The sequence below is a fragment of the Lithobates pipiens genome, unplaced genomic scaffold, assembly GCF_037356315.1.
Source record: "Lithobates pipiens isolate NorthernLeopardFrog02 unplaced genomic scaffold, aLitPip1_a1.2 Scaffold_11, whole genome shotgun sequence".
NCBI classification, from domain to species: Eukaryota; Metazoa; Chordata; class Amphibia; order Anura; family Ranidae; genus Lithobates; species Lithobates pipiens.
Genome location: NW_027507696.1, coordinates 7078991 through 7223169, shown reverse-complemented (window position 1 = coordinate 7223169; position 144179 = coordinate 7078991). Strand labels below are relative to the sequence as shown.

The window sequence follows — 144179 nt, the reverse complement described above, 5'->3', positions numbered from 1 at the left end:
CCGTTGTATCACATGATCAGCTGTCATTGGCTGACAGCTGATCACGTAGTAAGGGTTGTAAGGATTAAGGGGTGTCTAAACAAAATGGTTGACCTTATGTCTTACTAAATACTTGTATTTTTCTATCCTTCTCTGTAAAATAAGGATTCGTCATCTATTGTCACGTACTCATCAAGAAGAGGCCGCATCAGCCCTAAAAAGCAGTCTACGCCCAGAAGATTGTCTTATCAGCTGATAACACCCGGAGAATTGTCTTTACTTTGAAAATGTTGTTTTTTTTACATTTGCTGATGTTTGCCCTTTTCTGTCTATAAAAGATGTAATAAAGAAGCCTCAGAGCCACAGTCAGTCAGAGACAGTCAGAGTTAACGACGGACTTCTGAGCAGAAATACTGAATAATATCTCCGTGTCTCTTTGCTTGGATAAGAACTCTAACTAACAATTGGGAAACGGTAACATAACCTGACAAATAGGTGACTTGTTGAGGTCACACCTAACATTTCTGGCGCCGCGAATAGGGACTCGCTGAAGAAACTACAAGAGGCGAACGAACATAAGGACGGAACGAAATGGTCGGGCACATCAAGAACCACAGACAAATCCTGCGCAGGTAAGAAAAGCTTTATTTTCTTATAAACTCTGTGCTTCTTAGATTTGTGCCCACCTGATCTGTCTGAATTGTTCTTCAGGTAAACACCAACCTCTGTAGTAAGCGGGTCTTGAACTTAATATTTTGGCTTATGTTACCGTTGTTTCTTGTCTGTCTACTTGTCATCTGTCTGTTGTGAATGAGATAAGCCCTGTTTGTATGGTGTGAATTGAAACATATATCATCCCAATGGGTAACGGAATGCGCCCTTAACTCGTAAGAGTACTTTGGGGGTCCGACACTTAAGTTTGATATACGCTTTTTGATTCATGAGCCTAAAAACGGGTTGAAAGTATAAGTCCTGACTGCCTCAATAAAGCAGGAATAAGAAACGAATGCTGAGAGATTCTATGGTAATGGGACGGAAATAAGGTCTCCACAAAGCCCGGAGACCTAGTCATATGTGTTTGGCCACCAAAAGGGAATGCTTGTATATGTTGTAGCTGTCAGTCTGGTCATAATATTTGTCAGTTGGCTAGCATATAAGGTAATTCGATTTCAGAAATCTCATCCAGGAGAGGTTTTTAGTATTTTGGCACCCTAGGAGGAGAAGGCAACGAGACACTTAGTAAGTGATCCAAACGCCACCTAGGCAGGACTGTCAAAATGGGCCAGACACATGGTAAACCCCAGGAGGAATCTCAGAAATGTTATGCTGTTAAAGACATAATTACAATGTTGTATGGGAAGGATAAGGCACAGGGCACAAATAGGGTTCTCAAGAAATTGGGGATGGATGGAGAAAATGGATTAAGTGTAGAAGGTTGGGAAGAAATAAAGAAAGACAGACAGGGAGAGATATTGCAGAACAGATGGGTATCACAAATACAATGTTTAATTAAGGTTTCCAACAGGGCTGAAGAGGAGGGATGGGAGTATTGTCAGGAAAAGGGTGGATGGGATATGAAGGTCCGACACAAAAGTCTTCCTTCTGCTCCTGGCGATAGGGTAAATACGGGAGATACTCCACCTCCTTATAACACTACCACACCAGGTAATGAAAGACCAAAACTTTATCCTTCCTTAAGAGGAAGAGGATGGGTATGCCGAGTATGCGGTACCCAGAATACAGACTGGGCACAGGAATGTGTGCATTGCGGCGCTCAAAGACCAGAGCCCGTAGCTCCAGTCCATAGTCGGACTAGGGTAATACAAGTAAATAATCCAAATGCGGGTCAAGCAGGACAGCCACCTACAGTGACCCGACAAGTCGTTCTGAGGACATGGACACCTTGGTCGGCTGACACTCTTATGGCATTAATACAGAATGCTCCTGATCCCGTAGCAAAACCTGCCGCATTCTGTAGATTCGTGACACAATTACTAGACACACATGAAGCAACTTGGCAAGATGGGGAAGATTTGTGTAGACATAAAATGACACTAACGATGTTTAATCAATTTATGAATGAAATTGCTCCACATAGACCACAAGGGGATCCAGCGGCAGATCCGCCAGGAGTACACCCTCGTCATATAGACTCTAGACCCCTGTTTATTGCTCAGTTACGAGAATTTTGCCAAGGGAAACAGCAGGAAAGGGGTTCGACAGCGCCCATAAAACAGGCCCCAGGTCAGACTGTTACAGAATTTTACCTCAACATGGAAAGCATGATGGCTGACGAAGGTCTAGATTTAGCCTTACCCGTCACCATTAGGGCTTTCAATCGACAGTTTATGGAAGGACTAGTACCCCAAATAGGTGACAAACTGAAGGCATGTACTCCCGAATGGAGAGCCATACGGGACAGAGGAACATTGTTGCAGAAAGCACAAGGCAAAGAGGCTGATTTAGCAGAAACTAAACCCAGAAGGACACCGGGAGTTAACACTGTTGCCCGGGTCAATGAAGGAGGGAATTCCTCCCGTAAACCTCTTACCTGTTATTACTGCAACAAGGTGGGACATATAAAAAGAGACTGTAGGAAAAGGATAAAAGACGAACAGGAAGGAAACACGGACAGAGACACAAGGGACTACAGACAGAGGCGTACCAATGATAGGGACGATCCGACCGCATGACTTGCCCCAGTCCTAGCTGAATCAGAGAACAAAATGCTCCACATGTTGATGAAGGTGGAAGGTAAACATATTCCTTGTTTGGTTGACACAGGAGCGTCACGCAGTCTGTTGTCTGATTCAGTAGTCCCTCCACACATGACGTCCCGTGACACCATACCCATAAGTGGTTATGACGGTCTTTTGTCCGATGCCCCACTGACTGACTAAACCTTAAAAAGTAAAAATAGGGGGAATGGCTACCGCCTGACACTTGTGTATTGTTGCAATATGTAGATGACCTATTGTTATGTTGTCCGGATAACGATACTTGTTTAAAAGCCACTCTCTCATTGTTACAATTCCTGGCTGAAAAAGGGTGCAAGGTGAATAGAACTAAGTTACAGGTATGTCAGAAAAAGGTTGTCTTTTTGGGCCACTGTATATCCCAGGGTACTCGACACCTCACTGAAGACCGAGTCCAGGCCATAAGACAAATGAATATCCCACGCAACTTTAAGCAACTTCGTATGTTTCTGGGAATGGTGTCATATTGTAGACAATGGATACCACATGCCAGTTCTCTGATGCAGCCATTATATGATTGCTTGAAAATAGTACCCTATGTACTCGCAGAAGCAGGTCATGAATCTTTTAGCACCTTAAAAAGGTTACTAATTTCGGCACCTGCGATCGGGATCCCTGACTATACCAAAACATTTCATTTGTACATTGCTGAAATCACGGGACACGCAACAGGGGTGTTGACACAACAACACATCAAACAAAGGCCGGTAGCATACTTCTCGGCGGCTCTCGATCCTGTCTCTAGAGGATCACCGTCCTGTGTACGAGCAGTTGCAGCAGTGTCAATTATCATTGACAAATCCTCAGAAATTGTCTTAGACAATCCTGTAGTGGTACATACCACACATGACATACACGCCATCTTATCACAGGTCCAACCAAAACACATATCAATGGCAAGGCAGCTGCGTCTACAATGCACTTTGCTCCTACCCCCCAATGTTACCTTTCAGTGATGCACTTCTTTTAACTTAGCACAGCTTTTACCATTACAGACAGATTTGACAGGGGGGAGTAATGATGATAATGGTGTAGATACAGCACAAGATACTCAGGATTCTGACACACTTTCATTTCATGACATAACATCTGATGAACACGATTGTTTTCAACTTATGGAACAAGAAACCACGGGGGTTCCCACATGTCACAGACATACCCATTGCAAATGCAGAACACACACTGTACATAGATGGTAGTAGATTTGCCGATGACAAAGGTAAATATCACACAGGTTATGCTGTGGTAACGGACACACAGGTAATTGAGGCAAAGTCACTACCAGCACACATGTCGGCACAAGAAGCGGAACTAACCGCTCTAGAGAAAGCCCTAGAACACTTGGAGGGACAAGAAGGGAACATTTACACTGATTCCGCATACGCCTACGGTGTGGCACATGATTATGGCCACATATGGAAAGCTAGAGGTTACCTTACAGCAGCAGGCACACCTGTTAAACATGGTGAAGGAATCAAAAGAGTCCTGAACAATCTTCAAAAGGTTATAAGAGTAGCCATCATGAAGATAGCGGCACACACGAGCGCAAAAACAACTGAGGCAAAAGGAAACGCATTTGCAGATTTAACTGCAAAGAAGGCAGCTCTAGGGGAAGTAAGCCCTGAGACCTTAGCCACGGTACAGGTGAGTATGCCCGAAACCACATGGCAGCAGCTAATCGAACTACAGGAACAAGCAGGGGCTATTGAGAAGGACCGTTGGGTTAAGGAGGGAGCTGCACCAGGCCTTGACAATGTATGGAGAGAAGGAGACAAAATATGTCTACCCGCTTCTCTATACCCAGCAATGGCAGCGGCTGTTCACTTACCCACTCATGTCAGCTCCAATTCTATGTATAGGATTGTAAGCCAAGGATGGCTAGCCCCTGGATTCAGTAGTACTGCAAGGAACTACTGTGCTGCATGCCAAATCTGTCTGATTAATAACCCAGGACAGAGAGTGAAAACCCCACGTAAACATCAGGTCCGGGCCCAATATCCTTTTCAGAGACTGCAGATTGACTACATACAAATGCCTAAGAGCGGCCCCTTTGAATTTGTTCTCGTGTGCATCTGCCTATTTTTCAGGCTGGTCCGAAAGTTATCTTGTGAAATCAGCTACGGCAAAAGCCACCGCCAAGAAACTGATTACTGAGCTGATACCTAGGTTTGGTCTCCCAGAAACAATAGAATCAGATAGGGGGACACATTTCACGGGAGAAATAATGCAAAATGTGATGGCAATGTTAGGGGTTCAACAAAGTTTTCATACTCCTTACCACCCACAGAGTTCAGGATCAGTAGAAAGAGTAAATGGTACAATCAAGCTGAAAATACAAAAAGCTATGCAAGAGTTAAATAAACCATGGCCTGAGTGCCTACCCTTAGCTTTGTTCTCTATTAGGTACACCCCAACGGGAAAAACAGGGTTATCCCCATATGAAATACTGTTTGGAAGTGCACCTAGATTAGGTTTATATTTTCCTCAAAGTATGCAATTACAATGTGATAGTTTAACTACGTATGTAATACAGTTGCAACAGCGTCTGACTAAAATCCACAAGAGTGTGTATTCTTCTCTTCCAGACCCTAATTCTGTCACAGGTACTCACGATCTACAACCAGGAGACTATGTGTATGTAAAGAAACATACCAGAAAGACACTGGAACCAAGGTTTGAAGGTCCTTTCCAGGTGCTATTGATTACAGCAACCTCAGTGAAATTGGAAGGTAAACCTACCTGGATCCACGCTTCTCATTGTAAAAAGGAGCCAGTTGGCAAATGACAACATGTATCTTTTTATTGTTTCAGTAATCCTGGCTAATAGTTTGGTTACCTCACAGAATAAAATACACAAGGATGAAGGATTTTCTAAAAAAATGTTATTACTGAAGTTTAAATATGCTTATGCCCAGAAGTCAGGATATGAGAAATGTTGGATTTGTAGCAAATTACACCCCAGCACAGCAAGTATACCACTGATGGCAGTTCCTATAAACTATACTGACCTTGCTAACAGTAGCATTAACATAATTAAAACAAATACCAGCGAGACAGTAATGTTTAAGTCAAATGGTCTCGCCTTTTCCCCTGATTGGTGTTTCAGCTTAGGGAACACAACGGGAGGAAATGGAGAATGCCAAGACAGCAAGTTTAATTTGTCCATTGTCGTATTAAATGGAAGCTTCTATCCCAGTAATTCCAGCACACACCAGACATTATCTGACTTCCTCACTAACATTGTGGATAATAATGTTAGGTGGTTAGTATCCAACTTATCCCTCTATGGATACACCTCTCGTTATAGAAATGATATCAGTTCAAGATCAGTAGCTCTAGGAAATAATATATACATCTGTTGTGAGGATAAATGTTATACTTGGATACCTAGAAAAGCTCAGGGATGGTGCTACCTCGCAAGTTTAGTACCAGTAATGGGAGTAGTAGGTGATGAACGAGGTGATCACCTATTAGAAGCTAGCATGCACCCTAGATATCCCCTCAGGTATCGTAGTAAAAGAGAAATATTCCTGAAGAAGGACATGGCATGGGCTTGGTTCCCGTCCTGGACAGGATGGGGTATAGACTTAATGAAAAGACTAAATAACTATACAGGAATTATTAATGATGTTTTGGAGAAAAACTCTGATGATATTACTAAGTTAAATCTGGAGACCAGAGCCATCAGACAACAATTAGAATTACATGAATTAGCAATTGAAAGTATGAGTGCAGCACTGACAGGACTCTGTGAAACTACTGAGGACTATGAGTGCTGTACTTGGATACATAACACCAGCATTGAGGTACCTGATTATTATGACATCATTGCACAACACCGTACGGAAGTAAAGAATTTACAAGAGAAGGCCCGAAATATTGGTCGCGACTGGGATCCGTTTGGTGGAACTTTTAGTTTCTCAGGGTTATTCTCTTGGGTTAAGAAGGCAGCAATGACAATTATAGTGGTGCTCTTATTCGTATTTTTCTTTTATGCATGCTTTAAACTGCTCATGTGCTTTTGCAAGAAAGCCAAGGTAAATGATGCGGAAAAGATGGAACTTTTGTGAAGATAGGTAGATTTAGATCCTTGACATCACCCATCTGTCAGAAAAGCCACTCTTCCTGAATTTTAGATGTTGGTACTGTCCAGGGGGATGGGTGTATACCCCTCTGACAACTCGCGGTCAGGGAGAGTACTCTGGATATAGGCTGACTAGAACTTGTTCAGGTGGACCCAGGGCAAGAGGGAGGGGTGATGTCAAAGGGGGAAATGTAAGGATTAAGGGGTGTCTAAACAAAATGGTTGACCTTATGTCTTACTAAATACTTGTATTTTTCTATCCTTCTCTGTAAAATAAGGATTCGTCATCTATTGTCACGTACTCATCAAGAAGAGGCCGCATCAGCCCTAAAAAGCAGTCTACGCCCAGAAGATTGTCTTATCAGCTGATAACACCCGGAGAATTGTCTTTACTTTGAAAATGTTGTTTTTTTTACATTTGCTGATGTTTGCCCTTTTCTGTCTATAAAAGATGTAATAAAGAAGCCTCAGAGCCACAGTCAGTCAGAGACAGTCAGAGTTAACGACGGACTTCTGAGCAGAAATACTGAATAATATCTCCGTGTCTCTTTGCTTGGATAAGAACTCTAACTAACAATTGGGAAACGGTAACATAACCTGACAAATAGGTGACTTGTTGAGGTCACACCTAACAGGGTCGGGATCGACCCCTTGCTCGGATCCATGATCAGGCGAGTCTCATAGACTCGCCGATCACAGAGCGTGCCGCGCGCGCCCCTCAGGGGGCGCGCAGGCCGCTTGTGCACGGGACGACATCAATAGACGTAGTCCCGGCAAAGGAGGTCCGCGCTGTAGCCGTCATTTGGCTATAGCGCGGATCTCTAGTGGTTAAAAGTCAGCAGCTACACTTTTTGTAGCTGCTGACTTTTAATAAACTGGAAAAATGAGTGGAACTCCGCTTTAAGTAGTGGATGTGTATGGATTATTATTGGAGAATAAGGATGTTGTTTAGGCCTCGTTCACACGGGATGTACAAAAGTCTATGCCCATGGAAAGGGCGTGTTTATCCACAAAGGGATGCACAGGTGTTCTGTGCATTCCAGTGCAGGCAATCCTAATCCAATGGGACCGCAGGGGCTGCACGGACACAGACGCCAATCTGACATTGGTGAAGATGTGGGTTGTACGCCCCCAGCTCACACTGTCTTCACCTACACAGATGTGAGATTAGGAGCAGCGCCTGTGTCTGTGCAGTGACTGCATCCCAATTGACATCAATTGCTTGCACAGGGATGCATGAAGCACATGTGCATCACCGTGCGGGTAAGCTCGGCCCTCCACTGGCATATGCATTAATACTCCCAGTGTGAACGAGACCTTGGGATCAATTTAACTGAATGAGGACCAGAGAAGTGATAGCAGATTCTATTGCTTTTATTCTATAATGACTTCAGGTAGCTGAAATTGAATGGGTACATTTTATGCAATCTCTACTGGAAGGAAACCAACCATGTATAAAATGTTGGGGTCTGGTAAAAACTCTTTTTTTTTTATGTGTGTTTAGTCTGGTGTGTTTCTCCTTCACAAATGAGTGCAGGGTGCTCGGTGCTGTGTACCGGGACTTGTTCCAGCACTGGGCAAGCTCTGTTGCTTGGTAACCATCCCCGCAGACCAACTAATAAGCCCTTGTAGGGATCGCAGAAGTCATGGAAGCATCTCAGACTATACAATTACTGTTTTATCTGACGTCATTGGCCCATTGTGGTGATGAGAAGCTGTATGCTTTTATGCCTAGCAAAACCAAGGGCTGATCTATAAGAGCAAAGAATATTGGGCCTGGTGTACAGATGCTAGCTGCCATTTTGTTTTCAAACAGAAAGAAAGAAAAAAAAATAAAACACAGGACTGGATACTACGAGCCAATAGTTCACATATAGCAAGTCCAGAGCTGAAAGATAGGTGTGCTCCATAGAAAGCTTTCAGAGCCTCTCTTTTATAATAAAAACAGCAACTGCAATCTGATTGGGTGCGTCAGACAATGCAGCCATTCTACTGCTAAGATAATTCAAACACTTACTGGTAGATTTAGAAAACACCTGAGAGCTCCAAACAAACAGAACATTGTTGGGGCTTCCATTCTTTCCTCATTCATGCTCCATTCCTGGCTCATTCTTGCTCCATCCCTGGATCATCCATCCTCATTCTTGCTCCATCCCTGGCTCATCCATCCTCATTCATGCTCCATTCCTGGCTCATTCATGCTCCATCCCTGGAACATCCATCCTCATTCATGCTCCATCCCTGGCTCAACTATCCACATTCATGCTCCATCCCTGGCTCATGTATCCACATTCATGCTCCATCCCTGGCTCCTCCATCCACATTCATGCTCCATCCCTGGCTCATTAATACACATTCATGCTCCATCCCTGGCTCATCCAACCACATTCATGCTCCATCCATGGCTCATCTATCCACATTCATGCTCCATCCCTGGCTCATCTATCCACATTCATGCTCCATCCCTGGCTCCTCCATCCACATTCATGCTCCATCCCTGGCTCATTAATACACATTCATGCTCCATCCCTGGCTCATCCATCCACATTCATGCTCCATCCCTGACTCATCCAACCACATTCATGCTCCATCCCTGACTCATCCATCCACATTCATGCTCCATCCATGGCTCATCTATCCACATTCATGCTCCATCCCTGGCTCCTCCATGCACATTCATGCTCCATCCCTGACTCATCCATCCACATTCATGCTCCATCCATGGCTCATCTATCCACATTCATGCTCCATCCCTGACTCATCCATCCACATTCATGCTCCATCCCTGGCTCATTAATACACATTCATGCTCCATCCCTGGCTCATCCATCCACATTCATGCTCCATCCCTGACTCATCCAACCACATTCATGTTTCATCCCTGACTCATCCATCCACATTCATGCTCCATCCATGGCTCATCTATCCACATTCATGCTCCATCCCTGGCTCCTCCATCCACATTCATGCTCCATCCCTGGCTCATTAATACACATTCATGCTCCATCCCTGACTCATCCAACCACATTCATGCTCCATCCCTGACTCATCCAACCACATTCATGCTCCATCCCTGACTCATCCATCCACATTCATGCTCCATCCATGGCTCATCTATCCACATTCATGCTCCATCCCTGGCTCCTCCATCCACATTCATGCTCCATCCGTGGCTCATTAATACACATTCATGCTCCATCCCTGACTCATCCAACCACATTCATGCTCCATCCCTGACTCATCCAACCACATTCATGCTCCATCCCTGACTCATCCATCCACATTCATGCTCCATCTATGGCTCATTCATGCTCAACCGTGGCTCCTCCATATCAGTGATCATCCGTGCCACATCAGTGCTCATCCATACTACATCTATGCCACATCAGTGATCATCCGTGCCACATCAGTGCTCATCCATGCCACATCAGTGCTCATCTGTGCCACATCAGTGCTTATCCGTGCCACATCAGTGATCATCCATGCCACATCTATGCCACATCAGTGCTCATCTGTGCCACATCAGTGATCATCCATGCCACATCAGTACTCATCCGTACTAAATCCATGCCACATCAGTGATCAGGGGCGGACTGACCATTGGATCACTCGAGCACTGCACGAAGGCCCCATGCCACTAGGGGGCCCCATCAGGGTTGCCAGCTTCAATAAAACCAGGGACAGTATGTAAAAATCTGTGTTTTTTTAAAAATCCCAAGATTATAGCTGCCTCCCCAGTACCTTTGGATTGTGTGTATGTGTATTCTGTGTGTCTGTGTGTGTATACTCTATGTGTGTGTATACTGTGTGGCCCCATAATCTTCTATTGCCCAGGGGCCCCATGAGTTGTCAGTCCGCCCCTGTCAGTGATCATCTGTGCCATATCAGTGCTCATCCATGCTACATCAGTGCTTATCCGTGCCACATCAGTGATCATCCATGCCACATCAGTGCTTATTCGTGCCACATCAATGCCACATCAGTACTGATCCATGCTACATCAGTATTCATCCGTGCCACATCCATGGCACATCAGTGCTCAAATATGCCCTATCCATGCCACATCAGTTCTCATCAGTGCCATATCTGTGCCACATCAGAGCTCATCTATGCCACATCAGTGCTCAACCATGCCACATCAGTTCTCATCAGTGCCACATCTGTGCCACATCATTTGTCATCCGTGCCACATCCATGCCACTACAGTGACCATCAGTGCCTCACAAAAGTTTAATAGGTAGTCAAATTAGATTTGAAATGTATGTCCCTAGAACACCCAATGGTGCTTCCTGCATGTTTGGCCTCTGTATGGGGCCAGGCTGTGTAAAAGTCTCACACATGTGGCATCGCCATACTCGGGAGGAGTAGCACAATATATTTTGGGGTGTACTTTTTTGAAAAGTACATGCTGTGCGTTAGAAATATCTTATGAATGGACAACTTTGTGTAAAATAAAAATTTGTTTTAATTTTCTTTACACATGTAGCACTAACCCCCGAAGGAGCTGCTGGTTTGATTGGGCTTACCGTTACCTTCTTCACCTCGATTTGTGTCTAGGGAATCCCCCATGGTAGATGGCCCAGTAACTTTAGAGACTGACGACAGATCCACTTAAAGGGATTTTTATTTGCAAAAACCGTAGTTAACGAACAGTCTCTTAAAATAGGATCAGAGGGTTAGGAGGAAAGCTCAGGTACTCTTAGGCCGCGTACACACGCGGGGACTGTTCGCCCAACTTTGTCCGCTGAACAGTGTTTCAGCGGACAGTCCACTCGTGTGTGGGCTTTCAGCGGACAGTTTCAGCGAACAGTCTGCTGAACAAAGTTTTTCGGAAATTCCGAAAAACTGTCCGCTGAAACTTAGTTTCAGCGAACAGTCCCCTCGTGTGTAGGCTTGTTCGTCAAACTAAGTTCCGCGCATGCTCAGAAAGGATTTACACGCCGAAGTTTGCATTGCAGTGTATAGGATGTCGTTTTCTAGTCCCGTCGTACGTGCCGTTCACGTCATCGCGCACGGTTTCAGCAAACTGCTCGTTCGTCGTGTGTGGCCATGTCCGTCCATGCTAATTTTGAGCGGACTGTTTGCTGAAACTGTTTGACGGACAAAGTTGAGCGAACAGTCCCCGCGTGTGTACGCGGCCTTAGTGTCAAAGTCAATAATGAAAGACTTTTGCGACAGTGCACAGAGTCCAGTGTCTTGGTCTTCTCTTCAAGATACATTCACGGAGTCAGTGGATAGTTGAATGTTTTCACTTGTTCCTGGACTCTACTGTTCTTTAAAAGATTTGCACATCATTGATGTTTTCACGTGATGTTTGTGGACTTATATTTGTGTGGATATGCACTCATTGTATGTGTATATATAGGATTACGAAAGACCTGGGGGAACCTTGAAATGAAACAGAAAAATAATCAGTATGCATGGCCAGGTTTTGGCAGTAAGAGGGGCTTAAATGGGGATCATTAAACAGAATGTATGAATAGTCAATATTTACACTGCACACATATGATGGTCCTTGTACCCTACAAAATATTCCTAATTATTGTACCACAGCTGACAGCCTCATAAATATAAATCAACCTCAGGACAAAGAATCATTTAAAATTAAACATTTTCATTGCATATGCTTTCATGCATACAAAAAGGACTGACTGGCTGAGCCTACCTTAACCACCTCCCGCCTGACCTATACTAAAAAAACAGCCAGGTGGGAGCACTGCTATTCCAGGTGGATCTCATATAACAACTTCCGAGTTGCATGCTTTGTGTGCGTCTTACGGGGCGTTCAGCGGAGCAATCTGTAACCCGTTGTGTTCACCTAACACAGTTTAGTGTACCAGGCCATTGTGCACGGCCCTGGTACCATGTAATCGCTGTGTCTAATCACCGCAATGACATGTCAGTTGTAAACAAACAATGGCTTGTCATTAATAGCCATTGTGATCTCTGATTGGTCACAGTGATCACATAGTACAGGGCCAATCAAAGCAGACCTGTTGTACCATGTGATAGCTAGGACCAATCACAGCTATCACAATAGCACAGAATAGCACAAGAATGTATGCCATTCACAAAAACGATTGCTTATAACAATAATCAGAAAATCACTGTAATAAGCAATCATAGAGTAAAAAAATATTCTGATCACCTCCCTAGAGCAGTACAAAATTTGAGACAAAATATTACAACTTACAAAAGTTGTCTACTTTCCAAAAAAAAGTTGAGGGGTATTTGTACTGTCCTGACTCCTGGCATTTTAGGGCCTCAAGAAATGAGACAGGCCATCAGTAACATCAGGATTGACTCTATAACTTTCACATAGACAAAATAATTCTTACCAAAGAATTGTAGCAGAACACATTTTGGTCTAAATTTATGAAGAAATTTTATTTAGTTGCAAAAAAAAAAAAGTATTTTTTTTTCAAAATGTTTGGTATTTTTTTCCATTTAGTAAAAATTAAAAACCTAGTGGTGATTAAATACCACCAAAAGAAAGCTCTATCTGTATAAAAAAAATATTCTTTTAGGTCTCAAAAATAATTAATTTGGGTACAGTGTTGCATGACTGAATAATTCAATAAAGTCCAAATGCACAAAGGCTAAGTTCACATATTCCAATGTAAACAAAAATATGTGTAGCGCTAAGGCACATAATAACCGTGTGCAATATTGGATAGAAATCCAAAAAGAACAATAGTGTACAGTGTACAAAATGAAGTCCAGTGGCCAGTGTAAAACTGGTGGATGAGAATCTGACTGGAAAGCTTAAATCCAGATGAGAATCGGCAATAATATCCCAGAGATAGTGACTACAAAGGGATATGTTGCTTGTGACACGGAGAACACCGGTACTTTAAACACTCAATGAGGTACTCTTACCAACAATGGTGGATGCACATACCATATGGCAGTGAGTCAGATGCGCATGTGTTTCTCCCGTTGGATGTGACAACGAAATCCTGATCAAGGGGATACACCGTAGGACTATGGGCTCGTGGCCGTAGATGTTTTTAGGCTCGTCCGGGACCTCGAAATCCAGCTCGTCAGTAATCACCGATGATGGAATAACATAAAAATGGGAAAAAAGTGCTCCATATAGTGCAGATCAACCAATAATGCTTTATTGGGATAATTTCTCACAATAAAGGAGACATAAAAAAGGGTACAATAGTCTAATAAAATAATGGTATGAAAAATTTTAAAAAGCAGTGCAGGAATCTCGAATAACCAGGCTATAGCTGTCTCCGTTATTGCGAGAAATTATCCCAATAAAGCATTATTGGTTGATCTGCACTATATGGAGCACTTTTTTCCCATTGCCGATCACACAGGAAGAGGACGAGGAGGAGGAGGAGGATTATGTCAGTATGGAGGTGGAGCCTAGCATTCAGCATCAGCAGTCTTTAATGGATCATTTACAGTCCCATGAAACCCATGGACTTGTATGTGGCAGAGAGGAGGTGGCTGCGGATCATGTCGTCTTTAGTGACCCAGAGGACTCCGGACTGAATGCCACAGCTAACCTACGCTGCATGATCTCCCTGATAGTGCAACGCCTGCGTAAGGATCCTCGTATTCGTCGGATCGAGGAGAGGGATCATTACTGTCTGGCAACCCTCCTTGATCCACGTTACAAGGGTAAGATTAGGACCTTATCTTGCCGTCGCAGAGGGAGCAGAGCATGAAACATCTTCGGGAGGCCTTGCAAAAAGCTCTGTGCAACGCGTTCCCAGAGACTGGGAGGTTACAAATTCCTGGTCCTGGACAACGTGTTGCTGAGGCTTCGGTCAGTCACAGAAGGAGCGGTGGAGAAGGTGGCCGTCTGACCGATGCGTTCAGACAATTTTTTAGTCCGCAGCCCCAAGGTATGATCGGTTCCAGCAACCATTGCCAGCGTCTGATTTACATGGTGCAGGAATACCTAGGGGCAAGATCAGACTTGGACACCTTTCCCACCGAAAATCTTCTGGGTTACTGGGTCTTGAGGATGGATCACTGACCAGAGCTTGCACAGTATGCAGTTGAGCTACTGGACTGTCCTGCATCCACATTCAGTGCTACTGGAGGCTTTGTAACCGATCACAGGGTGTGCCTGTCCACTGACTCCGTTGATCGACTGACCTTCATAAAAATTAATCAGTCTTGGATCACCACCAGCTACCAAGCACCTGATGCTGATGTAACCGAATCATTTTTTATGAAATGTCAGATCCCTTCAAGACTGCCTATGCTGATGCTAAGTGACTATCCTGTTATGCTGAGTGACTATCCTCTTCCTCCTAAATGATCATGCTGATAGCTTGTAAGAACATTTTTGGTTCTGGGCGCCGCCACCAGTGGCTAAGGCCCAAATTTTCAGCCCATTTTTAACAGGGGCATGTAATTACAATTTTTGATGCAATACTCTGCAGCATGGCTCATTCCTGCACTCCAACTAAGGTATCTGTGAGGGGTTGCAGTGTTGTGGCACCAGCACCAGTGCCTAAGGCCCAATTTTTCAGCCCCTGTTTAACAGGGGCATGTAATTACAATTTTTGATGCAATACTTTGCAGCAGGGCTCATTCCTGCGCTCCAACTAGACTTTTTGTGAGGTGTTGCAGTGTTGTGTCACCATTGCCTAAGGCCCAATTTTTCTGCCCCTGTTCAACAGGGACGTGTAATTACAATTCTTGATCTAATATTTCACAGTAGGGCCCATTCCTGCGCCCACCAAGAGTAACTGTGAGGGCTTACAGTGTTGTGGCAACACCACCACCAAAGGCCCAATTTTTCTGCCCCTGTTCAACGGGTGCATGTAATTACAATTCTTTATATAAGATTTCATAGCAGGGCCCGTTCCAGGGCCCACCAAGAGTAACTGTGAGGACTTACAGTGTTGTGGCACCAGCAGCACCACCACCACCACCACCAAAGGCCTAATTTTTCTGCCCCTGTTCAACAGGTGCATGTAATTACAATTCTTGATATAATAGTTCACAGCAGGGGGGAGAGCACTGGGGGGAGTGGAGAGCACGGGGGGGAGAACGGGGGGGAAGAGCACTGGGGGGAGAGCACGGGGGAGTGGAGAGCACAGAGGGAATGAATGGGGGGAGCACTGGGGAGGAAGAACAGGGGGGAGCACTGGGGGGAGTGGAGAGCATGGGGGGAAAGAACAGGGCGAGCACTGGGGGGGAAAGCACGAACAGGGGGAGCACTAGGGGGAGTGGAGAGCACTGGGGGGAAAAGAACAGGGGGGGAGCACTGGGGAGAGTGGAGAGCAGGGGGGGAAAAGAATGGGGGGAGAGCTGGGGGGAGTGGAGAGCACGGGGGGGAAAGAATGGGGGGAGAGCTGGGGGGAGTGGAGAGCACGGGGGGGGGAACAGGGGTTGAGATCACTGGGGGGAAGAACAGGGGTGGAGAGCACTGGGGGGAGTGAAGAGCACAGGGGGGAGAATGGGGGGACAGCACTGGGGTGAGAGCACTGGGGTGAGTGGAGAGCACAGAAGGAATGAACGGGGGGAGCACTGGGGGGGGGGAGAACAGGGGGAAGAGTACTGGGGGGAGTGGAGAGCACGGGGGAAAGAACGGGGGGAGCACTGGGGGGAGAGCACGAACCGGGGGGAGCACTGGGGGGAGTGGAGAGCACTGGGGGGGAAAGAACAGGGGGGAGCACTGTGGGAGTGGAGAGCAGGGGGGGAAAGAATGGGGGGCGCTGGGGGGAGTGGAGAGTGCTAGGGGGGTGAAGAATGGGGGGGGGAGCACAAACAGGGGGGAGTACTGGGGGGAGTGGAGAGCACTGGGGTGGTGGCTAGTGAAGGATGGGGAGAGCTGGGGGGGGCAGAAAGAACAGGGGTGGAGAGAATTGTGGGGGGCAGGAGAGTGTGGTGGAGGGAGCACTGGGGGGGGGCAGGGAGCACAAGGTGAACTGGGGGGCAGTAAAATAGGTTGTATAGGAGAATCGGCAGGGGGCTGCATATAGAGGAAATTAACTTTCTATATTCCTCCATGCAGCCACTGAATGCTCAATTCTCTTCCTCTCACTCCTGCAGCTGCATGGAGGAATATAGAAGGCTCACTTCCTCTATATGCCGATCCTCCTATCCAGGCACTGTGGCACACAGGGTGGGCTGTACGGGCGGCATCTCATCCTATGGATCACAGCGCTGGTTGGCTCTGTATTCGGCGGCCGCGCTGTAACACATTCCCGCCCCCTCAGACCGGCTCGTGTGATAGGCGGAATTTTGATTCTATCTACTATCACACGAGCTGGTCTGAGGGGGCGGGGCTGTGTTACAGAGCGTCCACCGAAAACAGAGCCAGCCAGCGCTGTGATCCATAGGAGGAGAGAGCAGAGCAATGTAGCCGCTACTAAAAGCAGCTCCAGGGCAGGCGGCCTACTGGGAAATCTCCCAGTATCCTGGTAGGCCAGTCCGGACCTGGTGTGCGCAGGCGCATAGTCGGGAGCCATGTGACTCGGGTGGAGAGGAATACAAGAAGGAGGTTGGTTGTCCGTGTGGCCAATCCCAGGAAGAAGTCAGAGTGATGAAACATGTCGGGGGCGTGGCCACACGGACACTAACTCCATTGACAGAAAGACGCTGATGCTCGTGCTCCGTTTGGTTTCATCGGGAACAGCGGCTGGGAAGTAGTGAGAGCTTAGCGCGCACACTTTCAGTTCCGTTGTAACCACAATGCATCGCCCGTTTTTTGGGGTGAAAGTTTGCTGTGATTATTTCTATTGAGGCTGTCACTTTTTATTTAACATGTGAGTGGATATATTGAAGTGATGTGTGAGGTGTTTTGAATACATTTTAAATGGTATCATGCTATGTGGAGCATTTCATTTTACTTTTCACATATGGATAAGCCTTGCCTGGAGTGATCAAGGGATAGACCCAAATGGGGTTTATACTGCTTTTTTGCCAAACACGAAAGTGGGAGGCAACATCAGTCGGTGAGTGCGTTTCCTTTGGGCGAAGTGTCACGAGCACACTGGTGTGGTGGAAGTTTGAAGGAGTTAGTGAAGATTGATTCCTTTGTGTGATCTTCAACATTCTGTTTTATGGACTTGTAGTTCTCTATATCACTGCATCCCGGGGTGATAGATTGAGATTTTTTCACTTTGCACATTTGTTACATTGTTATGAGCGCTACTTAAATTATCCTTTAAATATTTTTGCAGTACACGTTTGGAGATATAATTTATTTGTACAAATATTAAAGCATTAGTAGGCAAAAAATCAGCACTACACTTTTTTTTGCATTGATACATGTCCCCTGGGGCAGGACCTGGGTCCCCAAACCCTTTTTAGGACAATAACTTGCATATTAGCCTTTAAAAATAGCACTTTTTTGATTTCGAACGTTCGAGTCCCATAGACTTTAACGGGGTTCTAAAGTTCGCGCAAACTTTCGGCCCGTTCGCAGGTTCTGGTGCGAACCGATCCGGGGGGTGTTCGGTTCATCCCTAGTAACTATCTAGCCTGCTTAGTGCATACACGTGAGCAGGGCTGGACTTACCATTGGGCTTGACTGGGCTCAAGCCCATGGGCCCTGCCGAGATACATAGCTGAGTGTACTAAGCTCAGCTGCGCTCACAGTCTTGCCCAGTCCCGCACTATGATGGACATAACACAGGAGCTGGGTGCGACTGTGAGCTGAGCTAAGTACACTCAGCTACTCTCGGCTCCGCTCGGCTCCGCTCGGGACTGCGAGAGGACCTGAGAGCCACCGAGAGGACCCGAGGGCCGCCAAGAGGACCCGAGGGCTGCCAAGATACACAGGACTCTGTATCTCAGTGGCACCATTTTTAAACTTCAAGACTGCAATGACAAGGGTGCAAATAACACTGGGGTAAGGCTGCAAATGACAAGGCTACACTGACAAGGCTGCAAATGACACTGGACAAGGCAACAGATGGACACTGATAAGGCTGCATTGATGGGCATTTAAATGTAAGTTTTTTCCTTTAAAATTCCCTCCTAAACTTGGGGTGCGTGTTATACTCGGGCGCGTGTGTTACGCCGATAAATACGGTAATGTATAGAAGGTGGGGCCCCAAAGTGACTCAAGCCCAGGGGCCCCCACCACCCTAAGTCCTGCTCTGCACGTGAGAGCTAACCAACTTATTGACTATTTATACACAGACACTAATTGCGATTTTAAAAGGTTAAAAATGTGAGAAATTAACCTTTAATAGCCATTTTAACCTGTGTGTGCCATCTTCTGAGTCTGTACCAAGGCCAAACATTCCAGGGTATGTAAACTTTTGATCAGGGCCATGTGGGTGATTTCTGTTATCATTATGATTTCAGAAGGAGACAAAAAAACTATGTGATAATAAATGGCTTCATGTGATCACTATCCTTGAATAAAGGAAAGTTTTTTGGCATGATTTGTCATATTTTCAATATAAATGCAAAAATTTCACAATTTCTGCCAGGGTGTGCTAACTTTTGAACACAACTATATCTCTCTCTCTCTCTCTCTCTCTATATATATATATATATATATATATATATATATATATATATATATATATATAGATAGATAGATAGATAGATAGATAGATAGATAGATATGGATATAGATATATATATATATATATAGATAGATATATATAGAAAGATAGAAAAAAAAAAGAAAGCTCTATTTGTGTGTGTGGGGGGGGGGGGGGGCATACATTTCATTTTGATACAGCATTGCATGATCGTGCAATCAGTTAAAGTAACACAGTGCCGTATCTCAAAAAATGTTCTGGTCATGAAGGGGGGTAAATATTCCGGAGGCCAAATGGTTAAGAGCCATCATTTACAAAGGTGAGATGAGCTTTGTCACTGTGTACAGTACCAAAAATACGGAGCTCCTCTGAAGAGTGCTGTCCCATGTCACCACACAATGTTGTCTAATGCAGTGTTTCTCAACCCGTGGTACCCATACCCTGGGGGTATTTGCAACAAGGGCAGGGGGTACACCCAGTGTCTCCCGAGTCCCGCCTCCCACAGCCAGCTCCCGGAAACATACAGCTTTAGCGTGGCATACCAACGAGGGTCCGCCCCATTTGTCACACATTAGGGGGGCGTCAGGACATGGGCAGCTGCCTGGGGTCCTGGCATTATAATTGAGTCCATCGCAGTGCTCACAAGATCAGGGTCTTTAGGCGGCCCCACATCCTCCCATCTCCCGGGTCCTCCCCCTCTCCAATGAACCTCGGATCTCTTGCCATGTACGAAGAACATATGTGGCTGATGCCTGCTGCGGCTCCTTGATCTCCTCTCCACTGTGCAATCCTGCACATTCAGGAAGAAAAGGTAATGTGAGTCCTGCCTGTCACTTGCCATGTGCCTGTGTCAGCTCAGGAACCTATCAGTGCCAGCCATCAGTGCCTCCTATCAGTGCCTCCTCATCAGTGCTTCCTATCAGTGCCTCCTATCAGTGCAGCCTCATCAATACCGCCTCATCAGTGCCAGCCATCAGTGCCTCCTATCAGTGTCTCCAATCACTACCACCTATCAGTGCAGCCTCATCAGTGCCACCTATCAGTGCTCATTAATGCCTGCTATCAGTGCAGCCTCATTAGTGCCGCCTATCAGTGCCCATTAATGCCTCCTATCAGTGCAGCCTCATCAGTGCCTCCTATCTGTGCCCACCAGTGCCTCCTATCAGTGCAGCCTCATCAGTTCCCCCTTATCAATGCAGCCTCATCAGTGTCCCCTATCAATGCAACCTCATCAGTGCCAATCAATGCAGCCTCATCGGTGCCTCCTATAAGTGCAGCCTCATCATTGCCCATCATTGCCGCCTATCAGTGCCTCTTATCAATGCCACCTATCAGCACAGCCTCATCAGTGCAACCTCATGAGTGCCCATCAGTGCTGCCTATCAGTGCCGCCTATCAAGCCTCATACACACGATAGGACTTTGTACAAACTTTCCCTTGGATTTTTGTACAAAGGGCGTCGGCCCTGAACTTGTGTTGCATACACACAGCAGGACTTTTTCAGCCAACTTTCACCAAATCACGTGGTTTTTCTGCTCTTTACCGCCACCTTTGGTCAACTTCTGTATTGTTGTCTGATCTTTTGCATTGGTTCTGAGCATGCCTGTTTGTACTTTGTACAAAAGTCCTATGGTTTTCTGTACACACGATCAGACTTTGCTTCATCGGACTTTTGTTGCCAGAAAGTTTGTCCGTTCGCACAGCCAACAAAAGTCCGATGAAAACCAAAAAAGTTTGTCTGATGGAGCGTACACACGGTCGGATGTTGCTCCAAAACAGCTAATTTGCATGTTTGTTGTCAAAAAGTCTGATCGTGTGTATGGGCCTTCAGTGTCCATCAGTGCAGCCTCATCAGCATATGTGTGTCTGTCGTTGCAGCATGCACACATGCAATGATATTGCACACAAACAAAAACCATCACAAACACACAGAGAAATGATCACAAACACATACTGACATTACACACACAAACCATGACACACAAACAATAGAAATTACTTTCTCGAGACAGGGGTACTTAGGATTTTTTTTTAGACCTGCAGGGGTACTTCACCATAAAAGGTTGAGAAACACTGGTCTAATGCATGTTGTAGTTGGAGGGACACTGCTGAGCTCATGCCCTCTCCACCAGGCCAGCGTACCTCCTCCACCTTACTCCTAGTAAAAGAATGGGGTCCAGCCATGCCATGGTAAAAATAAGTACAAATCTGTGTATATTAATTGGTCTTTGTGAAAGTTATAGAGTCCACGAGCTATGGTACCAATATCTGAAAATTTATCACACCTGAAGTACTGACGGTCTATTTCATTTCTTGAGACCCTAACATGCCAGAAAAGTACAAATACCCCCCAAATGACCCATTTTTGGAAAGAAGATATTCCAAGGTATTTAGTAAGAGGCATGGTGAGTTTTTTGAAGTTGTAATTTTTTCCCACAATTCATTTCAAAATCAAGATTTTTTTTTCACAAAATTGTCATATTATCAGGTTATTTCTCACACACAGCATATGCATACCACAAATTATACCCTAAAACACATTCTGCTATTACTCCCATGTATGGCGATAGCACGTGTAAAGCCCCATACACACGATCGGACTTTGTACAAACTTTCCCGTGGACTTTTGTACAAAGGGCGTGGTCCACAAGTTTGTATTGCATACACACGGTCGGACTTTTTGACAACAAACACGAACGTAATGACGTCACAACGTACTGACGCCGCTTCAAAAGAGGACGTTCAATGACTCCAGCGCCACCTTTGGTCAGCTTCTGTATTGTAGTCTGATCTTTTGCATTGGTTCTGAGCATGCGTGTTTGTACCTTGTACAAAAGTCCGATGCTTTTGCATACACACGGTCGGACTTTGCTCCATCGGACTTTTGTTGCCAGAAAGTTTGTCCGTTCACACAGCCAACAAAAGTCCGATGAAAACAGAAAAAGTTTGTCCGATGGAGCGTACACACGGTCGGATGTTGCTCCAAAACAGCTAATTTGCATGTTTCTTGTCAAAAAGTCCGACCGTGTGTACGGGCCTTAAGACTTTTAAGGCCCATACACACGATCAGACTTTTTGACAACAAACATGCAAATTAGCTGTTTTGGAGCAACATCCGACCGTGTGTACGCTCCATCGGACAAACTTTTTTGGTTTTCATCAGACTTTTGTTGGCTGTGCGAACGGACAAACTTTCTGGCAACAAAAGTCTGATGGAGCAAAGTCTGATCGTGTGTACAGAAAACCATAGGACTTTTGTACAAAGTACAAACAGGCATGCTCAGAACCAATGCAAAAGATCAGACAACAATACAGAAGTTGACCAAAGGTGGCGGTAAAGAGCAAAAAAAAACACGTGATTTGGTGAAAGTTGGCTGAAAAAGTCCTGCTGTGTGTATGCAATACAAGTTCAGGGCCGACGCCCTTTGTACAAAAATCCAAGGGAAAGTTTGTACAAAGTCCTATCATGTGTATGAGGCTTTACACAGTGTGGCCACATACAGAGGCCCAACATGCAGTGAGCACCATCAGGCGTTCTGGAGCACCCAAACCAATTCTGACATTTCTCTCCTACATGTAAAAATCATCATTTCTTTGCTAGAAAATTACATATAAACCCAAAACATTACATTTTTTTTTTTTTTTTTTAGCAAAGACCCTAGAGAATACAATGGCGGTCATTGCAACTTTTTATCTCGCACAATATTTGCGCAGCAATTTTTCGAACGCTTTTTTTTTGGAAAAAAAAAACAGTTTTGTGCTTTAAAAAAACCCCCAAAAAAACAGTAAAGTTAACCCAATGTTTTTTCATAATGTGTAAGATGAAGTTACGCCCAGTAAATAGATACCTAACATGTCTCCCTTCAAAATTGCACACGCTTGTGGAATGACGCCAAACTTTGCTACTTAAAAATCCCCATAGGCGACGCTTTAAAATTTTTTACTGGTTACATGTTTTGGGTTACAGAGGAGGTCTAGGGCCAATATTATTGCTCTCGCTCTAATGTTCGCTGCGATACCTCACATGTGTGGTTTGAACACCATTTTCATATGTGGGCGGGACTTACGTATGCATTCGCTTCTGCATGCGAGCACACGGGGATAGGGGCGCTTTAAAAAAAAAAAAATGTATTGTTCATTTTACTTTATTTATTTTAGTTTGACAATTTTTTCCCAAAAATAAAATTTTTTGATCACTTTTATTCCTATCACAAGGAATGTAAAAATCCCTTATAATATGAATATGGCATCACAGGTCCTCTTTACAGTGAGATATGGGGTTAATAAGACCCCACATTTCACCTCTAGGCTGGGAAGCCTGAAATAAAAAAATTTAAAAAACGATCCTGGCTTTGATTGTAGCGGTGAGTCGGTAGAAGTACCAGAGGGTGGCGGGAGGGGGGATGTCCCCTCTCGCCTCCCGCAGCAGAACAGCCGCTATGATCATTCTTATGGTGTAGCGAATCGCTGGCTGAAAAAGCTGATATCTGAATGATGCCTGTAGCTGCAGACATCATTCAGATATCCCTGCACAAATTGGCTTGCATTCGACTTCTTTAACAGAAGTTAATGCAAGTCTTGTTGAAATTGCACCAAAAGTAGTGCAGGAACCAGCCTGGGTCAGCCACTAACTAAACCAGCACACCCGTAAGCAACCTGCCTACATCCATACCACCCAACATTCCTGGATTGGGCGGGACTGTCCCGCATTTATACTTCTGTCCCGCTGTACATGGGTTTTGTCCCGCATCACTGCATCAGTTGATTATATTGTAACTTCCAGCGCAAGTGTTAAAATTAAGCACAGCCAGGGATTGGCCAGAAAACCCGCTGGGTGTGCACTGTGTAGCTGCAGCTGTCAGATTCAAGCCGTGATGTTGTGTATGGGCTGGACTGCTACTCATACCGGTGTCCTATCATATACGGTCCCCCATCGGATAGTGTCCGCTGTGTACTGCGCATGTGCAGTACACAGCACACACAGATTCCGAAAATACCCGAAGATGAACGGCGCCTGCGCCGTGAGTCCAGGTTCTATCCCCACCATCCAAGTGGACATAGAGTTGGAATATAAAAGAGCCGAGCGCAGCGCGCGAGGGGCCCTCTAATTTTCCCAACTCTATGTCTGCTTGGATGGTGGGGCTACCACCTCCACTCACGGCGCAGGCGCCGTTCATCTTCTGAGATTTTCCAAAGCTTCTTCTGCTCTGTACTGCGCATGCAGACACTATATGATGGCAGGACACTATCTGCCAGAACACCGGCTCCTTTGTCAAGCAGTCAGTGTATAGGGAAATAGCCCATGCATTGCTGACCTGGGTTTTTTCCATAGTTATGTGGTAGTCCTGCACTCACAGCACAGCTCCTGCAGTTAAAAAGTTAAAAGTAACATCTCTCCCCCACTATAGCAGCCTCCCTGCTCAGCATGATTGAGGGCAGGAGGGGGTTAGCTGCATCATTATTCTTATCTCCTTCCTGCTAGGTGAGGGGAGTTCGGGAGACAGTGTGCACTGACTTAAAGTGGAACTGCAGTCTGCTCACATAATTTGTAATAAAAACATCTTTGCCATTCTGAAGTTTCCCTCCAACCACTTTGCATATTATTTTACATATACTGCGATTCTGTACTTGCCAAATATGCTGCAGAAATCTCCCTCCGCTAAGTCTGGCTGCATCCATTTTAACTGTGGGCAGCTGAAGCTGCTGCCTGTTCACTTCCTGGGTTTACACAGGCACACCTCCATCTCTGCAGCCCTGCAGCTTTGATTGGCCCTCTTATGATTCCTCCTCCCTCCTTTCCTGGTTAACTGTGAGCAGAGTGAGAGATAGAGCTGTGCATGATGTCATAAGCCTAGGCTTTTTACCAGACAAGAAACAGGAAGTGGGCTGTATAAGGTATTTACTGGCAGAAAAAAAATGTTTTACTATCCAAAGTTAAAACAACAAGGGCAGAAGATTTAATAGATGGAAAACATGACTGAAGGTCCACTTTAAGCTGGATACACACTATACAATTTTCTGTAGATTTTTTAATGCATACAGCGCTCCCAAAACACCCCTGCCCATTGCAATGAATGACTGGAAGCATCGCAACTCGGGGGTTTTGAACCCCTTTTTTAGGGTTAAAAGAACCTGCTAGCAGCCGAAAAGCAGCTCAAAAGCACCGCTTAACCACTCAAGGACTGTAAAGATTTACCCCCTTAATGACCAGGCCATTGTTTTCGATACTGCACTGCGTCGCTTTAATTGACAATTTTGCAGTCGTGCGATGTTGTACCCGAACAAAATGAACTTCCTTTTTTTTCCACAAATTGAGAATTCTTTTGGTGGTTTTTGATCACCCCTGCGGTTTTTATTTTTTGCGCTATAAACAAAAAAAGAGTGCCAATTTAGAAAAAAAATTTTTTTTAACTTTTTGCTATAATAAATATCCCCAAAAGCATTTTTAAAAAACGAATTTCTTCACCAGTTTAGGCCAATATGTATTCTTCTACATATTTTTGGTAAAAAAAAATCACAATAAGCGTATGTTTTTGGGACCATTGACATTTATACAGTGATCAGTGCTATGAAAATGCACTGATTACTGTGTAATTGTCCTCCTCTCCTAATAGAATGGGGATTTGTGTGTTTACAGTGGCAATTGCGCCCCCTGGCCATGCGCATCGGGTCCCCACGCCATGCAGCGCCTGCTTTGGCTCCTAAAGAAGCCAACGTACGAGTATGGTGTTTTGCGGGAACAAACCACTTTGCTGACATAAATGTGCATGAGCCGGTTGGCAAGTGGTTGAACAGCAGTAAAGCGCCACTAAAACGAGTGGTGCTTTACCGCGAATGTACAGGTGGCCCCAGTGTGAAAGCGGTCTGACAGAGCCAGATACAGAAAGGTACTTTTACATAAGTAACCAAATGGAAGATGGTAGAACTTTGGGGAAGGAGAGGGCAGAGGAGAGGTGTTTGTATGTGTGTGGTTTGTATGTGTGTGTGGTTTGTATATGTTTATGTATGTGTAGAGGTTATGTCACGTACCTGGTAGGAGTCTGATATGACGAGGACGGCCTCCTTTGTATCTCTGACCAAAGCCCCACTGAAGGTGGAACAGATGGTGGCTAGGGATAGGAGGAACACAAGTGCCTGGAAGTGTTGCTTGCAGAACTTGCGGTTGAGGTTGTAGAGTAGATGGCTCAGGCAGGACAACAGACAGATAGCTGGGATGGGGCTCAGAAGATCAGCTGATGTTAAGGAGGCACTCCAACCAATGTGCAAGTTTATGTTTCGTGGCTTGCCAGAACTTCCTGGGGACAGGAGACTGAAGCAGAGTCGTGAGGGTAGCCGGGTTCGGTAGCAGGCGGGCAGCGAGGTACAAGGCATTAGGCAGAAGCAGAGTCGGGTGGAAGCTGGAATCAGGAACCAGTAGTCACAGAGTATCAGAGTCCAAAGGCAGAGTCAGGGAAAGCCGGGATCAGCAACGGGCATCAAGCGGATTCAGAGTACAGAGGTTCGGGACACAGCTGAAGACCAGTCAACACTATCCGTGAGTCAGAGCACCCTTTAAATAGGCCGTCAGGCACCAATTGGCGTTAGGGGCGAGCTCCTGCATGTTCACGTAGACCATTGCGCACACGCATGCGCATCAGCACCCTGGAAGTCCGCTGTTGCCCGTGAGCACATGTCTGTGCCCCAGAGCAGTTCTCCTACACTGCTGTTGCCCGTGATTGAGCGCATGCGCACGTGTGTGCGCCAGATCAGTTCTCTTACAGGTTATAGCTGAGGAGAGGTGCAATAGATGAATGAACTCTGTACCTAGCACTCTCTTGAACCCTGCAACCCTGTGCATAACTTACTCCAGAACCCACCTTTCTGTACGTAACGCACTCCAGAACCCTGCAGTCTGTACATAACGCACTCCAGAACACTGCACTCTCTACATAACGACCTCCAGAACCCTGCACTCTGTGCCTAGCACTCTCCTGTACTCTGTACATATTGCACTACAAAACCCTGCACCCTGTGCATAACATACTCCAGAGCCCTGCACTTTGTACATAACGCACTCCAGAACCCTGCACTCTGTACATAATGCACTACAAAACCCTGCACCCTGTGCATAACATACTCCAGAGCCCTGCACTTTGTACATAACGCACTCCAGAACCCCACACTCTGTATCTGGCACTCTCCTAAACTTTGTACCCATTAAGCCCCCCCCTACTGTTAAGAGTTTAGTCACACCCACTTTTGCCGCGATGAACGTAGCGTGCTGCCAGTCGCTTCCTCCCATATGTATCTCTCATTCTAAAGTTCAAAAGTTGGGAGGTATGCTACATCTGTTTGATCTGTAACTGCCATGTGATCAGTTATGGCACTTACTTCCACCCAACAGCCTTAATTGAAAAAAAAAAAGACTTATGTAGCGCTTGGTTGCTACTAGTAACTGACATCCACCATGTGACCCTGCTGCCAGACCTCCATCTATCACTTTTGAGACAACGAACAGTCATTTGCTTTGTTTTGTTTATTGGGGGATATAACTTGGTTGGGGAAAAGGAAATATGGGATGCCTATAGAACAATCGCTTTGCCATCATAGTTAAGAATTAGAACAAAAGGTTGAGCGGTGAAGTACTGATGTACAAATACTATCTACAGACACTTCTCCTGCATAACACCATGCAGATTATTGCTACTCCTCTGCGTATTTCCTGCAGACTGTTGCTCCCAGGACTTTCACCCTCCTGCACAAACTTCCACTTTTCCTGCCACATCGTCCTCTTTTGGCAAATGAGACCACTCTGAACAGTCTCAGTTGCTGGCTAAAATTGGTGGCACTGCTACTAGGCCAGAGGTCTGCAGTGCCTCTCCCCGGCGGCCTAGTCATTTTATAGCATGTGCTGGTTGGTGGACTACTGCTCACAGATAGTCCGGCCTGCAAATCCTCTGCCCTCAGTGATTTGACACTCTCCCCACAGTCTCTCCTCTGGCCTGGCACCCAGCTCCCCTGGCACGCCTAATCCAGAAATCCACTGTGACCCACTCATCGACCTCCTGCCCTGAGTTCATGTTGGAGAACTTTAACTGGACATATGTTCCGACAGCTTCTCCAGCCCTTCTATTCCAGAACATTCATCCATGACCGTGTAAAGATGAAGCTCCTTCCCAGCTCTCTCTCCACCACTAGGCCTCGCACCCAACCCCCAGATGGGGATGGGGCCCCCTGCTGCTGCCTAGTACTCCATTCTCCACGTCTCCTGGCCGTCAACTCCACCCTAGCGGGCTGTTACCTCAGCTTATACGGGAGGCCTAGCCTTCTGCCAATTCCAGCTGGGGATTGGTCAGAGCTCCTCACATGAGCTGCCTGCCACTCCGGTCCTAGGCCCTGCCCCCCTTCCAGAACATTCTTCCTGGAAGTGGGGGAGGCGCCTTAGAACTAAAGCACAGGTGGTCACACCCGCTGCTGCACTAACCACTCCCCGCCCCTCAGATCAAAACAAGCAGGCCTAGCTCGCAGCAGAGCCTGCCCAAATTTACCTGCACTGGCAGTTTCCCTTACAAAATCCTCACTCTAGTACCTACCTATGGTAGAGGGTGCTACTTTTTTTAATCTTATTTTTTTATTGCATTTAAGTAAAAATGTGAGATATGAGGTCTTTTTTGCCCCCAGATCTCAGATTAACCACTTCAGCCCCAGCCTATAGACATATGACGCCCACAGATGGGACCTCCCAACCTGGGTGGGCGTCATATGACGTCCCCTAATTCCCGGCCATCTAGGGCGTGCACGCAACTGCGGCATCGTTCGGGACCCGGTGCGTGTGCCCGCCGGGCATCCGAGATTGCCCAGGAACACAGCAGGACCGTGGATCTGTGTATGTAAACACACACATCCACGTCCTGTCAGAGGAGAGGAGACCGATGGTGTGTTCCCAGTACAGAGGAACATCTATTGGTCTCCTCATCTTGTGAGTCCCCTCCCCCCACAGTTAGAATCACTCCCATAGGGAACATATTAACCCCTGCAGCGCCCCTTGGTGTCAACCCCTTCCCTGCCAGTCACATTTACACAGTAATCAGTGCAATTTTATAGCACCGATCGCTGTGTAAATGTGAATGGTCCCAAAAATGTATCAAAAGTGTCCGACGTGTCCTCCATAATGTCGCAGTCACGAAAAAAATCGCAGATCGCCGCCATTACTAGTAAAAAAAAATTAAAAAATGCCACAAAACTATCCCCTATTTTGTAGACGCTATAACTTTTGCACAAACCAATCAATAATCGCTAATTGCAATTTTCTTTTTACCAAAAATATGTAGAAGAATACGTATCGGCCTAAACTGAGGAAAAAAAATTTTTTTTGTTTTTTTAAATGGGATATTCATTATAGCAAAAAGTAAAAAATATTGTGTTTTATTTCCAAATTGTCGCTCTTTTTTTGTTTATAGGGAAAAAAATAAAAACCGCAGAGGTGATCAAATACCACCAAAAGAAAGCTCTGACAAGCATCAAGATGAAGAGATCAAAAATAATGATACCACGTCCCAAATATTCATATTCAAAAATCCAAATGGAAAGGGGAGGAAAAAACCAAAAGGGCTGGAGGGTAACCAACCCCGGGACTTTAAACGGTATCAGATTGGATGGATCAAGACGTTATTTTATAAAAGGTTTTATTTATTTTTTTTAGCATTTTTAGCATTTAGCATTTACTGCAAGCTGCACCACCTATCTCCTGAGGAAGCTCGAATGAGCGAAACATGTTGAGAGCGGTAGCTTTTCTTTTATGTATAAGATTGGTAGCATTTCATGTATTTATATTTTGTACCAGGCTTATATCCATCGTTATGTATTGCTATTTTTAGATTGATGCTTTCTCCTATTTTTATTTTTTGTATAAATAAAAATAAAACCTTTCATAACATAACGTCTTGATCCACCCAATCTGATACCGTTTAAAGTCCCGGGGTTGGTTACCCTCCAGCCCTTTTGTTTTTTTCCTCCCCTTTCCATTTGGATTTTCAGAAGAAAGCTCTATTTGTGGGGAAAAAAAAGGACGTCAATTTTGTTTGGGTCCCATGTCGCACGGTCGCGCAATTGTCAGTTAAAGCGATGCAGTGCCAAAATCGCAAAAAGTTCTCTGGTAAGAAAGGGGGTAAAATCCTCCGGGGCTGAAGTGGTTAAAGAGGTCCTGTCATGCTTTTTTTTTCTATTACAAGGGATGTTTACATTTTTTTGTTGTGTTTTTTTTAAAGGGACAGTGTAAAAATAAAATGTAAAAAGGGACACTAGGAGGTCTAGGACACACCCCCTGCCACACCCCCTAAAAGGAGAATTGTACAAAAAAAAAAAATGATTGGTAAAACTCACAAGTGCTTTTATATCACTACTATTCCTTTATATTGGCTTTAGAAATGTACAAATGCAGCAATGAAGAAATCGGATGAAAGGTTTAGCGCAGGGAAACACTTTTTGAAAGATAAAAAGTGCATTTTATATACAACTATATAGATCAGAATGAGGGACAAATGAGGAGGAATGAGGGACAGAGGGACATTGCTCCAGATCAGGGAGAGTTGGGAAGTTGGGAGCTCTGGCTCAGCAGCTCCATAGACCCCACCTGTGATTGTGTACTTCTGTCCTCATAGATTTCTGTGTGGGTCAGGGCAAAGCAGAGATATGGAGGGGGGGCATTCTGTGTTATATTTATCCCCTTGCCGCCAAGCGTACGCAGATGTGCATACTCGGCTTCCGGGGGGTTATACTGGGATGATGCCCGCACCTGCAGGCATCATCCCGGTACTGATTTTTAGAGCGGGCGATTGGCTTCCCAGCCATAACAACCGATGCGGCTGAAAGCCGCTTGGCTGTTATGCCGGATGAGTGGGAGGGGACGTCCCTCCCTCCCGCCGCCTCCCGCCGCTCTTACCGGGGCTCCCATTCAATCGGGAGCACCGATGCACAATCCGCCGCTTCTGGCGGCTAGGGAGGGACTGGAATGAAGCTGTAAGAGCCTTCATTCCAGTCTCCTAATTGTAAACATGGAAGCGACGTCATGACATCACTTCCCGTTTACTCGGCTGCCAATGGCGCCGGATTGAAAAATATATACAGTATTCAGAATCGCAGAAAACGGCGATCTGAATGCTTTGAAGTGTAAAGGAGGGACTTGGGGTCTTTTAGACCACCGATCCCTCCATAAAGAGTACCTGTCACCACCTATTACTGTCACAAGGGATGTTTACATTCCTTGTGACAGCAATAAAAGTGATCAAAATTTTTTTTTTAATAATTTATTAATTTTAAAATAAATAAGAACATTTTTTTTAAAGCATTCCCGCGAGCTCGTGCAGCAAAGAAAACGCATACGGAAGTTGTGCTCGCATATGTAAACGGTGTTTAAATCCCACATTTGAGGTATCGCCACGATCGTCAGAGCGAGAGCAATAATTCTAGCACTAGACCTCCTCTGTAACTCTAACCTCGTAACCGAACAAAAAATTTAAAGCGTCGCCTATTGAGATTTTTAGTTACCGTAGTTTGTCGTCATTCCACGAGTGCGTGCAATTATAAAGTGTGACATGTTTGGTATCTATTTACTCGGCGTAACATCATCTTTCACATTATGCAAAAAAAAATTGGGCTAATTTTACTATTTCGTTTTTTTTAATTCATGAAAGTGTCACTTTTCCCAAAAAGTTGCGTTTAAAACACTGCTGTGCAAATACCGTGTGACATAAAATATTACAACAATCGCCGTTTTATTCTCTAGGGTCTCTGCTAAAATATATATATAATGTTTGGGGGTTCCAAGTAATTTTCTAACAAAAAAATATGGATTTTAACTTGTAAACACCAAATGTCAAAAATAGGCTCAGTCATGTGATTGTGTACTTCTGTCCTCATAGATTTCTGTGTGGGTCAGGGCAAAGCAGAGATATGGGTGGGGGGGGACATTCTGTGTTATATTTATTTATCAACGATAGGCTGGTGACAGGCCGGGACTCGTCTCCATGGTAACCGGCAGTAGGTAAAGTGGGCGGGGATAAATTTACGTAAAAACGGATTGGGGGGTGTGACACATACGGTAGGGGGAGGCGGGCTTTGGGAGGGGGCGACCAGTAGTAAAGGTTTAGGGGAGGGGCTGGGGTGACGCGTTGTGTACTGGGGGGCGGGGTTGAAACGGCGCGCAATTGGTTGGTGTGTAGTGGTTACGCGCAGTACGCACACGGCTGGACGTGCTCGCGCCCGTGCAGCGTGTTAGTGAGGGTGACGGAGAGCTGCCGGGTTGTTCGTTGTATCAGGCCGTGGAAGGGACGAGGATGGCAACCGGTTGGGCGGTGAGTCAGGTGAGTGAACGGAGAAGGCTTTATGTAGAAGGCCGGAGTGAAGAGGGCTGAGGAGGCGGGAGATGGGAGGGTGAGCGGCCTCTACGGCCTGTGTGCGTGAGACGGAGCCGTGCGGCGGCCCTGAGCCTCCTGTGTGAGACCAGCTCCACCTCCACACTGCGCGGCCAGAGCTGGCCTGGTCTACACCCCGCTCCACCGCCTCCTCCAGCCTGCAGGGGGATCTGCTGTGCACACTCCGTCCTCTCCGCTCTCCACACCCGACACTCCCCCTGCTCTCTGCTCCCGACACTCTGTCTACACTCCTCGTACTCTCCGCACCCAACTCTTCTCATTGCTCTCTACTAATTCGTACACTCCGTACTCTGCTCTCCCTGCTAACACTAACCTACACTTCATATTCTACACACTGCACTGCTTCCTACTACTCTGTACACCCCATACTACTTTATACACTGCATACTGACTCTCTACTCCTTCCTGCAGCTCTATACGCCATAAACCCCCATACTGTGCCTACTGATCACTGCATACACTGACGCTACTACACGGATCACTGTATACTGTACACACTGACCGCTACTACACGGATCACTGTATACTGTACACACTGACCGCTACTACACGGATCACTGTATACTGTACACACTGACCGCTACTACACGGATCACTGTATACCGTCCACACTGACCGCTACTACACGGATCACTGTATACCGTCCACACTGACCGCTACTACACGGATCACTGTATACCGTCCACACTGACCGCTACTACACGGATCACTGTATACCGTACACACTGACCGCTACTACACGGATCACTGTATACCGTACACACTGACCGCTACTACACGGATCACTGTATACCGTACACACTGACCGCTACTACACGGATCACTGTATACCGTACACACTGACCGCTACTACTACACGGATCACTGTATACCGTACACACTGACCGCTACTACTACACGGATCACTGTATACCGTACACACTGACCGCTACTACTACTACACGGATCACTGTATACTGTACACACTGACCGCTACTACTACACGGATCACTGTATACTGTACACACTGACCGCTACTACTACACGGATCACTGTATACTGTACACACTGACCGCTACTACTACACGGATCACTGTATACTGTACACACTGACCGCTACTACTACACGGATCACTGTATACTGTACACACTGACCGCTACTACTACACGGATCACTGTATACTGTACACACTGACCGCTACTACTACACGGATCACTGTATACTGTACACACTGCCACTTACTGCACACTAACACTAAGCTGTTTATTATAATGTACACTTCCCACTGCTCTGTACGATGCATATTGCTGCTTACTGTGCACTCCATCCTGTACGCGTTGCCTGTGGCTGCTCTGTACGCTCCATCCTGTACGCGTTGCCTGTGGCTGCTCTGTACGCTCCATCCTGTACGCGTTGCCTGTGGCTGCTCTGTACGCCCCATCCTGTACGCGTTGCCTGTGGCTGCTCTGTACGCCCCATCCTGTACGCGTTGCCTGTGGCTGCTCTGTACGCCCCATCCTGTACGCGTTGCCTGTGGCTGCTCTGTACGCCCCATCCTGTACGCGTTGCCTGTGGCTGCTCTGTACGCTCCATCCTGTACGCGTTGCCTGTGGCTGCTCTGTACGCCCCATCCTGTACGCGTTGCCTGTCGCTGCTCTGTACGCTCCATCCTGTACGCGTTGCCTGTCGCTGCTCTGTGCGCGTTGCCTGTCGCTGCTCTGTACGCTCCATCCTGTGCGCGTTGCCTGTCGCTGCTCTGTACGCTCCATCCTGTGCGCGTTGCCTGTTGCTGCACACTGTCGCTCGGTGCCCCACATACTGCATACTATCCACACTGCTTCTCCCTGTACGCGTTGCCTGTCGCTGCTCTGTACGCTCCATCCTGTACGCGTTGCCTGTCGCTGCTCTGTACGCTCCATCCTGTACGCGTTGCCTGTCGCTGCTCTGTACGCTCCATCCTGTACGCGTTGCCTGTCGCTGCTCTGTACGCTCCATCCTGTACGCGTTGCCTGTCGCTGCTCTGTACGCTCCATCCTGTACGCGTTGCCTGTCGCTGCTCTGTACGCTCCATCCTGTACGCGTTGCCTGTCGCTGCTCTGTACGCTCCATCCTGTACGCGTTGCCTGTCGCTGCTCTGTACGCTCCATCCTGTACGCGTTGCCTGTCGCTGCTCTGTACGCTCCATCCTGTACGCGTTGCCTGTCGCTGCTCTGTACGCTCCATCCTGTGCGCGTTGCCTGTTGCTGCACACTGTCGCTCGGTGCCCCACATACTGCATACTATCCACACTGCTTCTCCCTGTACGCGTTGCCTGTCGCTGCTCTGTACGCTCCATCCTGTACGCGTTGCCTGTCGCTGCTCTGTACGCTCCATCCTGTACGCGTTGCCTGTCGCTGCTCTGTACGCTCCATCCTGTACGCGTTGCCTGTCGCTGCTCTGTACGCTCCATCCTGTACGCGTTGCCTGTCGCTGCTCTGTACGCTCCATCCTGTACGCGTTGCCTGTCGCTGCTCTGTACGCTCCACCCTGTACGCGTTGCCTGTCGCTGCTCTGTACGCTCCACCCTGTACGCGTTGCCTGTCGCTGCTCTGTACGCTCCACCCTGTACGCGTTGCCTGTCGCTGCTCTGTACGCTCCACCCTGTACGCTTTGCCTGTCGCTGCTCTGTACGCTCCACCCTGTACGCTTTGCCTGTCGCTGCTCTGTACGCTCCATCCTGTACGCTCCACCCTGTCCGCGTTGCCTGTCGAGGCTCTGTACGCTCCACCCTGTATGTGTTGTCTGTCGCTGCACACACTGTCGCTCGTTGCCCCACATACTGCATACTATCCACACTGCTTCTCCCTGTTCTGTACACTATCTATACACACTGCTGCTTTGTACACTCCATACGACACACAATGCCACTCAGTGCCCTGCACACTAATTTCTTTGTGCACTTCATACCATATCGTACACACTACCACTCGTTGCTCTGTACACCTTACACACTGTATACTGTGCACACTGCTACTTGCAGCTTTTTACAGCCCATACTGGACTTAGTCACGCAGTGCTGCATACTGCCCTGCTCAGTGGATGCACTGCTCTGTACAATCTATACTAGATGTACTGCCACTAAATGCTCTGTACACAGTGCACACTGTACTGAATGCACTGCCACTCGCTGCTCTGTATACACACACTACCACTGTACCCACTACAGTCAACATCAGAGACAAGTATACAACAGGCTGCTGATCACCTGTGTCAGGTATCCATGTCTGCAAGTGTGGTGCAACAGAAAGCTGCTGTCAACTCCAACACATGTAAATAAAATGAATATAGCCGTCACCCGCTGTGGCTCTTGTCATATTTTAATTACTTGAAAGAATACGGCATGCAATCCTGCAGGCTCACACATGTCAACCCTCAGTAGGTCTTAATCGTCAACACCAGAGACATGCTATTACTGTACACAGGATACCCACTGCCACTGTACACGCTGTGCTGTACACAGGATACCCACTGCCACTGTACTGCTGTATGTTGCGGTCAATACGGTGTGCTCCCAGTACTACTGACACTTACCAAGCAGTACTTACCGCCTCCTATACTGTACTACGCACTTCCTGGCATGCTGAACTTGGCCTTCTCCATCTTTTGTTGCAAAATTTTGAAATACGGGTCTGAGGTTCTCAGCGTTTCTTCCTCTTTGCAATGTGAGACCATTTCAGCAACCTCCTATTGGTAGCCACAGGCTATTGTACTAATACTTCACTCTTTAAAGTGGTTGTAAACCCTTACAACACACTTTGACCTACAGGTAAGCCTAGATCAGTGATGGCAAACCTTGGCACTCCAGATGTTTTGGAACTACATTTCCCATGATGCTCAGGCACTCTACAGTGTAGTGGAGCATCATAGGAAATGTAGTTCCAAAAATCTGGGGTGCCAAGGTTCGCCATCACTGGCCTAGATTAAGGCTTACCTGTAGGTCCAAGAAATATGTCCTAAACCTACACGGTTTAGGAGATATTTGCCGAAAGACAGGCACCGCTGTCTATGGCGCATGCACAGACGCACTGAGCACGGCATTGTCAACAGCGAATATGCCGTTCGTGGCGGCTCCCGTGACGGCATCGCGGCTTTGCCGAATGACATCGGCGGAGCAGCGAGACCCACCGAGAAGATGGATGCGCTGGACTACAGGGGACAGCGGTGACTACGCTGGCTCCTGTGTCAGGTAAGTGACACATAATGGACTACTATGCGATGCGATGTGATGCGATGCATAGTAGTCCATTATGCTTTACCTTTGCAGGGAATGAAAGAGGAAGTAACACCCATCAGGGTTTACTTCCTCTTTATGTACTCTGCTTGCAGCACTACCATTATACAGAAAGTTATCAGCTATGCTATACAATTGACATGGGGGAGGGTGCTGGTTTCTGAGGGCACAGGTTTGAAAAGAAAGTAATTGTAAAGAAGACCTGACATGAGGGTTTACCCACCCTGTACATAGCACTTGCCCTTATGCAAGAAAATTGAATGTATTTCAGTATGCCTTGTGGCACTTTCATGTGCATTAAAAAAAAAAAAAAAATCCAGCCTGCTTTATTTTTTTATTTTTTTGCATGTAACTGTACTGGAATGTGCTGTAAATGCAATTCTGTGTAAAAAAAACACATTGAAAATGCTTTAAAAGCGCATGTAAATGCACATGCGGGGATTGGGGCATCTATGAGCCCTTAGTGGGTGGCCCCAGTAGTCATTTTGCTGCAGAGGTGGACAAAAACAGCCTAGTAAAAATTGTAAATGAAGAATTTTGCAACAATATATAGTGTCTTGTTCTGGTTACCTAATTAATTATTATTATTTTTATTTGTTTTTGATTGTAGGATGTGAAAGCTTCCTGAGCTGCTGCTGTTTACGGACTTCTTCCCCTTCTGCTAGAATGTTCTTGGTGAATTCCCCTCCAGTGGTAGCTTTTCCGACACAATGGATGCCATTTGGACCCAAAGCTACCCATAAAGTGCCCCTGTCTGTAGTTCACTCTGAGCAGATCCACAAAGCACCAAATCTTCTGGGCATTCTAGACAATCAGCAGAGTAATGAATCTTCTTGTGCAGTGAAAGTTGAATATGAGTGTATTATGCAGAAGAACAGAAAGGGGGAATTAAGTAATGACCGGGGACTAAAAGCTAGTGCCACACCGTTTAAGGGGCACACAAGGGAACAGGCTTCTTCCACACTTCCCACACAGTTCAAAGTCACAAAAGAGGAAAGTTCCCCAGCACTGGATTCAGACAGTGATGATTCTGTTGACAGAGACATTGAAGAAGCTATTCAGGAATATCTAAAAAATAGAAGCACTGCCGATGCCTCATCTACCACTGCTGCCACAAAGAACCCAAGCCCCAGTGATAATCATTCTGACCAGCTAAAAACCGCTTCTAGTAATGCACCTGCACGCAAATCTCCTATTAAAATGGTCACTTCAACTACGACATGCAATGCTTTCTCCACTCTAGACTGTTCCCGTTGCTCATCTCCAGAAAGTGTGGGCAGTGATGATTCCTTTGAGCAAAGTATTAAGGATGAAATTGAGCAGTTTCTGCATCAGAAGAAGCTGCAAAATACTGTGAGTGACACTAGCGCTGCCAAGAAGGCTGTCCAAAGCAACATAACTGCTAAACCAAAGCAAAAGCCATTTAAGGCTGCTGAGAAGCAAGGCCCCAAACAAGGGATCAAGGGGCTTCCTGACAAGCTGTCTTCTGAAAGTTTGCAGCCTAAAAGTCCCAAGCAGAAGGGTGAGCATTTTAAAACCAGTATCTATCCTAAAGCCTTGTCTAGCTCGGTTAAGCCAAGGGAACAGAGGAATGAAGCTGCCTCACGGCAATGTGAAGCGTTATCGGACTCCAGTAGTGATGACGGTATAGAGGAAGCAATTCAACTCTACCAGTTAGAAAAGAGCAGGCTAGAAGGAAATCCTGTTGTGGCTCATAAGTGCACTTTAGAGAAGGAGGCAAATAGCACTACTACATCTTCTGGAACTTTCTCACACTGCCAAGAAAAAAAATCCTCTCCAGAATGGCATGCAAACGCAGACTACAAAAAAAGGAAACTTCCTTCCAGCAGTCTTGCGGCATCTCAAGATGCTGCAATCGATCATCCCCCCACTACTAAAAGGACATTTTATTTTGGAGATGATACTAATGCAAAATGTGAGGTTGCGACATGCAGAGCTGAGACAGCAGCCGAACTAATGTGTGCTGAAGCAATACTTGACATTTCTAAAGCAATTTTGCCTTCTCAGCCAGAAACTGCTTGTGTCATTTTGCAAGAAAGACCACCGACCCAACCAAAATCCCCTTGTGTTAGCGACAGCTCAGTTGACAGTGATGACAGCATTGAGCAGGAGATACGAACGTTTCTTGCCCGTAAGGCGCAAGAAGAAAGCCTTGCCATGTCTCCTGTCAAACAGCCCTCTCCAAATCCACAACGACTTGATCAACGTAAGCAACACTCCCTGTCCAACAATAAAACCTTGTCGCAGAAGGGAAAAGTAATGGAGAGCAAAGCTGTACAGAAGGACATGGTTGGGAAGGGTGAAAAGAAGAATGCAGATATTATCAATATAGCAAGTACAGTGTCTCTTTCTCCAGAAATCTCGCAGACCAGAAACACAGATGTTGGCATGAAGGAGCACTCCAAGTCATCTTACAAATCAGAAGAAGTAAAACAGATTGTGCAGGAGGCAGCTGAAAGTCTTGCGTCACCCCCTCGAATAACTGGAGTAAAAAGGAAGATATACACCAAAATGAGGAGTAACTGTAGCGCTGATACAAGCAGTTCTTTGGACAGTGATGAGGATTTGGATTCTGCTATAAAGGATCTCCTCAGATCCAAGAGAAAATGCAAAAAAAGACCAAAGGATGGAAGACCACAGTATAAGAAAAGGGTCCGGTTTGGGGAAACCACTACCAGGGCCCTAGAATCGCTTGGTGGTGGAGTTGATTTAAAGGATTGCTTGCTGAAACCTGCTGTTAAAAGCTGCCTTGTAAATTCCAGCAACTCTCAAGAAAATACTTTAAAGCCTAATTTCAACATGAACGAGGAAAAGAGGAGCACTGCAAACAATTCAGACGTATCGCCAAATAAACCTGAGTGCAAACCAGCCAGTGCCCCAGACAAGCCTTTGGGCTTGAGTAGTGCCTTGCCTGAAGCACAAGACAGTAGTTCTGTGGACAGTGATGATAGCATTGAGCAAGAGATCAGGAAATTTTTGGCGGAGCGTGCACGGGAGTCTGCAGAACTTTGTGCAGTGCAAAAGGCACCTCAATCTGTCACCAGCTTAAGTGTTTTCACACAGACTCCAGCCAGTCTAAGCAATCCTCCTCCAATAAAACAAGAACCCAGGGTTTTGTCCATTTCGGAGACTGAGACCATCCTTCAAAAAGTCATGGAAAAGGACCGCTCAACTGCACCTGTTCCCCAGCCAACCTTAATACAGCGCGTGCAGGACTATAAAGATGTTGCACCACAGGTCAGACTGATTCAGCGACCGCCTGCAGAAGTGCCCAAGATATCTGCTCCTGTACATAGTGTCATTGTAAAGAGAGAATGTTTTCTAGGCAAAAACCGAGTGGTAAGACCAGCTGAGAAGGTCCTCCAATCCACTCCTGAAAGAGTTATTGTAAAAACTGGAATCAATGGATCACAAGGCAGTTCTCCTGTTTCCGGAAACTTTGTTGCCGGTCTTAAGTACATTTCAGGGACAGACCAGCAGCTCCTCCTAAACATGGGAAAGGCCAGCTCTACACGAATGGCAACAGAACTCTACAGTCCTGGGGGAAATATCACTAGATTGGGAACTTGTCAGCCAGTCCAGAAAAAGACACTGATTTTGGAACAGCCTAAAATTGTCCAAGCTCCTACTTTCTCTCTCAATACCCCTGTGGTTCGTCCTGCATTGTATGTCGTGACTACGAAGGTGGTCAAGGATGCATCTACCGCACTATGTCTGCCGATAAATACAGCTGCCTATGATGCTGGACTTAATTTAATGAGCATACAGTACTGTCAAGGTCAGGTAGCTGCTCATACCCCTGTGTGTACCGCACCTTTCCCTTTTCAGCAAAATAGAGGCAGTGAGATTGTGGTGAATATTCCAGGCACACCAGGAGAGGCATTGCCTCTCGGTACCAAAGTGAAAGCGAGTCAGTCAGTGACAGAAATAGCCAGCAGATCTTATCTTAAAGAAAAATTGGCAGAGGATGCAGGGGCAGACTCTGATGTCAGTTTGAACAGCAGTGGAAGCTCAGCTAAGAAAGAGAACATGTAAGTACTTTAGTCAATTAGAGCTGTATAGGACCACTGTAAATAGTTTGAGCATTGAAGCAAGTCCTGCCACTGCATTCGTGGTAGAAAGTAGGGTACAGGATTGACCAAACTGTTGCCCTCTTGTGGGGGAATTTCACGACTTGGTATGCCCAGCAAGCTAGCCTTGTCATTCCTCCAACATTTAAAAGGTCACAGCTTGTCATCCTCTGGCATAGAAAAATAACAGCCCCCCCCCCTTTTTTTTTTTTTTTAATAGGGCTTGTCTAACCTAGTCCCTAAGTCAATCGCATAAATTGCACCATTACGCAATGCTCATTTTTAAAGCAATATGTGATATTCATTTTTTGTTTCATTTTAGTTATGTGTTCCGCTGTTCAGCGCACATTAACGTCACATGCATCATGTAATACCTGTGCTCTGTTTTTTAACTTGCATGTTAATGAAGGAACATTTTTTACATATTTTTTTTTTTTTTTTTATTTCATGAAATGGTAGAATAATTAAACATTTCACAGGAGGGAAATTGTGCCGCTTAAAGTGGACTTGTTTAAACCACTGACGTTGAGCAATGGTTCCAATTCGTCTGCAGGCCAATGTCCAAAGCGAATCTGGGGCGGGTCGGTTAGTTATAGGCTTAAAGATGGCCGCCTTTCTGGTGTGTCAGCAGCACATTGCAGATTGATTTTTAAAAGCTTTATTGGCCTCTTTTGCTTTTCCTCTGATACTTCCTGTACCTGCATGTATCTTCCCGATTATTGCAAGACTTTGTAGTTTCTGGTCTGCTGACTCCACTCTGCCATGGCGGGGCTCAAGTGTGGGTAGTGGAGAATTTTTTTGCAAGCTTGACATTTTTTATTTTTTCCAATACCCATTCATACTATTGCTGGGCAGCATGGATTCAGCAGCTTTGCTACTACGAGAGATAAGGTAGTTCTCATATTGCCAGGTAAGCTGTTAACATCAGAAAGGGGGCCATTTTTAATTATTTAAAAAAAAATTAATAAACTAGCACTGTAAAATTTAATTGTGTAATATTTTTTAAAATTGTACTTGGCATACTTTTTATCATATAAGTTCAGCTTTGTTATAGGGTATGAAAATTCCTTTTTATATTCAGTTGCCCAGCCTGACCTGCCCCCCTAATTGGCTACAATCCTCAAACTAGTAAAATATTTTCCATTTTTTTTTTTTAAATTGTTTTCTGTAAGTGAATCTTTTCATACAGCAGAAGCAAATATAATGCTTGGGCTTTCACGGTCTTTCCTGAGAACATGTCTGGAGCTCTGGCAAACGGTAAGCCCCGGCCATTGGGATTATCACTTTTATCCTGCAGCATGTTTGCCTTTGCTGCTTGTATGTGAAGTAAATAATTTCGGGTTGCTCAGTTTCACGGTGAGTTGTTCCATGGCATTTTCTTGAAAGCTTCTGACAGTGAACATTCCATAATTAAAAAAATGTTTGTACATTTTAAGTAACGTGTAAATAGAGCAGTTTGGTATTTTTTAATTCTGTGCATTTTTTTTTATTTTTTTTTTTGCCTCTTTGCAACTTGAAGGTTTTATTTTGCACTCATTTTAATCCTTTTTGATTTTAGAGGGTTACATTAAGAAAGGTTCCCAATTCCGTCAACTTTTTGTTTTATTTTTTGTTTTTATTTGCAGCACTTCTGAAGCCCAAAGTACAAATATGAACTGGGAAAAGTGGCTGTTGCTGCTGGCCATTAGATAACTTTTAAAGGCTGGTTCACATTGTAGTGCACATTGAGGCAGCATATCCAGTTTTTCATTGGCTCTCGGGGCAAGGAAATTCCCACCTGCCCCGTTTACGACAGCACAGCGCACTGCAACACAATGGGGCATTCACATATGAGCTCTGGTAAGCAGCTGGGTTGCAGTTGTGCATAAACGGCACATATACAGCGCATTTCCATGAGTTTTGTGAATGTGCATTAAGTTGTAACACGTTATCACATGCACTATAATGTGAATGAGCCCTTCACTTTTCTGACTTTCAGAAAAGTCTGAAATCTAATTGATGTGAGCTACACGGCCACTTTTCATCCCAAAAAGTGTGTGGCAAAATCTATTGAGGTTTTTAAAACCGCATCTTGCGAGCAAAGAAAATGGATTAATTTTAAAGGGGTTGTAAACCTTTGTGGTTTTTCACCTCAATGCATTCTATGCATTGAGTTGAAAAACCTCTTGAAGTGCAGAAGCCCCCCAGTGCCCCCCCTTTTTTTTTTTTTTTCCTCGTGCCGGGGATGAGTACACCAGCTCTAGTCCTGATTGGCTAGATCGCAACCATTGGCTCCAGTTGCTGTCGATCAAATCCAATGACCCAGGGGGGCGGGGCCGAGTCATACATTCGGCGGAATGCGGGAGAGTGCCCGCATGGTAACCCCCTCGGGGAAGCGCTCTGATAGGGGGGGAGCCACCGGGGGACTCCAGAAGAGCGGGTGGAGGGTGCCACTCTGTGCAAAACAAGCTGCGCAGTGGAGGTAAGGTGTGATCTGTTGTTAAAAAAAAAAAAAAAAAAAAAAAAAAACTTACAATCACTTTAAGGCTGAGAAGGGGCTGATGACATCATAATTCATGTGGTTATTAACAGGTTCTCTGCTGAGTGTGAGAATCTTTCTCTTACAGTAAAATTTTAACAAGTGTTTACCTAATATCTTTGTTTAAAAGCCCTTTTATATCACCTTACATTTTAAGGTTCGCTGCTCCTTTAGATTGATTTATAAGTTAAACCCAAAATCAGATATTGAAGTAGTAATAGACTGGACTGTCTCAATGGATTCTAGAACTTTTAATGTTAAGTTACCTTCAGCGGGCAATGCTGTTTTTCCAGAAATATATTTTTCGAATATTCTTTTGTTGCTGACTCGAGTCATTATATTACACATATAATTTCTTTTAGCTAAATGTCATATAATTGTCTACAGTTCATTCTATATAATAGACAATCTGAGTAAATGGGCTAAACGTCTTTTTTATAATCTGATTTTCCTCTAGATTTATCAGGAACGGTGTAGTTGAAGGCCTTTGAATTACTTAAAGTGGAACTTTACCCACAATTTTATGAAAATAATGCTTTTTAGCAAAGAACATACATTCCACAGTGATTATGCTACCAAAATTGGTTTGTGTTGTAAATTGCCTCCAGTGTTGTTCCTGTTTCTTCTTGCTGCAGGCTACCATTTTGCTGAAGCCCAGAGCACCCAATTCGGCACAGTACCTTTTTTTTTAAAATAGAGAGCAACTGAGCATGTGCAAAGCAGGGCGAGATGGTGTATTACTGGATTTTAAACAGTATAGACCAGTGATGGCGAACCTTGGCACCCCAGATGTTTTGGAACTACATTTCCAATGATGCTCCACTACACTGCAGAGTGCATGAGCACCATGGGAAATGTAGTTCCAAAACATCTGGGGTGCCAAGGTTCGCCATCACTGGTATAGACACTTGCCTGTGATAGGGGACAGCCTGAAAAGATCTAGCAGGACTTCATTTTTTGAGTTCCACTTTAAGTAGGCAGTCACACCACATTGCCATGTGTAAATCTAAATGAGAATATACAGACACTGCAAAATCTGATTTTAATTGGTGTGGTTGGCGAAGTGCATGGTTCCTTGATATTGTTACTAGCTAGTTGTAACCCATGCCTTGTTTGTCATCTTGGTTGCCACCACTTGGGAAAGGGTCCAGTCTATGCAATATAGCAGTAAGGTATCTGTGCTGCATTGGACCGCTATAGAATGAATAAATGTAAAATATTACACTACAGGATAAGCTTTTTTCAAATCTCTTGCTTTTACTTGAGGGAGTTTCATTGCCCACTATAGACCACATGAATCCTTTCTATTTCAATGGCTGATATGACAATCGGGCCACACGGGGCTTCTCTGTGGTTAAGTAAAGCATGCTTTAATCATTGAAGGTGCTTGTTATCGTCCTCCAGGAGAGCTGTTTACATTATGGTACACAGGAATTCTCCAACCGTGTGGGACACACTCAATGCAATGTTTTTGTTTTTTTTACATCATGTCCTGCCACCACTGCTCCACTAAGTCAAGAGTGTCAGTTAAGCAATCTTCAGCAAGTTGAGAGTAGATGTCACCTTCCCGTAGTGTCAGGGAGATCTCTACCTGTAAGGCCCCTTTCACACGGGACGGATCAGTAATGATCCGCCCCGTGATGATCCGCTCGCTCAGTGGGGATCGCTCCGTTGTCCCCGCTGAGCCGACGGCGGATAACAGGGCGGTCTCCGCACACTCTCCGCTCTCCTCTATAGGGGATCGGATGAACACGGACCGTCTGTCCGTGTTCATCCGATCCGCTCTGCAGAATCGGACAATAGCGGAGGCAGGCGATAGCGGGTGTCTGCGGATGTTCATCTGCAGACACCCGCTATCCCATAGGAATGCATGTATGTCCGTATTTCATCCACAAACGGATGGATGAAATACGGACATAATGTCTGCATGTGTGAAAGGGGCCTTAATAGTTGAGAGCTAAGATTCACCTCTACCAGCATATTTCTTGCATAGCCTTTGTGTGTACAAATATATATTGGTTTTCTCCCTTTATTTGTTATGTTTATGTATTTTTTTTTTTTTTTTTTTTTTTTGGCTCAGACTGTCCAGCAATATTTCAATTTATATATTCAGTCTAATGGACTGAAAAACGTGCTCTCTGCACCAGACTTTCCATCTCATGCTGTGTATTTTCTGTAATGTAAAACCAATAGAAATTTCTACCTTTTGTAGCCTACCTGGGATAACACCTACTTTAATATCTGTGTTCCTATTCACGTAGCATAACTTAAAAAAAAAAAATAATTAAAAATTGTTGCTTACCCCCCCCCCCCCTTTTTTTTTTTTGATAATTTCTGAGAACTCCCAAATGGGAAAAAAAAATCCCACTTCGTTCCCACCTTCCATGCAATGTTAAGGTAACTTTGGGGAGGTGTGTTAAAGCGGAGGTCCACCCTAAAATGGACCTCCGCTCATCGGAATCCCCCCCCCCCCCCCCCTCCGGCGCCACAATCGGCACCTTTCAGGGGGGAGGGGGGTGCAGTTACCTGGATAATCCAGGTAACTGCACCCACTTCCGGGCTAGCTCTCTGCGGAACGGGGCGTACGTTCCGCAGCGCCCGCCCCCTTCAGCAAGTGCCCCGCTGCCTGCTGGGAAACACACAGCTCCCAGAGGCAGCGGGGACCGTCCGGATTGCGCCGCGTGGCTCGCGCATGCGCAGTAGGGAACCGGGAAATGAAGCCGAAAGGCTCCATTTCCTGATTCCCATACCCAAGATGGCGGCGGGACCCGGCAGCCGAGCGAGCGATCGGCTTCGGGTGCCGACATCGCGGGCGCGCTGGACAGGTAAGTGTCACTATTTAAAAGTCAGCAGCTGCAGTATTTGTAGCTGCTGGCTTTTAAAAAAAAAAAAAAAAAAACGCGGAGTCCCGGTGGACTCCCGCTTTAAGCATAATAAAGCTTGTCTGTTCTGTGCTGACAAATCTTCATGATCAGTTATAAACTAGCTATGTGCACTATCTGTCCTAAAGGGTAAAATTATTATATCGGGGTTTGGTTTGTGCATTGCAATGTTTAAAGTGGTTTGAAAAAAAAAATCCACTTCTGTGCAGAAGCCCCCCTAATACTTACCTGAGCCACATCTCAATCTGTCACTGTGCACGAGAGCCTTGGCTCTCCGAGGAACTCTGCCAAGCCAATATTGCCTGCTGCTGTCAACAGCCAATGAGGAAAGAGGGGTGGGGCTGAACTGTGGCTCTGTGTGTGAATGGACACACAGAGCCACAGTTTGAATGAGCCTGCTTGGGTGCCCCCATTGCAAGCTGCTTGCCTGTGGGGGGGCAGGAGCATGCCGCCAGGGGACTGGCAAAGTAGAGGATGGGGGCTGCTCTGTGCAAAACTGCTGCACAGAGCAGGTACATGAAATATCACCTGCTGTGGGTGTGTTTTTTTTTTTTGTTAGCCTTTAAAGTGGTTGTAAACCCTTACAAACCACTTTGACCTACAGGTAAGCCTAGATTAAGTCTTACCTGTAGGTCCAAGAAATATCTCCTAAACCTACACGGTTTAGGAGATATTTACAAGAAGACAGGCACCACTGTCTATGGTGCATGCGCCGTAGACAGAGGTGCCTGTATTTTGACAAATATCTCCTAAACCGTGTAGGTTTAGGAGATATTTCTTGGACCTACAGGTAAGACTTAATCTAGGCTTACCTGTAGGTCAAAGTGGTTTGTAAGGGTTTACAACCACTTTAAAGGCTATCAAAAAAAAAAACACACCCACAGCAGGTGATATTACATGTACCTGCTCTGTGCAGCAGTTTTGCACAGAGCAGACCCCATCCTCTACTTTGCCAGTCCCCTGGCGGCATGCTTGGGCCCTCCCTCCTGCCCCCCACGGGCAAGCATCTTGCAATGGGGGCACATAAACGTAACAAAAGGGAGAAAAACAATGTATTTGTACACACAACGGTGATATGCCGCGAGTGGTGGCTCCCGTGCGCATGCGTGGGAGTGACATCATCGTGGCTTCGTCGAATGATAGCGGCGGAGCGGTGAGACCCACCGAGAAGATGGATGTTCCGGACTACAGGGGACAGTGGTGACTTCGCTGGCTCCTGTGTCAGGTAAGTGACACATAATGGACTACTATGCGATGCGATGCATAGTAGTCCACTATGCTTTACCTTTGCAGGGAATGAAAGAGGAAGTAACACCCATCAGGGTTTACTTCCTCTTTAATATAATTTTAGTGTACATTCATTCCAGTTTTTCTCCCTGAAGTGTCCCCTAACTGGCACATTACAAATTATTCTGAACAATATAAGCTGCCTGTATTTATGATCCGAAGAAAAGATTAGACAATAAATATTTGTTTTGTATTAATCTTGAGTATGCTGTGAATGAGAACACATGAATATGTAGTGGGTTTCTATTTCAGGTTGGGCTGCAAATGTGGAGGTGCTTTTAAGAGACCCCCTTGATTACAAATTAGTATGTCTGGTATGCAGAGCTGGGAACCTAAAGTGGTTGTAAACCTCTGCCATGAAAAAAAAAAAACATACCCCCCATGTAATGTGTACTTGTTTCAGCTCAGAGCAATACGTGTCATTTCTGTCTGCTACTTCATTCCTCTTCTATCTGCTGAGTCGCATCTGATTAGTTTCCCTGATCCCAAAAAGGAAAAAAAAGTGACGGGAGGGATATCTAGCAGATTGACAGCTCTGTTCGTGTGTCTGTCTGTCTGTCTGTCTGTCTATGCCCCTTTTCTCCAATCAACTCTCAGAGCGTTTATAAATTCTGGACTTTGAACAACAGATGAAGAGAAGACTGCAGATAATCGGAAGGATTTGTTTCATCTATGTATCACCTGAGGCCAGTCACGTCACTGCGTTTATGGAAGGGTTTACAACCAATTTTAAACAGCTTGCAACCCCATGCAATTTTTTTTTTTTTTTTTTTTTTTTGTGTGAACTTATTCTTAAAGCCCAACTCCAGGAAACTTGCCCGTACTGCAAAGATTAACTGCTCGTTTTAGGTCTAGGGGGCATGGCAAAGTAGATGTACTTACTCGAATGTCTGAGCTACTAGCCCAGCCCTCTGCGTCTTCTTCCTCATTCTCCAGCGGTATAGGATCCTGATGACATCAAGCCCAATGCAAAGGTATTTGGTATCATTGTATGCAATAACAACGGGCACTCCACCACCAGAGCATGATTCAGTGCCATCTGCTGGAGAGTGTGGAGGTATTGGGTAAGTGTACTCTCCCCTAGTCATAAATTGTTAAACCTTGCAGTGCAGGTCCACTGTAAAGTGTTTTTTTTTTTTTTTTTATTTGCTGGAGTTGGGATTTAAATAAACATTGCAGTTTGTACATGATGGTACCTCCTAGACATGACATTGACCCCAATTTTTCTAAGTTTAAGATTAGTACTATGACTTGGTCCTAAAACCGACTAGTGTGTTCTAAACCGTGTAAGCAGTTTGCTGAATGTATTTTCTGCTTCAATGTCATACTTCAGTAATGATTTTATATTGGTGCAATGATATCTGTGTTAGTTGACTTGCTGTAGCCAAAGTGCAGGCAGGTAGTGGGGCTTCTGTAGAGAGCAGCCAGTATCTACTGCGTAAAGAGGGGGGGAAAAAAAAAACTTTCAGCAATCATGCTGTCCCTTTACTGACTTCCTGATGTCATGAGGGATCACATGTGGCTGAAAATCTGCCAGTTGACCAACTTTTGTGTTTAATCCTGAGTTCCTTCAGCATTTGAGGAACTGGAAGCCCCAGCACACTTTAGGGTTGACCAGTAAGGACTTTTATCTTGAAGGCTAGTGACTTCAAGTCTGCCATCTTTCGTGTCCCGTAAAATTTGCCCTCCAAACGCAGGGCATCCGAGAAGTCAAATGCCTTGCCTGTTCCAGTTCTCCGTAAACCTTTTCTTGTTTTGCAATGGAAATTGGAAAATGAAGCCCTTTCATCAGAAGGATTGTAACTTATTGTGTACATATGTACTGACTATGCTGTGCATCGCCAGTTCCCAGAACTTTTTTTTTTTTTTTTCTTCAGATGTTTGTTAACGAACAGCTAAAATTACAATTGTGTGCAGCCTGTACACCTAATAAACCTTTCAGATTTGTGTCTGTCTGTTAAATTTTCTTCCTAAAGTGTGTCTAAAACCAAGAACAAAAATGTAATATGTTGCGGCTTACCTGTGTTTAGGTGTTGTGACTGCATTAACTTTCTTCTCTAGCCCTATCTTTGATTTTTTCTGCCAGTAACACACTTTCGTTTAGGGTGACAACACTCATAATGCTGCATCTAGGGATGAACAATGTTGTCACCCTAGGATAGGAAGTGTTCAGATTACATAAGGGCTAATTCACACCACATGCAGTCTAGTGCGGTTTTTTTTTTGCATCAAAAACGAATATTATTATTATTCAGGATTTATATAGCGCCAACAGTTTGCGCAGCGCTTTACAATATGAGGGCAGACAGTACACTTACATTACAATACAAATCAATACAGGAGGGATCAGAGGGCCCTGCTCGTTAGAGCTTACATGAATAGAAAGGTTATATTGTTTTTAATGGCATAGTTCACACCAGTGCGTTCCAGAAAAAAAAAAAAAGATAGAGCATGCTTCATTTTTCCTGCACTGGACTGTACTGGAACGCTGTAAAAAGCATCAAAAACTCAAGGGCACGCACTGGAACACCCATGTTTCTATTTAAGGTGAAGGGGAAAAAAGGGGGGAATGCACTGGACTGCACCAGAAACACATCAAAAACGCACGTGCAAAAAAAGCATTGGGGGTGCATCCAGACTGTGTTTCTATGGTGTGAACTGGCCCTAAGACCGTCCCCTTCTCTCCTTGGCCACAATTTAGGACAGAGGTATTTATCGTTCGCAGAAAATATAGCATTCTGCTTTCAATGGCTTTTTTACAGGACCAAAAGGGAGCAAATAATAGGGAAAGTTTTAAAAGCCTTTACAGGTTACCAGTTTAGAGTTACAAAAAACATGGAAAGACTCCCCACGGGGCTTTTTTAGCTGCAAGAATAGACAAATCTTTTGTAAAAAAAATTTATTTTATTTAGTAGAAAAAAATTCAATTTTACAAAGAGTTTAAAATATGAGCTCTGGTCAATATGTGTAAGGCGGGGTAGCCGAAATTGGTGACATTATACTTCATAGGGACAATGTTACAAGTTACGCTATACCATAGGATGCATGAGATTACACTGATCCATTTCGACCCCTACATTCATGGTCTTCTTTTCTGGGGGGGGGGGGGGGGGGGGGTTAGCATTCTAGAAGATGCATCAAAGAAAGGTTTTTGCCATTTTGCCATTTACAGCAAGAGTAGACTACTTAATCTATATTATTATGTAAAAAACATACGTTGCTTTATATCTATGATGGTATATGTACACCTCAAGCAGTGGACCTCACACAACCAGAGACTTTTAAAAACGGTTGTATTCAAGTGATCCAGAACCTCCGCATTCCTCCTAAGTGTCCCCCAAGGTGAGACTCCAAGACACAGGGCTTGCACGGAGTCACGTGTTATGACCCGGGGGTGGGGGGAGTAACAGTGGGGGCACCTGCAATTCATAATTTAGGGGGTCAGAGTAGGATAAGCGGAGATCATTTTCATAGAGGTGCTAATAGTGGCTCATGGCTATAAGTCCCACTAAGTGTAATGAATCAACCGATTAGAGTGACTAATGAGCAAACAAAACTGCAAGTATAATAAATATAATTTTACCTTTTAGTCTTAAGGGTGTAGTGTAAGATGCCAAACCTGGCACAGTCAATGAATCTGTCTCAATTCATGGGTATTAGTCAATCTAAAGGCTCATACAAATGATACGGAAATTGGATGGAAAAATTCTTACAACCAGCCGTCAGCTAATTTTTCCGAGCACTAGTACGGTGCTTTTGACAGCCGATTTTGCTTTTTCGTCAGACAAAAGTTGGATGTGCAGACTATAACATTTTTGTCGGATGTGAACTCAACGTCCGATTTTTCATTTCATTAGTACAGTTTTCATACAAAAAAAAGTCGTAAGAGCAAGACTATGCATGCTCAGAAATGGAAGACTACATACAAAACTATTCAACACATTACGTATATTCTGAGGTTGTATTCTGTCGTATGAAAATTTTCATAGTGTGAGTAACCTCTTCACGTTCAACGTGAGACTAGCATGCCACAAAAAATGGACGTTTGGTCGGCTGAAAATCTAAGTATGTGTATGAGGCTTTAGAAATGTATTAAACTTGAAATACATGCCCAGAAAAACAGAATCCTTATTCCCAATTTTTTTTTACTACAGCCGTCTACATATGTAATCATACTGTGAGGGCTTACCTAGGTTGGAGTCCATGATGCAGAGATGTACGCTCACCCTTGCAAATACACACAGCCCACGGTAACAAGCAGACAAGCTACCTGGGCTGTGACTCTGTGCACGGGAGCTTGACAGGAATTTGCCAAAGGATTGTCCAGGTAAAGCCGTAGTCAGTGATTCCAGAAGACAGAATAAACGATATACAAGCCAGGGTCGGTAGCCGAGGTCAGTCTTGGAACACTGTAACTTTGAACACAGGATCCTTTGGCAACAAGAGACATGCAAAAGGTCAAGGTCACAAGCAGACAAGAATCGTTGAGAACACGCCAAGGTCGGTAACAGAGTCAAACATAGAGCACACGGCAAGCAGGAACCAGGAAGCCAAACACACAATGAATACACAATGAGGGCCAGACCGTCAACCTAGGTAAGCCCTCAAATAATGAACTGACCACCATGGAGTCCACAGAGATGTACAGGATTCTCACCTCCCTTGCTCTGCAAGTCTCCAGCCTGGGCCAGACCGTTGCTGAGCTGCAGCAAGAAGTCCGCTTGTTTAGAGGCGCAGTACACCCAACCCTGGAACCTGCATGTCTGGAACTGTTTGTTTTGATGCCTGAAAGGTTTGATGGTAATCGTGCATCCTTCTTTTGTTTTAAGATGGATTGTGAGCTGTGAGACCCTAGGGGCCGCGACCTGGAGCCAGACTGCAGTGAAGTCCATCCTCACCACTGGAGGCTCTGGCAAACACCCGCTGGCTCTTAGACTCCGCGCCCTGGGGAATCTATGCTCCAGCTTCCATTGGGATCTGTGTTAGTGATCCTGTAGACCTGTGTCCTGAATCTCCCTGGGTACAATCCGCAGCAGTCAGTCCTAAGGTCCACTACCTAGCGGTGCACTTCCGACTCCTACGGAGTGCATCTGTCACCTGGTCTCAGGTGACCTGACACATACAATATGGCTGCCCCATCAACACATTTACTGTATTTACAAACTTCACAGAAACCACATAGCTTTTAAGCATTTGTAAAGGTTTAGATTTTTGGGGGCACTTGTGCATGTTCACTTCTGAGCTGCCTTGTCCATGATCCATGTACTACTATGACACCGCTCCCTTATCTGACTCTAGCGCCCTCTCAGGCATGCATTGTGTGGACCTGTCTGACAAAAGCAGATTTCTCTGCTATTTCTGAATTTTTTTGGGAAAATACTCTGTACTTTTAGAAACTTTAGACCCTGTTCAATATTTAGAAGTGTTCCTTGAGGATAATATTGGGGAAAGTATTTCGGACCCAGTTTCACTGGAGACCTCTTTAATCCAACACACAATGTGGAACAAGCAAATCACCCAATGCATCTGTCCAGCATGACAGACCTCTCCTTTACATGGTGGATATCCATCCCTGCCCTGGAATTGGGAAAGTCTTTCCTTCACATGCCCTGGAAGCTGTTGACAACGAATGCTGACCTTTACAGGCTGGGGTGTATTTTTTCAATACACTGACTGCCCAGGGAACCTGGCCCCCACAGGAGTTGAAACTTCAACATTTTGGAACTGAGAGCCATAAGAATATCTCTCTACAATACTGGAACTATCTTCTGCAAGGTCACTCAGTTGGGGTACATCTGGGCAGTGGCCTACATAAACCATCAAGGGGGCATCAGAAGTTAAGCTGCCCTAAAAGAAACAAATTTAAACTGGGCTGAATCGTGCATTAAGTTCTGCTGTCCACATACCTGAAGTGGACTGTTGGCACTTTTTTTTTTTTATTATTTTTCAACAAATCCATAAAAAAGTGAAATGCAATATAAAACGGGTCAAATCTTCCAACTTTTAACATTGTTATTATTTACACCCCCCCAACCTACTCATTCCCTCCTACCTCCTCAACTCGCCTTCTTGACCCTATGTTTCTTACTTATTCATTTGGGCCCCAATCCCCCCCAAAATCAACATATCTGCGTAATTCCTCTTCTTTTTAAATGCTATCAAACTTTCCCATAGTTCCCCACTTATCCCACTCTCATCCCAGTCACTGTTTCTACTTCAGCCATTCTCCTATTGTGGGACTTTATACTTCTTGCCAATGTAGTGGTACTAAACTTTTAGCCGCATTTATTAAGTGTGGTATTATGTTATTTTTATAAAGTTTTATTGGCAAATCCATAGCGTGAAACAAACATACCCATGGGTCTTCCGTGAATTCTATCTTTGTGATCTCCTTGATCAGGGCTAACACTTCCTTACAGAATTTTTTTATTAGAGGACAATCCCACCATATATGTGCCATATTCCCAGTGGAGTCACATCCCCGCCAGCAATTAGGAGATTTTCCTATTTGAAATTTATGAGCTATATCTGGGGTTATATACCATCTAGATAAACATTTAAAGTTAATTTATTTTGTATTTGTATCAACGGCCAAAAAAAAAACACACTTTACAATTCTTTTCAGTTGCATATCACTCACCCATGTTCCTGATTCCTTTTGGTGGTCTCTCCTCTCCGGCCATCTCCAATGGTATTTTATATATTCCGGATATTCCACTTTTACCCTTTCCATCTACACACAACTGTTCTAACGGTAGTAGATTATCTCCTGCTCTTATTGGTTGCGGTAGTGATGCTACGGAATGCCGCAACTGAAAGGACTGCCATTCATCGATCTCAAACCATTTTTTATTTATGTTTATTTATTTTTTATTCCCTGTAGTGTAAGTGGCAGAGAGACTTCTAAACTCTCATTGCCTAGGCCCAGGGGAGTGGTCTCTGCTAAAGGTGGGAAAAACAAGGTGTGTTGACATCCTAGCCTCCAGGTTCAACAACAAGCCGAACCAATTCATAGACAAGACCAGAGATTCTCTAGCATTCACAGTAGATGCTCTGGTGATTCCTTGGACTCAGTTCAAGCTGGTTTATGACTTTTTTTCAGATGAGGATTCCCCCTCACCTTCTGTGCAAAATAGTGGAAAGGGTTCTGGTTATTCTCTTTGTACCAAATTGGCTAGGAAGATGTGCTACACAGATATACTCAGGCATGTGATGGACAAGCTTTGGCCTTTTCCACACAGACCAGACTTACTGGCTAAGGCTTCTTATTCCACCCTGCTTCTCGGTGGCTGGATTAAACAGCATGGGTGTTGAAACCTAAAGGCTAAATTTAGTAATATGTAACATGTTACTATACAGCATGTCTGCATCCCTTGATTCCCTTTTTTTAAGGTGCACTTAGCCATTAAGTCCTAAAACATAATGCGTACACGCGACCAGACTTTTTGACAGCAAAAGTCCGACGGAACGAGTCCGTCTGACAATTCGATCTTGTGTGGGCTCCATCGGACCTTTGCTTGCCAAAAATCCGGCAGACTTTAGAAATAGAACATGTTTTAAATTTTTCCACCGGAAATCCGTTCGTATGTATGCTAGTCCGACGGACAAAAAACGACGCTAGGGCAGCTATTGGCTACTGACTATGAACTTCCTTATTCTAGTCCAGTCGTACGTCATCACGTTCAAATCCGTTGGACTTTGGTGCGATTGTGTGTGGCCAAATCCGTTCATTTGGAAAGTCCGTCGTAACTCCGCCGAATGTCCGTCGGAAAGACCGCCGGACCTAGTCCCTTGAAAAGTCCGGTCGTGTGTATGCGGCATAAGGGTATTTCTGACTGTTCTTCCCATCTTACACAGAGCAAGAAAATCTAACTCCCAAGATTTACCATCACACATGGGAGGCTTACTTTGTCTGATGTGAGGCAAGGAAGTGGAGACCCAATGACTACTCTACTCTACCAATATTTAGGCCTTTCTTCGGTTTGGCCCTAAATACCCCTAAGAAACAGGTTTCTACCATATCCATTTTATTTCTGAAATCTCTTGCCTTGCAATCCCTTATCAAGAGATTTTTTTAAGGGAATTGTTGCTATAAATTAACAAATTTGACCTCCTGCATCACCGTGGGATCTCAACCTGGTGCTGTCTGTACTTAATGACCTCCCTTTGAACCAATTGGAGATAGTTTCATGGAAGTTGCTTTGCTCATAGCCATTACGTCTTTTCTGACTTCACAGTTTTTTCCTGTAAAGAACACTTTCTTGTTTTGCACAAGGACAAAGTGGTTACAACTTTTTTTCCTACCCAAGGTGGTATCTTCTTTAGGCTGGGTTCACACTAGCTGTGGCCGCGGCTTACAGCAGGGGGTTTCAGGTGCGACTCAGGACTGAGTTTTTGGCTGAATTTGCACCTAAAACGGACCAGAAGACCATACAGGACCCTTCTCCAATTCGGACTGCGGCACCCTGGAGGTGTCACCTGGGCTTTTCAGCATTAAGCAGCTGCTTACCATATTTGTAAGACCACCACCTGGCTCTCTGTTCACACATTCTCCAAGTTCTACCAAGTGGATGTTCAGGCCTTGGCTAATGCGAGCTTCGGCTGCATTCATCTGAACTTAAAAAAGGGGGGAAAAGGGCAAAGACTGCCCCAAGGTTAGACTTTATAGGCACTTTGGACAACAGATGGAATATAAAAATATATTTTAATGATAACAATTCAACAATTAACAAGGCAAAAATAAAGCAAAAAAGATAGAGTTTAATATACCTATTACATAATGGACGAAAGTACATGGCACATGGGTCATATTCAGTTCAACTCTCTCCTCTCCTCGCACGATCGATGCAGCGTTTGAGGAGAGGAGGAAGAGAGTGCAGCAGTGAGTGGGCTGGATATGGAGTGCTCACTGGTGCCACAGCAGTGCCTTCACAGTGCTTATCTATGCTACATCAGTGCCATCACAGTCCACATCTATGTCATCACAGGGCTCAACAGTGCCATTATAGTGCTCATCCATGACACATCAGTGCTCATCTGTACCACATCAGTGCCATCACAGTGCTCATCAGTGCCACATAAGTACTCATCCGTTCCACATCAGTGCCATCACAATGCTCATCAGTGCCACCACAGTTCTCATCCCTGCCACATCAGTGCCATGCCAGTACTCATCAGTGCCATCACAGTACTCAACTGTGCCACATTGGTGCTATCACAGTGCTCATCCATGCCACATTAGTGCCATCACAGTGCTCATCAGTGCCACCACAATGCTCATGAGTGCCATCACAGTGCTCATCCATGCCACATCAGTGCCATCATAGTACTCATCAGTGCCATTACAGTGCTAATCCATGCCACATCAGTGCTATCACAGTGCTCATCAGTGCCATCAAGGTGCTCATCAGTGCCGTCACTAGGCTCATCCATGCCACATCGGTGCCTTTAGTGCCTCACAAAAGTGTAATAGGTAGTCAGGAAATTACTGTAAATGTGTAATTTATGTCCCAAGAACACCTGACGGTTCTCCCTGCATGTTGGGCCTCTGTATGTGGCCAGGCTATGTAAAAGTCTCACACATGTGGTATCGCCATACTAAGGAGTAGCAGAATGTATTTTGGGGTGTCATTTTTGCTATACGCATGCTATGTGTTAGAAGTATCCTCTAAATTGACAATGTTGTGTAACAAAATGCATTTTCATTTTCATTCCACATTTTCCAAAAACTTGTGGAAAAAAAATGACATGTTTAAAAGACACATTATGCCTCCTAGATTATGTGTTGGTGTGTTTGCTTTACAAAATGGGGTCATTTTGTGAGTGTTGCTATTGTCCTGGTGCTCCAGGGCCTTCAAAAGTGTTAGTCAAGAAATTAGATGTATCATTTATGTCCCTAGAACACCTGATGGTGCTCCCTAAATGTTGGGCCTCTGTATGTGGCTAGGCTGTGAAAAAGTCTCACACGTGGTTTCGTCATACTCAGGAGGAGTAGCATAATGTGTTTTGGGGTGTAGTTGCAAGTATGCATATGCCATGTGAGAGAAATAACCTGTTAATATGACATTTTTGTGAAAAAAATCTTAATTTGCAAAGTACTGTGGGAAAAAATTACTAATTCAAAAAACTCTCTATGCCTCTTACTAAATACCATGGAATGTCTACTTTCCAAAAAGGGGTCATTTGGGGGGTATTTGTTCGTACTGTCCTGGCTTGTCAGTGTCTCAAGAAATTAGACACTTTTGTCAGTACATCAGGTGTGATAAATTTTTATTGATTGGCACTATAGCTTGTAGACTCTATAACCTTCACAAAGAGCAAATAATATACACTTATTTGGGTATTTTTTACCAAAGATATGTAGCAGTATAACTTTTGGCCAAAATGTGTGAATACAAATGACAAATTTGCAAAATTTATAACAGACACAAAGAAAATGTTCTCTCTTTTTTTATTTATAGCGCAAAAATGAAAATACCCAGTGATGAGTAAATACCACCAAAAGAAAGCTCTATTTGTGTAGAAAAAAGGACACTAATTTTATATGGGTACACTGTTGCATGACTAAGTAATTGTCATTCAAAATGTAAGAGCACTGAAAGCTGAAAACTGGCCTGGTTAGGAAGGAGGTATAAGTGCCTAGTGGGCAAGTGGTAAAATATGAGCTCTGGCACTAGAATTATTGCTCTCACTTTTGCGTTTGCAGCAATATCCCACATGTATGGTGCAATAACCGTATACATATGCATGCGGGACCTACTGTAAACAAGCCCCTTGTAATAGCTTTGGGCAAGTGACAGGTATTCTTTATTGAGACATCAGGGGTCTCCAACACCTCGACATTTACCGGTCTGTGGCTTGTTAATGGTCAACAAGACTATCATAGACCGCAGCTGCCGCTCACCTCCTCCTGTGCGGCTGTGTCACTGAGCCTGTGTGTTGTCTCCGCCACCAATGTCTTCCTATCAGCAGGGGAGGAGCTGGAAATCTGCTCTGGAGAGCAGGAGCCTTTCATATTAACAAGTGGTTACCATGATAAGTTCTGGCAGCTCCCACCCTCCGTCCAGATCTGCAACTCCCGCTGCTTGCCCTGCTGACAAGTTGACATCGGCGGTGGGGGGAGACCCAGGAGAAGACACATGGTTGAAAACTGCTTCTACCCTTCCACAGGCAGGACTGTGCAGGGGAGGCAGAGACTGACATGGAGCACTGTAATGGGGCAGTGAGAGAGGAAAGGGGGAGGGAGACATGACTGCAATGGGCACTGTGATATAAAGGGGACTGCACTGTAAAGGGACCCTGCAATCATTACAGTACAGTCCCCTTTATATCACAGAACTCCCTTTACGGTGCAGCCCTCCTTTACATCACAGTGTAGCCCCCGTTACATCACCATGCCTCTTTACAGTGCAGCACTGTTACATCACCATGCCCTTTTATACTGCAACGCCAGTAACATTAATGTAAAGGGGCACTCCAATGTAAACGGGGGCTGTGATGTGAAAGGACACTGAGACTGCTTTAAAGGGAGATCTGTGATGTAAAGAGGGACTGTGGACACTGTAAAGGGGCGGTTGTGGTGTGAAGGGGGCTAAGGACAGACTGTGAATATCCAATCCACCTCCCCAGTCCCTGGAAAAATTGTTTGCTACGAAACTGGTCCCTGGTACCAAAAAGGTTGGGGACTGCTGTATTAGAACCTTGATGTCTCCCCTGCCTTTCAAAGCATCTGCTCAAACACAGATTGGTTTGACCAGATGCTTCCCTGGTTCTACCAGCCAGGGAAATAGCACTAAAATGGTAAGTGACAAAATACTTGTTGCTTCTGGTTCATTAGTCACAGAGGAGGTCAGGGAGTGGATGATCCTCTTTCTCCTCTGTGCACAGCTCACTCAACTGTTTACATATGTTCTGTCTCTCCTGAACATTGTAAAAGTGATTGGGTGGCTGTAAAGCCGCTTGATCACTTTTACTAGAAAGCCAATTGCTGGTATAACCACTTGCAGCTGAGACCGTATATATACAGCCTCTGTGAAGAAAGCAGTTAATGTTTGTCACTGGACTGAAAATGACCCTCCAATCAATATGGTTGCATGTTGGGGAAATTGTGGCCCTGGAACATTATTGTATGGCCTTTACTAAGGAAAATGTGTTTGATCACTTGATTGTTTTTATAGCAGGATACTGACTCTCTTATTTGGACACTGCTTTATTTGCAAGATTTTGAAATCAATGTTTTGTAAAAATGTGTATCTTCCATTGCTTTCTATTTAGTCTCTCTGGGTCTGAAGGCCCTGATGTACTTTTCAGCTCACTTATGACCTGCCGCTTTGTTCTTTGCAGTTACAGGTCACCCATTGATCCAGGTTGGAAACTGGAACCTTATATTATGCTATCCCCTGAGGAAATTTGTAGAAATGCCGGCAGAACATTTTGTAAGAGGATGTCTCAGGTACTTCCCAGTTTGTGATAGTCATGTGTCTTTGACTCCTTATGGGCTTGGGGTAGGAAATATACTAACAAGTACTTTTTTTGTTGCTCATAGCAAGCAGCTTCCAGATATTTTTATTTACAATCCAGGTTTAAAAATAAAATAAATTATATAATTAGGTGGGTATCATTATAAATTATGCTTTTTGCAGATGATATTTTTCTATTCTTATCCTCCCCACAAATCTCTATCCCCAATCTTATGAACATCCTAAACAGGTTTTCAGCTATTTCAGGTCTTAAATTTAATATGCAGAAATCAAAAGCATTGAACATTTCATTATCTGACAAGGAAATTTGTACTGTTAAAGCGGGGTTCCACCCTAAAGTGGAACTTACGCTGATCGGAACCCCCCCCCCCCCCTCCGGTGTCACAATTGGCACCTTTCAGGGGGGAGGGGGGTGGAGATACCTGCGAAGACAGGTATTTACACCCACTTCCGGGCATAGACTCCCGTGGGAGTCTATGCCTCTTCCTGTCCTGCCGCGCTGTCTGCTGGGACACACACGGGTCTCAGAGACAGCGCGGACAATTCCTATTGCGCTGCGCGACTCGCGCATGCGCAGTAGGGAACCGGGAAGTGAAGCCGATTCGCTTCACTTCCTGATTCCCTCACCTAGAATGGTGGCGGCAGCGCTGGACCTCAGGACAGGTGAGTGTCCATTTATTAAAAGTCAGCAGCTGTAGTATTTATAACTGCTGGCTTTTAATATTTTTTTCCCAAGTACAGTCCCGCTTTAAGGAGGCATTTCCTTTAAAATGGGCTACACACAGTCTGCCTTACTTAAGTATCCAGCTCACTGCAGATCACAAAGATCTATTTCTGTTATATTCACTGACCGACACAGCTCCTCTCTTAGCCATTGGGTTGTTATGCCCACCACTAGGAGAATACTAGGCATTACTTGTTCTCAGAACATATGACCGGGCTACTGATGCCTGCGTCACAGTATGCTGGGCCAGCAGCCACCCTATACTGATTAGTGAGTGGGTCTGTGATGGAATGTCTCCCAGCTCTTCAGGATGGGTAAGTACAGCTCCCCCTGCCTCGGCGGGGCTAAGCAGCTAGGCATTCCCCCGGGAGGTCGATTCGGGGGTCCCTCACCTCCCTCTCTTCTCTCCCTGTCCCCCTCTCCCTCCCCCTTCCATATGGGGGATGCTGCTGAGTGGTGTGTGTGTGTGTGTGTCTATGCAGGGGCTCTCAGGGGGGGCTCTCACCTGGGGGGTTGCGCTGGCTAGCTGTGTCCTGAGTCCTGTTCTTCATGCCCCTGGAAGGTGTTTGTGAGGCCATGCTGGTGTCCTGCGCAGCGCTGTGCTCACCACCATTGTGTTCTCCCTGTACCTCATGGATCTGCATTCGGCAGCCATTTTAGGTGTGGGCAAGGGCAAGCATGCTCTCCTGGGCTTCAGCGGCCATTTTCCTTGTGATTGTCCTCATACAGGACGCCGGTGGCCATTTTCTTGAAGCCTGAACACGTTTTTTAGTGTTCTCTAGCTGCAGCATGTGCTCCTGTGCTCTAACGCCCATTTTCCCTGTGTTTTATGTCCTTGTGCTGGACACTGGGCGCCCATTTTCTTGAAGCCTGAGCACACTTCAGAGCGGTTTTAGTGCCATTTGCAGCTGCTTCCACCAACACAGCTCCTGGGAGCCAACAGGGACTACAGGCACTACCTGCTGGATAGCACAGAACCCCTCAGGGTGGTGAGTCCTGCGGGAAAGAGCCCCTCAGCCAGCAGCAGTAAGGAGGGTGGGACTGTCACTGTCCTAAGTCCCCTTCGGGTGGCAGACAGGGTAGGGTCAGCATGGCTTCAGAAACTGGTGTTTCTTCCCCCGAAATCCAGGCAATTGCAACCGGGCCGCCTGTCGACTGCACAGTGCTCCTGGACAGGCGGTCCTCAATTTGTTTATTGCCAAGATGGAGGTGGCACGTGGGCAAAAGGGTGCAAAAAAGCGGCCCCTCCCAGCCACCCCCCCACCCTTCTTTGGGGAGAGCTCTGAAGCAAACTCTGGTCCTGCTGAGGCTGGTGACCCCTGCTCTGTCTTGTCAGATGACGCTGACTAGGACCGTTCGGACAGTGAATGAATGAATGAAATACTTGTATAGCGTCCAGGCATCTATGAAAGCCCTGACGGATCTTCCCTTCCTTGGTGACCGGCTTTTCGGAGCCTCATTGTATTACATTAATAAAAATGCCACCGGTGGTAAGAGTTCCCTACTCCCACAGGCCAGGAAGGCTAAGGAGCCACACCGCAAAGCAAGGGTCCTCTTTTTCTGCTCACAAACGGCTTTTTCGTCCGCCTGGAGCTTCAGCTAAACGTCCCCAGCCCGACAGGACGACCGCGGAAGGACAGAAACGTCCCTGGAACCTCAAGCCTAACAAGCCTGCGAATAACAGTGCTACCGCATGAAGGTTTGCCCCCACCCTTGTCTCGGGTGGTGGGTGGCCTTCGGGAGTTTGCGGCCTGGTGGTCCTCTCGACTATCCGACCAATGGGTCTGTGATCTGATTTCCTCAGGCTACAAGATAGTGTTTCTCTGTTGGCCGACAGATTCTTCCCCTCCAGCATACCCATATCCCCAGCTCGCCGGGAGGCCCTCTTGGGGGCAGTAAGGGACCTGCTGAGTGGCAGGGTGGTTGTACCGGTTCTGGAATCGGAAGGTTCCCAGGGTTCTACTCAAATCTGTTTGTAGTTCCCTAGAAGGAAGGGGTACGTCCAATCTTGGACCTAAAAGTGCAGAGGTTCAGAATCAGTTCGCTCAGTAGTCACTGCACTCCATCAAGGGGACTCCCTGGCATCCTTAGATATCCAGGATGCGTACCTGCACATACCCATATGCCTTTGGCATCAAAAGTTTCTGCGATTTGCAGTCGGGGAAGCCCACTACCAGTTTGTGGCTCTTCCGTTTGGTCTGGCATCGGCCCCCGAGTCTTTACCAAGGTATTGGCTCCTGTTTTGGTGTTGCTGTGGCAACGTGGGATCGCGATCGGGGGATACTTAGATGATCTCCTCCTGAGAGCATCTTCCACCTCAGAATTAGAGGAGGATGTGGCGATCACCATGCAGACCCTGCAAGAATTTGGGTGGCTGTTGAACCTAAAGAAGTGAGTGATTGTACCGACCCAGCGTCTGGAGTACCTGGGCTTGCTGCTGGACTCCAGGGAAGCAAGAGTTTTTCTCCCTTTAGACAAACTGCAAACTCTCAGATCAGTGGTAAAACTGCTGATGAACCGCAAGTGGTCGTCGCTCCGCTTCTGCATGCGAGTCCTGGGTAGCCTCCTTCGAGGTAGTACCTTATGCCCAGTTCCACACCAGAGTCCTGGAGGAGATTTTGACAAAGTGGGACAAATCTCAGTTGTCCCTGGATCGACAGATCCAGGTCAGCCAGTCAGTCAGAGATTCCCTGAACTGGTGGCTGAGGTCCCCGGTGATTCAGTCCGGGAAGTCATTCCTACCTCTGAAGTGGACAGTGATCACAATGGACACCAGCCTATCCGGCTAGGGTGGAGTGATGGGGGTTCAGTCGGCTCAGGGCCTCTGGTCGGCGGAAGAATCCAAGTTGCCAATCAATCTGCTTGAGTTAAGAGCGATCAGGCTGTTCCTCTCCACATGGTCGATGAGACTACAGGGGCGTCTGATCCGGATCCAGTCAGACAATGCCATGGCTGTGGCATACGTCAATCACCAAGGAGGAACAAGAAGCTCAGCCGCCGCACGGGAGGTCGCTCACATACTTCGTGGGCAGAACGACATGTACCGGCCCTGTCGGCCATTTACATCCTGGGAGTGGAGAACTGGCAGGCGGACTATCTGAGTCACCAGATACTGGACCCAGGAGAATGGGCATTGCATCCGGAGGTATTCAGGCTACTGTGCCTTAGGTGGGGCACACCAGACGTTGATCTTCTGGCCTCCTGTCTCAATCAGAAGGTGTCGAGATTTGTGTCTAGGACTAGAGATCCCTGGGCAGACGAGTCAGATGCGCTGGTGGCTCTGTGGGATCAGTACTAGCTGATCTACGCCCTTCCTCCACTGAAACTATTACCACGTGTGCTCCGCAGAGTGGAAGTCGAGGGGATCCCAGTGATTCTGGTCGCCCCAGATTGGCCTCAGCGACCTTGGTACGCAGACCTAGTACGCCTGGTGTCAGACGCCCCATGGCGATTGCCGTTACGAGAGGACCTTCTGTCTCAAGGTCTGATTCTTCACCCTGTTTACCATCGCTGGCTTTAACGGCATGGCTATTGAGAGCCAGGTGTTGAGGAACCGGGGTCTGTCGGATTCGGTGATCCCAACTATGCTGAGGGCACGGAAATCTTCTTATAGGAAGATATATCATCGTACCTGGAAGGCTTACATCTCCATTTGTGAGGAGAAAGGTTGGCATCCACGCTCCTTTTCTATATCCAGGATCCTGCTGTTTCTTCAGCAAGGAGTAGACCAGAAATTGACATTAAGCACCATTAAGGGGCAAATATCAGTCTTCGTTGTCTTTTTTCAGCAACCCCTGGCGTCTCACTCATTAGTGAGTACCTTTGTTCAGGGGCTGCGACATGTATTCCCCCTGGTGCGTCCACCGTTACCCCCATGGGATTTGAAACTGGTGTTATAGGCTCTTCAAAAACCGCTGTTTGAAAATATCAGGGAGATTTACCTGTTGACTCTTTCCCAGAAAGTGGTCTTTCTAGTGGCCATCACATCGGCCAGGAGGGTCTCGGAACTGGCGGCCTTGTCCTGCAAGTCGCCTTATCTGGTTATCCACAATGATAAGGTGGTGTTGTGTCCGCAACCATCTTTTCTGCCAAAAGTGGTCTCGGCTTTTCATATCAATGAGGACATTGTATTACCATCTCTGTGTCCTAAGCCGAAATACCCTAAGGAAATGGCCCTTCACGCTCTGGACGTGGTTCAGGATCTAAAGGTGTATTTGTCTTCCACTGCTCCCTTTCGGAAGTCAGGCTCACTGTTTGTTTCAGTGGCTGGTCCAAAGAAAGGCATGGCGGTCTCAACGGCCACCATTTCCAGGTGGATCAGACAGATTATAGTGCAAGCCTACGCCTTGAAGGGACAGGTGCCCCCCTTTCCAGTCACAGCCCACTCCACAAGGGCAATCGGAACGGCTTGGGCTTTCCGACGCCAGGCGTCTGTCGCTCAGGTGCGCAAAGCGGCGACCTGGTCGTCTGTCCACACATTTACCAAGTTCTACAAGGTAAACGTCAGTGCATCGGCTGATGCCTATTTTGGCCGCAAATTTTTGCAGGCGGCCGTATAGTTGCAATTGAATATGCAATATATTTTCTTTTCTCCTGGTTTTTCATAAAAATGCAGTACCGTTAAGTTAATGCGCTGTTGCATTACATTCCGCAGTTTTGGTGCGGTTGTGGATAGTCACTCCTGCTGAGGGTACCCTGTTTTTGTGGTGGTTTTCTCCATGCACTTTTTTTTTGTGGGTAAAGTTTCACTAGTTTCCACATGCCATGGTGGATGAAGTTTTCTATGCTGTTTTTCCCACCCCTCGTTTGACACTGCTTGGGGACGTCACAATGGCTAAGAGAGGAGCTGTGTCGGTCGGTGAATATAAGAGAAAATAGGATTTTTTGTACTCACTGTAAAATCCTTTTCTCTGTAATTCACCGACCGACACAGTACCTGTCCCTCCTTTTTTCTCTTTACGTTATACTGCTTGTTGACGTACTGATGACTGCATGGCAGGCTGGAGGGTTGTTGCTCAAGGTACCGCCCCCTGGGCGGAACTGAAAATTTCTGAGTGTTACAGAACCAAGTAATGCCTAGTATTCTCCTAGTGGTGGGCATAACAACCCAATGACTAAGAGAGGAGCTGTGTCGGTCGGTGAATTACAGAGAAAAGGATTTTACGGTGAGTTCAAAAAATCCTATTTTTCCACCAATTATCCAGCCTTATTGAAACAAACCACGTGTTTATTGTTAAAATGGTCATCTATTCCACTTTTCTGGTTCAGGAAAATCAATCTAATCAAAATGACCATCCTTCCGAAATTTTTATATTTATTTAAAGTTCTCCCAAAACACATCTTGGCTTATTTTTTAAGAATTATACAGCAGAGAGCGGTATTATTCACTTGGGGCCAGATTAAACCAAGTTTGCCTAAAGAAACTCTTTATCACCCAATACTACGGGCTGGCTTGGGTTTTCCTAATTTTATGACATATCATAAGGCTGCTCAAGTGGCACAACTGTCAAAATATAAAGCCACTACTGAAATCCCCCTCTGGGTTGCTATATAATCAATGGACTGTGACCCTTTCCCGATATTGAATATATTATGGTTGCATCCAAGGGACCGTAAGAACCTTCTGAACCCGATCACTAAACATTCTTTATCATTATGGGATAGACACAGAACTATGCACCGTTTACAATCTTTACATAACCCACTCCTTTCATTTCACAAAAATCTGGCCTTCTATCCAGCATGAACTTCCCCCATGACCTTCCGAGCCTGGTCAAAGGCTGGTATTTCATGCTTACACAATTTGGTTTCAGGTTCATCAATTTTTTACCATTTCCAGATTTATGTGAATCCTATGATCGAAGACCAAGTACTTTTTTCAATGGTAGTTGAGGATTTAATGTGTATTTTATGGTCGTGGCCCTAAGAACGAATGGTGTGTGTGTGGCAAGAAGTGATATGAACCAGTGAGTGAACCAACAAATCTTTAATAGTGTATGGAGGTGAGCGGTAAGAATTGGTCAGAAAAATGATATAATTAACGAATCGTAGGGTATGGTAAGAACTGCTGCGAATTGGTGTGTGATGTGTGGCTGATGCGAAGCGTTGTGCCGCCAAGGTGACTAGGCTGGAATCGGAGTGATTGTGTATGGCATGAAAGTTATATGAATCGGTGAGTAAGATGACATAACAGCAAAACTTTTGTAGGGTATGAGGATGAGCAGTATGAATCAGTGCAGGACATGTCTGATGTGAACCGTTGTGCCACTGATGCAACTGGGTTTGAATCGGACTGTGGTAGGTATGCAACGTGTCTGATATGAAATGGTAGTAGGGTAAATGAAATTGGTTGAAAAGTATGAAGTGAAAGCGATAAGAATTGATTGCAGAGTGTATGCCACCCCTTACTCTAAACCGAACCCATACCAACCACCCAACCCCTCGGGCTAATTGAGTGCAGACAAGGCACCAGGTGGGTCTAATTACCACCTCAATCAGCCACAGAACCCATGCAAACAATGCATGCTCATCTCCAAATGGATGAGACGGCAACCCCATAGACTGTAAATCCTATGAGCAGCAAAGCCGGTATCGAGTGAAATCGGACAACGGCCGATGGTGGCTCGGAGGCTTGGATCTACAAATGAAACGTATGTTTTTGGCATGGGACGACAAGCTAGGCCGAAGAGACATACAAATCTACTACACCTGTGCCGCATGATGTCAGGACATGACCGACAACAACTCGGAGGCAGCTAAGAGCGAAAGGGATGCAGGATAGGAAACGTAACGAATCGTAACCTTGCATATGAACGAAAAGGTACGAACCCAAAAATCAACACCGAGCAAGAATCGCTGATGAAGAGCGCATACGAGGAAGCTGCAAGTCGTGTAATATAACGAACAGACTCATGAACGCGAGGTGAGCTGGGAAGAGCCGACCCAGCAACATATAGTATCGTGCACTGAAACCGACAGAGAGCAAGAGCGAGATACCAGCTTAAATTTCCCACCAGGCTCCTCCCATAAATTCAGGCACCATACTGGCCTTGTAATATAGATCATTTCCCTCTGGGAGTAATCTACCTTCGGGGACCTCCTATCCCTCCCTTTTCCTATTTGCTTTCTTTCCTTTGCTTGCTGTGAACCCCTTCCGCTCCTCATTTTTCATATTACCTTTTTAATTCAGGTAATCTCCACTATAGTTGATTGACATACCATATTAATATGCTGATATTAGACCCGATATCAGCAGTAAATGAACCATAATGTCCAACTTTTGAAAAGAGCACTAAATATACTAGTGGCTTTACATTAAATACACACACACACACACACACACACACACACAGTATTTCACAAAAGTGAGTAGGCCCCTCACATTTTTAATATTTTATTCTATCTTTTCATGTGACAACACTGAATAAATGACACTTTGCTACAATGTAAAGTAGTGAGTGTACAACTTGTATATCACTGTAAATTTGCCGTCCTCTCAAAATAACTCAATGCACAGCTATTAATGCCTAAATGGCTGGCAACAAAAGTGAGTACACCCCTAAGTGATCTGCTTGCTGTTTCTGTGTATGTGTAAAAGAAAAAATTCTATATAATCAAAATATAGCTGCAGCTCAACTTGTAAGATACATACAAACACCGTGGACATAAAAAATGGGAAAAAAACGGCGCAATAAAATTACACATAATAAAAATATATTGCATCAAATAATCACTATAATGATAAATAATAAATGAATATTATAATCATGTATATTCCGTGATAAATAACCAGTCCTGTGCCCCCCCCACCCCAAAGCACCTTGTCCCCATGTTGAGGAGGACGAGGGCCTCTTCCCGACAACCCTGGCCATTGGTTGTCGGGGTCTATGGGCTGGGGGCTTATCAGAATCCGGGGGCCCCCAGTTCCTGGCCCTACACCGTATGTGAATGAGTATGGGGTACATCGTACCCCTACCCATTCACCTGGGGGGGAAAAGTGGTAATAAACACACAACACAGGTTTTTAAAGTAGTCTATTAGACAGCCCTGGGGGTCTTCTTCCGACTTCGGGGGTCTTCTCCGCTATCTTCTGCTCTTTTACTAGCGGAGGAGCCCGGCTTTCTCCTTCATCGCCGCCATTCCAACTTCGTGGGTCTTTGTGAAAATGTCCAGATTGGGCCCAATTAACCATTTTCCCTCCCCGATGTCATGTGACTCGCTAGTGTTACAAGGTCTCATGTGTAAATGGGGAGCAGGTGTGTTAAATTTGGTGTTCTCACTCTCTCATACTGGTCACTTGAAGTTCAGGAGTGATTGGAAGCAGTGATCTCTGTCAGGTTCTAGTGAGCCCATCCCCCCTAAGGTTAGAACATGCTGAGGGAATGCAGTTAACCCCTTGATCGTGATCGCTCCCTAGTGTTTGACCCCTGACATTTACATAGTAATCAATGCATTTTTATAGCACTGATCGCTGTATAAATGCCAATGGTCCCAAAATAGTGTCAAAAGTGTCCGATCTGTCTGTCGCAATGTCGCAGTCACAATAAAAATGGCAGATCGCCACCATTACTAATAAAAAAATTAATTTATAATAAAAATGACATAAATCTATCCCCTACTTTGTAAACGCAATAACTTTTGGCCAACCAAATCAATATACGCTTATTGCGATTTTTTTTTTAGCAAAAATATGTAGAAGAATACATATTGGCCTAAACTGTGTAAGAAATTCGTTTTATTTTATATTTTGTGGGGGTAATTATTATAGCAAAAAGTTTAAAAAAATAGCTTTTTTGTTTTCAAAATTGATGCACTTTTTGTTTATAGTGCAAAAATTAAAAACCGCAGAGGTGATCAAATACCACCAAAAGAAAGCTCTATTTGTCAGTTAAAGGGACTCAGTGCCATATTGCAAAAAAGGGCTTGGTCAGGAAGGGGTTAAATCCTTCCAGGGCTGACGTGGTTAATGGCTGTGTGTTGAGTTATTTTGAGGAGACAGCATATTTACACTGTTATACAAGCTGTACACTCACTACTTTACATTGTAGAAAAGTGTCATTTCTTCAGTGTTGTCACATGAAAAGATAGAATAAAATATTAACAAAAATGTGAGGGGCCTACTCACTTTTGTGAAATACTGTGTGTGTGTGTGTGTGTGTGTGTGTGTGTGTATATACAGTGCCTTGCGAAAGTATTCGGCCCCCTTGAACTTTTCAACCTTTTGCCACATTTCAGGCTTCAAACATAAAGATATAAAATTTTTATTTTTTGTGAAGAATCACCAACAAGTGGGACACTCGTTTAATACCAGAACAGGCCACCTCGTAATACCTTTTGGCCTTTGTAACGCCCCAGCAATTTTCCAGGAATTTATTAATAATGTCCTCCGAGATTTGTTGCAGTTATGTGTGGTGGTTTATCTCGATGATATCCTCATATTTTCCAAGTCCCTGGAGAGCCACCACACAGAAGTCTGTCGTGTGCTTCAGAAACGAAGAGAAAACAGTCTCTATTGTAAACTGGAGAAGTGCGAGTTCCATCGTGAACAGGTTAAATTCCTGGGCTATGTCATTTCGGTTTTTCGATGGACCCAGAGAAACTTTCAGCAGTCCTGCAGTGTTTCCTGGGCTTTGCCAACTATTATCGGAAGTTTATTCGTAACTTCTTGTCTCTGGTCAAGCCCCTGACTGATATGACCAGAAAGGACCGTAACTCACAGAGTTGGTCTCCGCAGTCCATTAAGGCCTTTGAGAGTCTCAAGGCTGCCTTTGTTTCTGCTCCTGTGTTGGCACATCCTGATCCTACGTTGCCTTTTATCCTAGAAGTTGATACTTCTGAGACTGGAGTTGGCGCCCTTCTGTCTCAATGTCTCAATAACTTTGAGAGCGCTATGCATCTGTGTGGCTACTTTTCCAAGAAATTGTCACCTGCAGAGTGAAATTATGAGATTGGTGACAGAGAGCTGTTGGCAATCATTTTAGCCCTGAAAGATTGGAGACATCTCCTTGAAGGTACCACTGTGCCGGTTCTCATTCTTACTGACCATAAGAATCTCACATTCTTGTCTGAGGCTAAGCGCCTCTCTCCCGGAAGGGCGTGATGGGCTCTTTTCTTGTCGGGTTTTGATTACATTGTCTCATTCTTACCCGGTACTAAGAATGTAAGGCCTGACGCCTTGTCACGACAATTTTTCTTCACTTCCAGGTCGGAGTCGGTTCCGGTTCCTGTGATTCCTCCTGATCGTATTCTGGCTACAGTTTGCACCAGTCTTACTTCTCCCTTGGTTGACAAAATTCTTGCTGCTCAGGTCCATGCTCCTCCCGAGAAAACTTGTGACCGCTGCTTTGTCCCGGAGTGTTTCTGTACTGCAGTGCTCCAGACTTACCATTCTCCCAAGGCAGCTGTCCACCCTGGAAAGAATCAACTTGTTTGGGCCATTTCCTAACAAATCTGGTGGCCTAGTCTAGGGGCTGATATAACTGCCTTCGTAGCTGCCTGTTCCATGTCTGCTCAGAGTAGGACTCCACGACACCTTCCAGTGGGCCTCCTACAACCCATACCCAATGGAGAGAGGCCATGGACCCACCTGTCAATGGATTTCATTGTGGAGTTACCAAACTCCCAAGGAACACTGTTATCCTTATGGTGGTTGACCGGTTCTCAAAGATGTGTCATTGTATTCCACTTAAGAAGCTGCCCATTTCTAAGGAACTGGCTTCCATTTTTGGTCAGGAGATCTTTCACTTACATGGGCTACCAAAGGTGATTGTCTCGGACAGGGTAGCCAGTTTGTTTCCCGGTTCTGGCGAGCCTTTTGTGCACAGTTGGGAATTCAGCTTGCTTTCTCCTATGCGTATCACCAGCAGTCTAATGGGGCCACAGAATGAGCCAATCAGTCCTTGGAGCAATTCCTATGTTGCTATATTTTTGACCATCAGAACAACTGGTCAGACCTGTTACCATGGGCTGAGTTTGCTCACAACAGTGCCTTGAATTCTGCTTCCCGATTGTCTCTGTTTATGGCGAATCATGGTTTCCCACCTTCCATGTTGCCTCACTTGTTTGTTCCGCAGAGTATTCCTGCTCTAGAGGAGCATCTCCGTGGCCTTCGTTCCACTTGGGCACAAGTCCAGGAGGCTTTACGTCATGCTAATAATAGGTACAGACTCTGTGCTGACCGCAGACGCCTGCCTGCGCTTTCCTACCAGGTTGGGGACAGGGTCTGGCTGCCTTCTCACAACCTTGGCCTTCATGTTCCCTCACTGAAGTTCACACATTGGTTTATTGGGCCTTTCCGTATCCTTCGCAGGATTAACCCAGTGGCTTACGAGTTGGACCTTCCTCCTAGTATGCGCATCTCAAATGTGTTTCATGTCACCTTATTGAAACTGTTGGTCTACAACCGCTTTACCACCTTGGTGCCATGTCCTCACCCTATACAGGTTGAGAACCATGAGGAGTATGAGGTACAATCCGTTGTTGACTCCCATAGGTTCTGTGGGCGCATACAGTACCTGGTGCATTGGAAGGGGTACAGTCCTGAGGAATGCTCCTGGGTCTCATCCTCGGACGTACATGCACCTGCCCTCCTCTGTGATTTCCATAGACATTTTCCCCTCAAGCTCGGTGGTCCTCCGAGGGGGAGTGGTCGTTGAGGAGGGGGGTACTGTCAGGTCTGGCTCAGCCCTTCCTTCTCTGAGCTGGCCCCTTAGCTGTCAGCTAATTGCCAGCTCTCATCTCTCTCCACAGTTAACCAGCTGTTGTGGATCTGCTGCGGGTCAGTCCTCCCTACTTAAAGATCTCCAGCTCACTTCATTCCAGCCTTCGCCTTGGTCACATCACAAGAAACCATCTCCTGTGTTCCTGTTTAAAGACTGGCTTTGCTGACATCCCTTCTGGCTCCTTATCCTGCTTGCTGTTCCTCTACTTGGATCCCTGACTTCTGGCCTAGCTTATTACCTGATCTGGTTACTGAACTCTGGCTTGGCTGACTACCCGATCCGGTTACTGGACTCTGGCTATGCGTTAACTACACATACTCTATTTACCTTTTTATTTTTATTAATAAACAAGTGTGATTTTACTGTACTTCTGTCTCGATCTGGTTCATGGTTTCTGACACGGGCCCAATGATTTTCAGAAGTTCCCAGATATGACGGGTGTATATCTGTTGACTTGTTTTATGACACAGTCAGCATGGTACAGGTTGTATATGGACATGTTTCTACAGCGTGAGCACAGTACTGATTTTGGAGGGAGTACAATATATGGATTCGGGCTTTCAAGGGGTGAAAAAAGTTTTGGGGATCACTGACGTAAAGAGAGGAAGAGAGTGTGCTGTCTTTTTAGGTCAACTCTGCAGCATTACAGGTGTCAGTCTCTTGTTCTGTGGTGTACAGTAAAACCAGGCCAAAAAAAAAAAAAAAAACAACTGTTATTAAAGAGGAGCTCCCCCAAAAAAGAAAATTAAATGTCAGCAGCTACAAATACAAGTAACTGTTGACTTTTAATATAAGGACCTTACCTGTCCAGGGATCTAGTGCTGTCCTCACCCGAGCCAATTCTTCATTTGGCTTTGAGTCCAGGCATCGGCATCTTAACTAAGGGAAACCGTCAGTGAAGCTTCACAGTCAGCTTCCCACGCTACACTTTGGAAATGGTCCCTCAGTCTTCTGGGACCTGAGATGTATCCCAGAAGGCTGCAGGTGGAAGGGGGAGGTCAAACTTCTACTTGGATCATTGAAAGTGGGAGCAGGTATCTGTAAAAACTATGTATCCCCCCCACCTCAAAGCGCCAATTGGTAAAGAGGAGGGGGACGAATTTGGGTCAAGTAATAGATTGAAATTAAGTAATTAATAAAACTAATCCGATTTACTGTTTTTTGTTTTGTTTTTATTGTTTCTTTAAATGTCTTGTTGTTCTCTGCCCAGTTTAGAAGTTGGTATACAGTAATAAATGCTGCAGCTGGAACACCCTTTTGACTCTTTAGCCAGACATGTACAGGAAAGAATTACACCTGTGACAGTTGTGTGCACGGTCCACTAGGCGTGTGATTATAGATTTGAATATTTTCTATTGTTAGGGTAAGAAAGCAGATTACATACACAAGAAGACCGCAGAGCTGCTGGTGAAGAAACTGCGATTCTAAATTATGCTGTAGGGGCAGAAGCTTCCTTCTGGCAGGTGAGACTATAAGCAATCTTTGCAACACTAAGGAGTGCCAGTATAGACCGCTTATTTTTCAGAACTACAGAAATGTCTAAATGCACCATGGTACGCCCCAAGTGAACAAGGCCTTCCCCTAATTATTATTTACATTTATACATTTACTGCCTGCATCATGTGATAAATAACTACTGGGTTAATTTTAATGATTTATCTCAGTGTTTTAGCAGTATTTACCTTACATATTTACAGTATTTATCTCAAATTTAATATCCTACTTTGATGAATTGACTTTTTTATTGCATGAAATCTGTCTAAAAATACCCAAATATTGCATTTGATAATTGTTATTGAGGATCTCTGAAACAACTAGGTTATATTGCTGCTGGAGATATGGTAAACAAAAAGGCTGTTAAAGAGGAAGTAAACCCTGATGAGTTTACTTCCTCTTTCATTCCTTGCAAAGGTAAAGCATAATGGTCCATTATGTGTCACTTACCTGACACAGGAGCCAGCGATGTCACCGCTGTCCCCTGTAGTCCGGTGCATCCATCTTCTCGGTGGGTCTCGCTGCTCTGCCGCTGTCATTCGGCGAAGCCGTGATGACGTCACTCCCGCGCATATATCTCCTAAACCATGTAGGTTTAGGAGATATTTCTTGGACCTACAGGTAAGCCTTAATCTAGGCTTACCTGTAGGTCAAAGTGTGTTGTAAGGGTTTACAACCACTTTAACAATCCCATAATGCTTCAGTTTCTTGCTAGTGTTGTGTTAGAATGGACATCTTTTCTCCTCAGAAAAAAGCAAACCAAATTTACTTGACATTGTTTTGTATTTTTTTAAGATTTTTTCATTCAATCAAGATTCTTTGTTAACTGCAGAGCCACCAGAGATCCTTTTGCAGTTTTCTGGTCAGCTGGTCCGGGCATTGCCTAGGAAGCTGTACCTTAACCCTCTTATAATGAAGATGCAGGGCCTGCTTTTAATGTGACCTTCAGGTATTTGGGATCTGCTTGTGCCAACTCTTTACACATGGGGGGGGGGGGGTTTACTAAAGGCAAATAGACTGCACTTTGCAGGTTTAGTTGCTCCAGGATGATGGATCCAGCCCTGAGTATAGTTATGCGTCCTGAAGAGGCAAGGGTTTAAATGCACCAACCAGTTCGGAGATAGGATTTCCAACATTGGCACGTAATTCTGATTGCAACAAGTCCAGTCAGCAGATGGCTGCCATGATCAAGCTCCATACAACCATTTTATATATAACAACTCTTTACACATAGGGGTGTATTTACGAAAGGCAAATAGAATGCACTTTGCAGGTGTAGTTGCTCCAGGATTATGTATCCATCCCCGAGGATAGTTCTGTGTCCTGAAGTGGCGAGGGTTTAAATGGACCAACCAGTTCGGAGATAGGATTTCCAACAACGGCACGTTATTCTGATTGCAATAAGTCTAGTGAGCACATGGCTGCCATAATCAAGCTCCATACGACCATTTTGTGGATAACTGAGCAATTCTGTACAACCGACATATTCCATTTTATCTGTGCACCTAACCCAATCTTTGTATTATCAAAGGGAAGTATTTCATCCCTCTGTAACTAATATATTATTTTATGAGAGAAAAAATATATTCCTCTGATCTCTGACATAAGGTCAATTGTTGGTAGATGGTTCTGAATCTTTTATGTGTATAGGCCTTTTCCCCTGCTGGGCTTGTAGACAAAACAGTTAGAGCTATCAACTAAAACTCAGTGAGGTGACAGTAAATTTATGTATAGCTACAATGATATCAGAATATCATTGGCATCTAGGTGTCATTTTTGGCCTACAGGCCTGGTCTTCCCCTTCAAATACTAATTTGGGAACATCTGTCTTCTATTGATTACTGGAATTAAAAATAGTGGAGCTCACTCCTTTAAAATATAGAAGTGAACTGATACCACAGCTATTTGTAATATCACCCCATTTCTATATTCTTAATGTAATCTTCCTTCTTGGTATTATCCCCTACTATAACGTTTAGGACACAGCAGCTCTCTCTTATAAGGTGCCCTTGCTCATTCTTCACAATGACTAGTTAGTCTTACAAGACCAGGTTGGTGGGTGCTTCCTGGGCATTCTGGCACCAGCTGAGTCCTCTGTTCATACCTATTCATAGTCCTACCAGGTGTACGTCCAGTTTTATGCAGATTCATCTTTTGGTCGCAAGTTTCTTGCAGCGGCACTCTGACTTTGGGTCTGTTGATCTTTGTTGTTGCCTATTTTTTTGCCCACCCTTCTCATTTATTGCTTGGGAATGTTCCAGGGTCTATGCAGCATGTCCTCCAAAAGTTTGCCAGTGTCCATTCACCCAAAGGTACGAGCCTAAAACCCAGGGTCTATAAATAATCAGCATGTGTCCTGTACTGTACTCCAAGATATGAAATTTAGAGGTAGGTCAAAATCTGGCTTTTTACAAAGGCGTGATGTAGTATGCAGGCTTTGTTTTATCAGGTTTGTACTGTGTTAACAGGGTCACTTTCATCCAAAGCCCTGTAGTCTTCCTTCCCAAGGGTTCTGGTTGCATCGACTGATCCTCTAAAGCTGCTGTTGTCACCTCCCCTCTTGCCAACTTTCTTTGTGTACATGAACAGCAGCCACTGTTTGATCGGCATTGTATGTGATGATGTAGAAGTGTCCGCTTACATTCTGGCGCTGGAGAGTGGATTAACGGACTGGGGCTGGACTGTAGATTACGGTATGTAATCATTGTATTACATTATCGCCTAGTTAAACGAACATTCTCTGCTTCAGCTGGGGGTCTTTTTGTATGTTTTAATCTCTTATGCCGCGTACACACGACCGGACTTTTCGACATCAAAGGTCCGACGGAACGATTCCGGCAGACCATTCGATCGTGTGTGGGCTGCAGCGGACTTTTGATTTGCAAAAATCCATCAGACTTTAGAAATGGAACATGTTTCAAATTTTTCCGCCGGACCCAGTTCCTACCGAGAAATCCGTTCGTGTGTATGCTAGTCCGACGGACAAAAACTGACGGGAGGGCAGCTATTGGCTACTGGCTATGAACTTCCTTATTCTAGTCCGGTCGTACGTCATCACGTTCGAATCCGTTGGACTTTGGTGTGATTGTGTGTGGCCAAGTCCGTTTATTCGGAAAGTCCGTCAGAACTCTGTCAGAACTCCGTCAGAACTCCGCCGAAAGTCCGTCTGACCTAGTCCCTCGAAAAGTCCGGTCGTGTGTACGCGGCATAAGAGGCCATGAATCCTTTAATATTTCAGTGTTGTTGATGGTGCTTAACCTGTATTCCTCTGAATCTAGCAGTCATGTTAAGAATATATTGGGAAATACCTCTGGAAACAGCAGATGAAAGTGCATTATATTATATTTCTTATTATATTTAAGGCTAAACAATTCTTTTTTTGCCTCAGATTATCTTTCCTAACTCATCTACCACATGGTGATCTGAGAGCTTTGTGTAGCTATTATTACTTTAGCATCCGTCTACTAGATTACTCAAAGCTGTTTATTTTTATTTAATTTTTTGGTGCGGTTCCCAGCTGGCGCCAGCAGACGCCAGTGGACCACGTGAAAATACCAAGATTTGCCATCTGAGGACAGCTATGAACTGTGGCTTATGGGAAGGCAGTGCAGCTAGGGTCTGGAAAACATTATGGATACAACTCTCCCAAGGGTTTTACAAATTTCCTGCTCCGTCAAAAAAAAAAAAGGTTTGGTAGAAGTTGACTTTTCCTGGCTTCCTCTGTGTGTGGGTTTGGAGCATAAATATAATATTCGCTAGCATTATTTGCCCTGTCCATCATTCTTTGGGCAAATTTTGACATCCTCACCGGAATGCCCCTTTTGTTTGTAATAAGGTCATCTCTGTTCATGACCTTCTTATCTCCAACTCCTTTAATCCACTTGCTGTTACTGAAATCTGGTTTCAGGGCTCTGACTTATTCTCCAGCTGTTCTTTCCTCCGCTGGACTTGCTTACTCAGATTCAAGTGTTGACAGGGAGCTGCGGTGCGATTCCCAGCTGACGCCAAAAGACGCCAGTGGACCACATGAAAATACCAAGATTTGCCATCTGAGGACATCTATGAACTGCGGCTTATGGGAAGACAGCTCAGCTAGGGTCTGAAAAACATTATGGATACAACTCTCCCAAGTGTTTTACAAATTTCCTGCTCTGTCAAAAAAAAAAAAAAAAGGTTTGGTAGAAGTTGACTTTTCCTGGCTTCCTCTGTGTGTGGGTTTGGAGCATAAATATAATATTAGCTAGCATTATTTGCCCTGTCCATCATTCTTTGGGCAGGCAAATTTGACATTCTCACTGGAATGCCCCTTTTGCCTGTAATAAGCTCATCTCTGTTCATGACCTTCTTATCTCCAACTCCTTTAATCCACTTGCTGTTACTGAAATCTGGTTTCAGGGCTCTGACTTATTCTCCAGCTGTTCTTTCCTCCGCTGGACTTGCTTACTCAGATTCAATGGTTGACAGGGAGCTGCGGTGCGATTCCCAGCAGACACCAGTTTTTGTTTTGTTTTTTGCTTTAAAAGCCCATGGCGTGCAAAACACACCCAAAAAACTTCCACCCGGTGCATAAAAAAAATGCACACACATAAAGAGTGACACACTAAAAAGTGCAGACGGGTGTCTGACGTCCTCCACAAGGAAGGACCATACCCTGATCCCCCGGGGTGTTAGGCTCCAGACAGGGACTGAGGTACCAGATTCATCAGTGGTCGTCTAGCCGAAGCCAGACAACCTCCTTTCCCCAGGAGGACTGCCGAAACAGAACCTCCTAGATACTTGGTACTATGGGGCTTCCCCGAAGGTAGGCCCCCCCAATAGAGGTTGGACCAAGCCAAAAGGCCTATGTCCGCCCTCCCACAAGACGTTCAGGATTGGTCCGAGGACCGACACCCTACTAATCAAAACGTGAAGTGACAAACGTGACTCACACAACACAAATAAAATAAATAAAAAGTGAGGAAAGGGATAGCCAGCAGACACCAGTGGACCACATGAAAATACCAAGATTTGCCATCTCAGGACAGCTATGAACTGTGGCTTATGGGAAGACAGCTCAGCTAGGGTCTGAAAAACATTATGGATACAACTCTCCCAAGGGTTTTACAAATTTCCTGCTCTGTCAAAAAAAAAAAAAGGTTTGGTTGAAGTTGACTTTTCCTGGCTTCCTCTGTGTGTGGGTTTGGAGCATAAATATAATATTCGCTAGCATTATTTGCCCTGTCCATCATTCTTTGGGCAGGCAAATTTGACATCCTCACTGGAATGCCCCTTTTGTCTGTAATAAGCTCATCTCTGTTCATGACCTTCTTTTCTCCAACTCCTTTAATCCACTTGCTGTTACTGAAATCTGGTTTCAGGGCTCTGACTTATTCTCCAGCTGTTCTTTCCTCCGCTGGACTTGCTTACTCAGATTCAATGGTTGACAGGGAGCTGGAGCTGAAATCCTTCTGTTCCCACAAAGGACTTCTCAGGTTCTTCCTGCATTTCCCTCTATATCTCTGCTCTTTTGAAGCATAATGTATTTATTTTTTTCTCCAGTTCTGAGGATTACTGTAATTTATCAGTTTCCTGGACTCCCTTGATGACTTCTCTGTCTGGCTGCCCTATTTTTTTCCCCTCTGAAATACCCAATATTATTCTTGGTGACTTTAATATCCCTGTTAATGTTAACACATCCCAGCCACCTCTCAATTTCTCATCCTAACCTTTTAACCAAATACAATGCATACACACTCCTAACCCTGATGGCAACACCATTGACCTTATATTCTTCAATCTCTGCACTCCTTGCAACCTCTCCCCTTTTCTTTCTGTGTTCACAACTCTATGCCCTTGTACACACGGTCGGAGATTCCGACAACCAAATCCGTCGGATTTTGTCCGACGGATATTGTCCGAAACTGTTGCATACACACGGTCGGACGAAGTTGTCGGAAAATCAGATCGTTCAGAACGTGATGACGTTATTTCGTTATGATGGGACTACATTCAGGCTAGTAGCCAATAGCTTTGATGTAGGAATTTGATCTGAGCATGCGTGGCACTTTGTCCGATCGGAATTCTCTACACATGATCGGAGTATGTCCGATCGGAGCATTTTGTTGGAAAATATTTCAAGTTGGAAAGTTTGGTCCAACGGATATTCCGACGGAAACAGTCCAATGCAGACCACACGCAGTTGGAATATCCGACAAAATGCTCCGATCGGACACATTCCGTCGGAATCTCCGATCGTGTGTACAAGGGCTATCAGCTTTTGCACTCACCCTTTCTTCAACTCTCCTATCCCTCCAGCCAGAAAACATTTACATGTAGAAAACTTTACCACTTTAGGCTACATGTACACTAGCCTACCATGACCGCTGCTGCAGGAAGTTTAGGAGATGACAGTGTACATGAAGCCTTAAAACTGTCTGTTCCCTTTTCTGCTACTGACTACCTTACCCATGTCCCGCCCTAACCTGACCACTTCTGTCGAGAACAGCTTGCTGCCATTCTCCATGGAAACACTTGCTCACGCCACTACATGCAAAATTAGGCCCCAACTGCTACAAACAGAAGTCTCGAAAGACAAAGCTGCTCTCTTATGCGAGTGTGACGTAAAACAAAATCACTACAGGGGGTGTGGTCATGATGCGAGACAAGACGGGCGTGCATCAGCTAAGTTCCGCTCCGATTCTACCTTTATTTCATCCTATACAGCGCTGTTTCTCCAGATTTACCCTGACCCTCATATTTCATATCACGGGCACTGTCCAGTTGCATTCTACAGAGCTACATGCACTATAACTGCAGTTTCAGGCCTTAGAAATCTATTAACACAGAAAGTCAGCTGTGCCACAACAATCTGCAGGTGTTGGGCATTCCGGAGAGAGTAGAGGGATCTGAATTTGCTAAATCTTTTCTGATTAAGATTTTGGGCCTATGTGATCTTCCACCTACATTTGTGGTGGAGCGAGTGCATTAGTACCTCCTACACCCACTTATCCCAGATGCCCCACTGCTGCCTTTTCTCATTAAACATCTCAACTATAGAGACTGTGACATGCTTCTATTGGCTGCTAGGAATTCACAGGAGCTTGTCTTTCAAAATACTGAAAACTCCCTATGTCCAGATTATTCTACAGAAATTGAACGATGCAGATGCTATGTCACTGAAATTAGCAAATGTTTCTGTGACAAAGGACTTAAATATAGATGTAGTACCCTAGTCGGCAGTGAGTCCAGGATGGAGGCTCTGTTCGTATTTTTGACACTCTGGCTCCCGCCGTGAGCTGGCAGGACACCCATTGACCTTTCTTCCCTCACCTTTAGGCAATGTCTCAAGCTGGTCACGACCTGATCTTCTCCACAGCAAGTTCTTCAACTTCCTTATATCTTTACAGTCTCAGGGGAGTCAGGTCTGTCTCTACTGACTGCAATCTGTCTTGTAACATCACTTACTGGACCCCCATTAGTATATCTCTATGGTTATCCTGCCTTACTCCTTATAAGTGGTGCCTTCCTGTCTGGAATATGGATTTATCTAGGCTGTTGCACTCAATATTTATTTTTCTGTTTGGGGGAGTTTTTCGCCTTTTTTGTTTTACCCCCCACCCTTTTTTTCTGCCCTCTCTACAGTGACTGTTTTTGGCCATGTGTGCCTGTGACAGAGTAGCACGCTACTCTCAGGAGTTTCCCTGCAGAAGACTGATCTTATAGTTCTAATGTTTTGGTGCTGTGCTCCATAGTTTTCATTCTGAGACTAGGCCCCTCAACAGTCCAGTGGTTCCTTACAGTGCATGGGCAGAGTGTTCTTGGTTTTTTCAGGCGTGCTTATGTTTATTTTTTAGGTAAATTGGTGTGTTGGCTCTCCCTTACCCTGAATCGCTTTATTGCATCTTTTCAGCCCCGTCTTACCACTTCTAATGGCTAGTAAATGATTTGAGTGCCTTAAAGCGGGGTTCCACCCTAAAGTGGAACTTCTGCTCATCGGAACCTTCCCCCCCTCCGGTGTCACATTTGGCACCTTTCAGGGGGGAGGGGAGTGCAGATACCTGTCTAAGACAGGTATTTGCACCCACTTCCGGGCATAGACTCCCACTTCCAGGCATAGACTCCCACGGGAGGCGCTCTGTCTGCTGGGACACACACGGGTCACGAGACCATTCCTAGTGCGCTGCGTGACTTGCGCATGTGCAGTAGGGAACCGGGAAGTGAAGCGGAAACGCTTCACTTCCTGATTCCCTCACCTAGAATGGCGGCGGCAGCAGTCGAGACCCGAGCGATCGATCGGTCTCGGCTGCCGACATCGCTGGAACCCGGGACAGGTGAGTGTCTATTTATTAAAAGTCAGCAGCTGTAGTATTTATAGCTGCTGGCTTTTAATAATTTTTTTGTAAGTGGAATCCCTCTTTAACCGCTTGCTGACCAGCCTCCGCCATTATACTGCGGTAGGTCGGCACGTTCCCCCCAAGCCATCGTAGTTGAACATCAGCCCTTTAAGCGGGGATAGCAGGGGCATGCGCTGCCACGCCCGCTGCACTAAGGGGGTGCCGATGTGCGTGGCCGGCGGTTTTCAGGATTTCAAGATTTCAGAAAAACAAGTCATGGTGAGAGATATTGAGGGGAAATCAGGGCATATGAATATAGATGAGAAAATTACGCATTCCAACCTATTGGATGTAGTTATTAATGTAAAAATACATCATCATATATAAAATTCATTCCTGTCAGCATTCTTGTTTCTAAGTTAAAAATTCACCAAACTTCTCTCACTCTAATAGCTTGCAGTGGGTCTAGTTAGATTTTTTACTCTCTCTGGGCCTTAAAGGAGGACATATTACTATGATGCACACATTTAAAATGAGATACATTCGATAAACCCTTATCATTCTGATATGAAGCTCCATGAAAGTGTTCGCTCACCCGTGTCCTGAGAGATCTAATTGTGCAGCCCACATACAGCAGAGTACACAAAGTACACTCTATTGCAGGGATATGCAATTGGCGGGCCTCCAGCTGTTGGAGAACTACAAGTCCCATGAGGCATAGCAAGACTCTGACAGCCACAAGTATGACACCCAGAGGCAGAGGCATGATGGGACTTGTAGTTTTGCAACAGCTGGAGGTCCGCTAATTGCATATCCCGGCTCTATTGCATAAACTATGTTGAAGGAACCGCAGTTTATGTAGTCCCGCAGAAAAAAACTCCTTCCCTGTAGCACAAGATTGTACTGTCTCCGATTTTTAAGTATGTTTGTGGCAGAAACAACATGTTGGTGCCACAGGAACATGATCCGTTGGCACTTAACCATGTCCTCTCCACACCTTTGGACAAAAACAAACCACGTGATTACATTCCTCCCAAAGTTTTAGCCCGACGGCTGGAAAATCTACACTCTCTCTTTAGGAATGGAGAAAGATCACAATCCGTGGACAAGATAGGTAGATATTTTTTAATGGTATCCTTAATTTGCTTAAATTCTCCTAAATAAGTGGTTGCAAATATAAGAATATCTTGGCCGTCAGATTTGCCTTTTTTATGGAATTTATGTTTTAGGCTAGGTTCACACCATAGCGATGCGGGAACGCCGCAAATCCGCGGCGTTTTCCCGCATCGCATGCCTCCCGCCGGCAGTTCACACTGCCCTATGCGGACTGCTGGGAGTGTCAATGAAATGTTAATGACACCCCCAGATCCGTCCGCATATCGCAGTGCGATCTGCACACTCGCACAGGAATCGGATCGCATGGTGTGAACACCCATGCGATCCGATTCTGCTGCGGACCAAAAAAAGGGTCCCGTGCGAGTTTGCTGCGGGAGCGATGCGAATTCAGCCATACTATCTGTATGGCTGAACTCGCATCGCTACGGAGATCGGATGTGATTTGCACTGCAGTGCGGTGCGAATCACATCCGGATCTCCCACCCGCAGCAGTGTGAACCGGACCTTAATAACGTGGATCTATCCCTGCCTGCAGTTGTGGCTATCGCTCTATTAACATTCCTGAAGTTATATTTGTGTGCTACCAATCTAGAGGCTATTGTGTCACACTCCTGGACAAAGCTTCTTTCAGTGGAACAATTTCTCTAAGCTCTTATGCATTTAACAAGTGGAACTGATCTAGTCGTGTGTGTAGGATGATAGGATGTAGGTGCTTTAACAGGAAATCCACTGTCATTATGATAAACTCTCTGAGTTCTATACTATAGGACAGTGATGGCGAACCTTGACACCCCAGATGTTTTGGAAATGCATCTCCCATGATGCTCATGCACTCTGCAGTGTAATGAGCATTGTGGGAAATGTAGTTCAAAATCATCTGGGGTGCCAAGGTTTGCCATCACTTCTATAGGAACTATAGCATATGAGATGAAATCTGAGGGCATCAAGAGCTAATTCATGGGGAATACGGGAATATAATGCTTTCACATCCATTGTGATCCAAATGGAAGTGTCATTCCATGACATACTTTCAGTGCTAGCTAAAATAGCTGTAGTGTCTTTAACCGGTTCCCGATCAGCGCACGCAGATGTACGTCGGCAGAATGGCACGGGCAGGCATATTGGCGTACAGGTACGTCCAACCTCTAATGCCACCCTGCCTTGGCGGCGTGCTGGTCGGGACCCCCGTGAGTCCGATCGTGGGTCCCGCGGACTCGATCGCCGCGGGCATACCCGCGATCGTCTCACGGGGCGGCTGAACCGAGAGATGCCGTTGTAAACAGCATCTTCCCGTTCTGCCTAGCAACTAAGTGACGCTGATCTCTGCTGCATGTGATTGGAGCAGAAATCAGTGTTTACTAAATGAAAGCCCAGCCCCCAACAGTTAGTAACACACCCCTAGGAACACTTAACCCCTACACTGCCACCCCCTGGTTAACCCCTTCACTGCCAGTGTCATTTACACAGGAATCACTGCATTTGTATAGCATTGATTGCTGTATAAATGACAGTGGTCCCAAAAATGTGTCAAAAATGTCCGATGTGTCTGCCATAATATCGCAGTCACAATAAAAATCGCTGATCGCCGCCATTACTAGTAAAAAAAAAAATTATTAATAAAAATGCCATAAAACTATCCCCTATTTTGTAAACGTTATAACTTTTGCGCAAACCAATCAATAATCGCTTATTGCAATTTTTTTTTTACCAAAAATATGTAGAAAAATACGTATCGGCCTAAACTGAGGGAAAAAAATTTTTTTAGATATATTTTTGGGGGATATTTATTATAACAAAAAGTAAAAAAAGTGTGTTTTTTTTTTAAAAAAATGATCGCTTTATTTTTGTTTAGAGCGCAAAAAATAAAAACCGCAGAGGTGATCAAATACCACCAAAAGAAAGCTCTATTTGTGGGAAAAAAAGGACGCCAATTTTGTTTGGGAGCCACGTCGCACGACCGCGCAATTGTCAGTTAAAGCTACGCAGTGCCGAATCGCAAAAAGCGGTCTGGTCTTTGACCAGCAAAATGGTCCGGGGCTGAAAGTGGTTAATGTACTACGGTAATGAGCAGTTGTAAATATAGTTCGATCCAGTGGCCTAGCTTTTCAAAAAGTGAACTAATCCCAGCAACAATGGGACGTCCTTGCATGGTAGGGGTATTTTTATGCAATTTAGGTAGGTGATGAAAAACTAGGAGCACTGGATCATGAACCAACAAATTCCCCGCTGTCTTGGGGACATGTTTCCCATTTCTACACCTGTATCTAGCAGGTGAGATAAATGCTGTTTGAAAAGGGGGGTTGCGATTTGGGTGCCATTGAAAGTAACGGGGATAGCAAAGGCATCCCGCAATTTGCAGCAATTCGGAATCACGGGCAGAATCACTGGGATTCTGCCCCCAAAACAGAACGCCATGGTGTGAATGGAACTGGTATGCCTGGTATACACTACAAGTTTTTTTCTGGGTTGAATGAAAAGAAACTGACAGCTCCGGTCGGAGCCGCTGTACGAACCATCCAAAGGTAGTACAACTTTTTTTCTTATCTTTCTCTCTCATTTCCATCTCTTCTTTTCAATTAAAACACAAAAAGTGATGGGCACAGAAGCTTCTATTTACCCTGTATTAGACTTCAACTAGTGGTATGGGCCAGACTGAGTGGCTCCATTCACTCACGTGCATTTATTTTGTATAGTTGATTTGCTGGATACGCTTACCATAGTCTATACCAGGGATATGCAATTAGCGGACCTCCAGCTGTTGCAAAACTACAAGTCCCATCATGCCTCTGCCTCTGGGTGTCATGCTTGTGGCTGTCAGTCTTGCTATGCCTCATGGGACTTGTAGTTCTACAACAGCTGGAGGTCCGCTAATTGCATATCCCTGATCTATATGCATTGTCTATATGCAATGTGAAGTTGTCTTATTGTTTCTATCTGTGTCACATCTTTAAATAAAGAATAAAAACAAAACAAAAACAAAGGTAGTACAACAATCTCCCCTGCTGGATTCCCAGTAAACTCTGACAGAACGACATAGACACGGGCCGAATGTTGGATGTTTTTATTGACATTCGACTGGTTTTTATTGACATTCCCAACATTTGTGTATGGGGCTTTACTCTGCTTTTAGGCGATCCCCGGAAACGTAACTGTTCAGTAAAGAGTTATCCCGCCTCCAACCTTACAACTGAACTTTTACTTTATCCTCCTTTTATGATTGCAAGCTGTCACAAGCAGGGCCCTCCTAATCCCTTTGTTTTGAATTAAATTGTAACTTTACTGATTCCCTTTATTTTGTAAAGCGCTGCACAAACTGTTGGTGCTATATAATTCATGAATAATAATGGGCACTTTTTTTGAGTTTCTGAAAACATTTGGCGTTTTGAAGTACTTTACAAACATTGTAAAGCTTTAGGCTCAGTTCACACAGGGGGCGACACGACTTGCCGCGCCGCGACCTCAGCGGCGACTTGCAAACGACTTCTGTATAGAAGTCAATGCAAGTCGCCCGAGGTCGCCCAAAAGTAGTACAGGAACCTTTTTTCTAAGTCGGAGCGACTCGAGTCGCTCCTCTTAGAACGGTTCCGTAGTACAGAACGGGGGCGACTTGTCAGGTCGCGGCGCGGCAAGTCGTGTCGCCTCCTGTGTGAACCGAGCCTTATTGTCAGCACCCCTTGTAAGTTCTAAGCCAGGGGTCTCCAAACTTTCTAAACAAGGGGCCACTTTACTGTCAGTTAGACATTAGGGGGGCTGGACTGTGGCCAGTGGGACTAGAAAATGCCCCAGCATCAGTGGAAGTAATAGTGCCCCATGTCACCCCAATCAAATCATTCTCTGCAGCTATTACCTTTTGTACCACCATCCCCTCCCTTTAGAATGTAAGCTCTACGAGCCGGGCCCTCCTGTACCTTTTGTATTGTACTGTAATTGTGTTGTCCCCCCTATACATTGTAAAGCGCTGCGTAAACTGTTGGCGCTATATAAATCATGAATAATAATAATAATGTTTAGTATTAGGGGAGGAGTAGTGTCCCATCATTGGGATCAGTGGGAGGAATAGTGCCCCATCATTAGTATTAATGGGGGGAATAGTGTCCCATCATTGATGTCAATGGGAGAAATAATGCCCCGTCATTGGAGTCAGTGGGAAAATAGTGCCCCATCATTGGTGTCAGTGGGTGGAATAGTACTTCATCATTGATGTCAATGGGAGAAATAATGCCCCATCATTGGAGTCAGTGGGAAAATAGTGCCCCATCATTGGTGTCAGTGGGTGGAATAGTACTTCATCATTGATGTCAATGGGAGAAATAATGCCCCATCATTGGAGTCAGTGGGAAAATAGTACCCCATCATTGGAGTCAGTGGGAAAATAGTACCCCATCATTGGTGTCAGTGGGAGGAATAGTGCCCTGTTGTTGGTGTCATTGGAAAGAATATTGCCATAATAGCCAGCAGTTTGGAGACCACTGTTCTAAACTATAGAATATATAATAGGTGTAATTTCATGTTCTTTTTGTTTGTAGGGTATCTAAAAATGTATTACTGACCCGTGTTGGTGCTTAGAGAAGGAACTCCCCAGCACAAAGCTCCACAACATCAGCAGGCTGTAGAACACTGGACTGGATCCTGTAGATGTCATACTGAGCTCTGTGTCATTTATTTCTTTATTACAGGAGAATCCGTTTACATCGCAGCTGCATCCAAGTGACTTTCTTCCCGCTCATTCCTTAAAGGCACGACTATGAACATTCGCTGCAAGTTTTCTGTTTTGCAATTTTCTATATCATATAATTATCAGTAATGGTAATAATTAAGAATGTGGTTCCTCTGTTTTGTATGGGGACCTCAGTGCTGAGAAGATCAGTGGATACAAATTGAAATAATTGTTTATTTTGTGTTGCAAAGTGTTGATGACAGAATTGCATATTATGTCCATGTAGGTTTATACATTGCATAATAGGATCATCATTAAAGCCGTTAAACCCGAAAGCAAAAATGTATTATAGTGCAGCTTACTGATTTATTTTTAGATGTGGTGACTGCATTCGTTTTGAGGCTTTTTTTTTTCTTCTTTATTCTCATCTGGTCTTTCGACCAGTGAGTCTTTTATTCTTCAACATTCTTTAATAGACCAGAAGCGGTCAGAGGATTGAGACAAACTATTTAATACTGACAGGGGAACTTACAATGGCCAGCTTTTCATGTAAAACATTTATCCAAATAGGAAAAAGAAAACTGTTGCTGTTGCTGCTTACAAATGTTAGCTGGAGTTTAGCATTAATTTGATAGTCAAGTTCATCTAAACCTCTTGGTGCATCTAACACTACCCTCTCCTCAGATTCACAATGCTGCTGTTCAAAGGTGTCTCCATTGCTCCTCTATTCAGAGAGGAAACAATCTAAGCCCTTGTACACACGGGTCGGACATTCCGACAACAAAATCTGTTGGATTTTGTCCGACGGATTTGGTCCGAAATTTGTGTTGCATACACACGGTCAGACAAAGTTGTCGGAAAATCCGATCGTACGTAACGCGATGACGTTATTTCGTTACGACGGGACTACGTTCAGGCTAGTAGCCAATAGCTTTGGTCTAGGAATTTGATCTGAGCATGCGTGGCACTTTGTCCGATCGGAATTCTCTACACACAATCGGAAAAAGTCCGACCGGATCACGTTGTCGGAAAGTTTTACAGCCCAGCTCTAAAACTTTGTCGGTCGGATATTCCGACGGAAACAGTCCAATGGAGCCCACACACGGTCGGATTATCCGACAACACGGTCCGATCGAACATTTTCCGTCGGAATGTCCGACCGTGTGTACAAGGGCTTACACTACCCTCTCCTCAGATTCACAATGCTGCTGTCCATTGCTCCTCTATTCAGAGAGGAGACAATCTAAGCCCTTGTACACACGGTCGGAGATTCCGGCGGAAAATGTCCGATTGGACCATTTTGTCGGATAATCCGACTGTGTGTGGTCTGCATCGGACTGTTTCCGTCGGAATATCCGACGGAACAAGTTTTCCAACTTGCCGGTAAAATTTTCGAACAAAATGCTCCGATCGGACATACTCCGATCATGTGTAGCCTACTCCGACGGACAAAGTGCCACGCATGCTCAGATCAAATTCCTAGACCAAAGCTATTGGCTACTAGCCTGAACGTAGTCCTGTCGTAACAAAATAATGTCATAATGTTACGTACAATCGGATTTTCCAACAACTTAGTCCAACCGTGTGTATGCAACATCACTTCCGGCCCTCTTCCGGAATAAATCCGTCGGAATTACTCAGACGGATTTGGTTGTTGGAATCTCCGACCGTGTGTACAAGGGCTAAGACAGTCAGTGTATTACTGGGTGGATCACCAGGTGAAATTAAAAGGAGAAAAAAGGCCTAAAAGGGAAAACGAATACAGTCTTCATATTTAAGGATTGGTAAGGTGCTCTATATTACATTTGTCTTTTGGGATTGACACTGCTTTAAGTGAAATGTTGTTTTTTTTCCAACACTTTTCTCTGTATTCCTATGTTCTCAGAGTATCTAAAGTGAAAACATTTTTATTTTAGTTTTGGATGGAATGAGTAAAATCCCTCATTTTTTTTTCTTCTTTTGCTTGTGTTCTGTTGGGTAGATTTCCCTTCTCTTCCTGTCCTTGTGACAAAAGTTAAATGTTGATTTTTTTCCAATGACTGCAGGAAATATTTTCAAGTCAAGAGGAAATTCCTCTTAGTTGACACTGGAATCGGTTCCTTCCTGGTAGATTTTCCCTAACTGCTTAATCCATTAAATTCAATTTTAGACTTCTTATCAATTTTTAGCACTGTGATCAATTTTAGAGAAAAAAAGAGGACCAAAGATGGCCCTAAATCGGACTTTAGAGGCAAAATGGACGAGAGTATAAAAAAAAAATATATATTTTATTGATAACAATTAATCATACATAGAACAAGTATTGAAAGAATTAAAAAATAACAACAATTAACACACAATTAACATGAATGATCCCCCTAGGACGCATAGGGGCTCACTGTTGTCTATATGGTGTTAACATTTTTGTTACGCCATACATTCATGTTAATTGTGTGTTAATTGTTGGTGTTTTTTTAATTCTTTCGATACTTGCACTATGTATGATTAATTATTATCAATAATATATATTTTTTTTATATACTCTCATCCATTTTGCCTCTAAAGTCCGATCTAGGGGCATGTTTGGTCCTTTTTTTCTGCAAATTTACCCCTAAATATGGATGTGGCTTTAGGAGTGGTTTTCTGATTCTTAGCACTGTGACAGTTAAAGCAGAAGTAAACCACAGGTTTAAAAAATAAAAAATAAAAATAACTCTCCTGCAAGGCAATGTCATAATGTGGTAGTATGCACCGCATACAAGCAAATTATGAGAAACTTACTTTATAACGAAGCACTCCAGCAGTGCGCTGACAAGGCTTCCATCTTCCTCCGATCCTTCTTCTGGTTCAAGGCCTCCGGCTACAGGAGTGGCCAGGACCGAGGATGATGTCACTTCCATGGACCTTCAGAGCGCGTGCAACGTCACCGGCTGCATGCAGTGTGATATTCTCCGTACCTACAGTTAAACCTTATTACAGACTTACCTGTAGGTACAAGATAAAAAAGTTGGGTTTACCACCACACAGACAGGGGTTTTTATTTGCAGAGATCTCTACTAATGATTTATGACAGGGATATGCAATTAGCGGACCTCCAGCTGTTGCAAAACTACAAGTCCCATCATGCCTCTGCCTCTGGGTGTCATGCTTGTGGCTCTCAGAATCTTGCTATGCCTCATGGGAATTGTAGTTCTGCAACAGCTGGAGGTCCGCTAATTGCATATCCCTGCTTTATGAGCTGCAGTTTATAATGCCAGTGTTGGAGAAGCTATTACTGTTTATCTATTTGTATAGGAGTTTGTCAGTGTTGTGTTCATATATTACACTGTAAAGAAATGTGTGTCCTGGGTTACTAGTAATTGTTAACATAGATTTACGGGAACTTTTATGCAATTTCCCTTGCTGTGCAAATCACATCCGATCTCTGTGCGATGCGAGTTCAGCCATACAGATAGTATGGCTGAATTTGCATCGCACCCGCCACAAACTCGCACAGGACCCTTTTTTTGGTCCGCAGCAGAATCGGATCGCATGGGTGTTCACACCATGCGATCCGATTCCTGTCCGAGTTTGCAGATCACACTGCAATATGCGAACTGATCTGGGGGTGTCATTAAGGTTTCACTGACACTCCCAGCAGTCCGCATAGGGCAGTGTGAACTGCCGGCGGGAGGCATGCGGTGTGGGAACCCGCCGCGGATTTGCGGCGTTCCCGCATCGCTTCAGTGTGAACCCAGCCTTATAAGTGGTGAAAGATTTCAGTCCCCCCCCCCCCCATATAGAGCTGCTTCCATTTAGAACTGAAAGGACCTCACGCTCCTGTCATACAAATGTGAGAGGTGGAAAATCTGTATGTGCATGCTCTTCACTAAGGATGAGCTCGGGCGTGTTTGCACACTCCACGTGCAGAGCCCGCCAGGAAGTCGGCACGGTGCTGCGCTAATTACAAGCAGTGTGACATTGTCCCGATGTGCAGCTGCAGAGATCGTGAAATGTCTCACTGCCTGTGATTAGCGCAGCACCGTGCCGACTTCCTGGCGGGCTCTGCATGTGGGCTGTGCGAACACGCCTGTGCTCATCTCTACTCTTCACTAGTATCATGTGAAAGGAAAGGTGTGATCTCAATCAGAGCATTCATTGAAGATTATCTCCTAACAAGATACTCTGAATATGAGAGCTGTCTTTCAAGTGGAAATATACTGATCCCCACTCCCTAGCTGGCTACAAACATCTGTGGCCGGTCTTTCGCATTTCAATCTTTGGTCATTTCCATTGGCTGGGCCAAGGTGACGTCACTCCAAAACATAAGCGGGAGTTCATTCATTTTGCAGATACTGAAATTGTACACTAAGCCGCATTTGTGTACACTGCAAACAGGCAGGTAAGAATACTTCAATAGACATGAGATACTTCAATAGACATGAGGGAGATTTACTAGAACTGATGTACACAGAATGTAATGCAGCTGTGCATAGTAACCATTCAGCTACCAGGTTCACACTGGTGCGGGTTTGAAATCGCACTGCTTCAGCGCGATTTCAAGGCTGCAGATCAGTGAGATTTGCACAGCCAAATGTCATTGCTACTTGCGACCTTATTTAACAGAAGTCTATGCAAATCGCAATGAAATCCGGTAAAAAAAGTAGTGTAGGAACCTTGTACATAAACACCGAGACATGAGCCGCAGCGAAATTGAATGGTTTTATTGCCAGCAATGTGGTGCAACTTGTCATGCGATTTGGAACTGTTCAATTCCATGAAAAATTGCACTGCTGTGAACGAGGGATCATAGTCAAAGCTTAATAGAACAAGCTGACGTTGGAAGTGGATTGGTTACTGTGCAGAGCTGCACCAGCTTGTGTGTGCACCCATTTTAGTAAATCTCCCCCATAGTCTGTCTCTTAGGTATTCAAAGCCTACGGGTCCTTTCACACGGGGCGGATCAGTGCTGATCCGCCCCATGGATATCCGTTTGCTCAGCGGGGATCGCTCCGTCGATCCCCGCTGAGCAGGGAGATGACAGGTCCGTGTCTGCACACTGCGCAGGGACAGACCTGTCACAGCGCCGCTCTCCCCTATGGGAGATCGGATGACGACGGGCGGCAGTGTCCGTCGTCACCCGATCCGCAGACGGATGGAAAAATAGCTTTTTCCTCCGTCACACATTTTCGGATCGGAGCGGGTCGGATGTCAGCGGACATGTCACCGCTGACATCCGACGCTCCATAGAGCTCTATGGAGCACCCGTTCAGGTCCGCCTGAAAAACTGACAGGCGGGCCTGAACGGATCATCGGTGTAAAAGGGGCCTACCTGTTTGAAATATTTTATAGTACATTTCCACTTTAACTGTGCCCCAAAAACAGTTACATTCAAGGCAAGCCATGAATGAAAACTGTCACAGTTGCTAGTGCTGTCAACTGAACTTCAAAACCATCAATTGGCTGGTGTCATAACTGATCATTTGTAGCACCATGGCAACTGTCGGTCAATGAGAGGCTGACATGCTGCTTCCTAGGCTGTAAAGGAGTTCAGGGTTTATTTCTGCTTTAATATTGGAATTCATTGATCGGATCAGTACTGTTGCCTCTGTAGCAAGCTGTAAGTTTCTATCTGTTAGCTGTAACTGGTTTGAAAATGGTTGCTGTGAGGCTGTCTGTGTGAGAAGTACTTATCCCAGACATGTTAAAGAGAACCTATCAGGACAGCTATTACATGGTGCAGGTGAAGCTCCTATCAAGCACTGTAGCTGCCATTGCCCAACTACTACTGCATCCAGTGATCATATCAAGCATAGAGCACTCCCATAGCATCATGCACAATGACACATCCTGCCTGAAACTAGCACCACTTCTGGGAATCAGCCAGTGGGTGCAGCTTCTTCTTTAACATGAAGGAGAAGGGATCTCACCGCTCCAGGAGCACACATGCAGGCTGTGAACTGTCTCTTCGCATTGGGAAGCCACAGGTGCTGGCTATTACCACTAGCAACAGACGAAAAACAAGTTCTGGACTGCCGTACTCTTCAGAAGGCCACTTTCTTTTATTGGAAAATCACATCACAGCTCTGGACTGCCGCACTCTTCAGAAGGCCACTTTCTTTTATTGGAAAATCACATCACAGCTCTGGACTGCCGCACTCTTCAGCAGGCCACTTTCTTTTATTAGAAAATCACATCACAGCTCAGCTGTGATGTGATTTTCCAATAAAAGAAAGTGGCCTTCTGAAGAGTGCGGCAGTCCAGAGCTGTGATGTGATTTTCCAATAAAAGAAAGTGGCCTTCTGAAGAGTGCGGCAGTCCAGAGCTGTGATGTGATTTTCCAATAAAAGAAAGTGGTCTTCTGAAGAGTGCGGCAGTCCAGAGCTGTGATGTGATTTTCCAATAAAAGAAAGTGGCCTTCTGAAGAGTGCGGCAGTCCAGAGCTTGTTTTTCATCTGTTTCTTCTTTAACATCCCAGTCAGTGATAAATCATGGTTCTGTGATGCCGGTCAAAAGAGCTAGAAAGCTTTAGGCTGACATTAAACACCACACTTCTTATATTGGACACTTTAATAGTTGAACCTGATTATGGATCGTTGGCATCTCTGTAGTTTGGAGTTAAGTTTGTTAGCTTTTACACATAGTAAGTGATTGCCGTAATTTACGGCACAATAAATGCAACCAAGAATCACTTGAGTAGCTTATGTTCATTTGTTAAGGTAATGTCAGTTCCATTCAGATCTCTTGCAAATGATGTAGAAGACAAGTGGAGATGTTTCCCATGTTAAATGTATGTAGCTGACACTCAGGGTGATATCACAATTCATCTGGCCCTTCATTTCTAGTCTGCTAGTTGGATGTGTTGTAAACATGAGAACCTTATATAGACCAAGAAAGCCACGTCTGAGCATTCACATTGTAGTGTGTGTACACTGTGTCCTCTTCTCTGTATTTTCATCTTTTGCATAATAAAGTTTCAGTTTATTCAGAATTTAGTAATTGCCTCGTTGTGCCATTCACTTTTCACTAATGTGACAGCATCTGGGTAACAGGGTGTGTTATATGACCAGATTATACAGTAAATAAATGTATGATGTGTTGGTGTAGTAGGGACATTAGATTGTAACCCCTTTGGCGCAGAGAAAGGCAATGTTGGTAGTGCCCCCCCCCCCCCTTCTCTTCACAGCTGTGACAGCAAATGGTGCTGGGGACTTTCTGAAGAAAAAAAAAAAAAAAACAGCTGCTGCAAGTAAGTAGAATTTCTTGATCATTTAAAGCTGAATTAATACTGGTGGGATATATTACCACACACGTTAAGCCCTTGTACACACGGTTGGAGATTCCGACGGAATGTGTCCTATCGGACCGTTTTGTCGGATAATCCGACTGTGTGGTCTCCATCGGACTGTTTCCGTCGGAATATCCGTCGGACCCAATTTTCCAACTTGTTGGAAATATTTTCCGACAAACTGGTCCGATCGGACATACTCTGATCATGTGTAGAGAATTCCGATCGGACAAAGTTCCACGCATGCTCAGATCAAATTCCTACACCAAAGCTATTGGCTACTAGCCTTGAACGTAGTCCAGTCGTAACGAAATAACGTCATCACGTTCTGAACGATCGGATTTTCCGACAACTTGGTCCGACCGTGTGTATGCAACAGTTTCGGACACAATCCGTCGGACAAAATCCAACGGATTTGGTTGGCAGAATGTCCGACCGTGTGTACAAGGGCTAACACGTCTTGCAGAAAAGCAGCCCATTTGTTTTGAATGGACTAAGAGAAGGGCACAGGAGCGATTCACATTAATAAGACAATTGTCCAGTGAAAAACAAAAATGTCAGCTGGGAAAGCCTGAGAAACTCTCTGCTCCACCTGTCAGTTCCTTAGCGCAGTGTTTCTCAACTTCAGTCCTCAAGGCGCCCCAACAGGTCATGTTTTCAGGCTTCCCATTATCTTGCACAGGTGATTTGATCAGTTTCACTGCCTTGGTAATTACCACAGCCATTTCATCCGAAGGAAATCCTGAAAACGTGACCTGTTGGGGCACCTTGAAGACTGACAGAGTTGAGAAACACTGCCTTAGCGCACCAGGATCAGCTCATACATAGACAACTGCAGTGCTGATAAGTAAGGATGAGCTCACCCGTGTTTGCAAACGGCACGTGCAGAGCCCGCCAGGAAGTCGGCACTGCGGAGCGCTAATCACAAGCAGTGAGACGTTTGCCCGATGCGCGGCTGCAGAGATTGGAAATGTCTCACTGTCCGTGATTAGCGCTGTGCAGTGCCGACATCCCTGTGGGCTCTGCACGTGCCGTTTGCAAACACGCCTGAGCTCATCCTTACTTATAAGGAAGCTTCTCAGACCTTCCCAGCACCTATTTAATTGAATACATTTGTACTAATATTATTTGCTCCTCTGTCCTCCTTCTCTTCCTTGTTTTCTGAGTGTTCAAGCTGGATCTCAAGGAGCAGCTGGAGGATTACATCATGATTTTCATAGACCCATTTTCTAGAGACTGTGAGCCAATATCTTGGTTCATCACATTAAAGTGATTGTAAAGACAATTTTTTTTTTCAATTAAATTAAAAAAGATGCTAAACATACCTGCTCTGTGCAATGGTATTGCACAGAGAGGTCCATTACTTCTACTTCTGGAGTTACCCTGCAGCGCTGTCTGCTCTCTCTCTCCTGAGTTCCCCCTCAGCAAGCCATGTGCTGAGGGGGCACCGGTGTGGGCGCGCACTCAAGCCAGGCTCTGTGCATCCATAGACACACACACACAGCACAGCTCAGCCATGACCCCGCTCTCTTCTCACAGGATTTGGCTGACTCAGAGTCCCCTGTGAGATCAGGAAGAGAGAGCAGCAATGCTGCAGATGGGACCATGTTGGAATGGTGGAGTCAGGTAAGTGTTTAGGGATGGGGGACAGTTAGTGGGATGTTTTTTTACCCTAATGAAGGGAATGCATTAAGGTAATGTAAAATAAAATAAAAACAATTAGGCTTTAGAACCACTTTAAGGACATTCCTTTTTGTGAACTCATGGGGTTTGATTTACTAAAGGTAAATAGACTGCACACTTTGCAAGTGCATTTGCACTCATTTTCCCCATTTGCTTTAGTGAGCTGATGAAGCTTCACTTTATAAACAATATTCAATCAGGTGCAAAAACAAAAAACAGCATTTTTGCTTAAACGTGATCTGATGATGGAAATCAGTAGAGCTTCGCCACATTCACTATGTTCTGGGTAAAATTAGTGCAACTACATTTGCAAAGTGCACAGTCTATTTACTTTTAGTACCGTAATCAACCCCATGAATTATTAATATTAAAGAGGAAGTAAACTCTCCCACTCTGATGCTTCTTTTCATTTAGTCCATTATAATAAGTAATTATCAGACTATAGCCACTGTAATCCAGCCCAAATCGCATATTACTTACTGTTTAAAGAAACTTTAAAAAACTTGTTTCCAGGGGTTAGGCAGCGCCATCTTAAGTATTGTTTTCTGAGTCCACAGTGGAGTGTATTTCCGCCCTTACATTGAGCACTTCCTGTACTGTTAACCAAGCCTCCTTCTCAATCCAACGTTTCTATGGCAACCCTGCTTCCCTGTTCATAGTTGACTTGTTTATTTCATAGTATTTACTTCTGATGTCTAATGTTTCCCTTTGTCAGTCTTATCAGCTTCAGCTGATAAGACTGCAGTAATGGCCAAGATTAGACTGTATGTGAGGTCACATGGTGTGTAGGAGGAAGCTCTGAGTGATTAGCAGAGTTCAGTGTTGTGCCGTAGGAAGTCCTGATAACAGATAAGACATAGAGAGTGTGCCTTAAATCAGGGGTGATCTGGGCATGGTCAGTGACTTCATTCTACAGAACAACAAGGATTACAACAATACTAAGCAAGTAAGGAGATATCTACAAGCAGTGTTCATTAGGGTTTTTTATGCTAATTTACATGGGACAAAGTTGTGGGGGAGGGTTTACAACCACTTTAAAGTGGTTGTAAACCCTTACAAACCACTTTGACCTACAGGTAAGCCTAGATTAAGGCTTACCTGTAGGTCCAAGAAATATCTCCTAAACCTATACGGTTTAGGAGATATTTACCTGAAGACAGCGGCGAGCAGGTGCACTGGGCAAGCCGCAGATTGCGGCGATATGCCGCGAGTGTCGGCTCCCGTGCGCATGCGCGGGAGTGACGTCATCACTGCTCCGGCGAATCACAGCGCCGGAGCAGCGAGACCCACCAAGAAGATGGACGCTCAGAACTACAGGGGACAGCGGTGACTTCGCTGGCTCCTGTGTCAGGTAAGAGACACATAATGGATGCGATGCGATGCATAGTAGTCCATTATGCTTTACCTTTGCAGGGAATCAAAGAGGAAGTAAACCCATCAGAATTTACTTCCTCTTTAAGGTAGTAATTTTGTGTGCTTCCTTTCTTTTGTTTTTTAAAGGGTCAATATTTATGCAACCAGATCTGATATTTCTGGAAGGTAAACCCTGTGACTATTTCTTTCATCTTTTGGGGGCCCCATTGATGAGCTCTCCACATTTTGGGACCCTTTATTTGTATTTTTATTTATTTTATATTATAAAGAATTGGCAACATCACAAGGTGGACAAGAATGCTCTTGAATTTCTCAAAAGAAATAAACCAAAGACAAACTAAGACTCCACATATAACTGAAATATCACTAGATAGACTGACCCTTTATGAATCACCACCTAATACACAGGAAATGGTCCTTAAGAAAAGCAGGAATCTGTATATTAAGTTATTCAGTTTCACAGCTCAGGTAGTAAAGTTATGTCAAATAAATGGTAATCAAGCTGACTGTGATGGCCCACTGATGTTGTAGCTCCGGTGAAAATTCAGTCTGTCATGGAAGGTGATTAGATTGTCTGGTCCCGTCACAAAACTTTTCTCTGTGTGTGTGTTGAGTCCATTGTTTCTATAATTTCCGCATTTTGTAGCAGCTTCTGAAAACTTGTCGGAAACTCCTTTAAACTTTGTCTGTAAGTAGAGAGAGGAAAATATCCAATAAACAACATTTTAATTTGCAGCTTCATCATAGCAAACATAGAAAAAAATTAGGTGACCAAATACTGAAAAAGAATGTAAATTTCAGTAAGGGTAGCAGTAATGGGTTCACAACTTTGAGCTTTTTTGTCAGCAATGGAAGCAATATAGACCTTGACTGTTTATACAAATAATTCCTACAGGTTCCACAATGTTCAATGAGTTGCAAATCCCCTGTATAAGGCAATGTGTGAACAACAAACTGTTTCCTACACCCACAACTTTGGTTACTATTGCACTTCAGAAAGTAGTAGCTCTCATAATACAGAGAAACAGGGCAATTAAAAATGAAGTATGGCCAAAGCTTTTTTTTTGGTCTTGTCTTCTGGGTCACAGGAGTACAAGGAAAAAAAGAAGGGGGCGCCTCTGGGTGTAGATTTTTTTTAAAAGGCAGTTTATTCACAATGCATTCTAAAAGCAGAGAGATTTTGCACTCACATTTTCCATAATAAAAGTAAGCATGTAGAATAAGAGGGGTCATCTGATTCAGTCCGTCAATCTTATTCCGGTCCGCAAGTGTCCTGTTAACCAGTGGTAACACCCAGGAGAGGATAACAGGACACTTGCGGACCGGAATAAGATTGACGGACTGAATCAGATGACCCCTCTTAAGCCGCGTACACACGGGCGGACTGTCTGGCCAACTAAGTCCGTCAGACAATCCGACAGACAGTCCGTCCTACTTTTGAATGAATGGACTTGACCACACACGATGAACAGACAGTCCGTTGAAAGCGTGCGTGATGACGTGTACAGCGCGTACGACGGGACTAGAAATAGGACGTCCAATACACTGCAATGCAACCTTCGGCCGTGTAAGGCCGCGTACACACGGGCGGACTGTCTGACGGACTTGGTCCGCTGAAACGTGTTTCAGCGGACAGTCCGCTCGTGTGTGGGCTTCAGCGGACTTTTTCAGCGGACAGTCTGGCGGACTAAGTCTTTCGGAATTTCCGTAATACAGTCCGTCCAACTTTGGTTTCAGCGGACAGTCCGCTTGTGAGTAGGCAAGTTGGACGGACTAAGTATGGCGCATGCTCAGAAAGGATTTACACGGCCGAAGGTTGCATTGCAGTGTATAGGACGTCGTATTTCTAGTCCCGTCGTACGTGCTGTACACGTCATCGCACAAGCTTTCAACGGACTGTCTGTTCATCGTGTGTGGTCAAGTCCGTTCATTCAAAAGTAGGACGGACTGTCTGTCGGATTGTCTGACGGACTTAGTTGGCCAGACAGTCCGCCCATGTGTACGCGGCTTTAATCCTTTCTGAGCATGCGCCATACTTAGTCCGTCCAACTAGCCTACTCACGAGCGGACTGTCCGCTGAAACCAAAGTTGGACGGACAATATTACGGAAATTCCGAAATACTTAGTCCATCAGACTGCACGCTGAAAAAGTCCGCTGAAGCCCACACACGAGCGGACTGTCCGCTGAAATGTGTTTCGGCGGACTAAGTTGGACAGACAGTCCGCCCATGTGTACGCGGCTTTATTCTACATGCTTACTTTTATTATGGAAAATGTGAGTGCAAAATCTCTCTGCTTTTAGAATGAATTGTGAATAAACTGCCTTTTAAAAAAAATCTACACCCAGAGGCGCCCCCTTCTTTATTTCCTTGTATCTCTGTAATAATCTAGGAGCCTGGTTTCAGCTCCCTGCGGTGGCAGCCCTGCTTGTTGAATTTCCACTCCTAAGGAACGAAAGACATTTTCCTGGAACTTGATAATTGAAATATCTCATATGTACCATCGTTTTATATTATTTTATACAGACAGCCTCTTCTTTGAGCATACTATTATGTGATGTTTGCGTCTTAACTTGTTGTGTGGGTCACAGGAGTACACTTACTTTTGCTTTCCTGAGAGCCAGAATCAGCTGACATCACAGGGCCACTCCAGAATTTGGAAGGATTCTCAAACACAATGTGGGGATTCAACCCTGCTGGCTCAACATCTCAGTGCACTGCCGAGAGCTTAAGCCAGCTGCTCCCATCCCCTCTCCAGACGGGAGCTCCAGTGAACACTGGAGGGGCAGAGCAGAGAGTGGTCACTGACAGTCTCCGCTCTGCTCCAGGAAGACCAAGAACTGAGTGATCAGTGGTCTTTCATAGTTACATAGTTAGTAAGGTTGAATAAAGACACCAGTCCATCCACTTCAACCTGAGTGAATGTCTACAATTGTCCCTTATCCCTGTACATTGCAAACTCACATTGGTCCCTACCCTCAAGGAGCCACAATCCAAGGTCCCCATTCATATACTAGGGGCCAATTTTGGACAGAAGCCAACTAACCTACCTGCATGTCTTTGGATTGTGGGAGGAAACCGGAGTACCCGGAGGAAACCCACACAGGTACAGGGAGAACATGCAAACTCCAGGTAGGTAGTGTCCTGGTTGGGATTGACCCTTCTTACTGCTAGGTGAGAGTGCTAACCACTACACCACTGTGCCGCCGTCTTGTGAGCACTTAATTCTCGATACCTTAAGGCCCATACACACAATCTGACTTTTTGACAACAAACATGCAAATTAGCTGTTTTGGAGCAACATCCGACCGTGTGTATGCTCCATCGGACAAACTTTTTTGGTTTTCATCGGACTTTTGTTGGCTGTGCGAACGGACAAACTTTCTGGCAACAAAAGTCCGATGGAGCAAAGTCTGATCGTGTGTACAGAAAACCATAGGACTTTTGTAGAAAGTACAAACACACATGCTCAGAACCAATGCAAAAGATCAGACAACAATACAGAAGTTGACCAAAGGTGGCGGTAAAGAGCAGAAAAAAACACATGATTTGGTGAAAGTTGGCTGAAAAAGTCCTGCTGTGTGTATGCAATACAAGTTCACGGCCGACACCCTTTGTACAAAAATCCAAGGGAAAGTTTGTACAAAGTCCTATCGTGTGTATGAGGCTTTAGGCGTATAGCTGGCAGGGAACAGCTGCAGCATCACATCGATGTTGCAGCATGGAGAAGAATATACTGTATAGGTTTGTGTTTTTTTTAAATCCCAAACTTCAATCCCAACCACTTCAATATTGGACACTTTCACCCCCTTCCTGCCCAAGCCAATTTTCAGATTTCAACATTGTCACACTTTGAACAACAATTACTCCACCAGGGAATAGCATTTTCAGGAGGTCAGCGATTCAGATTTCTCTCTGGAGAGGATTTCTTGGGAACCATACCAGACTCTTAGTAGAGTCCCTTCTGTGGTATGCAACTTCTATTAATTAAAGGTGGCCCAACACGGTTACTGTCCCCCAGACACATACAAGCAAAATAATCTGCATCATACCGGCATCTCATGCACGGTGGGCGGCCTACTCCCATATGTTTGATTTGTGGTCCTGTACAGAGGGTTGCCAGGCTTGGTTCTGAAAAACATAAACAACCATTAGATCAGGTCTGTTTTAATGACAAGTTAGTTGTACATGGAGATCTTTATGAAACAGTGCTGGGTTAGGTGTAGCAAGCTAAGCTAAAATAGCAGCCTAATGCCGCGTACACACGATCGGAATTCTCGTCGGAAAAAGCTCTGATGGTTTTCCCGACGGAATTCGGCTCAAGCTGTCTTGCCTACACACGGTCACATCAAATTCCGATCGTTTATAACGCGGTGACGTACAACACGTATGACGGGACTAGAAATAAGGAAGTTCAATAGCCAGTAGCCAATAGCTTCCGTCTCGTAGTTGAATCTGAGAATGCGTGATTTTTTGCGTGTCGGAATTGCATACACACGATCGGAATTAAGTTTTTCCATCAGGAAAATTAAGAACATGCTATACATTTTTGTCTGGCGGAAATTCTGACAGCTAAATTCCGATGGAGCGTACACACGGTCGCATTTTCAGATGAAAAGCTCTCATCGGTCTTTTTCTGGCCGGAATTCCGATCGTGTGTACGCGGGATAAATCTTACCATGTCATATATTATAAACCAAATAATTACATATTTTACTTGCTTGTAAACAGATCACACACACACAAATATATATATATATATGCACACATACAGTATAGTGACCTATTTTACAGGCAATAGAAATAAGATGCACCTGTGCTTAAATCACAATAGCTTATGTAATCACTTCCGGCAGAAACCGGAAGTGATTACAATTATTATTGCACCATCAATAGGAGTAGTGGGTGTTATTGGGTGTAGTAGGCGGGACTTAATGTATAAAAGACAGCCAGTCACGGGCTCCAGTAGCTTCTGATGACGCCTAGTGGCAGGGACGAAACATGTCAAGCTGAGGAGACCTAGTGACGATTGTTTGCATGCCAAGGCGGCGTTTCTCTGCACGTTTTAAAGTTTTTGGATGTAAGTGTAATATTTTTAGATTTTAAGAATAAACCTTGCAGTATTACACTATATATACTCTTTTTCCCTTCATTGCGATTTGAGCACATTCATTTCAAATAGGCTTGAATCGCACCAAAGAAGTGCATTCACCTTTTTTGGAGCCGCCCCGCAAATGGATTGCAAGGTCATTTTGTACCATACAATCCAGTGCAGGCAAACCGCACTGCATTTGCGATGCATTTGGGGTGTTAACCTTGTATTGACACGTACATCGGATTGCAAACACAGCGGAGAGATGTTGCATGCAGGGATCGATCGCTGCATTTCCTCTACCACATGTGTGAACCTAGGCTTACCTGAGCCTGATTTTGATCATCCAACGCTGTGCTCATCTGCAGCAGCTCTTCTAACCTCTGTCCTTTCTCAGAGAAGACTCGGCGGCAGCATTGACTACCGCTGATGTCCATCAGATCCTGTGAGCAGAGAGTGGATGGCAGGAACAAGTCGCGCTGCCTGTGTCTATGGACGTACACGGCCCGTATTGAACATGAGCCTACACAGGTGCCCCCATAGCAAGCGGCTTGCTATGTCTTATAGGGATGAGCTCAGGCGTGTTCGCATGGAACACATGCATAGGGTTGCCACCTTTTCTTCAAGTCAAACCCGAACACTTTAGCTGCACACATACATTTTTTTTTATAGTATAAACTGTACATATATTTTGCTATTAAATAACATTTCTAATAATATGAAGTTAATTAAAAGAGTTCCCCCTTACATCAGAGTCCACAGAGTTCCCCCTTTTACATCTGAACCTGCAGAGTTCCTTTCACTGTAAGGGGGGACTCTGCAGACTCTGATGTAAGGGGGAACTCTGATGCACGGAGAGGACTCTGATGTAAGGCGAATACTGTGGCCTCTGGTGTAAAGGGGAACTCTGATAACCCTGAATTACCTTAGTGTACTCACTCAGTGGCAGGAGAGAGAAGGAGGGAGACTTCAGTCACAGACAGGAATGGATGGTGAGCTCCCTCACCCCTTGGCAGTCAGCATCTCTCATCCAGATGCATCTGGAAGCCATAGTCTGGTCTGAATAATGTGTCCGGGTATCAGGCACTCTGAAACCTGGACGCATGATTCCAAACCCGAACTGTCCGGGTGAATCCTGGACAGGTGGCAACCCTACATTTGCAGAGCCCGCCAGGAAGTGAGCGCAGCGCTGCGCTAATCACAGGTAGTGAGACATTGCCTGATCTCTACAGCCACACATCGGGGCAATGTCTCACTGCCTGTGATTAGCGCAGCGCTGCGCTCACTTCCTGGCGGGCTCTGCACGTGTTCCACGCGAACATGCTTGAGCTCATCCCTAGTGGGATAACTCAGAGAAGAGCAGGAGCCAAGATCACCAGTGGGGGACCCCGGAATAGGAGGTCTGGGGCCATTCTGTGCAAAACCCTTGCACAGTGCAGGTAAGTAAAACATGTTTATTATTTCCAGAAAAAAAAAAGTATTAAAACGAGAAACTTGGAGTGCCGGTGTCCTATCACATTGTGTCCCCCATCGGATAGTGTCCGCTGTGTACTGCGCATTGCGCAGTACACAGGACACACAGATTCCGAAAATAGCCGAAGATGAAAGGCGCCTGCACCGTGAGTCCAGGTTCTACCCCCACCATCCAAGTGGACATGGAGTTGGAATAAAAAGAGCCGAGCGCAGTGAGGCCGAGCCCCGAAGCGTGGTGAGCGAAGTGAGCCCACGAGGGGCCCTCTGATATTTGCAGCCCTATGTCCGCTTGGATGGTTGGGCTACCACCTCCACTCATGGCGCAGGCGCCGTTCATCTTCGGAGATTTTCTGAATCTCCTTCTGCTCCGTACTGCGCAAGCGCCGCGCCTGCGCAGTACGGGGCCGACACTATCCGATGGACGGACGCTATATGCCAGGACACCGGTTCACACTGGGGTGGGTTCAAAGTCGTACAACTCTGAAGCCGTCCCATAAAGTGCGACTTGCAAGCAACTTCTGTAATAGAAGTCCAAACAAGCTTCTCCGAAGTCGCCCCCAAGTAGGCTTAGTACTAGGCATCCGCCAGAAACTAAAACATCATTTCTAGGTGACCTGAAATGATCAGTAACAAAACAAATCATTACTGTCTATGACAGATTAGTCACTTTAAATTACTCACATATTTAGGAACAGTATTCATTTTGAAAATGGCAGTATTAGATATACTCATAATAAAAAAATGAGGCCTTCAGTATGGATATGCTCTGCATACCTATATCCTGGTCTCCACGTCTCCGGGTGATTAAACTTGGCAGGTAAGTCGGGCTCCACTCGATAAAAGTCTCTGGTTTGGGGGTAGGTTGTCTCCTGACCTTCTTCTGATGAGATGTGTGGAAGAGGATTGTCAGCCATCTTTCTCTATGGACGGAGCAGTGAGAAGAAGACTGAGGCCCGGCACACACACAACACCTAAAGCCTCTTGTTGCCAAACAGGAATCCCTGGAAACCGTTACCAGGAAACCACTAGAGGGCAACAAAGTGTCAGCTTTCATTGCAATGCTTCCTACAGGAAATGCACTGACACTAATACTGATCAGAACTCTATTACAACCCCATCATCTGATTTCTGATTATTTATACTTAAAGTGGAGGGCCACCCTGAAAAAAAAAAAATATAAAAAATTACAAAAAAATCGAAAAAAAAAAATGAAAATTTTTTTTTTTTTTTACTTACCAGAAATGCCTGTTGCTAGGCACATAATCAAAATCTTCCTCTTCCTCCTCCACGGAGATCTTCTGGTCTTCTCTCCTCGTCGCGTTGTCTTCTGGGTAATGGGTCGCGCTGTGTTCTGGGAACTGTGTGTTCCAGAACACAGCGCGTCCCATTCACAAAGCGCTGCGCGACTCGCGCATGCGCAGTAGGAAACGGGCAGTGAAGCCGTAAGGCTCCACTGCCTGTTTCCCTTACAAGGAATGGCGGCGCCGGGACCGAGAGCCGAGGGACGGGTCGGCCTCGGGCGGCCGACATCGCGGGCGCCCTGGACAGGTAAGTGTCAGTAGCTGCAGTGTTTGCAGCTGCTGACTTTTATTTTATTTAATTTTTTTAAACGGCCCTCCTCTTTAAAGTGGTGTTGCCACCCAAAAATAAAAAAATGTTTAAAATTCTTAAAAAAAAATAATTGGAAAAAATATTTTTTTTTACTCACCTCTAAATACCTGTTGCTAGGGGGTCCCTTGTAGTCTGCCTTCTTCCTTGCCCGGCCTGGTGACATCACTTCCCCTCGCACCGCACAGTCACCTGGGACCTGTCACGTGTCCCAGGAGACTGTGCGGCGTATCACGGCACCCTGCGCCGCTCGTGCATGCGCAGTGGGTGCCCGGCTGTGAAGCCACAGCCAGGTGCCCACAGTACGAATTGGCGGGGAGCGAGGGGGGGGCTTTGTTCCCCCGCATCGCTGGACCTCGGGACAGGTAAGTGTCCGATTATTAAAAGTCAGCAGCTGCAGTATTTGTAGCTGCTGACTTTAAATTTTTTTTTTTTAGGGGGTACCCCACTTTAATGAATCCAACAATCTGATGATGGCCGTGTGAGTGGAGGACTTTTTGAACAGATTCTTTATAGAATCCAATCAGATAAACATAAAGCAGTCGATGGAAAATATCATCTGTGTGAACATGAATAATTCCTGACAATGTTTTCGTTGTAGGTTCAGTTATTGTAATATAATAGTTGAGGTTTATGCCCTGTACACACGGTTGGACTTTCCGAGGGAAAATGTGCGAGCGGATCTTGCTGTCGGAAAATCCGATCGTGTGTGGGCTCCATCTGACTTTTTCCGTCGGGGAATTTCCAACACACAAAGTTTGAGAGCAGGATGTAAAATTTTCCCACATCAAAATCTGATCATTTAAATTCCGATCGTGTGTAGACAATTCCGACAAACAAACTGCCACGCATGCTCAGAATAAAGTACGAGACGAAAGCTATTGGCTACTGCCCTCTTTATAGTCCCTTCGTACACGTTCTACGTCACCGCGTTCTGAACGATCCAACGATCCAACGTTATGCGACCGTGTGTCTGCAAGACAAGTTTGGGCCAAAATCCGTCGGAAAAAACCCGAAGGATTTTGTAGTCAGAATGTCCGACCGTGTGTACAGGGCATTAAAGAGGAAGTAAACCCTGATTCCCTGCAAAGTAAAGCATAATGGACTACTGTGCATCACATAGAGCCCATTATGTGTCACTTACCTGACACAGGAGCCAGCGAAGTCACCGCTGTCCCCTGTAGTCTGGAGCCTCCATCTTCTTGGTGGGTCTCGCTGCTCCGGCGTTGTCATTTGTCGGAGCCGCGATGACGTCACTCCCGCGCATGCGCACGGGAGCCGCCACTCGCGGCATATCACCGTTAACTGCGGCTCGCTCAGAAGCGGTCCTCCTCCTTTATCTTCACCGTTGCCATGTATCCCGGAGTGACTTCTGTGATTGTGATTCGCCGGAGCCGCGATTACGTCACTCCCGCGCATGCGCAGGGAGCCGACACAAGCGGCATATCGCTGTGATCTGCGGCATGCTCAGTGTGCGCCGTAAATGGGGTGCCTGTCTTTCGGCAAATATCTCCTAAACCGTGTCGGTTTAGGAGATATTTCTTGGACCTACAGGTAAGCCTTAATCCAGGCTTACCTGTAGGTCAAAGTGGTTTGTAAGGGTTTACAACCACTTTAAAGTCAAACCACTTTGACCTACAGGTAAGCCTGGATTAAGGCTTACCTGTAGGTCCAAGAAATATCTCCTAAACCTACACGGTTTAGGGGATATTTACAAAAAGACAGGCACCGCTGTCTACGGCGCACACTGAGCACGCCGCAGATCACGGCGATATGCCGCTGGTGTCTGCTCCCTGCGCATGCGTGGGAGTGACGTTATCGTGGCTCCGGCAAATCACAATCACAAAAGTCACTCCGGGATACATGGCAACGGTGAAGATAAAGGAGGAGGACCGCTTCGGGGGCTTCGTTCTCAGATAAGTTATTCATAATCAGCTAGTATGCGATACATACTAGCTCATTATGCCTTTGCCTTGCAGGTTGCATAAAAAAAAAAAAAGTGCCTTTACTTCCTCTTTAATGATAAAATCATTATTTCGAATGGAATAACAGTTAAATGTGTCAGCTAGCAATATGCAGATTGTCCAGCAGGTGGCGCCGAAGCTCTCTGCGGCTGGGACAGGAAACAGTATAGAGAGGAAGCTGCAGAGTGACCTTCCAGGAGACAGCATGGCTTCCTGTGCAGTGTCTGGGCTGCTGAAGACTGGTGAGTGTTGGCGGCTAATGGTGACCCACAAGCTGCTCCTGTACCTGGCAGTGCCACCCCCCAGTGCTGCACACAGATCTCCTATCAGGGGGTGTAATGTCTCTAGCAATGATCCTCTTTGTCAGCTTCCCTGATGATCTGCAGACAGCAATCAGTGTCTGGCTGCAGCTTGTAAAGCCAGCACAGTCTTCTGTTTCTGTATTCATATTGGCTTCACCTTCACTGCACGATTCAGTTGACAGACCCTGACAGGGTGCAGAGAAGGCAGAGGAGATTACTTCCAAGGAAAAAAGGACTAACAAGAGATTACCATAGGACAAAGGCTGCTTAACCACTTGCCTACCGGGCACTAACACCCCCCTTCCTGCCCAGGCCATTTTTCAGCTTTCAGCGATTTGAATGAGAATTGCGCGGTCATGCCACACTGTACCCAAACACATTTTTATCATTTCATTTTATTTACAAATCGAGATTTCTTTTTTTTTTTTTTTTTTGGTATTTAATCACTATAGAAAATAGGGGTTCGGTATGCGCAAAATCAGTATATGAAACCCAACTATAAAATACAAGCAGCTGAACGCTAAAGGGAAAAATATATAAAACCCTTTGAAAAGTACTGGATAAATAGCAATGCGGTGCTGATGATACAAAAAAAAAAAAAACAGACTGATAAGTTGCTCATAGCATGAGATTAAAACAGTCCCCCTTTGATGTGGAAAATGAAAAAGAAGAGTTGACAGAAACGATCTCCTGCGCGGTGGTAACGGTGATCACAAGCGTTCGTAAAGTGCAACTTAAAGTGGTGTTGCCACCAAAAAAAAAAAATAGTTTAAAATTCTTAAAAAAATAAATAAAAATAATTGGAATTTTTTTTTTTTTTTTTTTTTTTTACTCACCTCTAAATACCTGTTGCTAGGGGGTCCCTCGTAGTCTGCCTTCTTCCTTTCCCGGGCTGGTGACATCACTTCCCCTCGCACCGCGCAGTCACCTGGGACCTGTCACGTGTCCGAGGTGACTGTGCGACGTATCACGGTGCCTCTCGCGCACACGCACAGTGGGTGCCCAGCTGTGAAGCCCCAGCCGGGTGCCCACAATACGAATGACGGCGCCGCGAGCGGAGCGGGGAACGAGGGGGGGGGGCTTCGTTCCCCCGCATCGCTGAACCCTGGGGGACAGGTAAGTCGATTATTAAAAGTCAGCAGCTGCAGTGTTTGTAGCTGTTGACTTTTTTTTTTTTTTTTTTTTAGGGGGTACCCCACTTTAATCCGTCATTCCATCACCAACCAGTTTTAATCTTATGCTATGTGCAATATGTCCGTCTGTTTTTTTCTATCATTAGCGCTGCACTGCTTTTTATCCGGTATTTAATCACTGCTGGGTTTTTTATTTTTTACAAAAACAAAAATGTTTTTTACTTTTTTTTTTTTCTATCAGTTAATGTTGTAACTAAGTAATTTTTCGCCTTCACTGATGTACGCAGATGAGGTGGCACTGATGGGCACTGATGGGCACTGATAGGCTGAACTAGTGGGCATTGATGAGGTGGCACTGGTGGGCACTAATAGGCGGCACGGATAGGCTGTATTAATGGGAGCGACACTGATGGTGATTGACAGCAGTGATGGGCAGCACTGATTGCCAGCACTGACTGGCATCGCTAATGGGCACTGGTGACATTTGTGGGCAGTGGTGGGCACTGATTGCTGCCACTGATTGCCCACTAATGCCAGCTATGGTGGGCACTGATTGGTGACACTGTGTTGCACTATTGTAATCAGGGCACTGATGATCAGTGCGCTGATTACATTCCTACATGTCCCCCTGTGAGGAGATGCCGCTGATCAGCTCTCCTCTCACTCTGTCAGTGTGAGGCGAGGAGAGCCGATTACCGGCACTTCCTTGTTTACATGTGACTGGCTGTGATTGGACATTTTTGCCTAGATTTTATAGAAATTAAAATTGCAGATGCGACCCCCCAGCCCCCCCCCCCCCCCCCCTCACAAACTTGGAATAAATACGCGTGGAAATTGCGCATGCTAAGCAGAATTCGCATTGCGATGTAAAAAAAAAATAATCACAATGGGAAGTCCCAGTGTGTGCCGCTTTAAATTTGCACCCAATTCGCAGTGTGAGCTGGGGCTGAACCCTGGGTGAAACCCCAAAGTGTATGTTGGGGCAACATTAAAAAAATGCAGTACAGCTGAGCTATCCCTTTACAGATCCTGCAACTACAGAAGAATACCCGCCGATCTGTCAGCTCCTAAGGCTCCATTCACACCTCAGTGTACCGGAATCGCAGGCAGAATCGTAGTAAGATACAGGACGCATTTGTGATGCCATTTTTTCTTAAGCGACAAAATGTGCTAAAATCACATCGCCAAATGCTCCTAGCTCTGTGCTGAGATTTGCTACTTGAGCTTCTTTGGAGCATTTTTTTTTTTTTGGGAGCGGAGGAAAGCCTTTTCAGATGAATGGTGCCACTGCAAAAACACTACACGAAAAAAAAAAAAGCTGAAAAACTACGCTCGGGTGTGAATGGAGCCTTAGTCTTGTTGTGGGGTGAAAACACAGCATTTTGATGGACTAAATGGTGTCAGCCCTGCCTAGTTGTCCTTTGCTAAACTACTAAAACATTTCCACTCTCCTCATCTCTACAACATAGACACTAATTATTTTCTTGTCCAATATTAGAACTAGGAGGGCAACTTTAGACCCCTTGACATAGCACAACAGGCTTGGAGAGAACACGAAAAGCTCAGAGTTTCTGAACTAATTAACAGGTATTTTTATTTATTGAACAGATATAATAAAACACTTCCAATTGTATATTCGCAGGCCAAAAACAGGAGAAGTCCCTTGTTAGGGTTTACATTAGGGTTGCACCGATACTAGTATCGGTTTCTGTGCCGATACCGAGTATTTTCCCGAGTACTTGTACTCGGGCAAATGTTCCCGATGCTTCACCCGATACCGGAAGTCAGTGGACGGGCAGAGTGGGTGGGAGAAGGCGGCGCAGAGTGCGGCACAGTCAGAGTCCTTGCCGTGCAGCGGAGCTTTGAAGGTAAGCCTGTGGGCAGGGGTGTGGGTCACTTGCAGCCATGTATATCGGTGGCCGGGCCATCAGAATCGTTAACGGAAGTGACAGCCCGAGTCTTCGTCAGAGGCTGTACACGGCACACCCATCTTAGTACACCCTGAACTCGGCCTCAGTAGCCTGCAGTCACAAGGCGGCAGCAGGCATCTTGTTACACCCAGCCCATATAGTTCACTAATTATATGGGCTGGGTGTAACAAGATGGCCACTGCTGCATTCTGACTAGGCTTACTGAGGCTGAGTGCAGAGTGTATACAAGATGGGCTCTTGTATAGTTACTGCCACTGCCTACCTATCATTGGCCATAATTGCCACCTATCAGTGCCAGCCATCAGTGCCACCTATAAGTGCCAGCCATCGGTCAGTGCACCTATCAGTACTGCAAATCAGTAGCCATCAGTAAGTGCCACCTATCAGTGCCAGCCATCACTGCCTGTATTGTATTGTGCTTTGAAAACTGTAACTTGACATAAAAGTATCGGTATCGGCAAGTACTTGAAAAAAGTATCGGTCCTTGTACTCGGTCTTAAAAAAGTGGCATCGGTGCAACCCTGGTTTACATACATTTTAATTAGACTGAACCAGAGAAAAGCATTTTCCAATGCTGTATAGTAAATGATCCATGATTGCGGTCAGGGCTGCTGTTAGAAATCATGGGGCCCCGCACAACCTACCGAACAGGGCCCCACCCCCACCCAGTAATATATCGCTTAAATGCAATGGTGAGCTTTGCAGCCATGCCAGAAATGATAGCCTTGCTACTGCCGCCTCCTGACACCTGGTATTCTGCCAGATAGTGTCCTGCCATCATATAGTGTCCGCCCGGTACTGTGAATGCGCAGTACGGAGCAGAAGAAGCTTTGGAAAATCTCAGAAGATGAACAGCGCCTGCGCCGTGAGTGGAGGTGGTAGCCCCACCATCCAAGCGGACATAGGGTTGGGAAAATTAGAGGGCCCCTCGCGGGCTTACTTCGCTCGCCACGCTTCGGGCTCGGCCTCTCTGCGATTGGCTCTTTTATATTCCAACTCTATGTCCCCTTGGATGGTGGGGATAGAACCTGGACTCACGGCGCAAGGGCCGTTCATCTTCGGGTATTTTCGGAATCTGTGTGTGCTGTGTACTGCGCATGCGCAGTACACAGCGGACACTATCTGATATGGGACAGTATAGGATAGGAAACCGGCAGCGCTGCAGATCCAAAGGTGTCCTGTCACAAGGCAGTACAGCTGTCTCTCCTGGCTTGGCAGGTGCCCGGGCACCTCTTCTTGAGTGATAGGCCTTGGGCCCCCTACAGGAGGGCTGGCTGTACTGCCCTAGTATCGGCCCTGATTGTGGCGCCCTTATCAGTACAGAATGTTCAGTAACCATCTGAGAGGGGAGGAGCTGTGGAATTTTGTTAATGTGTTTTTATATATTTTTAAAGCTTGCTGAAATCTCACCCCTCTGTCCCTGGAGCAGTATACTTGTTATCCTTCCTTCTGCATTTCAGTATATAACTGTTTGTTTGTTTTTTTGACAGGATTGCCAAGACTATGTTGGCAGGCGACGTATTTTCCAGCCCGGAGTTCTCTACTGCCATGCAGCAGGTTGTTTGCAACGGCCCAGTCCACTGCAGCGGAACAGACACCGGAGACGAGCATCAAAGGTGAGCGCAGATCCCTCCACCCAAAGCAGACACTTGACTGTCAGTTCTTTCTACTCCTCAAGGAACTCCGGGGGTCTGCACACCTGCCATGGACATTATGAGGGGCTCCCACCAACCCTGCTGCTTTTTATTTATTTATTTATTTTTCCCATTTTAAGAATGCAGCAGAAAGGTGAGGAGAGAGAGGAATTAAAGCAATGTGATTTCCTCACTTTTCATTCAGACATATAAAAAAACTAGCAGGTGGCTCATTCCACTTGCTGTGATCGGCATAAATTGTCATCACTATATAAGTGCCTCAAATGTATAAAATATATTTCACCTAAAATTGCAATAACACTGACCTGTAAAGGGAACATATAAAATTCAAATATTTTATTGTATGTTGTGTTTCAAATTAGAGCTGCGCCGTGTCTCCCGCTCTCCGTGCTGCCGTCCCCCTCTCTTCTCCCCCTCTCTCTTCTCTGTGTCCCCCTCCGTGCATCTGTCCCCCTCTCTTCTCCCCCTCCGTGCATCTGTCCCCCTCTCTTCTCTTCCCCCCCCCCCCCTCTCTCTCTTCTCTTCCCCCCCCCCCTCTCTCTCTTCTCTTCCCCCCCCCCCCCTCTCTCTCTTCTCTTCCCCCCCCCCCTCTCTCTCTTCTCTTCCCCCCCCCCTCTCTCTCTTCTCTTCCCCCCCCCCCTCTCTCTCTTCTCTTCCCCCCCCCCTCTCTCTCTTCTCTTCCCCCCCCCTCTCTCTCTTCTCTTCCCCCCCCCCCTCTCTCTCTTCTCTTCCCCCCCCCCCTCTCTCTCTCTTCTCTTCCCCCCCCCCCCCCTCTCTCTCTCTTCTCTTCCCCCCCCCCCTCTCTCTCTCTTCTCTTCCCCCCCCCCCCTCTCTCTCTCTTCTCTTCCCCCCCCCCCCCCCTCTCTCTTCTCTTCCCCCCCCCTCTCTCTTTTCTCTTCCCCCCCCCCCCTCTCTTCTCTTCCCCCCCCCCCCTCTCTCTCTCTTCTCTTCCCCCCCCCCTCTCTCTCTTCTCTTCCCCCCCCCCCCCCCCTCTCTCTCTTCTCTTCCCCCCCCCCCCCCTCTCTCTCTTCTCTTCCCCCCCCCCCCTCTCTCTCTTCTCTTCCCCCCCCCCCTCTCTCTCTTCTCTTCCCCCCCCCCCTCTCTCTCTTCTCTTCCCCCCCCCCCTCTCTCTCTTCTCTTCCCCCCCCCCCTCTCTCTTCTCTGTGTCCCCCTCTCTTCTCCCCCTCTCTCTTCTCTGTGTCCCCCCTCTCTCTTTTCCCCCTCTAGACCCCCCCCCCAACAGGGCTGATAAAAAAAAAATTGCTATAACATTTTGCAGCACGTGCACATAGCATGGAATCATTCAAATGGTTTGCAAATTAGCTTACACTCTAATGCCACGTACACACGATCGAATTGTCCAGCGGACTTGATCTGCCGGACCATAGTACGCCGGACAATTCGATCGTGTGTGGGCCCCGGCGGACTTAGAAAGTAGTTTTGACTCCAAATATGTCTGCCGGACTTGGCTTTCAGCGGACAATCCGTTTGTCAGTGTGCTAGTCCGGCGAACTAAGAATGACGCATGCTCTGAAGCAAGTACAAGACGGAGGCTATTGGCTACTGGCTATTGAATTTCCTTTTTCTAGTCCCGTCGTACGTGCTGTACGTCACCGCGTTAGAAATCGCCAGACTTTCAGAGTGTCCGTGTGTGGCCAAGTCCGTTCGTTGTAAATTCGATCGTGTGTACGCGCCATAATATGTTGTCCGAGTTGTAGTTCCAGCCAGTAAGTTCAGTTTGGGGGGGTAGCTAATTACCCCCAATTAAATTTTTTAGGTTGGTATAGGAAACCGAGGCACCCAGAAGAAGTACACACAAATTCCAATGAGGAACTGAACCCCAAACTCCAGTTCTTCGGTACAAACCCCCATGTGACCTGCAATATATTTCTTAATGTATTTATTTTCCTGTCTGTTTCCTGGATTCTAGATTTTGACAAGTGGCTTATCTCTGAGCCCCTAAAGCACCCCGACTTCTTTAATGTGAAGGAGCTCCTCTCGGTGAAGGCACTGTTTGATTCCCGTGTCCATCTCGGTCACAAGAAAGGATGCCGTCACAGGTGCGCTATGAAACTTATTGACCTCGATCTTTTCAGTAAAAGGTGGAGAAGCTGAATTTGGGGCAGAACTAAAAGCGTTCGAGGATGTAGATTTTAAGTGGGTCTTAACACTGGGAGACTGGCACAGTGGTTACATGATTGGGATCCTGTCCTGACGGTTCCCAATCTTAACCCCCATCCCACCGAAAGGTAAAACACATTTTAATGCCTAAGCACAGTTTTGCAACTATGATGTGTCAGTAAGGCTGGATTCACACTATCTTCACATGCGGCTCAGAGCGGGGGTCCAGTGTGTCCCCGGTCACCATTTCAGGTCCGATTTCAGCCTGAATTTGGACCTGAAATGGACCAAAAGACGCACAGGGCTTCTGTGCAAATTTGTACTGGAGCTGCAGCGGAGATATATGAACCTGTTGTGGTATTTGGGAACCCGCATCCAATTCGCAATAATGTGAACCCAGCCTAAAACTGTACATTATCACCACAACTACTTTGTGCATCCAGGTGGATTATACCTTGTGGGGTTTTTTTTAGGACAAATTGGGCTTTCGTTTTCTGGTAAATTGCAATGAAATTCTCCTGCCCCAGACAATCGCAGCGATACAACATATGTGTATGTTAGTTGTTTTTTTACCCGTAGTACAGCCCAGTAACAATAGTGTGTATTTTGCTTCTTCTTTTTATGCTACCTGAAACACACTGACTAATTAAAAAATTGTTTTTTAAATCCTGCCCAAAATATACTGACCTTAAAGAGGAAGTAAACCCTGATGGGTTTACTTCCTCTTTTTTTCCCTGCAAAGGTAAAGCATAATGGACTACTATGCATCGCATAGTAGCTCATTATGTGTCACTTACCTGACACAGGAGCCAGCGAAGTCGCCGCTGTCCCCTGTAGTCCGCCGCATCCATGTTGCTGGTGGCGTCTCGCAGCTCCGACGAATCACAGCGGCGAAGCCGTGATGACGTCACTCCTGCGCATGCGCACGGGAGTCGCGTCTCGCAGCTCTGCCGCTGCCACTCGGCGAAGCCGCGATGACGTCACTCCCGCGCATGCGCACGGGAGTCGACAAATTAGGCAAATCCATTCTTGGACTTGCCGCATTTAGTGCGCCTGCGCGCCGCTGTCTACGGCGCATGCACCATAGACAGCGGTGCCCATTTTCGGGCAAATATCTCCTAAACCATATAGGTTTAGGAGATATTGCTTGGACCTACAGGTAAGCCTTAATCTAGGCTTACCTGTAGGTCCAAGTGGTTTGGAAGGGTTTGCTTCCTCTTTAAATTTTGACCTACTTGAACCAAACACTAACCCTGGCACTGACCTAAATCAAACCTTGCTCTAGCTATTTATTTTATTTTTTATATACATTTTTGTTTATTTCTCTCCACATGGAGATCTTCAGAGAGAAAGAAAAGACAGGGGCAGGCTTCGCAGGGACTGGTCACTGTGATAGCCAATCAGAGGATATCACAATGATCAGGACACTCAGAACCAGGAGTCCCATGCCCCGATTGTTAGTACAAGACCCGGGGCTCCTGGTGAGAGCCCCACAAAGGCAGTTAATCATATATGCGACCCTATGGAAAAAAGCTCAGTCCAGTGAGGTCACATACTGTTTATGCGTACTGTTGGCTGGAAGGGGTTAAATAGAGATTTGTAGCTGTCTGTAAAGGCTTGGTTACTGTGCTGGGAGCTCATGCTTAGCACGCTCCTAACACAGAAACCTCGGTCTCAGAAAATCTTCCAATATGCCCTTTTGACAGAGGTATATAATCAACTGTAAAGTGGAGGAGGCCACACACACATACTGATCAAAGTTCGGCTTGTCCCTGCTGGACCAACTGAGTTTCAATCGGTGTATGGTTGGCTTGAGTCGGATTTCTGGTGTGCCGGTGTAGTGTCATATTTTGCTCCCCATCGTAGAATGCTCCAGAAGTGACGTTACGGCCAGAAATTCCGCACTGCGCAATGCGTTACAAACACTTGCGCCATGCGTTCCAGAGGATTTGCGACAATGCCGTTCAGTGAAATCTTCAGATAATGTCACGGAAGTGAGGCGAGGTAATCGTGATGTTAACTTTAGACAGAGCGGAGAACGGCGGAGAGAGAGCAGGTAACCGTGGCTCGGGGAGGGCATTACCTCCCCTCACTTCCGTGACATTGTCTGACGGTTTCACTGGTCTGCACTGTCGCAAATCCTTTGGAACGCATGGCGCAAGTGTTTGGAACGCATCGCGCATGCACAGTGCGAAATTTCTGGCTGCAACGTCACTTCCGGAGCATTCTACGATGGGGAGCAAAATATGACACTACACCGGGCATTGTAGAAAGAGAATGTAAGCACGATTTAAAAATCGAGTCGATGACTAAAATAAGAATGAATTCATTAAACAGGACCATTTTTCTTTATTTGCCTAGAATTCTTTTCAATTTCAGCACATGGTCTTGCAGTCAGAGGACACCATAGATTGTACATGCTTTTCACAGAAAGAATTTTGTATTTTGTGAAATGGTAATAGCCATATAATCTGCACTGACCTCTCTCTGGTTGATTCAGGCTGATGGAGCCATACATCTTTGGATGCCGTCTGGACCAGGATATCATCGATCTGGACCAGACGCTGGAGCATCTCTGGCTGATGCTGAATTTTACTGCTCATGTCGCTTACCGCAAGGGGATCATTCTGTTTGTGAGCCGCCGCCGTCAGTTCACCCACATGGTGGAGAGCTTGGCCAACGAGTGTGGGGAGTATGCCCACACACGCTTCTGGCAGGGCGGCCTGCTGACCAATGCCAACATCCAGTATGGGAGCGGTGTGCGGCTGCCGGACCTCATCATCTTTCTTAACACCCTGAACAGCGTGTTCGAGCAGCATGTGGCCATCCGGGATTCTGCCAAGATGAACATCCCAACGGCTGGTATAGTGGACACCAACTGCAACCCCAGTCTGATCACCTACCCGGTGCCTGGAAATGACGACAGCCCGGCCTCCTTGGACCTGTACTGCCACCTGCTCAAAACTGTCATCAACCGTGCCAAGGACAAACGGAAACAGATGGAAATTCTCTATGGACTAAGAGAGAAGATTGCCTCTTCCTAGCTTACTTCCTGTGCAGCAGAGAAAATATATAAGTTACCACTGCTGACTTCATTCTGAAAATGCCTAGTTGTCATATTGATCCATTTGCATCAGTACTGCTAAGTCATTGATGTGTAACACGTGTACAAATCATCAGTAACTGAGTAATACTCAAGCCAGGCATTTTTAGAAGATCTGTAATGGCAACTTTTATATTTTTCTTAGTATAGTTTTTTTTTTTTTTTTTTTCTAAAAGGGGTCTCCATTTAAAGTGGTTGTAAACCCTTACAAACCACTTTGACCTGCAGGTAAGCCTAGATTAAGGCTTACCTGTAGGTCCAAGAAATATCTCCTAAACCTACACGGTTTAGGAGATATTTGCCAAAATACAGGCACCGCTGTCTACGGTGCATGCGCCTTAGACAGCGGCGCGCAGGTGCACTGGGCGCGCCGCTGTCAACAGCGATATGCCGCGAGTGGCGGCTCCCGTGCGCATGCGCGGGAGTGACGTCATCGCAGCTTCATCGAATGACAGTGGCGGAGCGGCAAGACCCACCGAGAAGATGGATGCTCCGGACTACAGGGGACAGCGGTGACTTCGCTGGCTCCTGTGTCAGGAAAGTGACACATAATGGACTACTATGCGATGCGATGCGATGCATAGTAGTCCATTATGCTTTACCTTTGCAGGGAATCAAAGAGAAAGTAAACTCATCAGGGTTTACTTCCTCTTTAAGATAAAAACATTTAGTACAATGTTTCAGCCCTCCTGTAGTTCTGGAGTCTCAGCCAGACCAGGACCTGCGGATGCAAATTTCAGTTGCAGTGCTCCGTGGTCGGGAAATATCACAAAGCATTCACACAGGGGGGAAGCTTATTGAAAACCAAGCCAGCTGAAATTTTGACAGTTCTATGCTTTAAGACCCCTTTCACATTGGGGCGTTTTTCAGGCGTTTTTCATGCGCTTTAGCGTTAAAAAAAGCGCCTGAAAGAAGCCGCAACTGCAATTCCAATGTAAAAGCCTGAGTGCTTTCACACCGAGATTCTTTTCACACTGGGGCGTTTTTCAGGTGCTTTAGCGTTAAAAAAAACGCCTGAAAGAAGCTGCAACTGCAATCCCAATGTAAAAGCCCGAGTGCTTTCACACTAAAGGACTGCACTGGCAGGGCGTCAGAAAAACATCCTGCAAGCAGCTTCTTTGCAGCGCTTTTGGGAGCGGTGAATACAACGCTCCTAAAGCGCCCCTTCCCATTGAAAAAATTGGGAAGCGCCTGAAAAACGCTATTGGCAGCAGCGTTTTGTGGGCGCTTTTAACCCTTTATTTGGCCACTAGCAGGGCTTAAAAGTGCCCCAATAATGCTCTAAAAACGCTGGTAAAGTGCTGCTAGTTTAAGCGGCGCTTTACGAGTGTTTTTCGGGCGCTGACATTGTGAAAGGGCTCTTAAAGCACTTGGGCTTTCACATTGGGACTGCAGATTTGGCTTCTTTCAAGCGCTTTACAGGCGCTTTTTTTTTTTTTTTTTAACGCTAAAGCGCCTGAAAAACGCCCCAGTGTGAAAGGGGTCTAAAGGGAACCTGTCGAGATAGATTTATAGGATCTGTCAAATATATATAAACAAAGTAGCACTATATTTAACAAATACAAAAAAAAGTCCTAATAATAAAATGTTCATATATCTAATGAAATTTTACAAAAAATTCTTGACAATATGTTCCCATAGCAAATAAAACTTTTACCCATAAATGTCCACTAAAGTAGTGCCAATCCCAAAGGTTTGGTTTACCATTCACTGGAAAACATCTTTATGTGACATCCACCATTGGCAAGTGAGGGCAATAATCAACCTCTTATTTTTAAGAAGATCCTAAAGCACTTTGTGGCCTCCCAGTTTAAAAAAGAAAAAAAAAAGGGCTATTCTTCCAATATAGTAAATACCTTGGGTTCCTCCTTGGAAGGGGTTCCTCCTTAAACATTCATAGACTTTATGGGCTACTATATCAAAAAACATCAATCTGCCAGTAGCAGACACAATTATAATGAGAGAAGGGAAGTTCCAGTACTTAAAATATTACTAAGGGCAAAACATTTATTTTTAGTTTTGGATAGAGTGGAGATAGCAGCAATAAATGGCATATTCTAATATATCTGTGCTCCCATTAGGGAGACTATTTGTCCTATTTACCATTGTCATTAAAAGTAAAACGGCAAATTTTGGGTTGTCCCCCAAAAAAGTAATAGAGGGGAAATCTTCCAATGGGGGACATTCGTTCTGGTGACTTTGGGATCCCCAAGAGGTTCTCTTACTTAGTAGGAATTTTCTCTCACTTCCTGTTTGGTTATGGGACAGGAAGTGAAGGAAAATTTCCCCTATGGAATAAAAATAAACCTTACAGGGGTGATAACCCTCCCTTACGCTATCCAAAATGCCTATATTTCTACTTTTAAGTACTGTTAAAGTGCATTTAAAAGGCAAAACTTTTTTGTTTTAGGTTTGGATAGAGTAGGGCTGGCTTAGACCTTATATTTGTCCTGTCACCAGACAGAAAGTAAGTAAAAAAAAAAATAAACATTTTCAAGGTGTCGTCAGAGCAAGAGTCCTATGATTTATACAATGGGCACAAATGTTCCAGAAACAACTGTCAATGGCGGTAATTTCCTGACACAGGAAGTAAGGGTAAATCTCTCCTGTAGGATGCAGCAAAAAAATAAAATAAAAACCTGATTAAAATTTTAACCCTTCCTTACTCTATCCAAAACTAAAAAAAAAAAAAAAAAAAAAAGTTTTGGCTATACATACATTTAAATACAGACGAAAACTCCCAGTCATTTGTATCTAGAGCACATTGACAGTGCAAAGATCAGAAATCCTCTGTATCTTGTCTCCCCCAGAAGCTGGGAACACCCTATGTGTATGTGTGTATTTGACACAGAATGGTTTTGAGTGAGCAGTTTAAAATCTAGTAATTCTTGTAATTGTATAAAAGTAGCATTGAGTATATAGGCGTTCATTTCTCCCCTTGGTCTGCCATCCTCATTCTTTATCACACAGCGAGTCCCTGGCATGGAACAAGCTTGTAGTTGATGAAATCGGCACTCCCTAATTTCTTTGTCCTAGGTCAGGGATTTTGAAATGATGAAACCCAGAGGATCATCTGGACAGCCAGGCAACTAGCAGTTTCGGGAGGCAATCGGAGGTCGCAATGGCAGCCATTATTTTTTTCTTGTGACAGGTTTCCTTATAAGACAACTCACTCCCTATATTTCCTTCTTTACAAGTTGTACTTAAAAGATAAACTAAAAATGTATTTTCATTGAATGGACATTATGAGTTTCTTTTGTAACTTTTAATTGAAAACAATATTTGATATTTTGTATTTTTACGGTCTTGCTTTCTTCGTTATTATTTTTTCAATCAATTGAGTTCTCTTTGTCAGTAAAGTTCCCCTCGAGAGGCAACCTGAATGTGCAGCCAGCACCCTTGTTAAGCAAATGTTGAGATAAAGTACATCTAATGCCGCGTACACGCGATCGAATTGTCCGGCGTACTTAGTCCGATGAAACGCATTTCACCGGACAATCCGATCGTGTGTGGGCTTCAGCGGACTTTTCCAGCGTGAAGTCCGGCGGACTAAGAAAGTCGTTTTGCAGTCCAATCTTTCCGCCGGACTTGGGTTTCAGCGGACAATCCGTTCGTCAGTGTGCTAGTCCAGCGGACTAAGAATGACGCATGCTCAGAAGCAAGTCCGAAAAAGGAAGCTATTGGCTACTGGCTATTGAACTTCCTTTTTCTAGTCCCGTCGTACGTGCTGTACGTCATCGCGCTAGCAAACGCCGGACTTTCTGTGTCTCCGTGTGTGGCCAAGTCCGTTCGGTAGAAAGTCCGCCGGACTATCCGCCGGATTGTTTGCCCGACTAAGTACGCCGGACAATTCGCTCGTAAGTACGCCGGACAATTCGCTCGTGTGTACGCGGCATTAAGGCTCCTGTATGACAGTCTAAACAGGTCCCCATTCCCATTACTATGTGATGCGCAATCCTCCTAATGTAAAAAAAAAATAATAATAATCCTTTACCGTCCCTGATTGGAGCTGGCCATAGACGGTTGCACTCGGCCGGTTCCACTGGAAATGGCAGAGATTGAAACCATGTGTGGGCAAGCTGAATGTACCAAGTTGATCAATCGACTATGATACAACCAGCCTGCAGGATTCACTTGCGATCATCACTGGTGGCTGTTATAGCCGCTAGCAATAATCAGAGTCTTCTCCCAGCAGGGATGGTTACCTCCGCCGGGTGCCAATAGTGTCTCAGCAGGAGGGATTCCCCTGTCAGCACTGTCTGTGTTGATGGGGGGGGGGAATCGTGCAATTTTCTTAAAAGAAATTTGCACTGTCTATGGCCTGCCTAAGCCAATCCTCCTTTTGTGTCTCACATGTAGAGATGAGGTTGTGCATCCTCTGAACTGAATTTCACTTTTCTGTAATCCAATGATTTTTTTTGTGCCAGGTCATTCCCCGTCTCGTGGCACACATTGTCTATGGGACGGGGAATGACCTAGTCTGCAGTTGACTTGGGTAGAGAAATTGAGGGTCTCTATTTGAGAGTTTGAAGGATGCCCAAGTTCATCTCATTGCAGTGTCCAGTGGAAGGGATTTAGTGACACAGGCAATGGGTCAGAATAGGTGTGGTAAACTGCTGATTGCATCGCAAAATAGTAAAAAAGTGCTGAGTTTCCCTTTGTGAATAGATTGGGACAAAACACTCTTGGATAGAACTTCTATCTAGAACAATTGTTAGAAATGCTCCACTGGATTCTAGAGGCTGGAGACCTGGAACAACCGTGCAGCTGGTTGGAACGTCTAAGGACCAGTTAAGCCTCGTACACACGATTAGATTGTTGGCCAACAAAGCGTCAGACTTTTGTGTGAAGGACGTGTTCCAGGAACTTGTCTTGCATACAAACGGTACACAGTTGACGGCCAACAAACACAAACATAGTGACGCACTACGTGGAATTTCAGCTCTTGAGTGCCACCCTTTGGGTACATTCTGCTAATGTCTTGTTTGGTGAGCATGCGTTTGTACTTTCAACTTTTGTGTGACAGATTTGTGTACAGACGATAGGAAAATCTGACAACAGACCTTTTTTCCGCCGAAAATGTACTAGCCTGCCATCCAACATTTGTTGGCGGAATGTTGGACAACATTTGTCTGATGGAACATACTAGCGGTCGGATTTTAGGCAAACAGTCTGTCATCACACAATCCCCTGCTGAAAATGCAATCGTGCGTACGAGGCTTAATTCAGACAAGCAAGCAACCAACCCTTGTATATCATTCATGCCACTATAACAATTTAGATGTCAGTGCACACCCCTAGGGAGCACTACAATCGCTGCACCGCTCTCAATGCTTTACTCGCACATACACAGAAACATTTTAGTTTTAGCAATCGCCCCTTCTATGCTTCACACAGCACTGTTTAATCAGATTCTTCTGCTCACAAAGTAACCACCATCTTTTGCAATAAGTCTCTGGTTCAGCAACACCTTGTTCCTGGAAATCTATGTGCCCCTCATATGGTTTTAGCAGTGCACCATCCCTGGTAATTCCTGTGCCCCACCCATCTCAGGTTTAGGACTCTATCCTTTCGGAATCCCTATACCCTCCATCCCTAGTTCAGCAGTGCCCTGGCCCTAGAAATCCCTTCTCGCTCCTGCCATCCCTGGTTGAACAACACTCAGTCTGTGAAAATCTATGTGACACCTAACCCTGGTTCCTTTAAAATCCCTGAACCTCCATCCATAGTTCAACAGCATTCTGCTCCTAGAAATCCCTGTGCCCCCCATACTTGGTTTACACAGCATCCTGTCCTCAGAAGTCTCTGTGCCCCCCATACTTGGTTTACACAGCATCCTGTCCTCGGAAGTCTCTATGCCCCCTATCCATGGTTCAATAGCATCCTGTCCTCGGAAGTCTCTGTGCCCCCTATCCGTGGTTCAATAGCATCCTGTCCTCGGAAGTCTCTATGCCCCCTATCCGTGGTTCAATAGCATCCTGTCCTCGGAAGTCTCTGTGCCCCCTATCCATGGTTCAATAGCATCCTGTCCTCGGAAGTCTCTGTGCCCCCTATCCATGGTTCAATAGCATCCTGTCCTCGGAAGTCTCTGTGCCCCCTATCCGTGGTTCAATAGCATCCTGTCTTCGGAAATCTCTGTGCCCCCTATCCATGGTTCAATAGCATCCTGTCCTCTGAAGTCTCTGTGCCCCCTATCCATGGTTCAATAGCGTCCTGTCCTCGGAAGTCTCTGTGCCCCCTATCCGTGGTTCAATAGCATTCTGTCCTCGGAAGTCTCTGTGCCCCCTATCCGTGGTTCAATAGCATCCTGTCCTCGGAAATCTCTGTGCCCCCTATCCATGGTTCAATAGCATCCTGTCCTCTGAAGTCTCTGTGCCCCCTATCCATGGTTCAATAGCGTCCTGTCCTCAGAAGTCTCTGTGCCCCCTATCCGTGGTTCAATAGCATCCTGTCCTCGGAAGTCTCTGTGCCCCCGATCAATGGTTCAATAGCGTCCTGTCCTCGGAAGTCTCTGTGCCCCCTATCCATGGTTCAATAGCATCCTGTCCTCTGAAGTCTCTGTGCCCCCTATCAATGGTTCAATAGCGTTCTGTCCTCGGAAGTCTCTGTGCCCCCTATCAATGGTTCAATAGCGTTCTGTCCTCGGAAGTCTCTGTGCCCCCTATCAATGGTTCAATAGCGTTCTGTCCTCGGAAGTCTCTGTGCCCCCTATCCGTGGTTCAATAGCGTCCTGTCCTCGGAAGTCTCTGTGCCCCCTATCCGTGGTTCAATAGCATTCTGTCCTCGGAAGTCTCTGTGCCCCCTATCCGTGGTTCAATAGCATCCTGTCCTCGGAAGTCTCTGTGCCCCCTATCCGTGGTTCAATAGCATGCTGTCCTCGGAAGTCTCTGTGCCCCCTATCCGTGGTTCAATAGCATCCTGTCCTCGGAAGTCTCTGTGCCCCCTATGCGTGGTTCAATAGCATCCTGTCCTCTGAAGTCTCTGTGCCCCCTATCCATGGTTCAATAGCGTCCTGTCCTCAGAAGTCTCTGTGCCCCCTATCAATGGTTCAATAGCGTCCTGTCCTCGGAAGTCTCTATGCCCCCTATCCGTGGTTCAATAGCGTCCTGTCCTCGGAAGCCTCTGTGCCCCCTATCCATGGTTCAATAGCATCCTGTCCTCGGAAGTCTCTGTGCCCCCTATCCATGGTTCAATAGCATCCTGTCCTCCGAAGTCTCTGTGCCCCCTATCCATGGTTCAATAGCATCCTGTCCTCGGAAGTCTCTGTGCCCCCTATCCGTGGTTCAATAGCAACCTGTCCTCGGAAGTCTCTGTGCCCCCTATCCATGGTTCAATAGCAACCTGTCCTCGGAAGTCTCTGTGCCCCCTATCAATGGTTCAATAGCGTCCTGTCCTCGGAAGTCTCTATGCCCCCTATCCGTGGTTCAATAGCATCCTGTCCTCGGAAGTCTCTGTGCCCCCTATCCATGGTTCAATAGCATCCTGTCCTCGGAAGTCTCTGTGCCCCCTATCCATGGTTCAATAGCATCCTGTCCTCGGAAGTCTCTGTGCCCCCTATCCATGGTTCAATAGCATCCTGTCCTTGGAAGTCTCTATGCCCCCTATCCGTGGTTCAATAGCATCCTGTCCTTGGAAGTCTCTGTGCCCCCTGAAAATATCTGTACTTCCAGTTTCCTGGTTGAACACCACGCATTCCCAGGAAATCCCTCATCCATGCATTAACAGCATCCTGACCCTGGAAATCCCTGCACCCTCCTTCTTGGTCCAGCTGCATCCTGTCCCTGGAAATGCCTGTGTCCCCCATCCATGGTACAGTAGCACTGCCTGCATTTTTTTTCCTCTTCTGCATACATTTATCTGGGAGTGAAGAGCAAACCCCGCACTTTATTGTATGGGGGGGGGGGGAGCAAGTGACTTACTCATCCTATAGTATAAAGAAGGCTTGGGTGCTGTCACCTGGGGAGGGTCTCCAGCACTGTGAAAACTCTGACCAGAGTGATTTGCCATCTATGGAGGGTCCTTTCTCCTCTCTCCAGCAAGTGAAGGGAAGGCGAGTACATGCAACATGTGGGGTTTCAGGGTGAACCTATTAATTTGCCACATTCTTGAGGAATCCACTGTGTTAATTAAAGCTCACAATCCAACATACATTAATAAAAGTTTATTAAATTTGCATTACATCAAAATGTAAGAGCGACAACGCCAAGTTTGAGTTATGTGGTTTGCGAGATAACGGTGTAACGGCCTCCAGGGTAAAGATTTAAGGCTTTGAATATTTGTATCAGCTAATGTACAGTATGTAACACCAATCACTCATATATGAATACATTACTAGTGCAGTGGTCTGTTTGTCACATGGGGGGTGTCGGTTGGACTAGGAAGTTGGGAATTACACTGTTTATTTCGGCACCCATCCACAGGCCCCATATAGTACGCTTCCATAAAGGAGCAGCACTGCAGGAATTTTCGGTCACACCACAGCCCCACTGCCTCGTTCTCTTTCTGTGGCCTGTTGGCGCAATTCCCATTCGTGTAAAAGTGCTGGCGGCCATCTTCGCAACACTTCTTCCTTTTTGCTGTAGGTGAAAAATTATCATTATTATTTGGCATTGATTGGCAACACTGAGATATTTTTGTTCATGAATGTTTCAATCGATCGGATTATCAGATTGCAGGAAACGGGTGCGATTTAGTTTATGAATGTAATAAGCAATCTTACCTTAACTCCTTCCCTCCTTCCCCAACAATCCCTTAAAGTGGTTGTAAAGGCCGAAGGTATTTTACCTTCGTGCATTCTATACATGAAGGTAAAAAAAACATCAGTGCCCAGCTGCCCCCTCAGCCCTCCTAATACTTACCTAAACCCAATCCCGATCCAGCGATGTACACAAGAACCGAGGCTCTCCCATGTTGCTCCCTCCTGATTGGCTAAAATGCAGCAGCAGGAGCCATTGACTCTCACTGCTGTCAATCACAGCCAGTGAGGCGGGAGTGGGGGGCGGGACTGAGCTGTCCTTTCTTATGGACACAGACAGCTGGCCCTTGAGTGAGCTATGGGGGCATTAGCCGGGGGGGGGGGGGGGGGCAAGGAGAGCATCAGGGCTGCCCTGTGCAAAACCGCTGCACAGAGCAGATAACTATATGTTTGTTTTCTTTTACCCTTGCAATCACTTTAAACATTTCTGTGTGCTGGGGGGCAGGAAGGATTGCCAATCATCTAAGGCAGGGATATGCAATTAGCGGACCTCCAGCTGTTGCAAAACTACAAGTCCCATCATGCCTCTGCCTCTGGGTGTCACGCTTGTGGCTGTCAGAGTCTTGCTATGCCTCATGGGACTTGTAGTTCTGCAACAGCTGGAGGTCCGCTAATTGCATATCCCTGATCTAAGTGATCACATGACCAGGAGCCAGTACTGCCAGATTCTGACCTTTAGTCTGGACAGAGAGTCTTTGTGCTGAGACATGCAGGGAGGGGGCGCTCTCAGCATGTAAACATCGGCCGCCCAGTGATGCGTGAGTGGGCCACATGTTCACGTTGTTTTGCTCTTGCACATACTGTATGTGTTGGGCGGTTGTAAAGGGGTTAACTGTCAATTAAAATCCAATATCCTGTGTGTCATATCGATTGAATGATTTGTCAACTATAGAATGATTATTCCAGTAAAGATTGATTGCAAAATAAATGAATCCTTTATTGAAGCTTGTACAGTCACCATAAAGGAGATTCTACAGAGATTGTACAATCATATTATAACATGTATGACCCTCCCCAATACCCCCACTTAGCTCGTACAATATGAGGGGGCACACTATGATGATAATAAACTGATTTGGTGTCAGACCTTCAGGTAAATCGCCACACCGGAGGAACATTGAGAAGAATTTACTAAGACTGGAGTAGACAGAATCTGGAGCAATTGTACATGGCAACCAACCAGCTTCTAGCTTTCATTTTCAAAGCCTAATTGAACAAAGTGAGGCTAGAAGCTGATTGGCTACTTTGTACAGCTGCCCCAGATTGTGCCTGCTCTAGTTTGACTAATGCCGCGTACACACGACCGGACTTTTTGACAGCAAAGGTCTGACGGAACGAGTCCGTCTGACAATTCGATGGTGTGTGGGCTCCATCGGACCTTTGCTTGCCAAAAATCCGGCGGACTTTAGAAATAGAACATGTTTTACATTTTTCCACCGGACCGAGAAATCCGCTTGTGTATATGCTAGTCCGACGGACAAAAACCGACGCTAGGGCAGCTATTGGCTACTGGCTATGAACTTCCTTATTCTAGTCCGGTCGTACGTCATCACGTTCAAATCCGTCTGACTTTGGTGTGATTGTGTGTGTGGCCAAGTCCGTTCATTCGGAAAGTCCGTCGGAAAGACCGTCGGAACTAGTCCCTCGAAAAGTCCGGTCGTGTGTACGCGGCATAACTGTCCCGATTCAGTTATATCATGAAGGGAACACATCAATGTGTTTGGAATATTACCTGGGGTATCATCAGGTGTAGTTTGGGATTCGCTGTTCTCCGCTGTCACATTCAACTTGTCTGCTTCATTCTCTTTGGGTAATTCTTCTGCTGCATTCTGTAATAAACATTATAGCTGAACTCCAGGAAAATATATATATATATAAAAAAAAACAATTTAATCACCAATGTAGTGGAATTCCTCTTTACCAACTTTGTTCAGCAGTGGGTGCAACAATCCTCTGTGCCCCCACAACCCCCAGGACTCCTGCACACACCCAAGGGATATAAATACCCCCGTTGGGTGCTCAGAGAGGTTGTGCCAGGTGGGAGAGCAGTGACTGAGGATGTTACCTGCCACCAGGTGAGGTCCTCCTTCATTGTTCTCGGCTAACGGGCCCCAGATTAGGGCACAAGCTTCATGCAGCTTCATCTTAAAGTGTTTGTTAACCCATACATAACAACCACTGCCAGCCCCTCTATTGTAGGCAGGCATAGCACACTGCATTAGTCTTTTATAAAAATGAGGCTTGTAATTACCGATTTAAAACGATCTTCAGGCCGGTGTCCTATCATATAATGTCCCCCATCGGATAGTGTCCGCTGTGTACTGCGCTTGCGCAGTACACAGGACACACAGATTCCGAAAATAGCCGAAGATGAACGGCGCCTGCGCCGTGGGTCCAGGTTCTAGCCCCACCACCCAAGTGGACATAGAGTTGGAATAAAAAGAGCCGAGCGCAGCGAGGCTGAGCCCGAAGCGTAGCGAGCGGCCCTCTAATTTTGCCAGCCCTATGTCCGCTTGGATGGTGGGGCTACCACCTCCACACACGGCGCAGGCGCCGTTCATCTTCGGAGATTTTCCAAAGCTTCTTCTGCTCTGTACTGCGCAAGCGCTGCGCATGCGCAGTAGGGGGCGGACAGTATCCGATGGCAGGACACTATATGCCAGAACACCGGTCAAGTGACTCGCGGCCGCTGTACACCTCCAGTACATGGCTTCTGCAGGAGGGGCCGAGATCTCCCTCTGACGTCAGCTGGGGAGGTCACATGGCCACTCAGCCTCTCCTGCAGTAGCCCTGGAAACCGGCCAAGAGTCACGTGACCGACCTGCAGATCACGCTAAATCTGTAATTACAAGCCTCGTTTTTAGACTAATACAGTGTGCTATATCAATCTATAATAGAGGGGCTGGCAAGGACAATTTAGAATTTTTTATTTTTACTTATAGCGGCTGGGGGGAGACAGGGACACAGACACAGAGCTGATAGGTGGGGTGAGTGGGAGAGAGGAGGGCTGGGAGCAGTGCTGGTTTTAGTGGTCAGTGTAGAGAGGGGGATACAGGAAGTGGCAGGTTCAGACAGGTATTTTTTACAGTTTAGAGTGGGGCAGATTACATGGCACAAACATTGTGCTGTTTAATCTGCTTTAAAGGACCAGGATCTCTACTTTTTGGGGGGTTAACAAAAAACTTTAAGCCCCAGTCACTGTGGTGGGCTCTATGCTAGCTGACCCTGGAATACTGTCTTTCCAGTGGAGTGGCCCTGTATCTTCAGCCACCTACTTGTTCACCTTTTTCTGGGACTTCTGCTGCTACCTGGACATCCAGAGCAGAAACTCCTCCTGCCGCCCTTCTGTGGAGCCTGTAGGAAGATCCCTGCGGTTGTCCTCCTGGGCTACCAGCTCTCTTTATTTTCACCAGACTGAATGTAGTTTTACTAGCGACCTCTTCTTATATGCTATTCCTTTAACTACTGTAATGCCCTGTACACACAATAAAATTTTCTGACAAGAAATGTTGGATGTGAGCTTGTTGTCGGTAAGTCCAACCGTGTGTATGCTCCATAGAACATTTGTTGCCGGAATTTCCACCAACAAATGTTTTTAGAGCAAGTTCTCAAATTTTCTGACAACAACACTTGTCAGAAATTCCGATCGTGTGTATACAATTCTGATGCGCGAAATTCCACGCACGCTCAGAATCAAGCAGAAGAGCCGCACTGGCTATGGAACTTCATTTTTCTTGGCTTGTCGTGCGTGTTGTACATCACCGCGTTCTTGACATTCGGAATTTCCGACAACATTTGTATGACTGTGTGTATGCAAGACAAGTTTGAGCCAACATCCTTTTCGGAAAAAAATCCACGGTTTTGTTGTCGGAGAATCCTATTGCGCGTACGAGGCGTTATTCTGTATTGTGAAGCCACCTAGTGGCCGTTGTGTGAGCTCCCCCAAGCAGCTCTGTACTATGATACTTGGACCGCCTGTCAGGCTCGGTTCACATAGGTGCGATGCAGGAACGCTGCAAATCCACTGCAGGTTCCTTGCCTTATGCAAACCGCTGGGAGGGTCAATACAAAGTTAATGACACCCCCAGATCGGTTCACATATCGCAGTGCGAACTGTCAATTCAGACATGAATCGGTTTGCATGGGTGTGAACACCCATGCGATCCAATTCTGGTGTGGACCAAAAAAAGGGTCCTGAACAACTTTGGTCTGAATGTGATGCCAATTCAGCTACTATCTGTATAGCTGAAATCATATCGCATGTGATTTGCATGGCAGTGCGGTACGAATCACATGCGAGGTCGCACGGCGCACCAATGTGAACAAAGCTTTATACTTTGTTTTATGCTTGTTACATACCTCTGTACTGGGAAGTCGGCAACTAGGCTGTTTATTTCGGCACCCATCCACAGGCCCCATATAGTACGCTTCCATAAAAGAGCAGCACTCCAGAAATTTTCGGTCACACCACAGCCCCACTGCCTCGTTCTCTTTCTGCAGCCTGTTGGCACAATTCCCATTTGTGTAAAAGTGCTGGCGGCCATCTTCACAACACTTTCTCCTTCTTGCTATAAACTGCAGGATATGCGTGGGAGTCGTAGCGTTAACGGTCACGGTGTCTCCTCCCGTAGCTTGTAAGAAGTAAAACCAGAATAATTAATTGTTTTGTCACTTACATGGAATAATTACTGGTTTATGGCACACACATTACAACGTGACTGTATAACCTTCTTCAGATTTACCCGTGACAATTGCCTGCCAGTAGGTCCTCAATCACATCATTGTTGGTAAATCTAAGCCCTTGTACACACGGTCGGAAAGTCAGATGGAAAATGTCCGATCGGACCGTGTTGTCAAATAATCCCACAGTGTGTGGGCTCCATCGTACTGTTTCCGTCAGAACATCCGACGGACAAAGTTGGAGAGCTGGGCTATAAAATTTTCCCACAACATGATCCGATCGGACTTTGTCTGATTGTGTGTAGAGAATTCCGATCGGACAAAATGCCACGCATGCTCAGATCAAATTACAAGACCAAAGCTATTGGCTACTAGCCTGAACGTAGTCCCATCGTAACGAATGAACATCATCAAGTTCCGATCGATCGGATTTTCCGACAACTGTGTCCTACCGTGTGTACGCAACACCAGTTTCGGACAAAATCCGTCGGAAAAAATCAGACGGATTTTGTTGTCGGAATGTCCAACCGTGTGTACAAGGGCTAACGCTCACCATACTTCGTTATACAATCTGACCACACAATCTTTCTACAATCAACCTTTAGATTTATCAAAACTATGTAATATGAGGACCTATCTGAACTATCCAATCATTTCTTATCCAGTCATGCGGGCCCATGCACTACACACTCGTTGGTATTCCTACAGACTATAACATGTATGGTGAGCCTAATGGTGGGCACACCGTCTGATTTTATTAACTGATTGATGTGTGATTCCATCAAAATGATCAAATCTGCAAAAAAAATTTGATTAGCCATAGTTTCCCTTCCGATCGATGTAGACTGGATTCGATCAGGATCAGAGTAGATTGCACATAGTGGAAAATTCTTGACCATTTGGCATTGATTGGCAGCACTGAGATACTTTGTTCGTGAATATGATTGTAATTCAATTGATCAGATTATGAGATTACATGGTGGAAACAGAGGTGTGATTGATAGATTATGATCCTAAGTAGCAATCTTATCCTAACACCTTCCCACCTGCCCCCGGTGTCCCTTTATAGTTCTGAATGCCCTTGGGGGGGTGGGAAGGATTGGTGATTAAGTGACCCCTGTCACAGGGGTCACATGGTTGGAAGATGGTTGGCTACTGATCTTTAGTCCGCACCTTATGGGAAATTTCATATTTCCTTATTAACCGCTTGCTTACTGGGCACTTAAACCCCCCTCCTGCCCAGACCAATTTTCAGCTTTCAGCGCTGATGCACTTTGAATGACAATTGCGCGGTCATACGACACTGTACCCAAATGACATTTTTATCATTTTTTTCCCACAAATAGAGCTTTCTTTTGGTGGTATTTAATTACAGCTGGGAGTTTTATTTTTTGCTAAATAAACAAAAAAAGATGCTAAATAAAAAATAAAATAAAATTATGTTTCATAGTTTGTTATAAAATTTTGCAAATAGGTCATTTTTCTCCTTCATTGAAATGCACTGATAGGCTGCACTGGTGGGCACTGATAGGCTGCACTGATAGGCACAGTTAAGGCGGCACTAATAGGCACAGATAAGGTGGCACCGATAGGCACAGATAAGGCAGTACTGATGGGCACAGATAAGGCGGCACTGATGGGCAAAGATGGGCACAGATAAGATGGCACTGATGGGTGGCACGGATGGGTGGCACTAAGGGGCACTGATAGGTACCACTGATAGATGGGACTGATGGGCACTGATAGGTGGCTCTGATAGGTGGCACTGATGGGCGGCACTGATGGGCACTGGTAGATGACACTGATGGGCACGGATATGTGGCACTGGGGTGCAGCACTGTTGAGGCAGATTGTGGGCACTGATGGGTGGCACTATGGGTACTGATGGGGGGCATTTTTTTATTATGTAGGTGGCACTGGCAGGGGGCAGGTGGGCACTGATAAGCTGGCCGTAATCGGGACGCCGGTGTTCGCCCTTTTTTTTTCTCCTCACGCTGTCAGCGTGAGGAGGAAAAATAGCAGATTACCGGCTCTGTTGTGTCACATGATCAGCTGTCATTGGCTGACAGCTGATCATGTGGAAAGGGGTTTGGGATCGATCCCTTGCTCCGATCCGTGATCAGGCGAGTCTCATAGACTCGCTGATCAGGGGGCGCGCAGGCCGCTCGTGCACGGGACGACGTCAATAGACGTAGTCCCGGCAAAGCAGGTCCGCGCTGTAGCCGTCATTCGGCTATAGCGCGGATCTCTAGTGGTTAAAGTTGTCTCACAATATCTAAAGCCTCCAATATTCTGGTTACCTTCTTTTTTTTTTTCAAGAATAATATCCTGGTTACCTTAGCTGACTTCATACTAAAGGAAAGTATTGCAAACTGACCAAGTCCTTAAAAGGTCATATTGCTTGCAAGGGGAGTTGGCCATTTCCTTACACACAAGTCATATATACTACAGCTATAACTTGGGATATTCAGTCTCTACCAGGGTGAGCGGTGAGCATGCCCCTGGGTCCAATCATCTGTGTCACGCCGCATGAAAGCAAGAGAGACTCTGTGGTGAAACAGCATCTTCAGTTAAGTATTCTTGTTATATTCTCTAATATTATTACATTTTGTTATCTGTATCTATCATCACTTGATTAAATGTTATACCTACAAGTGCTTGTGTTATCCATTTTTGTTAATCTCAAATACAACCCCAAAAACGTCAACGTATCAATGTAACTGTGATAAAACAGCACCGAGAGCTGTCATCGACAGCTCAGACTTGTGTCCGAGCTAGGACTTTGTACAGCTGTCCCAGATTGTGCCTGCTCTAGTTTGACTAACTGTCCCGATTCAGTTATATCATGAAGGGAACACATCAATGTGTTTGGAATATTACCTGGGGTATCATCAGGTGTAGTTTGGGATTCGCTGTTCTCCGCTGTCACATTCAACTTGTCTGCTTCATTCTCTTTGGGTAATTCTTCTGCTACATTCTGTAATAAACATTATAGCTGAACTCCAGGAAAATATATATATATAAAAAAAACAATTTAATCACCAATGTAGTGGAATTCCTCTTTACCAACTTTGTTCAGCAGTGGGTGCAACAATCCTCTGTGCCCACAGGACTCCTGCACACACCCAAGGGATATAAATACCCCCGTTGGGTGCTCAGAGAGGTTGTGCCTTGTGGGAGAGCAGTGACTGAGGATGTTAGCTGCCACCAGGTGAGGTCCTCCTTCATTGTTCTCGGCTAACGGGCCCCAGATTAGGGCACAAGCTTCGTGCAGCTTCATCGGAATTTCCGTCAACAAATGTTTGAGAGCAAGTTCTCAAATTTTTCGACAACAACGCTTCTTATCGAAAATTCCGATCGTGTGTATACAATTCTGATGCACAAAACTCCACGCATGCTCAGAATCAAGCAGAAGAGCCGCACTGGCTATGGAACTTAATTTTTCTTGGCTCGTCATGCGTGTTGTACGCCACCGCGTTCTTGACGTTCGGAATTTCCGACAACATTTGTATGACCGTGTGTATGCAAGACAAGTTTGAGCCAACATCCCTCGGATAAAAAATCCACGGTTTTGTTGTCGGAAAATCCTATTGCGCGTACGAGGCATTATTCTGTATTGTGAAGCCACCTAGTGGCCGTTGTGTGAGCTCCCCCAAGCAGCTCTGTACTATGATACTTGCACCGCCTGTCAGGCTCGGTTCACATAGGTGTGATGCAGGAACGCTGCAAATCCACTGCGGGTTCCTTGCCTTATGCAAACCGCTGGGAGGGTCAATACAAAGTTAATGAATAAAATAGGCCTTCGCGCTACTATTTGCAGGTGAAAAATATGAATAAAAAACAGGGTAATAATATACCTCATATATGAAATCAATATGCGAATAAAGTACGTTAAACAAAAAATAATAAAATGAATAAGTGCACATGCAAATATCGCAATAAAGTGCTAAAAACTATTCGATATAATCTGAATCAATTGCGGTCCATATATATATATATATATATATATATATATATATATATATATATATATATATATATATCTGTGGACATCGAAAATCACGCTATATCAAAATCACGCTATTCGATATACTTTGAACTAACTGTAGTCTATATAGCGATATAGTGTTTTTTCGTTATCGAATACAGTTGTTAATATCGAAAATTATTGATTCGATAAGCTCTGAATCAACTGTCGCTTATCATTATAATGTTTTTTTCGCCGAGATTACTAAGATGGCGGAACCTATACTTCCGGTTCGTATTCGTTTTCCTGAATAACCATGACTAAGATGGCCGAGATGGCACTTCCTGTTATGATGTATTTAAGGAATTAGATAGCGGCCAATCACAATCCCCTGAAGAAGTCACGTGATTGACACAACGCGTAGGGAGTGGCCGTGACGTCGTACCGGAAGTGAAGTAGGACTGGCGGAAAACGCCAGGACACCATTTTACTTTGTGTGCTGTTTTATTGTTTAAGATGTGAGAGTCTGATTTATATTTTTTATTGATTAAACTTTATATTTTTACTAAATACTACACTATCAGAGCCTTTTCCCTTTCTCCATGTTAATATTTTTTTGAGCTACATACTCCTGTGGAAACCACCACCTGCAGTTACAAGACAGTCGGCACAGGGATACATGGCCCCCTTGTGGCCCAGTGTGGAGAATATTGTTCCCTAGTCAACCGTAACTGAGGACCCCCTGGTGGCTATTAACAAGAATGGAGGTTGTTTGCTTTGCTTGATGTGCCTACTTTTCTGCAATTGGAGGTGAGAGTTCTGGGAGCCCTTATGCCGCGTACACACGAGCGGACTTTTCAACATCCAAAGTCCGAAGGACTGAGTCCGTCAGACTATCCGATCGTGTGTGGGCTGCAACGGACTTTTGACTCGCCAAAGTCCGAAGGACTTTAGAATATGGAACATGCTTCAAATTTTTCCGAAGGAACTCCGCCGGACCCGGTCCCTTCGAAAAATCCGCTCGTGTGTATGCTATTCCGACGGACTAAAACCGACGCTAGGGCAGCTATTGGCTACTGGCTATGAACTTCCTTATTCGAATCCAGTCGTACGTCATCACGTTCGAATCCGTCGGAGTTTAGTGTGATTGTGTGTGGCCAAGTCCGCTCAGCCGAAAAGTCTGTCAGAACTCCGTCGGAATTCCAGCAGAACTCCGACGGAACTCCTTCGGAAGTCTGTCGGACATAAGTCCTCTCGTGTGTACAGGGCTTTAGTCTCCTGTTTTTTAGAAGTACCTTTTACCTGCTGTTTTTCTAAAGAACTGTTTTGAATACTTCTGGCGCCATTGAACAAGATTTTGATATCTATTATATGGACTTTATTTTATGCCTGCTTTCTATATATTTAACAATATATATTATTATTTTTTTTAGCACGTAGCACTTTATGTATGATTATAGTGGATTTGCGCAGGACCATTTTCTACTGTTATTAATACAAAGTTAACGACACCCCCAGATCGGTTCACATATCGCAGTGCGAACTGTCAATTCAGACATGAATCGGTTTGCATGGGTGTGAACACCCATGCGATCCAATTCTGGTGTGGACCAAAAAAAGGGTCCTGAACAACTTTGGTCTGAATGTGATGCCAATTCAGCTATTATCTGTATAGCTGATATCACATTGCAAGGATATCCCATGTGATTTGCACGGCAGTGCGGTACGAATCACATGCGAGGTCGCACGGCGCACCAATGTGAACAAAGCTTTATACTTTGTTTTATGCTTGTTACATACCTCTGTACTGGGAAGTCGGCAACTAGGCTGTTTATTTCGGCACCCATCCGCAGGCCCCATATAGTACGCTTCCATAAAAGAGCAGCACTCCAGAAATTTTCGGTCACACCACAGCCCCACTGCCTCGTTCTCTTTCTGCGGCCTGTTGGCGCAATTCCCATTCGCGTAAAAGTGTTGGCGGCCATCTTCACAACACTTTCTCCTTCTCGCTATAAACTCCGGGTTATCTGTGGGAGTCATAGCGTTAGTGGTCACGTTGTCTCCACCCATAGCTTGTAAGAAGTAAAACCAGAATAATTAATTGTTTTGACACTTACATGGAATAATTACTGGTTTATGGCACACACATTACAACGTGACTGTATAACCTTCTTCAGATTTACCCGTGACAATTGCCTGCCAGTAGGTCCTCAATCACATCATTGTTGGTAAATCTAATGCCACGTACACACGATCAAAAAATCCGGTGGAAAAGTCCGCCTGACAATCCCCCCGTGTGTGGGCTCCGGCTGACTTTTTTTTTACCCAAAAGTCCGGCGGACTTAGAAAGTAGTTTTGCACAATATGGCCGTGTGTGTGCTAGTCCGCCATACTTTTGAAATGATCGGACTTTTCCCGCACGGAGAAAAGTCCGTTCATTTTGAGCACGGCTCCAGGTAGCCGGGACTAGCGAAGGAAGCGTCGCTGGCCCCCTCACCTGGTATGGACTTAAAGGGGAAGCCCTACGCCGAAAAAACGGCGTGGGGGCCCCCCCAGGTCCATATCAGACTCTTATCCGAGCACGCTACGCCCATTATGATGTCACAGTCCCAGCATCCTCTGGGACTGTGACATTATAATGGGCGGGGACATCACCCGGCGATGTCCCTATATAAGTCGCCGCACGCCTCGTCCCTGTCATTGTGGCTAGAGACAGCGACGAGTCAACAGCTCAAGAAGAGAAGAACAAAAGGCGGCGAAGACATCGGCGATAGAAGACCGGGCCACCGCTTGTAAAAGAGCTAGAAGTAGGCACGGAGGCCCGGCAAGAAGAACCGAAGAGGGGGGCAAGACCCCCGAAGTCGGAAGAAGACTCCCGGACGGCGGCGAAGAAGAAAGCCAGGCTTCTCCGCTAGTAAAAGAGCTAGCAAAAAGAGCAGAAGATAGCGGAGGAGTCTGGCGAGAAGACCCCCAGGTGACGGCGCCAGCGACGTGTCAATCTCACCGCTGAAAGCGGCGCCATTGACTTCGTTCACTAGTCCCGGCTACCTGGAGTCGCGCTCAAAATGAACGGACTTTCCTCCGTGTGTGTGGGCAAGTCCGTTCATTTCAAAAGTACGGCGGATAGTCCGGCGGACTATGTCGCCGGACCGAGTCCGCCGGAAAAGTCCCGTGTGTGGGCAGGTCTGCTTGTGCGGGCAGTCCGGCGGTTTGTCCGCCTGATAGTCTGATCGTGTGTACATGGCATAACAGTGGTCACATGGTTGGAAGCCAGTCCCGCCGGCTGCTGATCTTTAGTCTGGTCCAAAAGCTGTTTTTGACAGCTCAGAGCATATACTGTGAGTGCCCAGAAACATATATGTTCAAGATATGGGCTTTAAGAGCCACCTTTTTTGCTGCAGCACATATGTGTTGGGCAATTGCAAAGGGTTTAACTAGTGATTGAAATCCACTATCCTTAGTGTTGCATATCAATCAAATAGGTTGTCAAGTATAGACTGATTTTTCCAGTAGAGATAAATCTCAGAATAAAACATTTATCAAAGCGTTTACAGCCACCATAAAGGAGAATCTACAGAGATTGTATAATCAGATTATAACATGTATGACTCTCTCCAATACCCCACACTTAACTCGTATAATAAGAGGAGGCACTCTATGATGACAATAAATTGATTTGGTGTCAGACCTTGAGCCTAGGTTTGCATTGGTGCGATTTGGCATGCCAAATTGGCAGGTATTGACGGCAATGGCACCGTTTGATTCCCAAAAGTAATCCCGTATTGACGTCTGTGCAGGAACCCGCACATATGTCTCTGAAATCGCTCCCGAAGTCGGATTGACATGCGGGTATGAAGCTGAACTCGCACGATTTCAATCCCCTGTCAGTGTGAACCCAGACTCAGGTAAATCACCACACTGGAGAATTTACTAAGACTGGAGCTGACAGAATCTGGAACAATTGTACATGGCAACCAATCAGCTTCTAGCTTTTATTTTCAAAGTCTAATTGAAAAAGCTGAGGCTAGAAGTTGATTGTTTACTTTTGTAAAACTGTTCCAGATTGTGCCTGCTCCAGTTTGACTAATTCCCACCCCCCCGCCTGCCCCCCCTTTCGGTGTTATCATGAAGGGAACATATCAATGTGTTTGGAATATTACCTGGTGAAGCGGCAAGTTTCGTTTGGGATTCGCGGGGGTCCACCTCTGTCACTTCGTCAGAGTGACCCGACTTTTCTGCTTCATTCTCTCTGGGCGCATTTTCTGATATAGTCTGTAATAAACATTAAAGCTGAACTCCAGGAAAATATAAAAAAAAACAAATACAGTTATATATCCTTTAGGCTGGGTTCACACTATTGTGACTTGGATTTGGGTTTCTCCGCATCCAATTAGCATAGCAGGAGATTGTGACTGGTTCTCTATGGTGCCGGTTCACACATCTCTGGAGCGGCTCCGGTGCGTCTTTTGGTCCGTTGCAGGTCCAAATGAAGCCAAACATTCAGGATGAAATCGGACTGGTGAATGGAGACGCACTGGACCCCCTGCTGGGAGCCGCTCCGTGCTCTAGTGTGAGCAATGAAATATCTTTTTCCATATCACTAATGTAGGGGAATTCCTCTTTAGCAACTTTGTTCAGCAGTGGGTGCAACCCTCTTTATTTCCTTTTAGCGCGATACACTTGACTCCCGCAGCCCCCAGAACTCCTGGACACATGCACATGGGATATGAATTCCACTGTTTACCACCCTTGGGTGCTCAGAGAGGTTGTGCCAGATGGGAAAGCAGTAACTGGGGATGTTACATGCCACCAGATGGGGTTCTTCCTTCATTGTTCCTGGCTAGCGGGCTCCCAAATTAGGCTGCAAGCTTCATGCAGCTTCATTTTAAGCCCCAGTCGCTATGGTGGGCTCTATACTAGCTGACCCTGGAATACTGTCTTTCCAGTGGGGGGGGGGGGTCCTGTATCTTCAGCCACCTTCTTCTTCAGCCTTCTCTGGGAAATCTGTTGCTACCTGGACATCTGAACCAAAGACTCCTCCTGCCTCCCCTCTGTGGAACCTGTAGGGAGATGCCTGTGGTCGCCCCAATTGGGGTACCAGCTACAGCCAGCCTCCTTGTGAGAGAGGAGTCCTTCCCATGTGGATCCCTTGTGACCTTTGCCTAACGATCCACAAGTATCTGAACTAGGTCCACACACACATGCAGGTTGGGAACTGGTATATAATTGCACTGGTTTACAACCCGCAGACAAAATATGCTTCTCTTTAGCAGACACCAGGCATGTACTGGCCATCGGGACTACTGGGAGTTTCCCGGTGGGCCGATGGCTCAGTAAGCCACTCTGATGTAAGGGGGCTGGTGATGGGACACTGATGTAAGGGGGCTGCTCATGGGACACTCTGATGTAAGGGGGCTGCTGATGGGACTCTCTGATGTAAGGGGGCTGCTGATGGGACACTCTGATGTAAGGGGGCTGCTGATGGGACACTCTGATGTAAGTGGGTGCTGATGGGACACTCTGATGTAAGTGGGTGCTGATGGGACACTCTGATGTAAGTGGGTGCTGATGGGACACTCTGATGTAAGGGGGCTGCTCATGGGACACTCTGATGTAAGTGGGTGCTGATGGGACACTCTGATGTAAGGGGGCTGCTGATGGGACACTCTGATGTAAGGGGGCTGCTCGTGGGACACTCTGATGTAAGTGGGTGCTGATGGGACACTCTGATGTAAGGGGGCTGCTGATGGGACACTGATGTAAGGGGGCTGCTCGTGGGACACTCTGATGTAAGTGGGTGCTGATGGGACACTCTGATGTAAGGGGGCTGCTGATGGGACACTGATGTAAGGGGGCTGCTCGTGGGACACTCTGATGTAAGTGGGTGCTGATGGGACACTCTGATGTAAGGGGGCTGCTGATGGGACACTCTGATGTAAGGGGGCTGGTGATGGGACACTCTGATGTAAGGGGGCTGCTGATGGGACACTCTGATGTAAGGGGGCTGCTGATGGGACACTCTGATGTAAGGGGGCTGCTGATGGGACACTCTGATGTAAGTGGGTGCTGATGGGACACTCTGATGTAAGTAGGTGCTGATGGGACACTCTGATGTAAGGGGGCTGCTCATGGGACACTCTGATGTAAGGGGGCTGCTGATGGGACTCTCTGATGTAAGGGGGCTGCTGATGGGACACTCTGATGTAAGTGGGTGCTGATGGGACACTCTGATGTAAGTGGGTGCTGATGGGACACTCTGATGTAAGGGGGCTGCTGATGGGACACTCTGATGTAAGGGGGCTGGTGATGGGACACTCTGATGTAAGGGGGCTGCTGATGGGACACTCTGATGTAAGTGGGCTGCTGATGGGACACTCTGATGTAAGGGGGCTGCTGATGGGACTCTCTGATGTAAGGGGGCTGCTGATGGGACACTCTGATGTAAGTGGGTGCTGATGGGACACTCTGATGTAAGGGGGCTGCTCATGGGACACTCTGATGTAAGGGGGCTGCTAATGGGACTCTCTGATGTAAGGGGGCTGCTGATGGGACACTCTGATGTAAGGGGGCTGCTGATGGGACACTCTGATTTAAGGGGGGTGCTGATGGGACACTCTGATGTAAGGGGGTGCTGATGGGACACTCTGATGTAAGGGGGTGCTGATGGGACACTCTGATGTAAGGGGGTGCTGATGGGACACTCTGATGTAAGGGGGCTGGTGATGGGACACTCTCATGTAAGGGGTGCTGACTCAAAATGTAAGTGGGCCGGTCTGGATGAAGTCCAGGGCCAAATTTCTGTCCCAGTCCAGCCCTGGCAGACACGTGGGGGGTACCATTATTCTTATTAATGGCACCCTCACACATCAGAAAACATCGCATTTTTGGTTGCGGAAACCATACTTTACCTGACCATTGCATAATATTGTGTAAATACAGTCATACGGTTGCAAAAAATTGTGAATTTATTACAAGAAGACCTTTACAGGCGTAACCATAGTTACCGTCGGAGGCAGTGATTCTTGGTCCTGCTTGGCTGTTTCGCCGGTCGGTGAGGTGTTCCTGTAAAATGCAAGCATAACAGTTTCTAATCAGAGAGAATGGTGGGATTGTATCACATCCTTTTCCAGCTCAGCAGCCAACTGTCCCTGGAAATGCAAATATCTCTGCTTCATCGGAGACTGATACATCGGCTAGAAAGTGTCACTTACACAGACTCTTGGCAGCAGATGATTCCACAAAGCAGGAATAAAACGGAAAACCGCAGGAGAATCATGGCCGATCAAAAAGAGCGTTCGAGAAGATGTAAGAAGAGGTGGAAAGCTTCATATTTATACAGAAGAACTTTGGATGGCAGCCACCATCTATCTTCTGACATAATTGTTTTCGGGAATGTCCCGGCAATTGGGTTTTGTACTTTCTTGTTTACGCTGTGCTTTGTATTTGTTACATGTACCCTAGGAACATAGTCAGGGTGAAAAAAGAGAAAAAGTCCTTGGCACGATCCACACCGGGGTAATGACCACAAGAGCAAAAAACAAATATAACATTAATGCTTTAACCTGGAATTCCCGACATGCAGGCAGGATACGGGCCAAATCCAACAAAATTCGGAGATTGGCAAGAGAAGAACTACAGAGCCTTGAAAAAGTATTCATAACCCTTGAAATTTTCCAAATTTTGTCATGTTACAACCAAAAACGTAAATGTATTTTATTGGGATTTTATGTGATAAACGAACACAAAGTGGCACAAAATTGTGAAGTGGAAGGAAAATTATAAAAATGGTTTTGCAAACTTTTTACAAATAAATATGTGACCCGGCCTGTCAGTTTAGGTGAACAACCATGTCT

At 45.6% G+C, this 144179-nt stretch overlaps 4 protein-coding genes across 6 annotated transcripts; 2 read left to right on the top strand and 2 right to left on the bottom strand.

Moving 5' to 3' along the window:
- Positions 1-32526: 32526 nt before the first annotated feature.
- On the top strand, positions 32527-90480 carry PPP1R26 (protein phosphatase 1 regulatory subunit 26). 2 transcript variants are annotated; one of them, XM_077468383.1, is made up of 5 exons: positions 32527-32638; positions 37571-41012; positions 60081-60189; positions 74024-74124; positions 88260-90480. In XM_077468383.1, exons 2-4 carry the CDS (start codon positions 37627-37629, stop codon positions 74087-74089), a joined length of 3561 nt encoding a protein of 1186 aa, XP_077324509.1. In that variant the 5' UTR covers positions 32527-32638; positions 37571-37626; the 3' UTR covers positions 74090-74124; positions 88260-90480. The 2 variants fall into 2 exon arrangements, with proteins under 2 accessions (XP_077324509.1, XP_077324501.1); XM_077468375.1 differs by having other exon boundaries at positions 88110-90480.
- Positions 90481-98895: 8415 nt separating this feature from the next.
- PIERCE1 (piercer of microtubule wall 1) lies at positions 98896-106100 on the bottom strand. The gene is made up of 3 exons (XM_077468364.1): positions 105882-106100; positions 102595-102673; positions 98896-99229 (listed from the first exon to the last, which is right to left on the bottom strand). Exons 1-3 carry the CDS (start codon positions 106019-106021, stop codon positions 99041-99043), a joined length of 408 nt encoding a protein of 135 aa, XP_077324490.1. The 5' UTR covers positions 106022-106100; the 3' UTR covers positions 98896-99040.
- Positions 106101-108794: 2694 nt separating this feature from the next.
- Positions 108795-122225, top strand: MRPS2 (mitochondrial ribosomal protein S2). The gene is made up of 4 exons (XM_077468355.1): positions 108795-108921; positions 113536-113661; positions 115631-115760; positions 118322-122225. Exons 1-4 carry the CDS (start codon positions 108885-108887, stop codon positions 118863-118865), a joined length of 837 nt encoding a protein of 278 aa, XP_077324481.1. The 5' UTR covers positions 108795-108884; the 3' UTR covers positions 118866-122225.
- A 4845-nt stretch (positions 122226-127070) lies between these two features.
- LOC143960058 (uncharacterized) lies at positions 127071-143656 on the bottom strand. Of its 2 annotated transcripts, none has more exons than XM_077468339.1 (8): positions 143538-143656; positions 143331-143388; positions 140487-140598; positions 138127-138398; positions 135240-135336; positions 132039-132310; positions 129412-129508; positions 127071-127500 (listed from the first exon to the last, which is right to left on the bottom strand). In XM_077468339.1, the coding sequence occupies exons 1-8, from the start codon at positions 143600-143602 to the stop codon at positions 127256-127258; spliced, it is 1218 nt and encodes a 405-aa protein (XP_077324465.1). In that variant the 5' UTR covers positions 143603-143656; the 3' UTR covers positions 127071-127255. The 2 variants fall into 2 exon arrangements, with proteins under 2 accessions (XP_077324465.1, XP_077324473.1); XM_077468347.1 differs by having other exon boundaries at positions 138127-138353.
- Positions 143657-144179: the final 523 nt, after the last annotated feature.

Coding starts and splice junctions, on each gene's coding strand:
- PPP1R26 (XM_077468383.1), top strand. CDS start 37,627: ATGTTCTTGGTGAATTCCCCTCCAGTGGTAGCTTTTCCGACACAATGG. Junction 41,013..60,080: donor TCAGCTAAGAAAGAGAACAT/GTAAGTACTTTA, acceptor TGTTCTTTGCAG/TTACAGGTCACCCATTGATC. Junction 60,190..74,023: donor TTTGTAAGAGGATGTCTCAG/GTACTTCCCAGT, acceptor TTCTATTGTTAG/GGTAAGAAAGCAGATTACAT.
- PIERCE1 (XM_077468364.1), bottom strand. CDS start 106,021: ATGGCTGACAATCCTCTTCCACACATCTCATCAGAAGAAGGTCAGGAG. Junction 102,674..105,881: donor ACGTGGAGACCAGGATATAG/GTATGCAGAGCA, acceptor TATGTTTTTCAG/AACCAAGCCTGGCAACCCTC. Junction 99,230..102,594: donor CCACCGTGCATGAGATGCCG/GTATGATGCAGA, acceptor CTCTACTTACAG/ACAAAGTTTAAAGGAGTTTC.
- MRPS2 (XM_077468355.1), top strand. CDS start 108,885: ATGGCTTCCTGTGCAGTGTCTGGGCTGCTGAAGACTG. Junction 113,662..115,630: donor ACCGGAGACGAGCATCAAAG/GTGAGCGCAGAT, acceptor CCTGGATTCTAG/ATTTTGACAAGTGGCTTATC. Junction 115,761..118,321: donor AAGAAAGGATGCCGTCACAG/GTGCGCTATGAA, acceptor TGGTTGATTCAG/GCTGATGGAGCCATACATCT.
- LOC143960058 (XM_077468339.1), bottom strand. CDS start 143,602: ATGATTCTCCTGCGGTTTTCCGTTTTATTCCTGCTTTGTGGAATCATC. Junction 129,509..132,038: donor GCCGACTTCCCAGTACAGAG/GTATGTAACAAG, acceptor TGTTTATTACAG/AATGCAGCAGAAGAATTACC. Junction 127,501..129,411: donor TACACCTGATGATACCCCAG/GTAATATTCCAA, acceptor TTTCACCTACAG/CAAAAAGGAAGAAGTGTTGC.